Source organism: Beta vulgaris, chromosome 5 (assembly GCF_026745355.1).
Source record: "Beta vulgaris subsp. vulgaris cultivar EL10 chromosome 5, EL10.2, whole genome shotgun sequence".
NCBI classification, from domain to species: Eukaryota; Viridiplantae; Streptophyta; class Magnoliopsida; order Caryophyllales; family Amaranthaceae; genus Beta; species Beta vulgaris.
The window spans coordinates 65,149,888-65,290,339 of NC_079206.1; the positions used below are offsets into that span (position 1 = coordinate 65,149,888).

At 36.2% G+C, this 140,452-nt stretch overlaps 11 protein-coding genes across 15 annotated transcripts; 6 read left to right on the plus strand and 5 right to left on the minus strand.

Annotated features, from left to right (window-relative positions):
* Positions 1–6,208: 6,208 nt before the first annotated feature.
* LOC104894573 (hypothetical protein) lies at positions 6,209–7,802 on the minus strand. The gene has a single exon (XM_048643960.2). It carries the CDS (start codon positions 7,739–7,741, stop codon positions 7,106–7,108), a length of 636 nt encoding a protein of 211 aa, XP_048499917.1. The 5' UTR covers positions 7,742–7,802; the 3' UTR covers positions 6,209–7,105.
* A 3,149-nt stretch (positions 7,803–10,951) lies between these two features.
* LOC125497419 (uncharacterized) lies at positions 10,952–11,665 on the plus strand. Its single transcript, XM_048644235.1, has one exon. It carries the CDS (start codon positions 10,952–10,954, stop codon positions 11,663–11,665), a length of 714 nt encoding a protein of 237 aa, XP_048500192.1.
* A 118-nt stretch (positions 11,666–11,783) lies between these two features.
* Positions 11,784–19,036, plus strand: LOC104894574 (peptidyl-prolyl cis-trans isomerase CYP63). Of its 3 annotated transcripts, none has more exons than XM_010680836.4 (14): positions 11,784–11,961; positions 13,859–13,956; positions 14,085–14,139; positions 14,335–14,423; positions 15,187–15,211; positions 15,325–15,363; positions 15,448–15,565; positions 15,710–15,870; positions 15,968–16,325; positions 16,408–16,490; positions 17,240–17,438; positions 17,586–17,918; positions 17,998–18,075; positions 18,467–19,036. In XM_010680836.4, the coding sequence occupies exons 2-14, from the start codon at positions 13,879–13,881 to the stop codon at positions 18,822–18,824; spliced, it is 1,974 nt and encodes a 657-aa protein (XP_010679138.2). In that variant the 5' UTR covers positions 11,784–11,961; positions 13,859–13,878; the 3' UTR covers positions 18,825–19,036. The 3 variants fall into 3 exon arrangements, with proteins under 3 accessions (XP_010679138.2, XP_010679137.2, XP_010679140.2); XM_010680835.4 differs by having other exon boundaries at positions 11,785–11,961; positions 18,461–19,036; XM_010680838.4 differs by having other exon boundaries at positions 11,785–11,961; positions 15,968–16,316; positions 18,461–19,036.
* Positions 19,037–20,755: 1,719 nt separating this feature from the next.
* LOC104894575 (2-methyl-6-phytyl-1,4-hydroquinone methyltransferase, chloroplastic) lies at positions 20,756–24,099 on the minus strand. The gene is made up of 3 exons (XM_010680839.4): positions 23,243–24,099; positions 21,897–22,203; positions 20,756–21,120 (listed from the first exon to the last, which is right to left on the minus strand). The coding sequence occupies exons 1-3, from the start codon at positions 23,803–23,805 to the stop codon at positions 20,965–20,967; spliced, it is 1,026 nt and encodes a 341-aa protein (XP_010679141.1). The 5' UTR covers positions 23,806–24,099; the 3' UTR covers positions 20,756–20,964.
* A 20,021-nt stretch (positions 24,100–44,120) lies between these two features.
* LOC104894576 (protein LONGIFOLIA 1) lies at positions 44,121–49,941 on the plus strand. Of its 2 annotated transcripts, none has more exons than XM_010680840.4 (4): positions 44,121–44,522; positions 44,691–46,082; positions 46,193–46,403; positions 48,603–49,941. In XM_010680840.4, the coding sequence occupies exons 1-4, from the start codon at positions 44,355–44,357 to the stop codon at positions 49,211–49,213; spliced, it is 2,382 nt and encodes a 793-aa protein (XP_010679142.2). In that variant the 5' UTR covers positions 44,121–44,354; the 3' UTR covers positions 49,214–49,941. The 2 variants fall into 2 exon arrangements, with proteins under 2 accessions (XP_010679142.2, XP_010679143.2); XM_010680841.4 differs by having other exon boundaries at positions 44,122–44,522; positions 46,196–46,403.
* Positions 49,942–58,591: 8,650 nt separating this feature from the next.
* Positions 58,592–65,156, minus strand: LOC104894577 (beta-carotene isomerase D27, chloroplastic). The gene is made up of 7 exons (XM_010680842.4): positions 64,827–65,156; positions 64,528–64,667; positions 64,036–64,128; positions 63,798–63,859; positions 63,569–63,675; positions 59,205–59,297; positions 58,592–59,108 (listed from the first exon to the last, which is right to left on the minus strand). Exons 1-7 carry the CDS (start codon positions 65,059–65,061, stop codon positions 59,068–59,070), a joined length of 771 nt encoding a protein of 256 aa, XP_010679144.2. The 5' UTR covers positions 65,062–65,156; the 3' UTR covers positions 58,592–59,067.
* Positions 65,157–65,642: 486 nt separating this feature from the next.
* On the minus strand, positions 65,643–71,868 carry LOC104894578 (probable histone H2A variant 3). Of its 2 annotated transcripts, none has more exons than XM_057395302.1 (3): positions 71,846–71,868; positions 69,166–69,295; positions 65,643–66,216 (listed from the first exon to the last, which is right to left on the minus strand). In XM_057395302.1, the coding sequence occupies exons 2-3, from the start codon at positions 69,271–69,273 to the stop codon at positions 65,920–65,922; spliced, it is 405 nt and encodes a 134-aa protein (XP_057251285.1). In that variant the 5' UTR covers positions 69,274–69,295; positions 71,846–71,868; the 3' UTR covers positions 65,643–65,919. The 2 variants fall into 2 exon arrangements, with proteins under 2 accessions (XP_057251285.1, XP_010679145.1); XM_010680843.3 differs by lacking the exon at positions 71,846–71,868 and adding an exon at positions 69,548–69,658.
* On the minus strand, positions 70,486–70,923 carry LOC130591487 (F-box/FBD/LRR-repeat protein At2g04230-like). The gene has a single exon (XM_057394823.1). It carries the CDS (start codon positions 70,921–70,923, stop codon positions 70,486–70,488), a length of 438 nt encoding a protein of 145 aa, XP_057250806.1.
* A 5,691-nt stretch (positions 71,869–77,559) lies between the features above and the next one.
* Positions 77,560–78,561, plus strand: LOC104894691 (two-component response regulator 24). Its single transcript, XM_048644234.1, has 2 exons — positions 77,560–77,766; positions 78,385–78,561. Exons 1-2 carry the CDS (start codon positions 77,560–77,562, stop codon positions 78,559–78,561), a joined length of 384 nt encoding a protein of 127 aa, XP_048500191.1.
* Positions 78,562–82,045: 3,484 nt separating this feature from the next.
* On the plus strand, positions 82,046–87,784 carry LOC104894579 (pyruvate kinase isozyme A, chloroplastic). Its single transcript, XM_010680844.4, has 6 exons — positions 82,046–82,711; positions 84,423–84,513; positions 84,599–84,792; positions 84,908–85,029; positions 85,539–86,017; positions 87,205–87,784. Exons 1-6 carry the CDS (start codon positions 82,202–82,204, stop codon positions 87,504–87,506), a joined length of 1,698 nt encoding a protein of 565 aa, XP_010679146.2. The 5' UTR covers positions 82,046–82,201; the 3' UTR covers positions 87,507–87,784.
* A 42,094-nt stretch (positions 87,785–129,878) lies between these two features.
* On the plus strand, positions 129,879–132,468 carry LOC104894580 (hypothetical protein). Its single transcript, XM_010680845.4, has 3 exons — positions 129,879–130,813; positions 130,903–131,092; positions 131,518–132,468. The coding sequence occupies exons 1-3, from the start codon at positions 130,454–130,456 to the stop codon at positions 132,084–132,086; spliced, it is 1,119 nt and encodes a 372-aa protein (XP_010679147.2). The 5' UTR covers positions 129,879–130,453; the 3' UTR covers positions 132,087–132,468.
* The last annotated feature ends 7,984 nt before the right edge of the window (positions 132,469–140,452 follow it).

A 140,452-nucleotide genomic window follows, 5' to 3' on the forward strand; every position in this document is an offset into this window, starting at 1 on the left:
CAACTTCCACCACTTCTGGAAGTAGAACTTCTCATGAAATTGCACTTTTAGTGTTTCTTGTCAAAGACATCATTTCATAGTTTACTACTACCCAATAAGTTTTACTTCTTATAAGATTGCTTACTACTAGCCACATCCGAGCAACTTGGATTTAATCTCCACAACAAACACCTCACAAGTTGAACAAACAATGAAGGACATAGAGTCTAGATGCATTCACAGGAAACAACTTCCTATATTTAACAAGATAGGCATGCATAAGTCATAACAAAAGAGGAATGCACAACTCAAACCATCATATTTTAGTTGTGTGTGCTCTGCATAATTCTAACATTTCCTCAAACTAGTTGTTGAACTTTTCACATTTAAGATAAAACGTGCAATTTTTCACAGTTATTATTCCTTAAACTTTCATTATCATCCCTTAAACTCTATGTGTTCTTCAGTATCTTTCCATCCACTTAATTAGCCTCTCCCTTTCCTCCAAACATCGTAACCGTGCAGAAGTTCACAATGAGCCACCTATCAGGCTATCAGCAACTCAATATCCTATTCAAACATGAACAACATAAACAAGTCTACCACAAGTCCACACTAACTAATCAAACATAGAAATGACAAAAAAGCTAGATAGATCATTTCGAGGAAAAAAGAGACTATCAAGAAAACAGCTTATGTTGTCACTTACAGTTACACACATTGGTGTTTCCAACAGCAATCCGAGAAAAGGCAAATCGATGCGTGCAAGTGATACACTCCTATAGTATAATGGTCAACAAAATTGGATAGCAAATTGCATTCTCATACCCATTCTTTGTACCGCCCCTAGGTAACACTACTCATGTGCCATGTCTTCAAAAATGTTTCCATGTAACCTAAATTTCCTCTATCTAAGCATTACAGGTGAACAAATCATCACCAGCCTATAACATTTCAATATCCCAACAAAACATTAGATAAAATCTTCCCCCGATATCTCAAATCCTCTCAAACTGATCACTTCATAACTTAAATTCATCTCAAAATAACCTTCTTCACCAATGGATTCGACGTCCCAATAACATGAAGAATATAAAAAAGATCACATTCAAATAACTCACAACAATCCACATTCTATAAAACCAATCTTTTATTTACATCAAGTGGGTTGATCACTTCATTAGCTCAAATTCATCTTCTCCACCAATCGATTCAATATCCCGATAACATAAAGAATATCAAAAAGATCACATTCAAATAACTCACAATAATCCACATTCTATAAAACCAATCTTTTATTGCCATACTAACTTCACTTCATATGTTAGACTACTATTCAGGTCCTTTGCTGCAAATTCCAAACTCAGGAACTCAGCTACTCTTGACCATCTTCCAACTCAGGATCAATTGGTTTAATCACTTCATAACATAAATATTATCAAAAATATCACATTCAAATAACTCACAATAATCCACATTCTATAAAACCAACCTTTTATTCACATCAATTGGATTGATCACTTCATAGCTGAAATTCAGCTCAAAATAACCTTCTCCACCAATCAATTCGACGTCCTCATAACATAAAGAATATCACATTCAAATAACTCAAAGTAATCCACATTCTACAAAACCAATTGGGTTGATCACTTCATAGCTCAAATTCAGCTCAAAATAACCTTCTCCACCAATCAATTCGACGTCCTCATAACATAAAGAATATCACATTCAAATAACTCACAGTAATCAACATTCTACAAAACCAATTGGGTTGATCACTTCATAGCTCAAATTCAGCTCGACATAACCTTCTCCACCAATCAATTCAACGTCCTCATAACATAAAGAATATCACATTCAAATAACTCACAATAATCCGCAATCTATAAAACCAACCTTTTATTCAACGTCAAGTGGATTGATCACTTCATAGCTCAAATTCAGCTCAACATAACCTTCTTCACCAATCAATTCGACGTCCTCACAACATAAAGAATATGACAAAGTATAATGAGCACTCAAAAGCTTGGGTTTCTCATTCATTGATACGTGATAAATATACAAAGGGATCCTTCCAAGGAGGAGAGAATCAAGAGAAATCCTAACAAAGATAACAAAGATAATAACTTCCCTACAAAAGATAAGATAGTATCTAAAAGATAATATTAATCCCTAATATCACGTAACACCCCCCCTCAAGTTGGAGCATGAGGAGCTGAAATGCCCAACTTGGACATAAGAAGATCAAACTGAGATTTCCCGAGAGCTTTGGTGAAAATGTCAGCTAACTGCTCAGTAGTGGGAACATAGGAAGGGGCGATCAAACCGTCCTGAATGGCGTCCCGAACAAAATGACAATCAACCTCAATATGTTTGGTGCGTTCATGAAAAACAGGATTGTTAGCAATATGGAGCGCAGATTGACTATCACAAAAGAGAGGAATGGCCTTAGGATGATGAACCCCAAGACTCAATAACAACCCCTTGAGCCACTTAAGCTCACATGTAAGCGCGGACATCGAGCGATATTCGGCCTCGGCCGAAGATAACGAAACAGTATGCTGCTTTTTGGTCTTCCAAGATATAGGAGAATGCCCTAAGAAGACAAGCCAACCAGAGAGTGAGCGACGGGTAATAGGACAAGCCGCCCAATCTGAATCACACCAACCCTGAAGAGTAAGTTCACTGGCAGAACTAAGCAAGAGACCCTGGCCCGGAGTACCCTTCAAGTATCGAACCACCCGAATAGCCGCATCCCAGTGAGCTTGGCGAGGCGCCTGAAGAAACTGAGATAAAATGTGAACTGAATAGGCCAAATCAGGACGAGTGACAGCAAGATAGATAAGACGCCCAACCAGACGACGATAGCGCTCAGGATCATCAAATAAATCACCCGTGTCATGCCCGAGACGATGATTTTGTTCCATCGGAGAACCACACGGCTTGGCCCCTAGGAGACCAACCTCCGAAATAATGTCAAGAGTATATTTGCGCTGACAGAGAAAGAGCCCAGAAGAGCTTCGAGCAACTTCAATGCCCAGAAAATATTTCAGAGGACCCAAGTCTTTCATTTTAAAACAATCACCAAGATATGCCTTGAAGAGAGAAATAGCAGCGGAATCATTACCAGAGATAATCAGATCATCCACATAAACCAAGACATTAAGCTGAACTGGACATTTTGTAAAGGTGAAGAGAGAATAATCAGAGTAGGACTGCAGGAAACCATACCCTTTCAGAGCCGTGACAAGCTTGGCAAACCAACACCGGGGAGCCTGTTTTAAACCATACAATGATTTTCGCAAACGACAAACCAAAGAAGAACCAGAACGAGCAAAGCCAGGAGGAGGCTTCATGTAAACCTCTTCCTGTAGATCACCATGCAAAAACGCATTGTGAACATCCATCTGATGAAGCTCCCAATTTTTGGAAGCAGCGATAGCAAGAAAGGCACGAACAGTGGTCATTTTGGCAACTGGAGCAAAAGTCTCGTTATAATCCAAACCGGCCTGCTGGTGATTTCCGAACACAACCAAACGAGACTTAAGTCTCTCAACACTCCCATCAGAGTGATATTTGATGCGATATACCCACTGACTACCCAAAGCACGTTTTCCAGGAGGAAGGGGTTCAAGAGTCCAAGTACCATTATCCTCAAGAGCCTGAATTTCTTGCTGCATAGATTCACGCCAACTAGCATCCTTCATAGCCTCCTTAAAAGAACGGGGTTCCTGTGTGGAAATAAGAGCTGCAAGAAACTTTCTATAATTTACAGAGAAATTGTCACAATTAATGTAATGTGCGAGAGGATAAGGAGTACCTGAAGAAGCAGAGGAAACAGAAGAGTCGGAGGGCGACTTACTACTCGGAGCAACAAGAGAATGCGTGACAAAGTCACGGAGGCGAGTAGAGGGGATTTTGGCACGGTGGCCACGACCAAGGGGTGGATCGGTGGCAGAAGTTGTGGGAGGAGGCGAGGCAGCAGGTCCGGTTTGGGCAGACGGGGGGGGAAAAGGTGGAGCTGGGCTAGCGTCGGGAGCTGGGCCGAGAGAAGAAGAAGAAGCGGGCTGTGTGTGGGAGGGAGAAGCTGGGCCAGATGGGAGCCCAGAAGGCGGAGAGGATGGCTCGGTGGGACTGGGCCGCGTGTCATCAAATGAGGACACGGACGCCGAAGGGTTGGGCCGAGGAACTGGGCCGGATTCTGAATGTGGAGAGGAAGAAGGAGGAGGAACAGAATTTGTAGGTGATGGGCTAGGAGAGTCGAAGTCATAGGCAGCGAAATCAAGGGAAATGTCTGATTCATTTGTGGCGAAATGGGCCGTGGATAAGAGATGATTTTGTGAAGCTTGAAAAGGGAATGTGTTTTCATTAAATTTGACATCACGAGAGACAAAAAATTCGTGTGTCTCTAGATCATATAATTTCCAGCCTTTTTGGCCGAAAGGATAGCCAATAAAAATGCATTTTCGACTTCGACTAGCAAATTTGTCACCTTTGGTCTTTTGATTGTAGGCAAAAGCAAGACACCCAATTACACGCATAGCATCATAGGAGGGGGGACGACCAAATAGACATTCAAAGGGAGTTTTGCTATTAAGCAACATAGAAGGAGTACGATTTATAATGTGAGCAGCAGCAAGAACACAATCCCCCCAGAAATAAATAGGAAGATGAGCTTGAAAACGAAGGGCACGAGCAACATTAAGAATATGCTGATGTTTACGTTCAACTCTCCCATTTTGTTCAGGAGTACCAACACAAGAGGTTTGAAAAAGAATACCAGAGGCAGAAAAATAATCAAGCAAACAGCGAAATTCAGTGCCATTATCACTTTGAACAATTTTAATGGTTTGAGAGAATTGACGCTGAACCATGGCAACAAAGGACATAAACATAGGCAAAACCTCAAGTTTATCAATCAAAAGATAAGTCCATACAGCACGAGAATAATCATCCACAATTGTTAAAAAATAGCGAGCTCCACTTGATGATAAATGTCGATAAGGTCCCCATAAATCACAATGGACTTTCTCAAAAATACGAGAAGCCTTAGAATCACTAGTAGGAAATTTTGTTCGAGAGTGTTTTGAACGAAAACATATTTCACAATGTGGATCTAAACTACCCTTATGATTGCAAAGAGGAGGGAGTAGTTTTACAATTTTTTCTGAAGGATGTCCAAGACGTTGATGCCATAAATCCAGGAGAGAGACAGAAGAGATAGAAACATGGTGAATGGAATCGTTGCTCGTGAAATAGTAAAGACCGTCCTGCCTACTCCCCGTTTCAATCTGCGCCTTCATGTGGTCCTGAATAACACACATAGAATCATTAAATTGGACAATACACTGTAAATCGTTACAAAGTTGAGAAACAGAAAGTAAATTGCAGCTCAAATTAGGAACATAAAGAACGTTCTTAAGAGTGATGGTCGAAGATAAACAAACCGAGCCCATCATAGTGGACTGAACAGTAGCACCATTGGGAAGACCAACAGGACACTCAAATAAAGAAGAATCAAGAAGCCACGACTTAGTGCCAGTAACATGATGAGAAGCACCTGTATCAATAATCCACAAACAATTATCAAACTCACCATTAAGACGTGTAGTAGAAACATTACCAAAGAGCCCTGCTAAAGCCTTCCATTGCTCAGAAGTGAAAAGAGAGGAAGTGGGGGCCGTGCTACCCGAAACGGCGCCTATGGCCGAATCTCCCAAGCTGCTGGCAGCAGCGTTTGCGCGGACAACCGGGGCCCCGCGACCACGACCCGTTCCAGTTTTAGTAGGTTTGTCAGGATATCCATGAAGCTCATAACAGTGGGCCTGCCCATGACCCTTTTTATTACAGTGAGTGCAAGTTAAATGAGCCCAACAGTCCGCGGCAGTGTGACCATTTTTGTTACATTTAGAACATGGGAGGCGAGTGCCACGTCCACCCGAAGGACGGGCCTGAACTGAGAAGCCGAGGGCTTCGCTTGGTGCGGCAGACACAAGAGGAGACTGAGCCAATCGAACGCGTTCATCCTGAACCGCGAGATGATAGGCCCGGTCTAATGTAGGCAGAGGGTCAGTGGAGAGAATGTTGGTGCGTAATTGAGCGTAATATTCAGAGTAAAGCCCCATAAGGAATTCATGCAACTTAGCAGTCTCTCGACGTTGATAATATAAATCAGAAACATCACATTCCGGACAACAAGTACAAGTAATGGGTGGCTCAAGCAAAGAAAGTTCTTCCCACAATGAATTTAATTTACCATAATACGTAGAAATAGGCATAGATTTGGTTTGTTCACAACGGGCTATGGAAGATTTAATTTGATGAATACGAGGGCCATTAACAATGGAAAAACGCTGTTTTAAATGTGTCCATAAACGACTAACCTCACGAAATTTGGTAAGAGTACTTTTTACCTCCGGAGTAATAGTGTTGGTGATCCAAGAGATGAGCATGGCATTGATTGTGAGCCAGTCGGATTCCGTGCAAGGAGGCGTTGGGGAAGAAATAGACCCATCCACAAACCCGTACTTACGGCGCGCCATTAACGCAAGCTGGATGTCGGCGGCCCAATCCGCATAATTATCATGGGTGAGGCGTGTGGGAGTAATGAAATCGCCTGGGCGATCCTGAGGTCCGAGGAAGAAGGGCGACAGGTGATCAATTTTTTGAGTCGGAGGAGGGGGTTGTGCATCGCCGGCCATGGCGAAATTTTTTTTTTTTTTTTTTTTTTTTTGATGATTTTTAGAAAGGTTTTAAACCTGCTCTTGATACCATGACAAAGTATAATGAGCACTCAAAAGCTTGGGTTTCTCATTCATTGATACGTGATAAATATACAAAGGGATCCTTCCAAGGAGGAGAGAATCAAGGGAAATCCTAACAAAGATAACAAAGATAATAACTTCCCTACAAAAGATAAGATAGTATCTAAAAGATAATATTAATCCCTAATATCACGTAACAGAATATCACATTCAATAACTCAAAGTAATCCACATTCTACAAAACCAATTGAGTTGATCACTTCATAGCTCGAATTCAGCTCACATTAACCTTCTCCACCAATCGATTCGACGTCCCAATAACATAAAGAATATCACATTCAAAAAACAATCTTTTCTTCACATCAATTAGGTTGATGTTCAATGTCATCATTCAATAACTCACACCCTCTAAAATTAGTCACTTCATATCTCAAATTCAACCCATCCAATTGATTACCAACCAACAATTCAAACCCAAACCCTAAATTCCCATTCAAAAAACCCAAACCTGAAACCAATGAAATCAACCGACCCACTTCCTCTTTTCTCAACTTTCTCTCTCTACAAGCAACCCGGGCCCACTTAAACGGGCCCAAACACTTCTCCTTGGCAAATTCCCCACATTTTTCCTTGGAATTTTGAAGACAAACACCCATTTCTCTCTCCTCACACTCACTTCTTTCTTTGAAATCAATTGACCCAAAAAGTGTTTTCCACCATGGAGGTCTACATTTGTTGGATGCGGATATGGAACACCCGATTCGTACCCCGGCTTCGCATTGTTCTAGAAGCTTCGATTCGCAGGATTTTAGGGAAGAGAAGAAGGATTGTGGGCTTGTGAATGCTAAGACGTATGGGCCGAGGTTTGGGTCGTCGGTTGGGCCGGCGGGAATGGGCCGACGGAGGAGTGGGAGAGGGTGGTCGAAGTGGATTAGGGTTGATGAAGGGGAGTAGTCGTCTTCGTTGTTGGTGGAGTTTGGTGATGGTTTTGCTGCCATTGATTTTGGCTTTTTGTGCTGTGTTTTTGGAGACGAGAAACTTGTGAAGATTGTGAATAATTTAGAGGTGATCATTTTGGCCCCCGTCGCGTGGGCCCGGCCCGATTCGTTTTTGGGCCGGGTTTTGGGCTGATTTTTTCGACCGTCCAATTTTTTTTGACTTTGGGCGGGTATTGGGCAAGTCAAAATTGACTTTCTAGTCTATTTTCTGGCTCGGTCCGTTAAAGGTTGCTAATTTAGGCTCGAAATGGCGGGCTTTGGGCACAAAAATTCGGCCCGAATCTAGGTTCGGCCCGGTCAATGGGCAAATTTTTTTTGCCACGGCCCGGTCCATGATCACCTCTAATTGTGATGAATTAACCTCGAAATTTACTTACCTCTTCACGCTTTGGCCATGTGGGATTCTCGTAATTAGTGGATAGTTGTTATCGGTTAGCTAATTTACTTATCTCTAACGATTCCTAGTTGAACATAATAATATACATTGGTGGTAAGTTTCAACTCTAAAATAAGATGTATATCATTGCCTAAAATGAATACGATTGACACCCCTGTTTGTACCCTAGGTTCAAACGGGAATTTGATCGTTAAACCAACCACTTGGCTGGCGCACAACTTAGAATCCGATGAGAAATAGTCATCATGCTGGATTTGGAAACTTGATATTCCTTGAGTTCTATAATTTTCACCTGATAAATTTTTCATATTAGCAGTATAATTCATGATATCTTATACAAAGGGAAGATAATCTAAGTCAATTTTATAGTCTCAATTATCAATAAAAAAAAAAAATTGTCTTTGCTACAACTTTATTAATTTTAATGAACCTTACAAACTTACAATATCGAATCCTACCCAACCATCTTATGCTCACTTGCAAAGAAGGAAGCCACGTAAAAATTTGATCACCACGTTCTTCTTCTTATTTTGGAGTATTTAAAAACATTATTGTTATAATATAATCTTCAACAAAGAAATTTAAGTATCATAAACATCGTCTATAAAGCCTAATTTATGAATTGGAATATAAGAACATCAATCGACTAGTTACACAACAAGTTCATCTTATCCTCTTACTACTCATCATTCTTACTGTACAAACTCCAATAATCTATTGCAATAGTTGGTGTCATCATCTATAATCACGAAGGAAGAAATCTCAAAGCACGCATTTGCAACATAGGTTAAGCTTAAGTATATGTAGCATAAGTAGTTGCTTTCAACATAAAATCCTACTTGTTACTTAGGAGGGAATAACAAAACTCTCAATCGAAAGAGACAATATTTCAGTCATCAAAGTAGTGCAAGATCTTTAGAAAGCCTTGTGACAAATCGCAAACATTATTTTAAGACATTCAAACACTCATTAAAAACTTTTGAAGTTGGAACATCAAGCACGTCTTCGAAGAGGCAAATCACGTAGCCCATTAGATAGCTCATATTGGTAATTTAGTATTATAACGTAATTTTCACCTCGAACCTTGTACTAATTTTGCTATACACTCAATTCTTATAGGAACACTCCTCGTGTATAAGTCCTTTTAATACTTTTTTTAGAGATAAAAGTATTTGAAAAGAAGAAAAAAAAATGAGGAGAGTGACTATATCACCTTTGTTTTTTAAAAGGAAAAATTGACAAGAACAGGCCAATCTCTTCTTATAAACAGTCCAGACTATGGATAATCCATGAACAGTCCAAACTATCACCTCCATCTTCCATAAACAGGCCAAGTGACCTATTAACTTGTTGTAACAGGTAAAACTTGTTTTTTTTAAATTATCTTTTTTTTTGTTTTAATAACCTTTTTTAACTTAAAAAAAAAAAACAAAAAAAACAAAAATCCAACCCTCCAGCACCACTCCTTCTCCCCCCCTCCCTTTCGTCCTCCTCCTCCTCCCTCTTCTCCTTAACCTTTCGTCCACCACCACCTCACACCACAATCCCACCACAAAAACTACTGTAACAACCACGATTTTCATCCCCACACCCTTCCACACTGTCGCACCCACCCCACATCCATCGCCATTGCAGAACAAGCAATAGTCCCAAAACCCACCACCACAAAACTCTACCTCCAGGCCCGGAAACCGCTGCACCACCCTCTAAACTCAACCCTCATCCCCGACGAGCAACACTGACGAAGAGAATGTAATGGAGAGAAGACAGGCGTGAAAGAGCGGGCATGAGAGGCGAGAAAATCAGCATTGTTGCTGTCATCGTCGCCGACGTTGGTGATTGTTGTTGGAGAGAGAGCACATGTGGCTTGAGTGAGGGCACTGATGGTTGTCGTTGTGCGAAGGAGGAAGGATGGAGTGAGCGAGGGAACCAGTGGCGGTTGTTTTGTGAAGGAGGAAGGATGAAGTGAGTGAGGAGGTGAAGAGGGATGGCCGGATGGAGTGAGAGAAGCGAAAGAGTAGTCGGCGGTGGGGGTGGTTGGTGTTTCTGGTGGGGATGGATCTTTGGGTTCGAACAACCGAACGCGTGGGGGGGGGGTTGTGGGTGGTGTTCTGGGTTGGGGACAGGAGGGGGTGGATTTGGGAAAGCAAAAAAAAAAAGAAAAAAAGGGGAAACAAAAATAAAAGTTGTAAAAGTCAGGTGCAAGTCACGTGTGTAATGGGTTTAACCTGATACACTAGGTTATCAGGTCACCAGGCAAAGTCATGCAATAATTGGGTCCAACTAAAAATAATTAAATGTTGAGACTGATTAAAGAAGATGTCCAATAGTTGGGTCTGTTTTTATCAATTTTTTCTTTTTTAAATGTAACGTTTGTTTGATTAAAGAAGGTGTTTGTGGTGGGGATGGATCTTTGGGTTCGATCAACAGTGTATAATGGCCATTCCTTTAAGCACTAGATGTCTACAGGACGAGTTAACTTGGGCGTACTCTAAGGACGACACTTATTCGGTGAAAACTGCTTATATGTTGGGAAAAGGGGGGAACCTGGAGGATTTTCATAGAGTGTGGAATATATTATGGAGCTTAAATGTGTCGCCTAAGGTACGTCATTTCATGTGGCGCACTTGCACAAGTTCACTCTCAGTAAAGAAAGTGCTTCAGAGACGCCACCTCATTGACGATGCAGGGTGCCCCTGTTGTGCCAGAGAGGATGAGACGCAATCACATTTATTCTATTGCTGCCCAATGTCAATCAAATTGTGGGAAGAGCTGGGCAGTTACATATTATTCCGAGGGTGGAAGATGAAGCCATGTGTGATTCCCTAGTCAGATGGAGTCAGATGGATGCAAATGTGGTTCAAAAGGGTTGTTATATCCTATTGAACGTTTGGGTTGAAAGAAACAGGAGAATCTTTGAGCATACAAGTCACCCTGCCACTGTTGTGGGCCAGAGAATTATGAGACAAGTTGATGATTTTAATAACTATGCTGTGAGGATTTATGGAGGAGTGCGCCCCCCTGCGGCTCCGAGCCCAAGCCGATGGTATGCTCCCCCGGCTGGCGCTATTAAATTGAACACGGATGCAAGTTTGGCCGAGGAAGGATGGGTGGGACTTGGAGTGATAGCCCGCGACTCGGAAGGTAAGGTGTGCTTTGCTGTAACTAGACGTGTGCGTGCCTACTGGCCTCCCGACGTAGCTGAATGCAAGGCCATTTACATGGCAACCCGCTTGGCCAAAGCTCATGGGTATGGTGATATGATTTTTGAATCCGACTCTCTGGTAGTAACGAAGAGGTTAACGAAAGCAACAATTTTCTTCTCAGATTTGGATGCAATACTTGGGGACATTCTTTCTATGTGTAATGCATTTTCTTCTGTTTCTTTTCCTCATGTTAAAAGGGATGGGAATACTGTTGCCCCTAACCTTGCTAGAGTTGTGCCTTTTGGTGTTGAACAATGTTGGGAGCATCACTGTCCTAGTACTGTAACACCTTATGTACTTATGGATACTTTGTCCCTTTAATTAATGTACTTTTCTTTGCCCTTAAACAAAAAAAAAAAAAAAACTATCTATCGAAAAGGTAAATACGACATCTACAAAAGAGATCCAAAAGAGGGTAAGGGAAATTGGGAAAATTTTGCAAAATAGAGGATGTGGAAGAAAATAATACTATGCACATCTTTCTCTAGAACTGTTGAGTAGAGCTCAGCAGCCTTTCTCTCTTCCTCTCTCTCTCACTCTGTAAATCTGTTTTTTCCACCTTCATTGCATTCCTTCCCCCTTTTAATTGCTGAAAACTTGTTTCTTTCTGATCAAAGGTAAATTCTTTCTCTCCCAAAAAAAATATATCATTTTGGGTTTTCTTTTTCTCATTTAATTCGTTTATAGGCTTATTATTTGCATGAATAGTTGAATATAATAGTTCATCTATTTCGTTCACAATTCACTGCTGATTTTGAAGGTAAACTTCGTCCTTATAGTTGTAGATTGTGTAACTTCTTTAAAGACAATTTTTTTCTGGGTTTAGGGGTTTAGGGTTTATAGTTTTAGGGTTTTAGGGATTTATCATTCATGACTGAAATTTGCGAATTATTGCCATTGTTTGTTTATGGGTAGAGTTTATCTTTCTTATAAATCTTTCCGTTCTTTGATAATTAGGGATTTATGGTTTTGTTCTTCTTCTATGTAGCTCTTTTCTTTTTGCCTGTGTTAGAATGTAGCTTTTGTTAATTTTCTTTAACCATTGTAAACGGTTTCGTTTGAATGCACAATTAATTTAGAAGGTGAGGAAATAATAGGGCTCCTTTAAAGGTGAATGTAGTGGAAACTGGTTGTGATTCTTATCTTTATGGACTTGTGGTGATTTGTTGAGATTTGGTAGAAGGGATGGTTAGTGAACCTGGTTGAATAAGATCTATTTTTCATATGCAAGAATGCAACGTGAAAGGCAATGCTTTGCGGGTTTACGATTCGACTTAAGATGGCGAAGAGGGGATCTTTTTGCTGGAAGATTCAGCTTGCCAAAGGCTGAAGTATGAGTAGTTACCAATTTGAGTCTGTGGCTGAAGGCTCCATTAGAAGATGTACTGTCCTCAGTGTGATATAATGTTCTAGCTCCAGCATACGAATTGAGTGGTGGTTGTAATGTTTGTTACAAGCTCTATTAGACTTCAAGATTGAAGATTGTGTGCATGACTAAATCTTGCTATTGCACTCTTGTTGTGTACAAAATGAGATTGTTCACAAAGTAGTACTCCATGCACATTTGGCAGCGAAGAGAAATACTGACAGTGCTGTAATTTTTGGAAATTAGGAGATATCTATATCCCGAAAATTGATAAATTCAATGGGTATGTATTGCAGATTGAGGTTTTCAACAGTGATTCATCACTAGATTGAGATGAAATCTAAGGTTCCTTTTAGTGCATGATGGAATTGAAGTGATCTTGGTGACCTTGCCTAGTCATTGAAGTCTTGGTTTGTGCTGCAAATTTCATGTAGTAGTGTGCCAGTAGTTTAGCATCATCATATGTGAGCAGTCTTTGGCAAGTATAAATTTTATTTTCTATGATCCTTATCCTGCAAGTCCACAGAAATGGATTTTGGCGGTATGTTTCTTTGAGAGAAATTAATAGAAGCATACTTTATGTAATAGAAGTTAAATGCTTGTTGCTAGTGTATGGCAATCTTAGTGGGTTTGACAAAGCCTTGATCTGTCCAGTGGACATTTCCCATCAAGGGATGTGATCATGTGACATGCTACCTGTGGAATGCAAATGCTAAGTTTAGTTCGTAAAGGAAGAAGTATCTGGCTAAGCAAACAACTTATTGCTCAGGTTCTCTTGACTATAATTGGTTGCAAGCTAGCTTTCGTAGAAGACTGCTAGGTTAGAATAGGTGCAGTTCTCTAGTTTCTGCAAGGAAAAGAAAAGTTAGAAATGATTTTATATTATCGACGGTGCTTTTGATCTGAATTTGTTAGGCAACTCAGGCTAGGCTGCTAGCTGTTACTGCTAGCTTCCATTTTCTTGAAGTGTATGTTTCTAAAAGCTTCAAACTCTAATCACTAGTGAGGCAGAACCACTGAAATTGTTGATACTTTTTTTGCTTTTGGAATGAAGGTTCCTATATCTTTAGAAAGTTGGAGATTGTTGATGAGTAGTAGTATCTGACCTATTTGGAATTGATCCTAACTTTTATCTGATACCTTTTCAGGTTCTACAGTCTGAGGAAATATGTCTAAGAAAAAGAACCCTCATGTGTTTCTTGATGTATCAATTGGTGGAGATCCTGTGCAAAGAATCGTTATAGAGGTAATTGGGATTTGATGCATTTTTTTTATCTTCATTGCTCCTTTCTAGTGCTATAGGCATTTTTCATTTTGTATATACATATATCCTCTGTAAGTCATATTGTTGACATGCTTGCTTTGAGCCTGCAGCTTTTTGCAGATGTGGTTCCTAAAACTGCAGAAAACTTCCGGGTACTCTGCACAGGTAACTCTTATTTTTTTGAATGGAACCCTTGTTTTTATTTCCTTCACGTTCCGTTTTTGCTTGACTGTAACTCGTTCTCCAAGCAATGAACTTCCCCCTGTTCACTATTAAGAGTATATAATCATGACTCAGCCTTCTTTGGCTTTTGCACTCCATGCTGACTAAAGATATCTGTTTGCTGTTTGTCCGTCTCAGGTGAGAAAGGTGTTGGAGCTACTACAGGGAAACCTTTACACTTCAAGGGAACAAATTTCCACCGCATAATTAAGGGATTTATGGCCCAAGTATTTCCTCTTTAACCATTATCATTTCTTTGTTATGCTTCTTGTCTGTTGGGGGAGGGGAGGCTGTTGAAGTTGATCTTATCTGTTTGCATAGACTTTGTGCTTGAATATCTCATTGTAGAAGGCCTTGCACTTTTTTCTTAGCAAGATCAAATTATCTTTGTTTCTATCTTGTGTTAATTCTTATGAACTAGATCTTTCTGAGAAGCTTAATGTCTTTTTAGCTGTGTGCTATTTTCTCTTCTGTTTCCTGTTTAAAATTTTGATGTATCTCAGCAGTTATAAACCAGTTGGGTTTCTCCGTTTAACCAAATTTAGCTGGTGATTGTTAATTTCTTTTGAGAATAGGAGGTACATTAGTTAAATCTTGGAGCTGGAACATTTAAATTGGTAAATATTATTAAATATCCACTCATACAGTTCATGCTTTCGTTTAACGGATATGGTTATTATAGTGCTAGAGAATCCCCATGCCATGAGCAGATTGTTACTCAAAAGAGAGTGAGTATAGAGGTAAGAACTGCAGAACTAGAAATCTTCTTTTGATTTAAAGTCTAGTGATGGGAGGTTAGTATTGCTTTGATAGTTACGGCTCAAGGCCTATATAATATGCTATCCTTCACATACATGCCTTTGTTTTTTTCTGTTTTTTTTTTTTGGGTAATTGCTTTCTATTTTTGAAAGCCGGTTGCTGATTGGTCTTGCATTACACTTTGAAACAACACGCACTAGTAGAAGTCTGACCATTTTGTTTATTGTACAGGGGGGTGATTTTTCAAAGGGAGATGGTATGGCCTAAACTTCTATTGATCCGTCAATTTGAAATTAAAATGATGCAGATGTCTGTATAACTTATATGTTCATGCCCAGATGTAAGGAACAAAATTTTACTGCTTTGCAGGCACTGGTGGAGAAAGTATCTATGGAGGCAAGTTTGCAGGTAGCATTTCTTTATCAAGTTGCCTGATATTGGTGGTTGCCTTAGCTGTTGGTTGTATGACATTAGTTTTTCTTTTTCGTGAAGATGAGAATTTCAAATTGGAGCATACTGGAACTGGTTTCCTCTCTATGGCAAACTGTGGTCGTGATACCAACGGATCTCAGTTCTTTATAACCTTCAAGCGTACACCTCATCTTGATGGGTACATGTCATTCTCTTCTTTGTTTCCTCAAACCCTATGAGGATTACGGAGTTTGGACACATGTCACATGTGCTCATATACAGATTGCCCCCTTTTTCTATATTAAATTCAAAATTGATGGATGTTTGAATTATCATATGTCAGGAAGCATGTTGTCTTTGGAAAGGTTGTGGAAGGAATGGATGTTGTGAAAAATATCGAACAGTTCGGAACTTCTGAGGGACAACCTACTAAACAAGTCAAAATAGTTGATTGTGGCGAAGTTTCTTCTGGTAAAAATGTAACTGCTGTTAAGCCAGAGAAAGGTGAGATTAGCAATCTGTTAATACGAGCTTTAATATGAGGTTGCTGATTTCTGATGTTTGACCTTGACTTGTTGGTGCGTATGGGTGTCTCCTTCAGGGAAAGTAAAAAAGTTAAGGAAGCCTTTGAGTTCTGACGATATTTCAGATGGCAAAGCTAGAGGGCGACGTAAGAGATCTCCAAAAGACAGGAGGAGAAAGAAGAGGAGATACTCTTCATCCGACTCATATAGCAGCTCGTCATCAGATTCATATTCAGATTCAGATTCAGATTCTGGTTCCCACACTTCAGACTCAGATTCTTCTAGTTCTGGCTCATCTGACTCCAGTTCCTCCAGTGATGAAAGACGCCGGAAGAGGAAGAGATCCTCTAAAGGCCCGAAACGATTGCAAAAAAAGAGTGGGGGGAGCAGAAAAAGAAGTCGACGTGATGGGAAAACTAAAAAAAGGTCTAAATGGTGTGTATATAATAAGCAGTCTTTTGTCATGCCCTTTTCTTTATCGTCTTCCACATTGCCAACCCTTTGTGTCTGTTTACAGGAGTTCTAAAAGCTCAAGTGACAGTGAAACAAGTAGTGGAAGCACCTCTGAGGAAAAAAAGTCTAGGCATCGTGATTCTTCCAGTAAGATGAGATGATTGTCAACTTTCATAAGCTCTTAGATATGAATCTTCTGATTTACATTTTTGTTTCTGGCTATTAGTTATAAAGTATGTTACTCAAACACGGATTGAGCGTCTGCTCGGATACGGGTGTCCAAGTGTCCGACTCGGCTATATTGTAGAAAAAAGCAAAATTTTTAGTTTAAATAGAGTATCCAAGTGTCGTGTCGGACACGACACCCCGTTTTTGAGGTAATTGAAGGTGTCGGAGTAACACTGGTTATAAACTAATTCCTCGGTACCATGATTCATGCAACACTTTTAAAGGTCAAATTTTATATAAACTTTGACCACGAATTCTCACCATTGTATAAAATAAAATTAGTCATGTCAGATCTTGTTAGATTCATCTCAATGCGTAGTTTTTAAATATCAAATGATCATAATTATTTCTAAATACATAATTGAAGATATTAATGGTCAAATTAGTGCGTTGGAGACCATGAAGGCATGAACTTACAAGTGCTCCATGAATTATAGAGCGGATGAAGCATAATTTTGAAGTCTAGCAATTCTTTTTAATGTTAGAGAAGGCAGGTCATAGTCGTGTATGTAAAAGTGATATACTCCCTCCATCCCATTTTAATATACATGTTCTGACCTCCCGACTTAATCTATACATTATCTTTATAGTATGCACCTCTCACTATCTATCTATAGTTGAGCCTCACAATCAATTCTTTTTACTTGCATTGCTTGCTGATGTACCAGAGTTGGAGAAAAAATCCTCTGCATCTATTGAGGAGCAGCAACAGAAGGCTCATGTGCAGAAAGCGGTGAGCCAACCAAATGGGGAAGATGAATTTTCTCGAGAGGCAGAGCGTGTTTCAAACACTGCAAATGGCAGGGAAACTAAATTTGACAAAATTGTGGAATCACGTTCTGTTGATGAAGGCGTAGAAAAATCTAGGTATGTTGATTAACTAAATCCTTCTTGCTTTGTTATTATGTTGGGAGTTATATTTAGGTTTTTATACATAATTGGGGTTTAAGATTACCAATTAAGATTGAAGGTTTATTTTGTACTCCATAATTGAATTGATTTCTATCTACTCAGGGGCCAGTTTCCTAGTCCCAAAAAAAGTCGAGAAATTAGCCCAAGGAGAAACACCAGTGTAAGCCCTGATAAAGAGCGAAGGGGGAGTTCTGAGCCACGGGATGAGGGTATAGTTCCTGTTGAGGACCCTATTCTGCCTCCTGCTTCTGCACAAGGACAAGAAGTGTCTAAAACTACTTCTGAAAATGGTCAACCAACGCGTGTTAGAAAGGGTCGAGGGTTCACCGAGAAGTTTGCCTTTGCACGTCGATACAGGACTCCTTCTCCAGAGCGCTCACCTCGTAGGCAATTCAATTATGGTGGTAGGAATAATTATGACAGGAACCGGGATAGGTAATTTATTGATATTTTGCTTGTGTTGAAAAGAAAAAAAAAGATTGCCTTGTAGCTGACCCTTTCTTGTATGTCACAGGTTTTCGAGCTATAGAGGTAATTTAGATCGCTCCCCTCGTCGTCGTTACAGGAGCCCTCCAAGAAGGAGATCCCCAAGGTTTCTTTTTCTCCCTTGCCAGTTACTCTTTTTTGTTTGTTGTTGGATGGAATATCCTTATGACTTCAAATGGTGAAAATGAGGCCTCTTGTTTGTCAAACAGATTGGTCTGGGTCTCAGGTTATGTGCAATGTTATGCTACTATATGGGTCCGGTTGGTCGATTCCAACTTTTTACGGGTTTGAAAAGCATTTTTTAATAATTCTCACGGGCTTTCAAGATTTCAAAGTTTTTTTCATCAGAAAGTAGGATTGCAAGTCAGTTTTGAATGGGTTTTAGCCAGTTGGGTGAATTTTTCAATCTGATCTCAGATAGACTTGGTTAGTTAATGATGATTGATACTCTTTTCAAGTATAAACTTGATCATACTGGCATTTTGATTTAGGAGGAGTCGAAGTCTTTCCCGCAGTCCAAGTGATAGGCGTGGCGTCAGGCGTGATAGGAGCCGAAGTCCAGTTCGTGGTTCCAGTCCTAAAGAGAGACGTCCTGAATTAAGTGATAGGCTGCGATCTCGTCTTGGCCCCCGAGCAGATTATCGACGTTCTCCCGCAAAAGCAAGGTCAAGGTCAAGATCAAGATCAAGGTCCAGGGGACGTAGCTCATCCCGTTCAAGCTCACCCAATGCTGGTTCACTAAAGCAAAGGAAGAGAGGCTCTGTATCTCCTGCCAGGTCACCCTCAAGCTCACCTGTTGGACAAAAAAGTCTGGTTGCCTATGGAGATGCTAGCCCTGATGCTGGATCAAAGTAGATTTCGGCGCGGAAGTTGGCGTTAATGCACATGTTTCCATTTTGTTACATTGGAATCGAAATTTATGTTCTAGAAAAAGTTGTAGTATCTAGTGTGGGCCTAGGGAGGAGTGGCTTGACTCTGCACTTTGTGTTTTGAAACTTTGTTTAAGAATTTTAGCATATGTTTGGTACATTTTCGGATGCTGAAAAGGGTGTAGCTCAATTTTTTCACATCATTGGTTTCCGTTCTAATTCAGTTATGCTAGATGAGGGATGACAGTGATATGGGATATGGTTTAGAATCAAGTAGCTGGTGATGACCAAGAAATAGTGTTTAAGTCTGTGGAGGTCAACTAATTTAGTTGGTTATAGTTTTGAAGGTGGTATCGAAATCTGTCGTTAGATTGCGTATACATATACATAAGCACCACCAGTGTTCTTTGTGGCTCTATATACAACGGGATCGGGTCTTCTGTTGGCCATATAATCTTTTGCTTGAAGGGCCGGAAGGCGAAGGCGAAGCCAAGACGGTTAAGATCAAAGAAAACTCTCCATTTGAGATGATATATCTCCACCAAAGAAAAGTTCAAAAAATGACAGCAACAAAGTGCAATAGATGAGGCAAATGAGTTGCAACTTTACATCAACAAAAGTGTAATACTTGTAAATGTTTGCTTCTTAGATGACTATCGTAGGGGGTCAAAGTCTCAAAGTTTATACCAAAAAGTAGGGAGAAGAATCAAATCCCAAAAAACAGGTAGAATGCTTATTCGGTTGGATATAAGAAATACAAAATATTATTAAAAGAGACGGTCTAATTTTAACATAAAAATAAACCTAACTACTAAATATATTAAACTAGTCACTGAAAGAAATTAACCTAATCACTATTGGGCTAATTCTCTTTAAGTAAACAGTTTCTTACAAGACAAACTCTAAGAAATAAGCCTTTTCAGGAATTTATCTTCTCCAATCTCTATTATATAAGCCAAGGGAGGAGGTGTGGTGTCCTCTTTTGAAGTAACTAAAATACCCTCTAATCATTTAAGTTTTTCTTTTTATAAAAAATTGAAAAATGATAATCAATGAAACTTGCCATATGAGTAGGTCAAAAATGGAATATGCAATACCATTAATAACTTGACAAACTAGATTGACACAATTAATTCACGAAATCATTAGAATCTTCAACCAAAAAAAGTTAGCAACATAACATAATATTTCATATTTAGAAAGTTCAAACAATATGGTTTATTAACATTTATAATTGTTAAAGAACTACACTAAAATTGCTGAAAAGAAAATTATTAACTCATCTACCAACTTTTACAGTGATGGTATTGAACAATTAAACATCATACACCTTTAATTTAAAAAGATAATAACATCTACAAAAGAACCTCAATAATTTACATCACTATAAAAATAATTCTACATAAAAAATATGTCCATTTATATATAACTGCATAAGATTGTCGACGCACGCATCGCGTGCATATGCAACTAGTGTTTAATGGTTGATCATGAGAAGTAAACTTGCTACATCACAAGTCACATATGTGACAATAGAAAAGGGAATTTCATCTATCCCTTAAAATTTTGCACATTTCTTTTCCACGGCCACAAGTCGAAGAAAAAAAAGCAACTTGTAAATGTTGATATTTTTCGAAAACACAAGATAATTTTTTTCTTATACATAGGATTTGTGTAGTCGGGGAACTATTAGGAACGAATGAATCATCCCCAACCATACTCACCTTTTCACCATGTTTCAAGACTCGATAATCTTCGTGCAGCAATGATGTGTGACTCAAAAGGCTCTAAAGGTGGTTTTTCGACCAGAACATGAAAGAAATTAATGAACCTGTTTTAACTTGTAAAAATAACCAAAACGGTTATTGCTCGTGCCTACGCAAACTTGAGCTTTAGCTAATTACTGGACAGAAGAGCTGATAACAATACTAATATTAATTAAGTGCAGTTTCTCCAGCTAACTATTCCAAAATGCAACGGGACTTGCTCAAACAGTTTCATAACTCTAATTACATAGCTACCACCAAGATCTACATATTTATTAAAATGTTGTAGATGTGAAATCAACCTCGTCCATGAACAGTTTCATATCCGAACTCACAATTCCCTTGCTGTCATACCATACCTTATATTGGTAGTCCCCTTGGAACAATTTTGTCCTTGATCCACATGTAGATGGGAACCAGTACATAGTATATTGATGCCAGCCCTCCGAGGATGAAACGATAGAGAAACACCCATGTATTCACTGGTTCTTGCACATCCTCAACTTTTGGACCAAGCTGCAGCAGATAAATGTCAAATGAGAATCAAGACATTATAACTCTGCACATCTAACCAATGTTACTCAGACCTGCATACTCACGTAGGAATCCTATGTTACTCGGGACATAGGTACTCAGTTTGACATAGCTGTTTTATTAAAAGAGCTCCATGACTTCAGCACAAGATGCCAGATGGTGTGTCAAAGTCATGTCAGAGTGTTGAAGATGTGACACGGGTAATGAGGGTAAATGAAGAGTCCGAAAAACATCGTGTTGGACAAGTGTCAAACTTAACTACTCCACTTCATTAGAAGCAAGAATTTCGATCTTTGGTCTAAAATGGAATAGGAGGTGCCTATACTCATATTGGAGTGTCAAGAATCTAACATGGATACTAGGCTGAGATGCGGAGTCTAAACAACATACTTCTACTAGAATAATTGCATAATAGTCTTATTGGGTGTACAATAACATTTGTTTAACGTAGGACCTGTATTGGAATCAAACTCCAAATAACTCACAAGTGAAGTTCCTTAAAACCGTGTCTCAGATTGCAAAAACACATGGAAATAGACCAATGAGGATATCCTCTTGCCATCATGAATCTACACAACACGTAATTTAGCCATGAACCATCTAAAACTGGAATCTAAATTTTGGACATTTCTTATACTAGAAAGTGTAGCAGTCTAACAGATGTAGATAGGCAACTCTTGACTGAATAAAAAGCAACAGTTAACTCAAAATAAACTCCAGTTCAATCTACATATACAAAAAATAGAAAGACAAATTACCTGCAAGGGAGAATCTCCAGAAGCAGGTTTCACACCTGTCACAGAGCAGCCCATAATGAGCCCATGACGCCGAACCCCACGATACCACTTAGGGCCAATCCTTTTAATTTGAACATCCTTAAAACCTGCTTTCGTAAACCATTCAATATACTCTTCCTCCTTTGGAAAGAGCATCCAGACATCCGCAAAAAAGCGAGAAAGCCAGAATGTTGGATAAACAGGACCAATCAGGCATGCTTTGCCTCCCAATTTTAGCACCCTGTATGCTTCCCTTATGCCTCGTTGTGGATCAGGCCAGTACTCGATACTGAGATCAATCAAACAACAGCATTCATATTAACTCATGTTTTCCTGAAAGAAACAAAAAAACTCCCGCAGGAAGACACACTATAAACCTGCGTCGTGTAAATTAATTGGACATTACAAGTGACGTACAAATGCGACAATGCACAAATAAAACCTCTTGACCACCTTCAACACCATTAATTCTAGCATGTCTTGCCAATGCAGATTTCCTGTGTCGAACCTTTTCACCCTCTCATAAAAACATTATTCAAATCCACCTCATATGTATATTCCTTACAGATTCAGAGTTGAAAGAAACAAAAGATCGGTTCCAACAATGGCATACAAAGCACACAAAGACTACGACACCTCCAAAATTCAATTTCAGCATGTCTTGTGAATGCATATTTCTAATGGAAACTTTGTAATGCTTCGGTATCATATCACATTATAATAGAGTACTAAATACAACAACAATTTGTTGCTTAAAAATTAAAAGGGAATGGAAATTGCACTAGTAACTTGACAAAGATAACTGAAACTTCATTTCATAACTCGTGCACTCATAATTCTTATGCTATTGGCTAAACATCCCTAACAAATTTGTCTAATATATTGCTCCGAAAAGTAAAAACTTCCCATAATTTTCATTTTCAAATACCATCATCACTTTCAGTGCTCCTTCCAACAGCTTTAAAGTAGCATCACCATGTACATAATTCACTCATTTCAACCCTAAGGTTGTATAATCTCCCGAATCAAGATACTAACAAGACCTCAATCAGCAACCTCTCTAGGTCCATGCAAAACAATTTGTAGAGGTTATACATACAACAACAAACTCACCCAAAATAGGTCTCATGCAAAACAATTTGTACAGATTATACATAGAAGTTACAACAACAAACTCACCCAAAATAAATCCATGCAAAACAATTTGTAGAAGTCATACATAAAACAACAAACTCACCCAAAAAAATATACAATTCTAAGCACAAACAACAAAAATTAAACCATAAATTGACAGAAAAACTCAAAAAATTCCAGCAACAATACAATACCTTCCAGCAGAAACATATCTATCAGCATAATCAGTAGGAAATGGAAGATCTTCAGCATCACCTTCAATAATTTTACAGTCTTTCAAAGGCTCCTTCTCTTTTGCCTTAGCAAGTTGATGAGGTGATTGATCCAAAATTGTAACATTCTTAGCATCAACATGTTTCACAATTCCCAATGTAGTAAACCCAGTTCCACCACCAACATCAACAACCAACATATTCCTATTATTCAAATCAGCAGGTTCTAAAGCATCTTCTCTCATATCTTCAGTCCAATGTCCAGGATTTATGATTTTGTCATAAACAATTGACAAAAACCTGTAAAACCAAAATGCCTCTTTTTTGTGCTGAATAAACCTAGGTTGAGAAGATGGTCTTGAAGCTGAAACACTGCATTTTGTAATTAGGGTTTTTGACCTCAAATTTCTGGGACTTGGGACTAAACTTAATTTGGGAATTTGGTACTTGCTATTGAAATCTGACCCAGAAAATCCTAGCCTATTTGGGGTAATTCCACTGATTAGGGCAAGTTTATCAGCACCATTTAGCATAGAACAAGCCATGAATTCACTAAATAATGAAAAACCCAGATGCAAAATTCACTGAAATTAACAAAGTTTTGGCCTTTTTTCTTCACAAAAAATAATGAGCATGAAAAACAAGAGAGAAAAAGGACAAATCTTACCCAATGAAGGAAGAGAGAGGAAGAGAGAGAGGTGGAAGATGAACACTAAATAAACACCATAGATAATCTTTATGGACTGAAATGATGCAGAGTGGCCCGCTCTTTCTATCACTTGATGGTTGTGATAGACTGATAGGTGGTGTTTACTCGACTAATCCGCCAAATCACTTGATGTATAATGCTAGTTAATCTTCAATGTGTGCAAAGGTATTACACCCTCATTTGTAATTTTGTAATTTTCAACATGGCTAGGCCCTAGGTGATTGGATTTGTCATCTGATAACTCGACTTAAACCTAACGGTTAATTTTTAATGTGCACAAGATTATTACACCATCATTTGTAATTTTTCCAACACGATTAGGATGATCGAATCTGTCATCTAACAACTCGACTCAAATTTAACTCGAGATAAATAAATGGGATTTTCAACACATTTGATCAAATGGGTTGACACGTGATTATGTTAGGATTGGTCGTCTTATATACCTGTATACAACTATTCTCACACACACTTTGGATTTAGATGGACTAAAAGTTTGGTGGTTCAGCTTAACTCATTTGTATATGAGCGCAGTTTAAACTTGATACTTGTTAAATTTGAAAACATTTGGGGTGGGTGAACTTATATACAAGCAAAATGATACCCATTATTATGTAGGATTGTTGTATATCCAATACGATTTGCAATACGTTTTGTTCATCCGAATTTATCTGAAAGATAGTTATTAGATCTTATTTGACCTAATCAAATTTGATTTCACCTTTATCCATGATCATTGGAACTTATTTGTAATCATGAAAACACACCCTCAACTAACAAATGAAAAGTATTTCGTACAACATTTAGCCTAAATCAAATACTATTATTGAGCCAATAAAATACAACAATATTAAAATATAATATTATTATTTAAATTGTTAATCGAGTAAATCTCAAGCTTGTCTCGAACTCGAAAAATTCTTGTTAAGCCTTACGTTTATGTTTATTTTATTTTTATGTTTATGTTGATGTTTATAGTCACATTTCTAACTACAGTTTGGAGTCAAAACTTTCTTAGGAGATGGATAATTAATGAAGCCCATCATCGTGACTGGGCTAGGCCTTCCACATACTTGGTTTGTGGATAAACTAACGAGACTAATCGATTACTTGGATCTACCCATTTGCACTGGGCTATTTCTTAGTGGGTTAGATGTCAATATGTCATACGCAATTGTATGTTTTGGTGAACATATATTGTTCCAATATCTTGGTTCGTGATAAGTTGAGCAACAACAGACGAGTTTGTCTTGTAAGAGATCGCATACTTTTAAATTAAAATTAGGCAATAATAAACCTAATATTTAAAAGAGAATACCCCAATAGTGACTAGGTTAATCTCTTTAAATGACTAGTTTAATTCATTTAGTGACTATGTCTATTTTTATATTGAAACTAGACAGCCTCTCTTAATAATTTTTGACAGCATAGTAGTTTTTTTTTTAGAGATAACAAGAAATAGAGTAGTTTCTTAGAGATAAAAAATAAATTCTGCTTTTCTTTGTTTGGTTTGTAAATGATGAAAAGTAATGTTCGAAACAATGGAAATTAGTTAATTTGAAGTTCGAAGGGTGGAAAAAGATGATTTTTTTTTTCTTAATTTAGTATCTAAAATGTTTTTCATCTATCTAAGCTTTCTCTATTTTTATATTGAAACTAGACCGCCTCTCTTAATAATTTTTGACAACATAGTAGTTTTTTTTTAGAGATAACAAGAAATAGAGTAGTTTTTTAGAGATAAAAAATAAATTATGCTTTTCTTTGTTTGGTTTGTAAATGATGAAAAGTAATGATCGAAACAATGGAAATTAGTTAATTTGAAGTTCGAAGGGTGGAAAAAGATGATTTTTTTTTTCTTAATTTAGTATCTAAAATGTTTTTCATCTATCTAAGCTTTCTCTATGAAACCAATGCTAGCGTATTAATGATTTTTTTTTTTGGTAAATGGCACTATTGCCTGTAAAAATGAATATTGGCTTGACTCATTTGGTGGGAATTCCACCTCACGATCTCAAGGTTAAGGGTTTGAATCCCACCTCATGACCTCAAAGTTAAGGGTTTGAATCTCACTAAATAAAGAATACTTAGAGGACAAATAATCTCACAATCTCCCCTCCTTAAGAGTGTATGGGGGCCCTAAATCAAATCATGTATGAGAATAACCCAGAAATTATTCATCTTACCAAAAAAAACTATCGCATGTAAGAGATAAAAGATTAAATTTGGTAAAAGACAACATCTAAGAGATACTAGAAGATTAAAAGAGAACAAGTTCAAGATCTGAATCTCTCAAGATCTGATCAAAAGTAATTATTGCTTTATAAATGAATTCCTTTTTATAGGAAAACACCTCAAAATTGTTAGTTAATGAACTGAAATCCACTATATAGTGACAAATTGTAAAGATTCTGGTTACTAAGATAGTAATAGAATGCAACATTTTTTCTTTTGAGCCGCTAAGTGCATAATTAAATACGCTTATTATAGTACGATAACTAAATTAAAGGCCTTCACTGACACAACTGTAGTCTAATAAATTTATAGTACTAATGTTAGTCTAAGTATTACTACCTCAGTGTTGCATCATCAACAACAAATATTTATAGTTCCCCAGCAAGCAAGGACTGCAATTGTGGCTGAAAAAACGGAAGTAAATTGTACTCTTATCATTGAGGACCGGTTCTCTTCTACCTAAAACAGCCAGACTGAATTGAATTAAATTGAACTAAATTGATTTGAATTGAATTGAACTAAAATGAATAGTGATATGTAAGAGTAAAAGTATTGTCCACAGCTGAGCTTAATTGAATTGAACTGAACTGAAATGAATAGTGATATGTGAGAGTAAAAGTATTTGTCCAGAGTTGAATTGAATTGAATTAAACTGTACTGAACTGAAAATAAATTGGGAAGAACATGTCCTGAGTTTCATCCTTTTGGACTCGCATAAATTGAAATGAACTGAACTAAAATGAATTAAAATTAACTGAAATTAACTTAACTAAACTGAGAGAAACTGAAGTTGTGGAGAGAAATTGAACTGAAAATAAGTCTAAAAAAACCGGACCTAATTTTATTAAAACATTGTTGTGTTTTATTTTAGCAATTAAAAAAAAAGTAATTGTAGTTTTTGATGTTGCAAGTTGCAACTTGTAAGTGTGATCTAATTGACTCACATTTGTAATACATCAACTTGGGAGTTCAGCTTAATTACTTGCAATGTCATCATCATACATCACTTACGTACAAAATATTCTAATTATAGTAGTTTAGTATCACTTAATATAGTAGGAGGGGTATAGGCATGTGAAGAAGGGAAGTTACCAAGCTAATTGCCAGCCTAGGAGACCACTAGTCCACTCTTTTTAGCATCTTATATTCGTTTTTGACTACCAAAACAAAACCTAAAAGATGTTTAAGTAAATATATAGTATATTAATACACTTCCATTACTTATTAATTGTTATGTTTAACTTTTATAGTTTTCGGTATACTACAGGAACTACTAACCTCTTTAATCACGTATTAATAAAAATTGTCAAATTATTGATGTAATAAAATTATGCATTGACATGAATATGGTAAGAATTAACTGAAATAATATTTCACCAGCAAAGATTTATAAGTTTGACTCAGAAAATCAAACAATACTATTATGTATTTGATGATAGAAAATTATAATTATTAATCTAATGAAAATAATTCGTAGTTTGAATTATTTAGAAAAGTTTATTAAGGACTTTGATTTATAGTTATACAGATAATATTTTTGGGTGAAGGGAAGGTGTATGTTTTAGATAAGCATATAGTTATATATCTTTTGTTAGAGCATGTGTGTGCCAATTCAATAGATCTCCAAAGGAGCTACATGTTCTCTTATACTTAACTCATTTTTCACGAGTAATAACTAATAATGGTCATGACATTTGTTTTCTAGTCACAAATTATAACTAATTATTCCCTTTATTTCATATGATAATGTTTGCTCCCGAGCAATCACATCTAGAACCCAATCGACTTGCATCATTATTAATAAAGGCAAAAATAATTTTGGTCGATTTCAACTCAACTCAATTAGTTCATCATGTTATTAAGTTGAATTCAAACTCGAGACCAGCTTACTAAGCGAGAATATATAACAACAGAAGAACGACTAACACATAGATTTATATCGCTGACATTACTTTTTCACTTGTACTATTATTAACAACAAATATTATGATTCACTTAAGAACTTTCAAATTCATCACCAACAAATTTGAATATTTTTATTCATCTTCAATGATTGAAAATATATTTAAAAATCAATAAATACATGTCAACTAGTTCAGCTATCGAAATCTTTAAAACTGTACCCAATACTTAAAATAGAATCACTTTGATATAGATATTACTATCATTTTATCTACTTGGCAAGTGCATCCTACTACTCTAAGCAAGTGAGTATATGAGTCTCAACATGCATGTAGCTAGGAAAAACTAATAGGGTTTATAAGGCAATTGTTACTTGTGGAATTCAACAACTTGACGCGTTTAACGTGAACCTCTTATGGTACTTTTAGGGAGGAGAAAACTGAGGTACTAAATTAGTATAAATATAACAATTTGCATCAAGTGGTTAATTATTTAAATTAAGATTGCTATAGTTACCGGCTAACTTTGGCGTTCTCTTAATTACTAATTTTTTTATGCAATCGCTTAATTACTATATTAATACATAGGTATATTTATATCAATTGAGAATGTTTAGACCATACATAGCCTATCAAGAATCAACAACTTGTGTACAAATTCCAATGTTTCCTTTTAAGTATTCATATCAAATCACGGGAGAAGCAAGCTTTGTAAAGATCATTGCTCCACAAAAGATATTAAAAAAATGATAGTAGATTACTACATAATGAGTGTTAATAAGAATTTGGGTTTTTTAGGGGTCGGTTTATTTTCTAGAATTTTTATAGGAGAAATGTGTTTTTTTTTGAAAGAAAACTCACAAAGGCAACTAAAAACAAAAATATATTTAAAGTAGCATTTTTCTAGTACTTTCTCTGTTTCAAATTAAATATGATATTTTGACATTTTTCACTAGTCACAAATTTCACTTTGACCATCGTTTGTGATTTATGCGTGAATAAAAGAAAGGTCATGCGCAATTTGTTATATTCGTCTTAATATGTACTTCTTATAATTTTTACAAATACAATAATAAAAAATATATATGTGTTCAAAGTTTTTCATGGACATACATAAAAAATGAAAGTGTCCAATTAATTTAAAACGGAAGAAGTATAAAATTTAACCTTGGCTTTTTAAAGCCTTTTTTTCTCATGTTTGTGATTTACGTTTGGGTTTAATCACACAAACTGGGCCTACTCGACATGTACTTCGGCTTCAAAGCAGTTTTCAATTGATCCAAATTTGCTATATAGAATCCAAGGCCCAGCATGCACTTCCACATGCATAATTACTAAAAAGGGTAGACTTGTAGTACTTTCAAAGTTTTTTTTTTTTTTTTTTAATAGAAGGGTTCTTTTTCTTTTTGGTTGTTAGAGGAGCTAGAAGGGTAATTATGTATTTCAGTATTTATATGACAGAAATTCGATTTTGTGTCTTGAATATCGCTTCAAAACCTTATCAAATTAAATAAATGATATCTACTTGAATCAATCTATTTCAGATTCTAATTTATGACCTAATATACCTTAAACCTCAATGTTGGTCATAAGAGCAAATAGTGCATTACTATGACTACATACTTATGAACTCAAATTATCATCAAAAATTGAAAATATAAAAAGAAACGAGGATATGAAAAAGAATTATATCTTAATTTAATAGAGTGAACAATATGCAAATTGATTGTTATACGTACATTCTTATCTAATTCACAAATCATCAATTTGGAAAATGCACCCACCTTTCTTTTTAATTTTTTTTATTCATATGAGCCACGAAGGTAGTACAAAGTACAAAGAAGGGGAGGAGGATTCGAACGTGTGACCTATCGTTCACAGCACCTCAATCTTAACTACTAAGTCAAGACATCATTGATCCTCTCTTTTTAATTTATAATATAAGCAATTTAGTTTTCCGATTCTTTGATAGAATATATATCCAAAATTTACTTTTACTGCATTTCTCTTCATCTTTCAATGAGTACATTTTAATTGATGTGTTATTCATAAGTTGATCAAATTATTCACGTGGACGTAATATTCCCTCCTCTGACTTTGAATCAAGAAAATCTTATTTCTACCTATAATTTGGGAGAAAAAGGGTGTGTGTTAAGGTCTCTTGATAAGTAAACCTATCATGTGCAGAAGTTCTGCAGATTAGTTATCTTTAGATTAACTGACATGATTGCATTGCTTGCATTTTACTAATTAATCTCATCCTCTTAATAACGTTACAAATTATCTAAGTATCATTAATTATTAATCAATTAATAAATCCAGATGATACCTTCACCATTACTGGACAAACATGCCAACTGCTGCTACTGAGTCACTGTTCATAACATTTATTATTTCCCTTCTTTTATCTATCTTTGATTTTGAAAAATCTTTTTTATTTGGTTTTAATCGAACTCACTTTCTCCGTTACATAATATAGTGGTTGTTTTCTTTTTTATACGGTCTACAATATGTACCTTTGATTTTCGATATCTTCAATTCCGTATTAAACAAGCATATAAAAGTTGATATTACGAAAGTACATACACTTTAAACGAATTTGACAAGATCTTACATTGTACATATTAATGAGAAAATTTGTTCAAGATTGAAGTTTAACCTCAGAACAAGGAAACGAGCATTATATAATATATATTATGGATGGAGGGAGTAATATATAAATGTGAGTAAACAGGGGTTGTAGTTTGATTCAATGCGGAACAAAATTAATGAAATAATAATTAAAGGTGAGAAAACAATTAAGATGAACAAACAAATAACACAAAAATTTACGTGGTTCAGTCAAATTTAACCTACATCCACACAGATAGAGGATTAGAGCTTCTTCACTATAATGGAGAAAAACCAGAGAGAATAATACGAGTCCAAGAATTTACCAAAGGCTAAAAGTGTTTCTAAAGCCGTGTATTAAATAATGAACACCAAGAACCCTTTTATAATATAAGGAACCCTGTACAAAACCCTAAAAGATAACTCAAAAAATGAAAGAACGAAAACCGCGTAGCCGCTAAACCTCCCAATAGGGTCGGGCGACATCCGTCCGATCGAGAGAACAACTTTTCCAAGCTACTACAGTCTCGGACCCAATCGAACAACGTCCGCCAGGTCGTAGTTCGCGACGGATGTCGTCCGATCGGGCGTACCTACCAGATCATATCGGTCGGGCCTGCGATACCAATTTCTAACGATTTTCAAGGCACAAAACTTCAACAATAAAAACAAAAAAAAATTGTAACTTGAAAAAAATGGTACTTAATTTCCGTAGTCAACTAGAACTAGGGTTAAATGATAAAGTAGAAGTTCTTAAGCATTTATAGATCGTAATAGTGCTTTGGTCACAGTTTCACAGATAAATTTTGTTTGACCTAAAAGATGAAAATTCCATCATATACAGAAGTGCGTGGCTACTTTATTTTACCTCCCAAGTTCTGCATTATTTCCCATAAGATAGAAAAAAAATAATAGTAATTTGTAATTTAAGGAGAGGTTAAATAACTGTAGTAGTATTATTTCAGTCTTCTAGGTGGTCCAACTGCTAAATCCCAGAAATGGGAGGTATGAGAATCCCATATCAATTCATGATTGATACAGCATTCCCAAATCCACTTCTATCCAATCATCAAATTTGTTGCAAACATACATAAACTAACCTATATGCTAGAGTAATGTAGTAACAGTAACATTAATAGTTTAATACCATGGGCACCTACTTGGTACTCTAAGCACTTAATTAATTCACCTAGTATTCGAAATAAAGCTTTTTGAGCAAAAATATAGAATAAAAAGAGAAGATTATTGAGGTGGAGGTGGTAGTTCAGTGGAATATTATTCCGAATGTCAGGATATTGTTGAGGATTCAAATCCTTATCCCAACAATATGTTGGGCATTTACTTGTGGGTTGTTTAGCCTTATACCCAGCCTCTTAGCGCGTGTGTTCTGCAGGCTAGTACCTAGCAGGAGTTCGTCTTCTGACCAATTATCTTTCCTAATAAAAAAATATTAATTTATACAAAATGTCTTGGATAAAATAGGTTTACAATAATTTATTGTGCACCTAAATTGACTTTTATTATATAAAAATTGATTATATTAGATAAAAAATCATCTACATCATACGAAAATTTGACTATATCATACAAACTTTGACTATATATAAGGTAATTATACTATATAATAATTGACTATATTAAAAGAAAACTTATTACATCATATAATTTAGTGCACAATAAGTTATTATGGACCTAGTCAATTCAAGTTTTTTTGTTCTTTAATTATATATCTCGAAGTTGAAATATATACATCATTATACTAAGAAAATTTGGCTAGTACGAGTGAAAGGTTCATCTAACGATGCTTCCTCAACGCAATTAAAATCGAAACTACTCAAAAATTGTTGTAATCTTTTAGAGAAAGTTTAATATATTTAGATTTGAATGAATAACTAATAATGCCTTTTGAGTAATATTCATTTTAATTTACTGTACGAAAGAAATCCCCAACAAAATTATTATATTGTTGTCAATTAGCTTATTCTTTATTAGATCAATAATTTATATTTAGTCATAAGAAATGAGGTTATATTGATTCGTGTTGGAGCTGTTTCATTCCAATTCGGTTCTTTGTTTAGGTCATCTATTTTGTATATATTCAAAAATAACTATATAATTGAGGCTACATTAATTTTATCAAGTCCATTCATCTTTATTGTCAATTATGATAACGATATACCTCCATATATTTTTTCTTTCATTCATATTTTTTGTAAAATTAGTAATCATGCACTTTTGTTACTCTAAATATGAGGAATAGACCTTTTAGGGTTTCCGCATGTGATAGTAGGGCTAATATTGTTTTCTCAATGGAACATTAACCCTACAATACAACTAGTCATTTAGGGGTCTAAGTCATGAGTATTGCATTATTCTTCTAATAAGACAGTTTTTGTCTTATTTTTGCACTATTTCGTGGCTAGGCTGTAGGAATAATGGAATTAAACCTATAGATTTAGGTTGGAAGCACTTTATAATCTTTATAGTACAATTCGAAATATTCTTGCATTAGAGTTTAGACTCTCAATTCAATCATTATCAAATTCTAATCACGTAATTAGTATTTCATAGAACTCTAAACTAGGGGTATATTCTAGCTAATTAACAACACAATATTATTGCTCCTTAACTAGCTTTGTGGGTCTTGTGATTTGTGAAACATATACTTCCTCCGTTTCTAAATAAGTGCAATACTTCTTGTTTTCACGTTTGCCAATGTATTATTTTAACCATTAATATCTTCAATCATCAATAAGTAAAAATTATAAAAAATTGATATTAAAAAAATTCACATTCAGACGAATCTAACAAAATCCCACATGACTATGTTTTTTCTAAAATGTAAATCACCAAAACTAATTAAAGTTTAAACTGTGAATAGTAAACACTATGCAAATGTTGCACTTATTTAGAAACGGATGAAGTATATATGCATTAGTTAAATAGCCAATGAAAGTAGTATTATTAGTACTAATCTAATTTTAAAATGAAACTAGTAATGCACTATGGAAAAAGATTTAAAGGAATGTGTGCAGAAGAAAAGGGTCGGTGAAAAAGAACATGGAAGTTGAAGTTGGAAACTGTGTCAAAGGTTTATCTTTTGCTAACACATTCATGCAATCAGGACATGGGAACTTGAGAGTCTTATGGACCATGGTAAATTATAATTCGAGGTGGGCCCACCAAATTCTATCATTAGTAGTAAATAGTACATTTACCATGTCCATAACAACTAACAAGGATAATTTGCATAAGGTCCTGTCGGATAAAGAGAGATTTGAAGTAAAATTAGTATTTTGATGTCATATTAGAAGATAATTTAGCTAGTTAATTCTTTAATTTGGGTGTTTGGTAAAGATAGGTTTGATATAGATTTTTCAAATCAAAAAGCTTTTTTCGAAAAAGTTGGAAGATGAGCTTTTTGATATTAGAGGTTTGAGAATGAAAGAACAAATTACATAAAGTTCTCTAAAATTACTATCCTTACCTAGATATCCCTAAATCTAACATATAAGTCAATGTCCTTATTAGTCATTTTACACAATCAATTAACAATCAACTATCTATCAAACATCTTTATGCAAACAACTAATACAATCGGCTACTCAAATCAGCTAACAGTTAACAGCTATCCGCTAATTGTCAAACACGACCTAAAACTTTAAACTTAAGTTGAATACATTATATAAATAAGTTTGAATAAGTTCAAAATAAGTTTTTTTTATGATAAGTTATTTAGTTTCAACTAACATAAGTTCAACAACTTGAAACAAATAAAGCGTTTGTATTTTTTTTAGTATAATAATAAATCATTATATTGTTACTACTACTTCAAAATAATTGTATTTTCTTCTTTGACTAAATTACAGTAATAATATTGTAAAAAAAATCCTACATTTTTATGGTTAAATTGTGACCAAACGATGGTAAATTCATTTTATAAAGGGTATAATTTATTGTATCTCTCAATTTTCACGCTCAAGAAGTCAACCTACTTGTTTAAAAGAATTGTTATCAAATGATATAGACAACATTGGTCTTTTTAGTAAACAAATAGGAGCACCTTCTAGTTTATTTTATCAAAATTTTTGTATGTTGTCCGTCACTCAAAATAATTCTCATCATGAGGAAAAGAAAGGATTAAGTTGAGTTTATCCATGTCATCCTAAGTAAGCAAGAAAAACATTAACCAACTTATCTTTGTTATATCGGTGTCTTGGACATTTTTATGATGGTCATATTATAATGATCATGAAAATTCACTAGGTCAGAATGCTTGGTGTCTCGTAAAATTTAATATCATTTTAAACTACTAGATTTTCATGCACATATTCATGAACACTTAAATTCTTGTGCTTTAATGGTTATAAATATAGAAGAAATATATTTCTATAGCTAAAACGTAATAATGAGAAGGTAGAACTTAAAAAGAACACATCTGAGATTGCATGTGAGTTGAGTAGGGGTTGCACAGAGATAAGGAAAAAAGAAGATGATGGTTACATGCTTTAGCATATGAAAGTCTAAATCATATCATATAGACAAGACATATGAAAAAGATGTTATAACTAACTGTCACTGATACATACAGCAATAGCATGCAATACTTAGGAGTTAGGACTTAAAGAGTCATATATGTAAGCGTAACGCTAGATTCATAGCAGGCCACATGCAAGAATCAGAAAGGCTATTATCCTCAAACAAAGGCCAAAAGGCCTTTAAAAACCAAAAAAAGAAAGGGAAAGTTCCAATTTTACCTACAGTGTTATGGCCGAAATTGCCATAGATAATTGAGGCTGATTGCTCATACATTGATGGTAATACATGGTAGTTCAATTGATCAAATTAATCTAGGTATTAGAAGTGAATTCATGTTTCAGTATAGGGGCAATGATGCGAGTCGAGTTCGAGTTTACTCGACTCGTTATCATTTCGAGTCGAGTTTGAGTTGAGTCGAGCTCACTCGAGTCGAGTTTTGACCGAGTCGAGCTTTGATCGAGTAGATTTCGAGTAGCTTGCAAGTGTATCATGTTACAAGCAACGATAAGATAGAAAAATGTTGAATTTAGGTATTTTGCTATTGATAATTAGGTATTCGAGCTTCTCACGAGTTTTCGAGTCGAGTATCGAGTTGCTCAACTCGACTCATCAACATCTCGAGTCGAGCTCGAGTTCCGATCCATTCGAGCTCAAGTTCCATTCGAGCTCACTCGAGTCGAGCTTTGACCGAGTTTTGACCGAGTCGATCTCGAGTAGCTCGCGAGTTGTGTCATCTCATTGCCACCCCTATATAGAACTTATATATACGTGCGTCGTTTTTAAGATCTGACCCACCCACATTATATATGTTTGGTTAAGGAGTTAAGCTAGCTAGTCACAATCATAAATTTGGCAAGGTTATAAGATGATGTAATATGAAACAATCATAAGTTCTGGTTATAAGTGATAGAGTACTTGCTATAAGCCGAATTTGGTCAAAAGTTGTTTGTTTAAGACATATGTAAAAGTCAGGCCCGTCTCGAACTATATAGAGGCCCTGTGCGATCTCGTATTTGAAGAATTCAATAATGTAATAGCTCATCCATACTTCACATAATCATATTATGAAAAAAAAAGTCCAAATAAGTAGATAAACTTTTTCTTTTTACTACTTGAACTCTCTCTATTTTTGGGGCCCTCACAATTAATGGGCCCTGTTCCATAGAACATGTTGAACATGCTAAAAGCCGCCCCTGGTAAAAGTGGTCGATAAAGAGCACTTAGTTTAGTTTGTTGTTAGTCATGACTAAACTTTATTACCATGACTGTTTTAAAAAGCCGAAAATGTTTAAAACAGATCAATGGTATTGATTATGTTGAACTTAAATAGAGTGCGTCTATACGCACATCACATTCATCCATACTAGTGGAGGTATTTAGCCTCAGATGTCTTTTACTCTTGATTACTATGTACTCATATCACTTCGCAACATATATATTTAATGTGCATAACCCCTAGAGCAAGTGAGTGATGCATAACAGTTGCGCACAGTCGGAAGATTTATTGCCATGACAACATTGCAAGCTCGATGAATCAGTAGCCTGAGCATTATATGCAGTTGCACCAAACAAATATGTTTGATCTTTTGATGGCATATTCTATGCTATATACGAGGGCTTAGTTACTCAAATCACAGGGCTATAGTAGATATCACTGTAACATATAATTTAGCACTTCCAAGCATTATATACTGCAAATCCTGCAATCAATGACATAAATTTTAACCTCTCTAGCTATTATTTTGGTTCTTATACAGTAGGGCTGGCAATGGGTCGGGTTGGGTCAAGATCAGGTTGGGTTGGCGGGTTGGTAGGTTGAGAACCCCTTGACCCAACCTGACCTGTTAACTTAAACGGGTTGAAATTTACAACCCAGCCCAACCTTATGATAAACGGGTCAACCTTCAGGTCGACCCATTTAATTTTTTTTCGTATTTTTTCTAGAAAAAAAATAATAAAAACAAAATAATTTATTTGCAAATAACAGTAGGCAGTAAATTAAAATTAAGTCATTACAAAACCATATGATAATATTGTCCAAAATCAACATAACTTTTGTTCAAAATCAACACAAATGTTCAAAATTAACATCATTACAACTTCATAAGCAATTGTTCAACCTTAAGTGTAATGACTAAGTCATAATAAGCAAGAGCAATAGAGGACTCCAAATTTTTTAGGGATTTTTTTAGTTTGTTTTTTCATAAATGGGTTAGGTGGATCAAAATCAGGTTGGAATTTTCAACCTGACCCAACCCATTTAATTAAACGGGTTGGGTCAGGTCGACCCATTTAATTAAACGGGTTCAATTTTTTGACCCAACCCATTATTAATAGGTTAGGTTCGGGTCGGGTTGGCGGGTTGGGTAATATTTTGCCAGCTCTATTATACAGTAGCTAGTTGGTAATTAGAGTAAACTGTGATTCCACAAATTTTACATTTGACCATATTTCAGTACAAAAGAAGTGAAATTTTGTGAATTGGTACGTTAATAATTGGCAAAAAAAAGACTGGCATCAAAGGGCTAGTTACAGCCTACAGTATTAGTATATGTACACATATTATTATTATCAGTTGTCTCATCAAAGAAATAGGAACATATCATTGGTGAAGTAGGGTGTAAGAATACTTTTAGCAGTTAGCACCAAATAAATGTGATCATATCTGTCATGGCTGCACCCATCAAAAGTTGCTTCCTTCCTTACCAACAAAGTTGTTGATGATTCTGGTGGATAAATTTGTAATATTATTAATTAAGGGTAAAATTTTAGATTTTTTTTTTTTGTGTAGGAGTAATTTTTAGTTCACAATTTAGAGAGAATTACCTTTGATAATTATAGTCTCCGTTTTATATATAGGATACCAAAATTATCTTGTTATTCTGAAAATCTGTTGTTATTTAGATAAGATTATATATCGAACATTTAGTGATTCAGAATTATTGTTAAAGTAAATATGTGAGTTCATAATGATTTTGAACCTAATAGATTTTTGTGATAACTAATCTTTTACGACTTCACGACTAAAGAATCATTTTAAGTACTTTTACCTGACATATTTTAGACTAGAACCGGATTAATTAACCCTTGAAGAAATTATGGTTATTAAGTTGTTTAGGGTTGTAAGAAAAGATTGTGTTGTGGAGGAAACTTGGAGTATAAGAATGACAAAGTTATACACAAATGTTGTTATTCATGATTTTTTGATTTATAGATAAATAAAATAATAATCTATGTCTGTAAAAAGAAAACTAGACTACAATCATATTTAACATCAAATGCTTTTTTTAAACCTTTGATATGATATGGAAGTACTCCTTGTGAATTACAAAATCTCATAAAAACAAATAAGTAATCCTACTTTAAATTTACTAAAAAAATTGCATAGTCTCAGGTCTTGAGCGCCACACCTTTTTTAGATGTGCATAGTTCTAAGTCTTGGACGTCACTTTTTTTTCCTCAACTAGTTTACATCCACTAAAAGAATTTTTTATAAGTCTTATACATTTTTCATTGAGATTAAACGTCATAAAAAGATCGTTTTTTTAATTCGAAATTCTAATTTTAAAAACCGAAAGTCAGTTAAAATAATCTCACAACATAGTCTTAGCTTCTTAAAACAACAAGGTACTTCTAAATGGTTGTTAGCTTGTTTCTTTATTTGTTTGCATAATTTTAAAATGTATATCCAATATTGGTTGTCTTATATTATAAAAATACAGGCCCGTCTCGAACTATATAGAGGCCCTGTGCGATCTCGTATTTGAATAATTCAATAATATAATAGCTCATCCATACTTCACACAATCATATTATGAAAAAAAATAGTCCAAATAAGTAGATAAACTTTTTCTTTTTACTACTTGAACTTTCTCTATTTTAGGGCCCCCACAATTAAGGGGCCCTGTTCCATGGAACATGTTGAACATGCTAAAAGCCGCCCCTGTGAAAATAACTTCTCATACTTTGAGAAATGGACACTAGTGGTCGTGGGAAGTCTGATAATCTAAAAAGTCTCATCGATTTGAAAATGACTTCCCAATATCACTTGAGAATTGAGATACATCATACATACATATGATATGAGACGTTACCCTTCTCATCAAGGACAATAGATTTATTAATCCTCAATCAATCTAAAGAAATTTAAAGCATGCATGCATTAAAAATAGGTTGTTTTAGATTTGGTTTTGATTCGTTATCAATTGAACGATTACTAAATTAAATGAACGCTCCTCATTGTTAGATACTCAGAAATGCTTACTCCCTCGTCATTCCAAAGCAATCCATCTCGAGCGCACCTAATTAACAGTGAGTACGTCTTAAGTTTAACATGATACGGAGTACATCATAATTCATTGTGTACGTAACATGTATAATGATATAGATTTCAACAAGAATGACATGACTATACTGTCTTGGCCAAGTGTACTTTTTAAGATTGAGGTGCTGTGAATGATAAGTCACATATTCAATCCCCCCTTTCCCTTCTTTGTACTTTGCTCTGCCTTCGTGGCTCATACACTTCAACAACTCTAACATGACTATACAAATTATAGCATAAATTTAATGTCATTTTCTCATTTATTTCATGTCATTTGCATTTTTTTTTCACAAATAAAGCAGTAGTTTGTTGGTTGTTACACCAAAAAAATTGAGATTAACAATATAATCTTAGTTTTTAATTGGCATAGTGTTTTTTCTTTTTTTTTTGTTGAATTTTCTAATAAATTTGAGTTTCTGACACACCAGCAGGAAAGTTCGTCTTGTAAGACTAGCGCATTCAACTCAAAAGAAATCTAACAGTCAAATAAACTCCCCATCCTTAAATTTTAAGGCGTCACAAATCAAATAATTATACGAGGTTTGAGCTCTTCCTTAATTAGTTCCTTTCAGCTCCAAGAGTCCCACTTGATTCTCGTAATGTGGAGAGTACACATGAAAATGATCTAAATATTTTTTAAAAAACTTAAGATGACTATTAATTCTATAATGAAGTATTAGATTAATGATCAAAGTAATTAAACTTAAGATGCTTTAGCTTTAGTGCTAGATCTTTGCACCATTGCCTACTAGATTTAATTGCAATGTTTGCTAAGGACGAGGCATATTGTAAGTTTTAAAGAGTTAACTTAGATCATGCTTCCTCCCAAATCGGTAACAAATGTTTACTCTAATTTTACAGGATTGTGAACACCAAGATATAGAAATCATTGACATCACATGTAAATGTGCAATGCATGATTATAATAAAAGTTAAGCATTTGTTGATATTACAAGCAACATAATATAGGTTGGATGCATTGCAACGAAAATTAAAATGAATAGTAGTTTACTAAGTACAGTAACTCTTTATAAAAGAAATAAATTGCGTCTTATAAAACAGGAAGTTGTTAGTATGATCGACCCAAGAAGATCTTGTTTAGTTTTTAGGTTAGTTTTAATTAGTTCGGGCATTGATACGGCAAGTTGGCCAAATTGCCTAAACAATTAATTTTCCTTGAATTTCAGGTCTTGATTATTGATATGCTCATTAAATCATATAAGTGAATGACAAATAATTAGACTTATAAGTAGTTTGATTAAATTAAAGATACACTGTTGAATACTATTATATACTGGCGATACGAGGATTACATAAGAGATTTGTCGATTTATATCGGCGATGAATTTTCAGTTGTAACCATTGTAATTGCTTACATCTTATGTCTCTATTTCTTGTAGACGTGTCTTGTCCATTGATTTAGTTGACTGTAAAAATATGAAAAAAATAAAGTAAAATCAATAATATCTATGTTTATAATGAAATCAATGTGAAATAACTAGTTTGGAGAGATTACAGTGGCTATAAAGTTATATGTTTATAATCATTGTAAAAGAACTCCATGAGATATATAATAGTGGAACTTAATTAATTTAATTTTGAAGATACATGAGTTAACTTTTATTAACAAATTTAGAAAATTGAAAACAATTTTATTTGATTTCTCTAATTTGTTTTTATTTTTGAATATAACTGAAAATAGAAAGCATAACGAATATCCCCAAAAGTAAAAGGTTTTTGCCACGCGTGGTACCAATCAGAAAAGCATAAGTAAACATTATTTTTGATATCCGATCACACTAAAAGCTAAAATCCACAACTATAAAAGTCGACCAGAAGGGGTAAATTGTTGAAATTATGTAAAAAAAAAAAAGTTGGGTGTACTAGTCAATATCGCGAATTTATCTGATTTCTCTAATTTGTTTTTGTTTTTCAATATAACTGAAAATAGAAACTATAACGAATATTCCCAAAAGTTAAAAGTTTTTGCCACGCGTAGTATCATCAATTAGAAAAGCATAAGTAAACTGTAAACATTGTTTTTGATATCCGATCATACTAAGAGTCTGTTCATTTCGGTATAAAACAGCTGAATTGAATTGAATTGAACTGAAATGAAATGAATAGTGATATGTGAGAGTAAAAGTATTATCAAGAGTTGAACTGAATTGAACTGAATTAAACTGAATTGAAAATAAGCTGAAGAGAACATGCCCTAAAAATTAAAATCCACAACTATAAGAGTCTACAAGAAGTAGTAAATTGTTGAAATTATGTAAAAAAAATTTGGGTTTACTAGTCAATATCACAAATAGTGACAAACCTTTATTACCCATATATGGGCCAAAAACTTATGAGGTCATTAACTAAGAAGACACATTCTTCTACGGTTCTACCCACGTTTCCTATCTGTGATTCACAACTCACAAGTCACAAATCCCTCATATTCCTAACAAAGTTTGTAGTATTTGAACTAAATATTGTCCACATTTACTATGACTCATGCATAACCGTTAATCCTGAACAAGCCACAAATACAACAGTAGTAACGACACTTGTGGTGTGGTGTTTACTGTTTATATTGACGACAAAAAACGTTCATTTTCCACCACTTTTTGCTCCCCCCTCAATCCCTATGGTAAAAATATTAATACTTCCTCCGTTTCTTTTTACTCGCTACACTTTCCATTATGGGAAGTTTCACATTACTTGCTACACTTTTTTTTGGGCAATAAACTCTCTCTATCTCTCTCCTCCCACATGGGTCCCTTTCCTTTTTACTCTCTACCTTTCTCTTCGCCAAAAATTGCCTAGGAGTTCGTGAAATGAGAAGTGTAGCGAGTAAAAAGAAACGGAGGAAGTATTAGGAGCAGTAAAATATAAAAAGATTCTGTAAATTCAGTATCAATTTAGTAAAACCAGAGAGGTAAAGAAGGTAAAAGTTAAAATAGGGTCAAACTTTTCGCAACTCAAGGAAGTTGGACTCTGACACGTTCAAGTGAACATCACCCACGGGAAAAATAAAGCCCAATTCTTATAAACTAGCTAATGTTCCCAAACTACCCTTCCATTCATTCCACTTCACTCAATATTTGAAAGGGTAGTTTGGGGAATCATTTTGTGTTCATTTCACTTGAGATAAGGTGATTTTGTTTGATTTTTCTAATATGATTTAGGACGTGTTCGATAATCGTAGATGTGGTAATAGCTTTTAGTTGTGAAATTAGTTGTTAGCTGTGTTGGTAGATTTTAGCGGTTGGTGTGTACATGTTAGCGGTTCAAGTAGCTATATAAAATATTGATATTTTGTAAAGAAGTTGTCAAAGTAGTTGTTTACAAATAACTAGTTAAAAACTCAAACGAAATTTTAATGTGCAATTTATACATCACTAAAAGCTACTTAAAAGCTACAAATCATAGATTTTGACGAACACTACCAAAACACTACTTATACAGTTATACCACTAAAAAGCTGCTTATACCACTACCTAACCAAACACTACTATTTTTCTTAATTAGTGTTTTAACTCTGTCAAAACACGAAAAGCTTGCGCCAAACACATTATTAGACTTCAGACTAAGTTTTGACCATATTTTGACACTACAACATGGTCTTGTGAAATCTTATTAATTTATCTCATCGATTATATTTCAAATATGGGTTTTTCTAACCTATGCACCTAGTGCAAAGGTTGAACTTTATCTATTAAATAAATTGATTAACTAGAATAAAATACCTTTCCAATAATTATGTTAAATAGTTAGTTTCCTTATTAATATATATTTTATCTTTTCTTTTATTCAAATCAAAATTGTCATTAATATATCAAATCAAAATTGTCATTAATATATCAAATCAAAATTGTCATTAATATGAAATGTCTGTACCTTATTTTTGCTTAACTAAAATTATCAGAACTTATTATTTATTAAACCTTATTCATCCTTATTAGACCTAAGTCATGTTTTTTTGGACTGAATTGGGTTGAATTGCACTAAACTAGACTGAAATGAATTGAACTAAACTGGATGAACATTTTGAGAGGAAACTATTGAACTAAACTGAAATCAACTGAACTGAGCTAGATTGAACTTAAATCTAAATAAATCCAAAAGAACAGGACCCTAATATGAACCTATTTTCCAATAAGAACCGAAAATAAGGTGCACTCAACACATTCAAAATAAGGTTTAATAAATTTAGATAAGTTTTATATGATCTAATAAGGGCCAGTTCTCTCTAGCTTATTTTCAGTTCAGTTCAGTTCAATTCAATTCAATTTAGTTCAGCTTTGAACAATACTTTTATTCTCACATATCACTATTCATTTCAGTTCAATTTAGTTCAGTTCAATTCATTTCAGTTCAATTCAATTCAGTTCAACTGTTTTATGCCGAATAGAACAGACCCTAAGTCCAAATTCCAGATAAACAAAATTAGGGAGGACAACCGTAGGCCGTAATAGATACGTTCCAATATTCCATGGCATATCTTCCGTTTTGCATAAAAAAGGGCATTGTAGGAATTTTCCTCAAAGCCTCACCTCGTAAGACCCTTTAAAAGACTTGAAAAGCGGGAGTTAACGATAAAGCCGTGAAAATCTGAAAACCAAAAACACTAAACAGAGTGAAAGAGAGAGAGAGAGAGAGTGCGCCTTTGTTCTAGAGAGAGAATGTGAAGAAGAGAGAAAAATCAATGGTGGTTTGATTTCTGCAAACTTAAGGTGTAAGTTTTCTTCAATTTGAAGGAGGAGAGAGAGAGAAAAAAGAGAGACAAAAATGACGACGACTACTGGAATAACAATCCATGACCAAAACTTAGAGAAACAAATTGAGAAACATATGGGAGGTTGTATGGCTGGTTTCTTCAATATCTTTGATCGTTCTCAAATTATCTCCGGAAAACGTCTCTATCCTAAACGTCTTCCTCCTGCTCTTTCTTCTCCGGTATATTTTTCATACTCTTTTTTTTTCATATAGTTTTCTCATTTTCTTCAACTGAATTCATTGAGTATAATGTTTGATTTGAATTTTTCTCATTTTTTTCAGCTGAATTCTTTGAGTGTAATGTTTGATTTGAATTTGAATTTGAATTCGTTTGATTTGATCAATTAGGGAGGAGATTCAGCATCGGAGTCAATCTCAGCCGTCGGATCTCCGGCGATATCGATGGAATTCGAGAAGCCGAAGCTACAACCGGAGATTCGATCACCAGTACCAGAAACTCCTCCTTCTTCTTCTGTTACTGGTGCTGTAACTGTAAACTCACCTTCAATGGAGTCGGTGAAATCGCCATGGAAGTTCAACCGAGAAGCTCCGAGACTCTCGCTTGATAGCAGAGCAATTACTGACGCTAAAGGCGGACTTCGACCGCGAGAGATCCGAATCAACACCGTTTCTACCTCCGGCGCAACCGCTGACGACGGAAGAGACAATCAGCGACAGTCTCCGAGCGTTATCGCTCGTCTTATGGGACTCGAGCAGCTGCCGAGCTCTTCTAGTAGCGAGCCGGAGAAGAAGGTTGAGCTTCGTAGATCGGCGTCGGAGTCGCGATCAAGAGATTATCGGTTTTTTGATACTCCGAGCTTTCTCTCTCCTGTAACTACTAAAAATGAAGTTATTGGAGAGAGAAAATCTGATCAAATATCTGCCATAACCAGAAACCAGAATAACAGCAATAACGGTTATGGTTATGGTTATAATTATGGAGGAAAGAGTAATATTCAGAAGGTGAAGAATCAGAGTAGTAACAATACTCAGCGAAGATTAATGGTGGAAAAAAAGAGCTACTACAACTCTGCGGATTTTTTTCCGGCAGAACTTCCGGCGAAACAACAACAAGAACAACATCAAGCGGTGACGATTTACGGAGAAATCGAGAGGAGGTTAAGGATGAGAGGAATCGATGAACCTTCCAAAGATTTGGAAACTCTGAAGCACATTCTAGAAGCTCTTCAGCTTAAAGGACTTCTACATTCCTCCACAACTTCCACCACCGCAAATTATTCTGGCCGGAGATTCTCATCGGAGGAAGAATCTCCGGTGGTTTTAATGAGACCAGCAAGATCTCCGGCGAATAATCGCCGGCGAAATATGAATAATAATTCTTCCTCCGGCGATAGTCCAAGGCGAGAGAGACCGGCGAGAAGTCCGATGAGATCGCCGGGAAGAGGTGAGAATCGAACCTCTAGTCCTGTGGTTCGACGAAAAGGCGGTCCATTAAGCGTCGAAACGCAGAGGAGAAGCAATGAAACGACAACGACGACGATGATGAATAGTAGCAGTAGTAGTACTAGAGTTTCATCACATTCTCCAGTTCAATCTCCGAAGATGACGACGACAAGGCGGTGTGATCAGACGGTGAATCGATCACCTCGTAATCGGAGATCAACGGTTGAGGTTTGTCAGAATGATAGAATCCTCAGTGGTCCTGCATTTGCTGAAGATGAAGCATCTACTACTATTTCTGAAAGCAGCTTCAGTACTTCCTCACATACCGACAATGAGGTACTTACTACTTAATTCAAATTCAACAATTGTTGATTTTCACAATTAATCGTTTAATTAACTTAATTAATCAATCATGATGAATTGTTTTTAATTTTATTTTATCTGAGCAGAGATGGAGGGGAGATGAGTACAGAGATGGAAGAAATCTACTAGAGAGGTGTGATAAACTATTGCACAGTATAGCGGAAATAACTGCAAACTCGAACTCAAACTCGGCTGAGTTGCAGCAACCTAGTCCAGTATCGGTGCTTGACTCATCTTTTTACAAAGAAGATGACTCACCTTCGCCTGTAAAGAAACGTACCATTGATTTCAAAGGTAATCCTACTAACCTCACATTATGTTTTTATGTTTTTGACTTTTTGATCATGACGTTTCATAGCTGTTATACATATATATTCACTACATTTAACGTACTCATGATTTTAACGTAAGATTGAGGTTTTCAAAATCTGCTTGTAAAATCAAATCATGTACTCTACTCACTTGTCCTGCTAACATAACAACTACTCTAGTACTGACTACTGAATATGTGATGAACATATTATGAAAACCCAAATAATCATAATCGCATATGGTACTACGACGGTCCCTACTGTAAGTATATGTACTCCCGATGTTATGAAACATTACAATATTTCTACATTTTGTGTGATTTGAACTAGTAATGTACAAATTGGTTTGGTTGGATGTCCTTCACTAGATTATAACGTCATTATTACTAAACAAAGGAATCTTATCATGAAAAGGAATGAACATGTTAGGAGTTTGATTATCGATGTACATGCAAGTTTTAGATAATTTCTCCTAGTTAATAGTACTTGTGATCTAATATTAGATCCTTGTAATTATTTCCTTGAGAAGGGGGTGGTTGATATTATAATAGAGGAGAAAGATTAATGATTAAAGATTTAATATGTGTAGATCAGGTGTATCACATATAATATAGTTTCTTCTTTTTTGACGTGAAACTATGTTAACGTTCATTATATCAAAGAAAGCAGATTCATCGTCATACAATGTAATTAGCCGACCTCATTGACATAAAAATAATTTCAATACATAGGTGATTATTCTGTATTTTTGGGGTGACTGCATCTTGTATGCAATAATCCGCTTCTATATATTTTGTTTAATGTCTTTTTGGATAGGATGAAGAGGGTTCATTTAAGGGGGATAAACATAATTCCTCGAACTTCTATACAAAAAAAATTGTAATGACGAAATTACATGCAGCTTGCACATGGTTTTTCTTTTTGTATTGAAGGCTAATTGGATAGAAACTATGTAACGTCACCTGATGCATTCCCTTTAAGAGTTTGAGGAGGGTCAATTGGTTTTAACATTGATATTGATGTTGTTGTCGTGTTAATTGGTAGTTAATGATTATAATTAAGGTTAATTGAATGAACATTAAGAAGAGATTTGATGAGAGTGCTGACTTCAAGAGAGAGGTTAAGAATTAAATTACTAGTTAAAATGCATAAAATACAGACTGGCAATAAAAGTGAGCCAATTCAATCTTACTAAAACAAACCAATGAGAGAAGAGAAATGGCTCATCTCATGTTAGCTCAGATAAGTGACCAGTGGGGTTGTTTCTGGGGAAAATTAAAGTAGCAGGGGAGCCTTAAACCCACACATGATCAGCTCAGCCATCACGTGGGTCGTGGTGGGTTGCTATCTTTCTCTCTCCTCTCTTTCTATCCCCATCTCGATCCTTGATGACGATTGACGACAACTTATTATGAAAGTAGGATTATTGCACATTAGTTTTTGGTCAAGATTTTATTAATTACTCATGTTTATGATTTTTAACTGCAAGTCTTGTTTTTATTGCTATCTTCAACTCCATTTTGACTAATTGTGGTAAAAGATGGAGTGTTATGAAAACTACGCGAATTTAGTAAGATTACACATCGATATGTTTTTTTTACAAAATAAAAATATTTAGTCAAAAATTTTAAAGTTTAATCACAATAGAGAAAAACAGGCCCTATATTATAAGACGGAGGAGTATTGTAATTGCATTATCGTGTGATATTCAAACTATAAATTACTTGATTATTGACATCAATGATGATTTTAGTTTTGCTTGTCGGTGTTATTAATGCTTAGTTATTGCTTAATTTACCATGGTTAGGCTTTAGCTTCTTGTAGTAGGGATGCATATGTGTATATCTCCTATTTGCCAGATCTATGTATACGTGTGGGATACAGATTAGACCTCTATTAATGTGTCATAAATGAGACTAAAAACTACTAAGATGAATGTTCTGTGTAAAGTAGTTGAGGAGCAATAAATGGCTGATGAAGATTTTCTGTTTAAGTTTCTTCCCACTGACATTAGTAACTATCGCATTCAATATATGAGGCTTATGTATAAGAGAAAATCCTAAATTTAGTCCTTTTTTGTGTGTTTAATCATATGAATTTCTTTTTGGTACTAAGAAGTTAGAACTGTCTCCTTCACTGACTTAATAATAATAATAATAATCTCTTCATTTCTGATTACCAGATCAAGTAGTTATGGACTTAGAAGATGAACTGTTGTGGAGCCCATCATCAATAATCCAATTATCAAAGCTTGATCATGACATGTATTCATCAGACGATTCAGAATTCAGCTATGTTTCAGAGGTACTCAGAGCATCAAATTACCTCCCAGATGACAATAACTTATTCCTATTATTAGAGAAACAAAGCTCAATTAGAGGCAGTACTAAAGACAAGTCCAAAGCTTCAATTCTTCAAAGGAAGCTCATCTTTGATACCGTCAACGAAATCCTCGATCGAAATCGAGAATTACCCCCTTGGAAAACAGTTTTAATCACGGATTCAACCTCCGGGAGACCGCCATTGGAGCAAATTTGGTCCGAATTCCAAAAAATCCGAGAGCGAGGTCCGTCTGAGGACCTCCTCGAGGTCATAAGTGGGGTGTTGAAGAAAGATTTAGCCGGAGATTCAATAACCGGGTGGGCCGATTGTCCGATGGAGATGTCCGAGGTGGTGCTCGACATCGAACGATTGATATTCAAGGATCTCGTCGGCGAAACTATCCGAGATCTCGCTACCTTTGCTGGGGAAAGTACGGGACTACAAGCACCTCGTAGGAAGTTAGTTTTTTAATAGCGCGGGAAAAGAGAAACATTTGGAAATAGTGGGATTGTCACCAACTTTTGGCGCACTTTTTCCGTTTGTTTATCTCCTTCACTAGCCAAAAAAAGGGACCCCACCAATTAGGTGTTTATTAATTATTACTATTTAATTAGTTTATTATTAGGAGTAATTTTTTTCCACTTAATTTCTAAGTTTTCGTCGGCCATGTTTTTTTGTGGTAATTTTTATGGAATTGTGGACTTAGATTTGAGAATGTAGGCTCAGCTGAAACCCACGCAAATCTAACGGTCACTTTTTTTTATTATTATATATAATTTTTTATCTTTTTAGAAAAAAAAAAGATGTAAAGCAATCAATTAGGAGATTTTATTTTTAGTTTTTTAAAAAAAAGTAAAGCAAGTGTGTCATGTGAAGGGCATGTGGGTGAGCTGAAAAGGGCAGATGATGCTGTCATGGGTTGTATGGAAATAATAAAACAGATGTGGAAGCTGAAGAAAAAGAAAAAAAGTGAAAGCCCAAAATAAAGGTGAAAAACAAGTGGGGGCCCAATAGTGGATTATTGAGGGATAGCAGAAAGTTTGGTTTTAATTAATTGAAATTCCATGTGTTTTTTTTTTGTCTCTAAGTAAGAGAGAATTTGTAATGATGACTTTTGTTTTGGTATAATGTAGTACTAGTAGTAGACTAGTACTATAGTTTGTGATAAAATTATGGAATGGGTCAGCTTAAGTTTTTTACATGCCATGCTCATTGTCACGCTACCTGCTATAAATTTATTAAAATGCATGGGCCCTTGTATTTTTGGCCTGCCATGACTTGTGCGCCCAAGTTTGAATTTCATGTTTTTGATTGTTTTGATGTATAACTTGTCCCATTATTGTTATCTACAACTCTTTACCCTCTCTTTGATAGCTTCAGGTCCCGTTCTTTTGAACTTGTTTTCAGTTCAATTTAACTCGATTTAGTTCAGTTCAATTTAGTAGTTTTCTCTTACGGTTTTCGTTTACTTGAGCTTAGTTCAGTTAAAAAGAACAGGGTCTCAATCATCAATGATATTATTATAATTTTGTTTGAGTTTGTGGAAATTTGTTTTTATATAATCAAATGTAAGATGCTAATAATAGTATGAAATAATACAAATTAGTTGGTCGTTATGTACTAATTACTAAAACCAAAATGATGAGAATAAGCATCATGTGTTAGTCACTTAGTCTTGTGGGTGTAGCTGTGTAGGCATCACCTCGGATCTCAAGATAAAGTAGTAATATTCTTTGTCTCTTTATTTTTGAATTCCTATCGAATGATCCAGGATATAATCCTAGATGTGAAGAATAAACAAAGCCCTCCAAAACAAAAGATATGCATGTTCAATTGAAATAGAACCAAGAATGTTGAGTCAATATCATCCTTTAATAGAAAATGATGGATATCATAATCTGCAACAGATCATGTTCTTCAAGTCCCACGCTGTTTTTCTACCACAAGGTTTCAAAGGAAGTTTACCCATAACATTTTCAAATTTGGATTGTGTCTCATCCCTATCAAATAGCAATATTGGATTTCATGTTTATTCCCCTATTTTTTAGGATTACAGTACTGCTTCTTACCTACCTAAAAATAGAAATACGGAGAATGAGAATCTTCTCTTCATTCTAAGATTGAGTAAATAGTTAGATTAGCAAAAAAATATCTCTCGTCTTCTATATCAAAAGTAGGGGAAAGTAGAATCTGATTGTCTTATCAACCTATATATTCCGTTAGAAAAAAAAAAAAAGAAGTTGAAAAACTTTGAAATATAGCTTGTCATGTAGAAATGATTGTTACACCTCAACTAACTTTCATTAACATAGCTTAAAATGTAATCATCCTTAATCATGTTTCTAACCAAATCTATTTCCATTAAAGACCAAACAAAAAAGTAAATCAGAACAATTTAAAATAGGTAATTGAGAGAGATAGATACATAAGAGAGAGATGTAACAGAGAACACAACATGTCAAGATTACTCCACTGAACTCACAATCATAGCCTTTTTACTCACATGCTAGCTGATCAGAAATTCTTTACTTTAAAAGTCAGATCTCACACATTTGCATCATACCACTCTAGCTATATAGCCTATACTAAGCTAGCCTAAAACACTATCGAATTGATTGGATTTCCTTACACTTGGCGAATAGAATGCCAAAATCTCACCATTTTTACTTCTGCAAAAGCCATCATTCGTTTGACATAAATTTGCCATCTCGCTATTTCATGCATGAACATGATCAATCGATTTCTTTGTTAGATGTTACATGTCATGTATTGTGGGGTAATGCATTCTAACAATAGAAGCCCATAATTTTTTTGTTACCTCAATTATGGAATTAGGAGGACTTGTTTGTCCCTTTTTGACCAACAATATTATATTCTCTACATTTTTATAAAGGAATAGTGTCTTTCCTATTTCTAGTTGGATGTATAATTTCTACTATATTATATTATCTACATTTGTGTAAAGCAAATAGTGCCTTTCTTATTTCTAGTTGGATATTGAATTTCTAAAATTTATTAGCAATTCCTAAGTAACATTGGATAATTTTTCTCCAAAAATTATTAAAAAAGACGGTCTAATTTTAATATAAAAGTAGATCTGGTCACTAAATGGATTAAACTAGTCACCGAAAGAAATTAACCTAGTCATTGTTGGGCTAATTCTTTTTTAATATTGATTTACTCTTACCTAATTTTAATTCAAAAGTAGGCGGTCTCTTATGAACAAATTCATTTTCCTCTTATTTGACTTTTTGCATTGTGTGAATATTTAATAATTACTATAGTTTATTGATATTATGTTTGAGCATCACGAAAGTAAAAAGAACGGTGAAGCTTTTTATTTCATATTTGAATCTATTTATGTTTTTACAAGGTTTGAATAAATCATACAAATGCCTATATAAAAAATGTAATATAGCACAATTTCGTCAATTTGTATTATAAAACTGATGATTTATTGCAGAATTGTGCAAAAGTATGTAGAGCTATCATTTTCTACTAAGCAAGGCTTGACCTAGTAATAAAGATTTGACTTCATGACTTCAAGGTCATGGAATGAAGTCATGAACTAAATCCCACTAGGACACTCTTAGGGAATAAACGTTCTCTTACCAGCTCCTCCCTCTCGGTAGTATAAATGTATAATCTGCAAACTTGGCTAGATATACCTACAAATAATGCTAATTCTATAAAAAAAAAATCATCCTACCTACCTTTAGAAAATAAGTCTATCATCTTTGTAAGTTGAAAATAAATTTGGATTAAATGATGGTTTCCTTGTATTCTAGTGTGCATTAATCTGAAGAAAAAATAACAATTTTTCTTTGTAAATGAGAATATCCTTGTATAAACTATGGAATTTTCTAAGTTTTGAAGTTTCAATGAACTAAAATACGAAATTACGTCTCATTTTCTTAAGCTGTAAATTGTAATTTACAATATTTTCTTTTAACATGTACCCTACAAAAGTAAATACAATAGCTCATATAAATAAAGTAAAGTACATCGGTCAGGTAATAAATACGAATATTTTCCAAATATATACCCTACTTCTAGAGTGTAATTTTTTGTTCTATCTTTCATCTTTGGGTCCTAGCTTCTACTCTTTTTTTCATGTCAGTACTTTTGAAACCGACGATTTAGCATCATAATATTTGACCATTTAAGTTTCATAAACACTACTAGAAGCCAGAAGAAAATTTTGTGGTATGAATTGGGACAAACTTGGGATAATGGAGTTAATAATAGTCTAATACCATGCCACTTCTTTAATTCGGTGAGAAAAAAACACATTACCATAATATTATAAGCTATACATATTTGTTTTAGATTGAAATATATACACAAATTACTTGTCACATTCAATATGATTAGATTTTTTGTATTACCTATTGCCAGAACAATCTAGATCAGCTTAGTAATCCCGCTAATGCTTATTAGCAACTCGAGTCTCAATATATGTATAATTAGTGATCCATTTTATGCATTGTTTGTGATCCACATCATTCAGTTAGCTAGTAATGTGACGCTACGTACATAAGAATATGTATTAAAAATTGAAATATATTTATTATAATATTTTTATATCAAATTTTCAAAACTGGTCTTGTAAGTTGTAATAGATATGCCTAATTATTTGAGAACAGTAAGAGAGTATAAGTTTTTTGGTTATACGATAAATAATTGGTTTATTTTTAATTGAAAAGGGTAAAGACGAGGGAATATACTAGACAAACACCTCTTGCTTACTCAAACACACTTTTGAAAGCTAAAGCTTTGGAAATGAGATAGGGAGAAAGATAAGAGAAATCCTTCTTAATAATTGCAATTGATAAGAATAAAACGTGTAACCTTATAAGATGAAACTTCTTCCAATTATATCAAAAACTACTTAACAGTTTAGGCATATATATTCAACTCACGTAAATTCTATCTTCAAAATGTCTATTTTGATGTTTTTAATAAAAAAAAAGGTGTATGTAAAATTAGCTCACAATTGAATAGTATTAGAAAAGAAAGAAAGAAAGGTGCTCTTATAATGGGAAATTCCCATTAAATGGGCTTTCCATGATACACTTGCTTAAAACCATTTTAGGGTATCTGGCCCATTTTGACAGCTTTCTTATGTCTCCATCCTAATGCAATATTTCTTAGACAAGTATAGATACCCAACAAAATGCTTGCTTGTCTCTCTCGTACAAACTTCATTAAATTCTTTGCTTCCTTCCACACACCAAACAAGAAAAAAAAAGAAAGGGGGAAAGAGAAGAGCATAATAAAGACCTAGGTCGTGTTTTTTTGGACTTACTTTCGGTTTAATTACACTCTGCGTTTCAATTTTTCTCAGTTCAATCTAGTTACACTCCATATTTCAGTTTCTCTCATTTCAGTTCAATTTATCTGAGTATAAAAGGACGGGATCCTATAAATCTATAAAAAAAAATATGTAGATGTAGTCATGTAGATGGTGCAAATGTGCAAATTGCAATAGTAAGTTAGTATTAGGTTGGACCAAAAACTAAGTACTGTGCTACAGGCCTACAGGCTACAGCCCATAGCCTATGTAATGATGCAGTGTCTAACTTTAAATTTAGATATGTACCAATTTATTTCTTAAAAAGAATTTATGATTTAGATACATGTTTGTCTAAAAAGGACTATTTTCATTAACTAAATGCAGTCGTACTAGTTAGTTGTCATATTCATTTTTGGCACTTGTTCAAATTTAGGTCCCAAATTTGTATTTTCGTGGTTTGATGCTAACTCTACTTATAGGATTTGGGCTCACAATATTCATTGAATTGAATGCTTTGTGAGGCCTTGTGTGGTCCAATTCTTAATGAGGTCAATTAAACATGGATTTGTAGTCTAGTGCACCAATTGCAGTGCAGTATTTGTCGACTTAATGGGTAAGTTGTTAGTACTAAAGTTTGCCTAAAATAAAATAGGAAATGTGCATGTACCCATTTTTATAAGAATAGCACATAATATGACCGTAATATTTTTTTTTTTTTTTTTGGTACGATGAATAACCTTTGGACCGTCCCCGCACAGAGCCCAACTAAAAGGCTCAAGCACTTGGAAGTCTAGTACACCAATAACCTTCTCCTCCAAGTCCCCCTCACTCGATGGAATTCTTCGCTTTTTGCATGTTTGTATATGCACAACTTTGAATAAAATGACCATAATATGTAATTTACTCATTGTGTAGAAAAGGCAATGGTAGTTTAATGTAGTATAACTATTCTGGCCGCTCGGTCTTACTCTTAAAAAAAAAAAAGGCCTATGACTGTGTTTTTTCTTATATATAAATAATAAAGAACAATTCAAGTAAAATTCGAGAATAATGTCAAAAGTCAAAATGGTAAAATTATAAAAAAAAACGGAGGAAGTATTAAATAGTCTCAAGTCTCAACCTTCAATACGGGACATATGGGCTAAATTTGCTTCCATAGGAGTTAAGACAGCAGAAGCACAGGCCCATATGCTTCACAGATGATGCCGTTTAAACTCCGAGATAGACTCTAGTGTCAATGAATGAAGCCTTTGATTCTTAACCAAAGCCCGTAATTTCGTTTTAGGCCCAATTTATGTCTTAATTTTTATGTAGTAAACTTTATGTAAGGGATTGGCTTTTCATATACAAGTTTGAATAAATTTATGTAAGGGATTGGCTTTTCATATACAAGTTTAAATAAATTTCAATAAGTTGAAAAAATTAAGGTGAAAAAACCCACTCTAAAAGATATGACATACTCCGTTTTCGTTCTTTCATAGGTGTTCCATTATTTTACTTGCATATTTGTCAATGCAGAACTTTGACTATTAAAATCTCCAGTTATTCATTACTAATAAGTTATAAAAAAAATTGATGTTTTGGAAATATACATAGAGACAAGTTCAACAATATTTTGTAGGCTAACATTATGTTTTATATATATGTTGAAAAATATGGTCGAAGTATAGTATGTGAATAATATCAAAGTCAGAATGAAACATCTGATTAATAATTGAGGGAGTATTTGTTAAATATCAGGATCATGTAATGAACACTAAGAGTACAATCTGGAAAAATAAATAAATACCAATATTATTGTAACTCGCAAAATTGAAATAACCAAAATGTCTTGCTCCAGCATTAAATTAATAATCTCAATCTACCTACAAATTTTATTCGTTTCCTTTTGTTGAAGTAAAATTCCATCTATTTTGACCATTTTTTATTGGAAAAGATAATTGGTCCAAGAATCAACCTCTAAAGTGCAGAACACACCAGATCAGAGGTTAGTTACAATGCTTAACAGTCTCGAAAACAATAAACATAAAGGCCCACTGCCACCAAAAACAAGAGAGCTCCCTAATATAATTTTGAGATGAGGGCTTGATCCCAGTTGGTGGTGTGTCTAAGAGGTGGAGAGACCGCCACTTAACTCTCCCCTATGCCTCATCAATTCTAACCATATACTATTGTCATTTTTGTTGTTACTATTCAGCAACCTGCATATATAGACATTTGTTAAAGGAGAGTCTGACCTCGTATAAACCTAATGGTGTTCAATCTTAAAAATAATTAATGATATATTAGTCGTCCTTCATTTTTCAATGTAGATTACATGTGAATTTTCTTAACAATTGTACAAAAAGCATATGAATAGAAGTAAGATATTTCTAGGAAACAAGTTAAATTAAATTATTTTATCGTGCATTTGATGTTCCTCATCAAGTTCTTGATGCTCTAATACTATACAAGTTTGAACACTTTGTGATTAATTGGGGTTGTCACATGTGGCCCCTCAAAACCCCATATTGTCCCTCCACTTACCCTAAAACTCCATATTATTGCAAACAACTCCAAAAGCTTCAAAAAAAACCATAATGTTGGTTACCACTTGCAGCTCATAAAACTGGTGTCGTGCTCCAATTTGGGCCGAGAGAAGACACCACCAAAATCTTGGCTTTGTCTACTTATGGCATATGTATCTATAGTGGCAAACATCGTCGGTCCACTTCATCTGTTTTTTAATAACTGCAACATATTATACGGCTACACTATGAAAGTTTCTCTCCATTTGGAAGGAATACTCAATTCTGAGTAGAGGCTAATTCAATCTTGGGATTTTATGAATAAAATGCGCAAATTATAAAAAAAAAGAAAAGAAAAATGTTGCAATTAAAAAAAATGGAAGATATCGATTATTTCTCTTAATTTGAAGTTGTTAAAATTATAAACTTGGCTTGAGATGATGTAGTTCATATCATAGAATACATAATTACACTCATTGCCAACTTAATTATATAGCTGTAAAATCCACTAATGTAGATCATCATATCAACCACTAACTAAATCTCCATTTGCTATATTATCATCATTAATACCTAGCCTATGTAGCAGAATTGAGCAGGTGTCAAATAATATTACACTTTGTTAGTAATGCAAATTATGGTGGGAGCTATTGTTCTAAATCAGTTGATCACTCGAAATTGTTAGAAAAAAATGCGGCTCATTATTGCTTTGATTGATAAATAATAGACTCTGCCGCCTGCCGCCTATTACTCTAATAGGTAAGGACCTGACCCCGATTACTCCGTCCGTTTTTTATTAGTTTATCTTGTTGTATTTTTAGGATCTCTAAAAATGTCCAGTTGTGCATTAATAAAAATTATGAAAAGTTATTAACTTGAATTATATATTGGAACAAATCTAATAAGATTCGACATGATAATGTTAGATATATTGATATTAAAATTTACAAGTATACCTTCAAAATTAATGAACTTTGACTTTGAAAAAGCAAAAGAATAAACTAATAAATACTAAATGAAGTATCAATTTAATAAATAAATTTTAACTCGAGTTAAATGGACCTACTAGTTTTTTTGCCTGATGTTGTAAAAAAGGGAATTTGTTTCATGTTAGTAATACTCTAATTTAATAAGTGTTGATTACATTGAGAACTAAAAATTTCTAAGAGATCGTGAAGTAGAATTTATCACACTTATATAAGTAAAATTAGAAGACACTTGATTAATTCCTACAATGTCCTTAACGGTCCGTTTGGTTAGAAGTACTAAATGATGGTAATGGTAATGTTGTCCAATGCAAATTTGTGAAAGCATTTCCATGTCAACTTTAATGGTAATGCCACTTTATCCCCAAACATCTATTTTCTTTCTAAAATTTCATTATTATCCACTACCACTTGAAAAGGTGGTATTGGGTGGTAACGGAAATTTGTAAAGGAAAACACATGTTTTGACATCAAGTTTGATTACGATGGTTATTAACTTTTTTTAACACAAAATAGGATATTATATTAAAGGATCAGTTTGTTACAACATAACAGAAACTAGAAAGGTCCACCACTGATTGGAGCACATAACAGGCAGCCAAAAAATTCTTCTAACATACATCAACACCCAACCCCAAACCAAAAGAAAACTGCCAGCAAAGACTACGCCATAGGGTTGTTCAGTTCCTGCATATACTCCCTCATTATGCATTGCGGCGGTGAAGTATGGGTAATCTTATCAGCATCCATCGCCATCCCAAATCTGGCCAACCCATGAGCAACCATATTTACATCCCGTTTTGCATGAAGAAATATAACTACCCAGTTTGTTTTAAGAAGTTTAACAATATCACAGATATAACAATGGTTATTAACATTGAAAAGTCTTCCCAAACTTATACTAAAAGCATTATCATTACCATAATTTAGTACTATTAATCAAACATGACGTAAAGTTAAACTTTTAATTTAACCAGGTTTCTTCGGAGGCCCGAAAGTGTGCTTCACTACAAATAGGGCGAATTTGCAAAGAGCAATGTTCATAACACGTCAAAGCAAATATCAAACACTTACTACCCTACATTCCACAACGTAACATTTCTGTCTCATTCTTTACACAATAAACAAGGCCTACAAGAAAATTTTATTCAAACCCATTTTGTAATGACATTTTGTACGGCTGGTACATCTTAATTCTTGCATGGTCATGTAATACCTCCACTTTTGTCCAATTTGCTACATGTTTTTGGAGCATAAAATATCGTGTAAATCTTAGGTGGTACAAGTAGGTTTTATCAACCAACAATAAAAATATTGTTAGAAGCAATTGAATTTCTTTTGTGAATCTTTAAATAATGCTCCTTATATGCCTATACTACTATAGTTGTCGTGAGATGGTTGTATTGTCCCGTGTTGCATGAATTGTATGAGAAATATTCCTCCAAGGAGCTCTACGCACTGTGCATGCGCGCGCACATGTTTGTCGCATGGATATTTATTAGCACACACTAACATAGTAGCATCAGATCATATGTATCAAGAGCAGCTCTGGATAGTGTGCCTTCTACTCATTTTACCTAGAAGAACACAGTCAAAAATTAACATCAGAATCAAGGTGTAATATGTTCTTTACTAATTTTACCCAAGATAAAATCAAGAAAGTAAATAATTACAGAGTTTATAACATGGTTGCTTTGTAGCAGGATCTACATCTGGAGGTGGTGGTTCCACACCAAATATCATCTCACAACTCATGTCTTCAAAATCTGCAAAATCATGCATGCTGTCAAACTGCTATGACATATGAAATGTGCAATCTACTAGCTTAATTAATTTACACATTCTTGCTAAAGTGGGAAAAAATGTGTTTTAAGTCAGCCATGTTTGGTAAATGGCTTTTTCATTGGCTTTCGGCTTTTGGCTTTTTAATTTGGTCAAACAGCCAAAAAAAGTGTTTGGTTATTGGCTTTTTGGTTCAGCCAAAATGAAAAAGTTGTCTAGAGCAGCTTTTTGGATTGGCTTGTTGGCCACAAACTCTATAATAAACCGCCAACAACCACAATTAATTTCGCCAAACACTTTTGCAAACAGTTGGCTTAAACAGCCAACTTAAAAAGCCAGTACATACAGCCAATGCTTCCAGCCAGTCAAACAAACCAACTAAACCAGCCAACAGCCAACAGCCGATTGTCAAACAACTCTAATATTTCTCCACTTTATAACAAGCTAAGAAATTTACCAAATTATATCAATTTTTTTTTGGGAAGCTAATTATATCAGTTTTGAACCCCCAAAATAAGTTTTTAACACACTAAACATTTTACTAATGGAATTTATTTAACTGAGAGACATTGATAGTGGCATCACTATGTCAGTCATTAAGACATAAAACAACAGGGTACTTTGAAAAATATCAACGGCTTGTAGTGGTTGATTTTAAGTTTTAACCTATGGTAATTAGTGATTTATTATGTGTTACAAACTATAGCAGTCCATCATTGCAAAAATGTTGGGTATATGGTAGTATATGAAGCTCATGGAGGTGTATGGGTGTGGAGATGAGGTTGCGTAGAAGAAAAACGTCATTTGGGACATAAGGCCAACTTTGAATGGACATATCTTTCAATCTATAAATGATTTTGAGGTGATTCAAAGTGGAGGTGATAGCTTGTTCCGAGAGCTTTCCAATGATAGGTCATACGTCCAATTCCGGTGAGAAACGAGAAAGTTATGACGATTTTACGAAGAACTGACAAAACTGACGGGGTTCTGTCCGGCCGCGGGTTGTCGAGCGCGGCCGCGGGGTGTCGAACCGCAAAGCCTAGTTTTTTCCGGTTTTTGGTATTAATGAGGGTATAAATATAAACCCTAATTATGTTTATTCATTATTCATATCTTTAAACACGATTAGAGAGAGAAAAAGCTATAGAGAGAGTTCTTGAGCGCTTTTTTGTAATCTTTCTTGAATATTCATCGATTCCTAGTGCAGATTCGTGGTTTTTCTCCCAGTTCTTGGGTTTCCACGTAAAATTTCTGGTGTGTTCTTTCCTGCTTTATTATTTGATATTCTATTATTGTTTGCTATTATTCTTAGATTGATAGTCAATAGAACTTACAAGTGGTATCAAGAGCTAGGTTTGATTATTGTCTAGATCTAGAATAATTAACAATGGAGGATTCAAAGATTAGAATTGAGAAGTTTGATGGGACAGATTTTGGATATTGGAAGATGCAAATAGAAGACATCTTATATCAGAAAAATCTGTATCAACCTTTGTCTGAAAAGCCTGCTGAGATGGAGGAGGCTAAGTGGAAAGTACTGGACAGACAGGCACTAGCGGTGGTGCGTTTGACATTGGCTCGGATGTGGCGTTCAATGTCAAGGATATCAAAACAACGGCTGAATTGATCAAAGCACTGTCAGATATGTATGAAAAGCCCTCTGCAATGAATAAGGTATATCTGATGCGCCGTTTGTTTGGTTTAGAGATGAATAATGGTAGTTCTGCTGCTGAACATATTAATGAATTTAATTCATTAATAAGTCAGTTATCTTCGGTTAATATTGCCTTTGAGGATGAAGTGAAAGCCCTAATTTTGTTGTCCTCTTTACCTACTGCTTGGGAAACTGTTGTAACTGCTGTTAGTAATTCCTCTGGTAAAGAGAAATTGGTTTATGATGTTGTCCGTGATCTGATTTTGAGTGAGAGCATTCGAAGGAAGGAGAGTGGAGAATCATCTGGAGCATACAGTGCAGAAGGTAGAGGGAGGGGAAAAGGGAGGAACTTTCAGGGAAAATCGGAGTCAAAGGGGGACGGAGTAAGTCAAAAGGCGGGCTAGTGTTACTTGCTGGGGTGTGGTAATGAAGGACATATAAAGAGAGATTGTCCTAGGAAAGAGAATGGGAAAGGGAAGAAGAAGGTTCAAGAAAGTGATGATGAAGAAGATGATCAACTAACTTGATTTCGGAGTACGATTCCGATGCTTTGATGGTAAGCATGGATGATCAGGAAGAGTTGGTTGGGTGCTCGGGATCATGGGTCTTGGATTCGGGTTCTTCTCATCATTCCTCACCATGCAGGAGTTGTTTCGGAATTTCAAATCCGGAAAACTTGAAAAGGTCTACCTTGCGGATGGCAAGGCAGTGGAAGTCATGGGGAAAGGTGATGTGAGTGTGAAACTCACTCATGGTGGCTCGTTGGAGTTGAAGAATGTCAAGTTCATCCCAAGGTTGAAGAAAAGCTTGATATCGGTAGCCCAACTTGCTACATCGGGTTACAAGGTTGTGTTTGATGGTGGTTCTTGGAAATTGTCAAGGGAGCAATGATCATAGCTCGTGGGACAAGGACTGGAACACTTTACACCATGGGGAGCACAGTAAAGGGCCCGGGATTGGGATGAGAACTTCATGTAAGGTGTAGTTTGGTCGGAAAACTATCGATAGTGGGCTAAGGGATGAGAACCGTGGTGAAGCGGTATCCCGGTGGCAAATTGACCGGTAAGCGCACAAGGTGAAGGACGGCACACAAGCATGATGTGCCGGAAATCCTAAGTGGAACAAAGGGTGTATTGTTCGAGTGGGAGCAATGTGAGTTTGTTTTAGAACAATGAGAAGCTTCTTTGGCTTAGGTGGTAATTGGTTTTATTGAAGTTTGATGAGACTTCAATGTGCTTCTTTGGTTGGAGAGGAAGTGGTTATTTTCCTTAGTTGTTGAGGAAGAGATCTTCATTTGGTTGTGCTTGTCTCTAAGGTGATCCGACCTCCGGGGTAGGAGGGTGTGTAGGTTCATGTAGTGATGGTGCAATGATTTGGAGATCAGTGATTAAGAATCTCCTTGGTGTAGAGGAGATGTTGTCATGGGATGCTTGAGGTATGTCATGGTTTAGACACAACTAGAGATTGCTTTTGCAGTGGAGTTGTGTGTAGGAGTTGAGATGAATGAGAGGATGATGAAGGTATGAAGTTTTCTTCACTTACACCTATCTCCAAGTGGGAGATTGTTGGGTATATGGTAGTATATGAAGCTCATGGAGGTGTATGGGTGTGGAGATGAGGTTGCGTAGAAGAAAAACGTCATTTGGGACATAAGGCCAACTTTGAATGGACATATCTTTCAATCTATAAATGATTTTGAGGTGATTCAAAGTGGAGGTGATAGCTTGTTCCGAGAGCTTTCCAATGATAGGTCATACGTCCAATTCCGGTGAAACGAGAAAGTTATGACGATTTTACGAAGAACTGACAAAACTGACGGGGTTCTGTCCGGCCGCGGGTTGTCGAGCGCGGCCGCGGGGTGTCGAACCGCAAAGCCTAGTTTTTTCCGGTTTTTGGTATTAATGAGGGTATAAATATAAACCCTAATTATGTTTATTCATTATTCATCATCTTTAAACACAGATTAGAGAGAGAAAAAGCTATAGAGAGAGTTCTTGAGCGCTTTTTTGTAATCTTTCTTGAATATTCATCGATTCCTAGTGCAGATTCGTGGTTTTTCTCCCAGTTCTTGGGTTTCCACGTAAAATTTCTGGTGTGTTCTTTCCTGCTTTATTATTTGATATTCTATTATTGTTTGCTATTATTCTTAGATTGATAGTCAATAGAACTTACAAAAAAGTGTTGTATGTTTCATGGCAATATCTAAGTGTTTTCATGTCTCTTTATGTGCAACTTATGCCCTTTATTTGCCTACATGACAATTCCTGCTGTGGACTAAAATTCAGGAAACAAATTCATCATCATGTATGATATCATGCAACTGAAAAAACAGTTCTTTTTTCTTTCTTTAATGAAAAATCAAATTATGATTTGAGAGCTTGTAAATTATAGTGCTTCCATGCACCCTTAATGGTCATATTATGGGGCCCTCAATGTTAGTGCAAATATACTATTAATTAATCTTCTCACCCCACGCATCTTTTAGGATTTAAGGCTTTGACATTGTTGTTGTATGAGTAGTAAATTTTTATGTCGATTTTTTTTGGGTTTAAGGCTTTGGCATTATTGTTGTTAGCAGTTACGTTACTATGTTAGACATACTCGGGACCATGGTGACCGGCATTCCTAGAGAATTCTTGATGAATGTTTGAGTAGGAAACTTGCAGAGGTTGATGCACATCCCTGCACAATTAGAGCCCTCCAAAAACCTGTTTTAAAAAATTTGAAGTTAATAAGTAGACTAAGTAATATGAACTGATATTTAAATGCTTGTTACTATAGTATTAGTGAATAAAATTTCTCTAATTATAAGATCACATTTGTATTTTACCTGCATTTCTTTATGTGCACCACATTCTTCTCTCTTTTTCCATTGAACTCAGATTCTTTTAGCTTCATCATGTGTGATATTTAGATAAACTTGTTAGATTTGGTCACAAAAAATTTCACTCCACAAACATTATTGTAAAAATTCTTAGAGCATTACATGTTATTTCCCCTTAATTTTTTCCTGAAATGTTATTAACCTTAATAATCAGCACAACATTAATATAACTTACAAATCTTACCTCAGAAGACCCAATTAGCCAAGCAAAAAATAGGCCTGCGAATTTGGCAAAGAGTTCTCTTGTAAACTTAGAAGGTGGGATTAATGCCTTCATCTGTTCTTCATGACAAGTTTAGAACAAAGTGATTAATTAGCTTTCTTTGCTGATATTTTAACAGACTTATGAACATGCAGGACTATATATAGTTAGGCAATTCGATTATGCAGGATGTGTTCGTGTATATATGGTCTCAAGTCGATTTCAGGTTCCTCTCAAAAGACAAAATGCAACAAAATCTACATGGTAAGTTGTCGAATTGGGTTAGGTTCGGATTGATTTCATGTATATGTCATGTAAAGTTCGGGTTTCTGTTAGTATCTTCCTGTTTGTGTCGTGTCAGTTTTGATTGTGTTATCTTGTTGTGTCCGAAAGTGCTTAGCTCTAACTACCTCTAATGGAAACATCATGTAAGACGCGAAAAACTGAAGAAAAAACAAAGGGTGAAGTACTTGCCAAAGGAAATATTTGCTTGGGAATGGACCTTTTGAGACCTTCCAAGCCAAGTTGACTCTGTTGCACAGGATCAAACTTCAGAATAACTACTTTGCAGGCCTCCAACAAACCATCATAACCGTCCTTCTCTATTTGGATACCTGCATATAATTGTTTCTAATGGATACTTAAGCCAAGTTTAATGTCTCATGAGTGATTGAAGTCACAATATACTAGTAAAACGACGTATTATCATGCTTCCATAAGCACATACAGTTCAAAACAGATAAAAAGGAACATATTTAACATCATTTACAAACCTGCTACAGCTTGTAGGTTGTGGGAGAGATGATTAATAGCCATAAGATCAAGCCATGTATCGCGATAGTAAGTTATCTTTGGCGTGTTTGCAACCTTAAGAGATTTGTGACTTGATGATCTTAGTAACATAAGTGGAGCAAATGATATGACCTTGTTATTGTGATGCATGCATTTGCAGTGAGGCAGAGTGAAACTAAAATGAGAGATTTTGCTTTCAATGAAACTGGTATTCATGAATGATTTTGTGTTTGTGAAACGGAATGAAAAGTTATTGCTTGCTGTTTGCTAGTTTGCTGCTAAAACATCTATAATTGTTCAAGTGTGAGTTGTGAAATGTGGAGCATTATATGTATTTATGCACCTAAATGTCACTGTATCAGTGATACTAATAGTGTCTCTTTTTGTGTAATTTGGTAATTTCCATAACTTATGAGATTACCTACTAAATTTCGCTGTAAATTCCAATTTATAGCAGAAAAAAGGGATATACAACAAGAAGAATTTTAATCATAGTGATCATTATGTAATAATTACACGAAGTGTTTTTACAAATTGATCAATTACTTGTTTAACTTAATATTGCTGAGATTACTGTGAAATTATTACAATCTACTTCATAGTTGAGATTACTGTGAGAAAACCTATCATAATTGAGATTAATCCTCTGAGTTTTGCCTTCAAAAAAAAGACTTTATGTTAAGATGCAACCAAATGAACAAATTTACTACTTTAGACCAAATCCATAGATAGCACCATCATCTTCAATCAACATTAAATCTTAAAAGAAAAAAAAGATCCAAACTCAAGCTCAAAAGTTGCAGTAAAAACCAGGAAAGATTCACTAATTAATCAAACTTCTGAAACTTATAAGTCAAATTACAAAGACAAACTAATGTTATAAGGATAAATCCAATTAGAACTGCACAAATAGACGAGAACGAACTAAATTAACAAGCACCTAAATAGCTAATAGAATCACACCTAAATAGCCTTGACGAGGTCCAAAGTAAAGATATTACAGCTAGAAGTTCATTCTTACTTGACATCCAATGTACTTAAATCTACCACCTAATTTTATCAGATAATGGAATTTCAGTCCTTGGCTGATTTGTTGATCAATGACTTGTGAATGTGAGGAATAACACCACCACCAGCAATGGTTCCCTTGATGAGGGTATCGAGCTCTTCATCCCCTCGAATAGCAAGCTGCAGATGTCTAGGAGTGATCCTCTTCACTTTGAGATCTTTGCTTGCATTTCCTGCTAACTCAAGCACTTCTGCAGTCAGGTATTCAAGAATAGCAGCAGAGTAGACTGCAGCAGTTGCACCAACACGGCCGTTTGCTGAAACTCTGGTCTTTAGGTGCCGGTGGATTCGACCAACTGGAAACTAAAGATCCCTCACACACACCCACAAAAAAAATACAACAATTTATGAACTCATAAATATGTACATAATGACAGAAACCTTACACTCAATCAAGGTAAAATATTACTTCAACCAGTGTATAATTATTAGCAGAACAGTAGTAATTCAGAATATCTAACAAAAATGTGCAACTTCCAGGGTAAAGTAAAAAATATGGCAGTTAAACTTCCTTAATAAACGTAATTTTACTTCAGTAGATTCATCAATGGGACAACAGAAAAAGTACCAAGCTGTCTTTCAGAATATCAATACTAAGAAATTCTAAAAAGGCTTGCAATGAGGGGGAAGGGGCCAAGGGAGTGACCAGGGAGGCAAATCTCTTGATTAAGAACAGATGTGCACATTTTTGTTTATAACAACAATAAAAGTAGTAAATTGAATAAAAAAAAAAAAGTGATAACCTACTGAGAATTCTATATATTACTAATTTGATTCAATATACCACTTTATTGTTGGTTAAACAAACTTAGATGCATCTTGGCTACAACCTCGAGATATTAAGCAACACTTGTGCCTAGACCTAGAATGCGAATACAAACAAAAAGTCAAATTCAAATCATTGACACTGCTACCATGATAGAATTAGCATATAGCCTGAGTGAGGATAATGCACATTAGTAGAGCATTGAACCGATTTTTTCATTTGAATTCTCTGAATAGCGAAAAAATAAAAGATTGTGGGTATGAGTTATGGAAATAAGTTTTCACAACATTTATATACCTTAAAGGTAATTCCAACAAATAGATCCTCACGATAAATTTTGGTTTACATTAATTCTAACATGGTATCAAAGCCAGTGAATTGAAAATTTCTTAGAGTTTGCATTTTCTCTAATAGCTTCTATCTACTCGGTTGCTAGCTTATCTTCAACTTCCCAAACATTAGGGATAAGCAAAGCTTATAACTTCTGTTAGATAAATCAACCCCTTTCCTTTCATTGCATAAGAAAGCTTTGGATAATCAGTTTATCACTCTATAAATAAGGCTAATAACAAAGAGAAACTATAACCTCACTCTTCATGATTTGATTCCCCCCTAATGATCCAAAAGTGTACTAGATCATAAAAAGGTGACAGTTTTCATCTTTTTATGGCCAGTATTGTATCATATTGAAGAGGGAAATAGTACTTATAAAGGATAATACTTTCACTACTCCACCACTCCTTGTATCATTAGATGTAACTTGTAAGCTAGCAAATGAATTTCATATCTTACAGATTAGCAATCAACTAACATTTTTAACATAATCATACTCAACATACCTTGAAGTTCTTTATGTAACTTTCCATGAGGCATAAACATTAACTTAAAAAGAGAAGCTAAGTGAAACTTTCATGCTATTTCTAAATTGTATATTGCTAGTGAAATGGTGACAATCTACTATAATAAGGGGCTAACTTTGTCAAATCTAACCATACATATGGTTGTGAATTTCAACAACCAAAGAATTCTATAGAATCAATTCTATATGCCACTTGAATATTAATGAGTTCACAATTTTCAAGAAGAGTTGCCTCGAATGATTTAAAAAACAGTCAAGTCTAAGAGCACCTTAAATTAGGTAATTTTCAAATATACTTTATTTAGTAAGTGGAAGCATTGCACCTACAATTTGATTTATAAAGATGACTAATGTGAAGTAAATGTGTCAAAATTAAACGACAAGCTCCAACACCATGTTAGAAATCGTGGCCACACTGTTATACAATACTTCCCTTGGCTTATAGTCTTAAAATCATCATTTCAAGAACAGCTAGAGAATAATTGCACTGATGAAACCTATATACAATTAGCCAAAGCATGATTTACAATAAATTTATTTGAAGATCATAGATTGAGACAAAAGGAGTAAAAAACCATGAGAGAAAAAAGAGGTGGTTATAAGCCATAGGATGAGCTCTCTCTATATTGCAGATACCCATCTCACTCTTAATTCTCACATAAAGCTCTTATCATTCCCCCATAACTTATGTTATTCATACTCGGCTATTTTGTAGAAAAAAGTCAAGTTTTTAGTTTAAAATGAAGTATTAAAGTAAAGTATCATGTCAGACATAACACAACACTCCATTTTTGAGGTAAATGAAGGTGACGGAGTAACACTGCCTATAACCATTCATATAAGTCATCTTAAACCATGCTTTACATTTTCCATTGACTAATTCTAACATGGTATTAGAACAAGTTATTTAAAATTTTCACTTAACTTGCGTAATGTCAAAGAAAAGTTGAATTTCTCATGTTCATTCATCTCACTCTATATTAATCAACATGCAAAAATACTATAAATTATAGAGCCAAAGTCTATTACTCTTCCAATATTAGTAGTAGAAGTCATCAAGCTCAAAGTTTGTGAGTAATAACTTAAAAGTTTGTAAAATATTTTCATGAAAAAACTATTTTTCTCTATTTTTAATCTTACCTTGTTTGGTTTGCAAAGTAGTGTAAAACTATTTTCTCTAAGAATAACTAACGATGAAACCAAACAATGGAAAGCTAATTTGGAAATTGTGTTTTACATTGTAAATTGTTTTCTATAAAAATCATTTTACATTGAAAATCTTTTACCCCCAACCAAACAAAGCCTAAATACTCACCCCAAAACACCCCTCACATAAATCTACTAAATTTTGTAAATGTAGCAATTAAAAAAAAGACAAAAAGCGATGACTTTCGAAAGCACATCCATAGCCAGATCTAGCAACAACTAAGCATCACTCCCAATCAAAAACCATCAAATTCACCATCATCTTAAAAACCATCAATCACTAGAAAAATTTACATTAAAATACACAGTAGAATAACAAGTAATTATCCATTTATTCCATTTTAAACTCAAATCAAGAAATAAATAAAAAATACAGATCCAAAAACATATATGAAGAAAGAGAAAAAATGGAGAAGTTTACCTGAAGACCAGCTCTAGAAGAGCGAGAAGTAGGTCTCTTCTTCTCCTTCTCTTTATTACCAGCTGTTGTTTTACCTGCTAAAAGCCCCTTTCCTCCTTTTCCCGCCATTTTTGTCTTTTAATTTCAAGATCTTCGCAAAACATAAACACAAAATTATCAAACATTCAATTATATCATCACATAAAAAAATTGAAAAAAAGAGAACATCGCAAAAACTGTAAAATAGAGAAGCGTTTCATTTATTTGAGAACAGAGGAATTATAATACGGTGTCGGAAATATCCGACAGCAAATATCAAGATAATAGAAGTACAAATTTGATTGAATTAAACGAGAGAAAAAAAAGAGAGATAAGATTTAGTTAAGGGAGAGAAAGAGTTTACCTGACAAAAATGACAAGAAGTATGAACAGGTTTTTTGAGTTAAGTTTGAGAAGTTGAACAAATAAATAGAGGAGAGAGAAAGAAGAGATAAAGTTAAACGCAAATAAATAAGTAGCGCGTTGTGAAATTTAAGAGCGCCAAAAACAAGAATTTTTTTTATGAAATTTTGAATTTTCGTGGTTTCAAAATTCGGCGGTTTTTCCTTCAATTGGAGGAAAAAAAAAAGGCTAAGCTATTTTGGACTTGGAATTGTGGGCTTTTTCAAGGGTGCTGGTTCTTGAAGGTTATATGATATCCAATTACAAGGGAATGTCTCATAATGGCTATTTGGCTTGTTAGCAACTTACTCCCTCGATTCTTTCGAAAAGATGCGTTTTTGGCATATAAAATAAACGGTGTAACCAAATCTGATCAATATTTGTATAAAAGAGAATAGAATCGTAAGTTAGGTATTAGTGTGTGTCACCAAATTTAGTCATTGTTCATATAGACTGTGTGACCAAATTTAATCACTATTTGTAGTTATTGTATATGACGTAAATGAATGGTAAGTTATGTATTAGACGGTGTGACCAAGTTTAATCACCTATTGTACAAATAATAGTAAAAGTTTGGAAAAAAAAAGTCGGCTTTCAATATATCATATATGCATATTCGTGTACCAGATAATGACATTCTTAGTTTCTCACTAATTAAACCCTTATTAATTATTGATAAATTAGCAAATTTTATTAAAGATCGATACAAAAGAAGTTTAGTGTATGAGAAAAGTTGAATGAAAACCTCGATGGTTATTAAGTTATACAAAAGTATTTACAAAGTTAAGCGAAAAGTTAATGGTCTGACTGAGTCACGCAGTATGCCAAAAGGTATGTTTATGAAGCCTTGTAGTTTAGAACATGTTATTGTTGAAAAATCTAACCCCTATCGCAAACCTTTCAAGATTCGCCACTAATAAGGATTCGCATGTTTTTCTGAAGAGAAAACATGACCCAAAGATCAACATGAGAAACAAAATCCCCAAGCAATTCATAATAACCCGAAAACGAAGAAACACTAATCAAAGGCGACGCCAACTGTTCAAGAGCTCCATCCACCAATCTAACAAACTGAAGTGATTTCAAACGTTGCTCTGCGTAACTGAGCTCTTGGCCAAACACTTTGTAGGCATCAAACCTTAAATTCGACGAATTTTTCATCCACAAATTCCTCCACCTCCTGGAAATCGCACTAGTACCCACAGCTAGCCCCAATGGCAAGTAAGATATAATGTGAATGAGAAGTTCATCAGGCAATGGACCAATCCTATCTTGCAAAATATTATCAGACTTCATCACTAACAAATCACATGCTTTAGATTGATTTCTTTCATTCATAACTATGCACCTTCAAATAGTTTAACCGATTTTTTTTCATAAGCAAATCGAATCATATACAAGAAACCTGTTAAATTCTTGATGAAAACAAATTGAAACTAAACACTAGCAGACTAAGGATCTGCTCTCTTCGGCATTAAACACCTGAACTGAAATAAATAGTGATATGTGAGACTAAAAGTATTGTCCAGAGCTGAACTGAACTGAACTCAATTGCACTGAACTGAACTGAAAATAAGTTGGGAGAACCGACCTAAATAGTTTTCAATTGTCTGACCCTTTTCATATAAGCAATTCATAACCTAGAATTTCAATTACCCAGTTCATCAATACGGAATTTAATTATAACTGATAGTACTAAACAGTTTTCAATTATCTGACCCTTTTCATATAAGCAATTCATAACCTAGAATTTCAATTATTCAGTTCATTTATATGGAAATTGATCATATGAATTGATATTAAACACTAGCAAAATAGATAGTTTTCAATTATCCGACCCTTTTCAAAAAAGCAATTCATAATCTATAATTTCAATTACCCACTTCATTAATATGGAAATTAATGATATGAAATTAATACTAAACACTACCAGAATAATTAGATTTCAATTATCAGACCCTTTTCATATGAGCAATTCATAACCAAGAAATTCAATTACCCAGTTTATTAATAAGGAAATTAATGATATGAATTGGAGAAAAAGAGATTATTACCATAAGAATACACAAATTTAGAGGAACTATTCAACAGGGAAGTTAATTAGGGTTAAAACTGTTTCTTGCCTTTTGCCTAAATACTTCATTCGGATTGTCGAAGCAAATTGTATAAAATTTCATTCGAAGCAACAAAATAAGCATCATAATCTTGTAAAATCCAGGGAAACGAGATAAAAACGTGGAAATAAAAGAGCAACTTTTACCTGATTAGAGAGAATTGTTAAGAGTTAGGACTCTTGCGAAAGAAAAATCAGTCAATGACCGCCTTACCGGGTCACCCAAATGCAATGGTGTTAGGTTTTGTTTGCCCATTTGTTTTTCAGTTGGTTTGGTAAGATACCGCCTTTTTTGGTTAAAACATCCTTACGTTTGGTGAATTTTAAAACAATCCCCTTTTTGTTTTTGTTTTTTTGAAATGAACCCCCAAACGTTTTATAAAAATTTTGGTTGCACCCCCAAAACCTAACTTCCGTCAAATCCAGACGTTTGTGGGGCCCTTTTTTCCATTTTCCTCCCAAATGTTGCGTGAAATGACATTTGTATCCTTGGGTAATAAAACCCTTCAACTAACCTCTTCATCTCTCTTATTTAATTCCTTCGTTTCTGATTTCATCTCTCTCACTTGCTTCAGTCAGAAATTCAGCATCTCTTTCTTGTCATCATCTACACCCTTTCATCTTTCTTCAGTCTCTCTCATCCAACACTCACTCTCTCACTCGTCATCATGGAGACTGGTGCCTTTTGCCTTTTTTATGCTCCTGATTTTTTGTTCAACACCACAAAATTTCCACCTTTGGCTTAGTGTCTTGAATCCTTGCGATTTCAGTCTTCAAAACGTTACTTCATGTGTCAACAACCTCTTCTCCAGCACCACTTCATGTGTCAACAACCTCTATCACTCCTCCTAATTCTTGTCAACCCATCCAAAGAATCCACACCCTTCTTTTCCAGTATGAACACCTTAGAATTTGCCGGCACAAAAACTCCTCCCACGATTGTCATGCATCCATGACTTCAAAATCTTAGGAGGAATTGGACAATTGCATTTGGTTGCCATAACCCTGATTGAACAATTAACCCAAATTAAAATAAGCAAATAAACCCTAGAATCGCAAAATTACCCAAAATTTAACGCCTATAAATGAATGTAACACTTACTTGATTTGAAGGATGTCAGGAATTGTCAATTGAGAGTGGAATTGCAATTTTCCGTTCGAAATTTTGGATTAGCAGCTTCATCAATTTGGGGGTGGCGGAAAATGACCGTTGTGAGAGAGGGAATATCCTGATTTGGGGATGAAGTGGTCCCCACAAACGTCTGGATTTGACGGAAGTTAGGTTTTGGGGGTGCAACCAAATTTTTTATAAAACGTTTGGGGGTTCATTTCAAAAAAAAAAAAACAAAAGGGGGATTGTTTTAAAAATCACCAAACATAAGGGTGTTTTAACCAAAAAATCCTACTTTTTATTTAAAATTAAACACAGTCCAAGCTTAATATTCAAAAGGATTTTTTTTTAATATAGTGACTAATTTAATCTATTTAGGGATCAGATTATTATTATTTTTTACCAGTTTAATCTATTCAGTAATGACATTCTCTAACTTATTCAGTAATTAGTTTTATCCATTTAGTGACTAGGTTATTTCGTTCGGTATGACTACTGAGTTATTCTTTGAAATTGTATGTTGTAGTTCGTGAATCAAGAAAACAAAGGAAGGAGAAGATAATGGGTGACTTGGATAGTGTTCGGTTAGAGTGAAATAAAATGGGTTTGTTAAAAAAACCAGTTTTAGGTTTGTCTAATTTTAATACGTCTATTCTAAGAGCATCTACAATGGGGTGGGTTGATCTTACTTGGTCTTGGAGTTTTTTTTTCTCTCTCCTTTCCTCCTTCTTACACCTCACATCCCACTAAAACTCCCACCAACTCATCTTTTTTTTGTCACAATGGTGTGGTTGGTCTTAGGCTATGTTTAGTTCACCTTATTTTTGCTTATTTCAGATCTAATCAGATCATATCAGATCAAAAAAAATAAGTTCAAATCAGTTCAGATTATGCTTATATTTAAAAATCATTATATCTTTCATTACATATTAGTAAAAATTATAATAATTGAATATTAATAAAGTACTCATTGAGACGAATCAAACAAGACCCCACATGACTATATTTTTTCTTATATATTGAGAAAAATCTAAAAGATAAGATCTTGTAATCAGATCAGATCAGATCAAAAAAAAAAAGTTCTGATCAGATCAGATAAGTTCAGATCAGAAAATTTTAGGTGAACTAAACATAGCCTTACTTGGTTTTTCTATTTCTCTCTCCTACTCTTACCAAACCCCACCATATACTCTCTCTCTCCTACTTTTACCAAACCCTACCATACACAATGTTTATTTTTTATATAAAATAGATGATTTATATAAAATAGATGTTTTTTGTGCACACCATCCCATGCTCATATGGTCTGGATTTCCAGACCAACCAAGCCAAAGAGTCAAGTTTCACAACAACAAAACCAAGTAAAACTAGTTTTACTATTTGCTAGACCAAGCTAAACCTACCCCATTGTAGATGCTCTAATATTTTGTGTTTCTTTTTAGTATCAATTAAACATTTTGGCGAACTCAAACTATCTTTACCACTCAAAAATTAACTATATTAGGAAAAAAAATCGATTATGTCATACAAAAATTAATTATATTATAAAACTGATTATATCATACAAAAACTTGTTGTATAAAAGGTGATTATATATATCATACAAAAACTCACTATATCATTTGATTTTTGGTGCACAATGAGTTATTGTAAATCCGGTCCATTCAAGTTTTTTTTCTAAAATTTTGGCATTCATTTTTCGACTTTAGTTGCACCATTTTGACTCATATATTCGGTGAAGCAAAACTTTGATCCTAGTATTTTATTTATTACTAGTTTTAGTTAAAATAATGAATTAATTTTTGTATGATATGTATTGATATAAATACGCTATCATTTTAGATACTGATTTTATATGCATAGTATTAGTAACGGTTAGTATATCAACTTGTTCTAGAAGCCAACATTGCAACTACAAAAACGAGTGAAGCTTTTTTGGTACTCCCTCTGTATTTTTTTATCATTTTCACTTAAAATTTTGACACTATTCACAATTAGATAGAATCTTTTAGATTTTTCTCAATATATAAGTAAAAAATATAGTCATGTGGGATATTGTTTGATTCGTCACAATAAGTACTTTATTAATATTTAATTATTATAATTTTTACTAATATGTAATAAAAGATATTTAATATAGAATAAGTGTATTGGCAACCGTGCAAAGTCGAAAGATAAAAAAAAATACAAAGGGAGTAATGCTAGAGAAAATGAAGTTTCTGTTTTTAAGCTATCCTAGAAATAATTGTCTTTAGTAATTGGATGTGGGAGAGGTCCTTGGCTGCGTTGCTGTGCAAGTCAAGGCGTGCTGGAAGCCCCAAGTTGCGGAAGCATTAGGCCATTATGGAAGGTTTGTCCCTTGCGCGTGAGATAGGAGCTTCGAATGTGGAGATTGAAGGTGATTGTCTGACGGTCATCCAATTCTTGAATAGTAGAAAGAAAAGGTCAAGCACTCTCCATCTCATTGTTGAGGAAATTTTTAATTTAGTTTATACTTAGTTTTTATTATGTTTGCTGGTTGTTTGTTAAAAGGTCGGGCAACAAAGTTGCACATGAGTTGGCTCACTTTCGACTTTTTAAAGTGGGAATAATACGTGTGTGGTTAGACATTGTGTCGGATTCTGTTGTTGCTTTACCTTTTTATGATTTAAATTGTTCTCTTATGAGTTTTTTCTTTTAAAAAAAAGAAATAATTGTCTTTGTACCGTTCACATTTTGCTCAAGGACAAACATGGCTCTTATATGGAGGGAAAAATCAAAATCAATGATTTCTACTTTACTCCCTCAGTTAAAAATTGTACATAATTTGACTTTCACACTTTTGACCTCTATTATCTTAATATATGCATTAATAGAAATTTTTTAAAAAAATATGAAAATACATATTGAGACGAATCTATAAAAATTCTACACGACTATACATACCTTTTCTTATGTCAAGTTATCTAAGTTTTTGAAAAAAAAAAAAGTCAAACTATGGAAACTAATTTGGGATAGATGCGGTAGTGGCTCTGTTATTTTTGACTTAATATATCTCAATTGAACTTAATTTATCTGAATTGAACTAACTTAATTTATTTGAGCTAAACTAAACTTAATTTATTATATTACTTGATCAGTTGAACTGGATGAAATTTGTGAGAGAAAATTAATTGGATTGAATCGAACTGGAACTTCCTAAACTAAACCGAATTTGTTTAAATTGAATTGAACTAAATTTTCATTAATTCGGTCTAAAAGAACAAATAGTGTATACTTTTTTTTAAAGAATCCAACATATTGATGTATATGCCTAGGTAATGGAATCTAATTCCAATAACATTTGTATTTCTTGTCAAATTTCTAGTAATTTATTGATGTAGAGTGGTAATCAACTGTAACGAAAATCTATACCAATGTATTAAAACTCGGTTCTAACCAATGAACAATGTCATGTGGTGTTTTCTCTTAGAGTGTTTAGCTCCATGATGTAATCCATGTACAATAAATAAAATAAAAAACGTATTAGATAAAATTCGGCCCCCTGATCACAAGCATGTATACTAAAGTATTAAGCATTAAACCAAGTGATAATTGATGTTATCATTTTAAAGTAAAACTTAATAAATAAAATATATAATTATCCGGAGGGTAGACCAGACCTAAATACTAGTTATATATAAATAAAAAGCAATATTTTAATGCGACTTTCTTTACATACTTGTTCATATATAAACTCTTCGTCATTATACCATTTTTCTAGCACTTGCCAATTAATAGATTTTTTTTTTTTGAAAGAGAAATTTCATTAATTGAAGGCCAAACGACATCTACAATAGGTATTAAAGTAAAACAAGATATAATTAAACAAGACTAAATCAAATCCGTCTTCGAAGAAACTACAATGAACCAGATCGAACAATACAGCACAACCCTCTTGTATTTGCTGAATCAAGCAGCTATTGATGAGGAAGTCTATCATTCTGATATAGTTTGGGAAGAACATTCTTGATCGAGTCAGGTTGATCGTATCCGAGATTCCAATACCTTCATGTTGAGTCTCGAACTTCAACCAATGAAAATAATTTCTCATACCTAAAAACAAAAGAACCATACTCACAACTCCCATAGGGGAAAAGGAGATTTCCAAAATAGAAACTAAAAACCCCATAACAGGGTTTGAGAAAATCTCATAAAGAGAGACTAATTTATTGAACAAAAGAAGAAAATGAATTAAAAACTGGAAATAAAAGGAGAAAATGGGCTTACCATGGATGAAAACATCCATGACAACCCCTAATTGATGAAGAAGGGATAGGGGAGGCTAGCGTTTGAGAGAGAGAAAAAGAGAGGGAGGCTAGGGTTTTTCTTTTTTTGCCAATTAATAGATAATTAGCAATTTAGTAGTATAATAAATTAAAGAGTGAGATAATAATTACTCTAAAGACTTTTTCTTCAACCAAGAGATAGAAGAATCCACCTATAAAATTTAAGAATGAAGTCCAAAATTTAACACTATCTTCTCATAAATTTTTTAGTAGGACGGTCCTGTATATATTTGCTTTGCCCACTATTCAGATTTTCTTCATTACTCATAGAATCTAACCATTTAAGATTGACAAAAATTGTTTGTTTAAAAGATCAGAGCTACCCTTCAGCATTGACCAAGTTCTCAACAAGTGTATATATTAATACATGTATATAAGGAGTTTAGAGAAACAAATTAAACTACTCCCATTTTCCAAACCATAAGCTAATAAGGTTATTAGTTATGAATACCATAAAGAAGTTTAAAGCTCTTGTTGTTGATGATGATTCTATTAATAGAGCCATCAATATGAAGTTTTTAGGTAGAAATGGATTTGAAATAATTAAGATTGCTAAAAATGGGCAAGAAGCCGTTGAGTATTTTCATGCTGGTGACAAATTTGATTTAGTTGTCATGGACATGGAAATGCCTATAATGGATGGCATTCAGGTATGTCAACAATTATATTATAAGTATGCTATATGACCATGATTTCATGCTTTCATACATGATATACATGTAATCACATTAGGGCTATGTTTTAGGGGGGGGGGTTCGCGAATATGTTTGATAAGTCGGTAGTCTATTTTAGCTCCCTTAAATGATAAAGAAATGACATGTTTAAGGTGCTTATTAGAAAAATGAGCTGAGAAACGATGTTATTGGTGCTTATTTCTTTTTTTGAGTATCGATGAATCAAATAGTATTTACATTCTAATTTTTGTCTTTTTAATCTTCTCCTATTAAATCAAACTTTTCTTTGCCATAATGGTTCAGTTCCTATTACTTAAAAACAAATTCTACCAACCAACTAATATGATTATATACCCTATATTCCTATTATGAGCTTTCTAATTTTTGTTGCTTCTTTATTTCACATCATTGCTTGCCAGTTATTATTTGTAGCCAAACGTAGCTTAATATAACTCATACATTACTCATCATTAACAATACTAACATCTGCATGCATGACTATATATACCCACATATTTTTTTTTAGAAAGTTACGCATCGCATGCATATAAGACTAGTATTAACTAATCTATCTCCCCTCTTTCATCCCTCAAGGCAACAAAGGAAATTCGAGCTATGGGTGTGAAGAGTTTGATCATTGGTATGTCTGCATCTTCTTCACAAGCAAAGATTCAAGAGTTTGTTAGTGCTGGGTTGGATGATTTTTACGCTAAACCTATGAATATGGCTAAACTTGCAGCTATTATGGGTCACCCTACCTTCAATGAGTGACAAAGCAAATTCATGCGACCATGCATGAGTTTGGGTTATTGCATGATATTATGTCATCAGTCATGCACTCATGCATGTGTATGTGGAGTGTTTAGGGCTAATCTAATAATAATAATGTAATGTGGATTGTGGAATGTTGACTTTTGAAATGTTGTTGTGAGCTACTTTTTAAATAATAGTATGTAATAGAAGTATAAGTAATAAGCCTACCATCCATTAATCTCAATCAATATTATATTACTAGCGCTAAGAATGTTTGTTAGATACTGTTCAAGTTGTTAATTAATTACTTGGGGTGAGTTCATATGAGAATGCATACTTATATGAGAAATGAGAATGAATTTTACACGCTATAACTTTATGAATATGAATAAGTGATGTAACTCTAATGAAAAAGTAATGTAACTCCAAAAAAAAAAAATTTGAAAAAAAAAATTCAAAAAAAATAATTTTTAGAGGGATATAACTCTAATGAATAAGTGTTGTAACTCTAAACCTACCGTGTGATTAAGATTCATTCTCATTTCTCATGTAAGGAGCATTTTCATGTGATCTTGCCTCTATACATATATATATATATGAGAAAGTAGTCTCAATACAGGAAAATTAACAAACACAAAACCTTTTGATGAACCTGAGGGCCGTTCAGGGCCGGGGTGTGCACCACCCATGAACACAAGGGTATACACTCGCAAGAGTGTATTCTCTATCTCCTCACTCTACTTTTTCTCTTACTCAAACACACCCACACGCATCACGCATGTACACGTAAAGAAGCGCGTTGAAATATCAATTAATTGTAACATAAACATACCTATATAGATTGTTTCAAGGTTTGTAAATCTTAATTGGATGGTTAGTTTGCATGAGTAATGAGAAAACCGCCTTTTGAATTTATGGGAAAAATTAATGTGGTAAACAACATCATCTTACTTGAATTTAAGATAGTGATTCTTGCACATCTTCATAAAGCAATGAGTATCGAGTGATCATAATTAATGACATCAAACATTGCCGTTAAAATGTTTTTTTATGAGCATGCATTTACATTTGCAAACAATAGAGAGTTTATTTTACTGTTGATTTAATTTTAATATATGTACTTATATGTGACTAGAATTATGTATCCATAGATAGGCGGATCTCAAACTATAGGTTTGATTACTAATGAAGATACATTGGAGGACATTTAAGATAGTGATTCTTGCACATCTTCATAAAGCAATGAGTATCGAGTGATCATAATTAATGACATCAAACATTGCCGTTAAAATGTTTTTTATCAGCATGCATTTACATTTGCAAATAATAGAGAGTTTATTTTACTGTTGATTTAATTTTAATATATGTACATATATATGACTAGAATTATGTATCCATAGATAGGCGGATCTCAAACTATAGGTTTGATTACTAATGAAGATACATTGGAGGACATTTAAGCAACTCTGTAGAGAACGTGTATTTTCTATGAGAAACTTATCCAAACTTACTTGATCTCGAAACTCAATTTTTTAAAAGTGAAGATAAAGCACCTTAAAAAAACAAATAATAAAGAAAATAAACCTACTTTATCATCTTGTACAATTTGGTATAACTTAGAAGAAGGAATAGATGAGATATTTGTATAAAAAATAGTAAGATGATTAACATTTGCATCCAATCAACCACAACTTACTTCATGAAAAACATGACGGATGGAGCATTGTTTGAACTTCGAGATAATAATACGAATTTCATCGACCAGCATTTGGATCTTCCAAGGGGTGCAAATCGTGCAACATAGGGTTGACAATGGGTTGGAAGTCGTATCTGGGCTGGTGGACCTCAACCTGCCCCATCATCCACACCATCCATCACCCGTCGAAAATTATACCCATATCCGCCCCCACCCATCAACCGTGGATGGGACGAATGGTAAATGGACGATACTAAAAAAACTGCTTGTAGACTTAGCAGTTAAAAAACTAATTAATGAAAATTTGACCATCGATTAATAGCAAAACAACTACCTATCAATTGTCATTTCATAATAAATAATGCATGTCGAAAATTAATACTAATAATATATATATATATAAGTGTATTATGAAGTATATATTTATATTTATTTATATATTATATGGGCATATAAATGGAGAGGGTGATAGGACAGGTGACAGATCATAAGGATTCAATATTTTCACCCATCCCTGACCCGTCCTGCCACACCCTCTAAAGACCCGCCTCATCGCGGGGTTTTTACATATTTATATGGGGCGAGTTGGTGGATAATCAACTCAACCAGGGATAATTGCTAGCTCTAAAAGCAATTTATTTCCAATATTAGCAACCATAAGATGGTCTCCTTCAACTCAGGCATGCACAAATCCTCGTAAAAGAGTTGTTAGTAAACTATTCTTAAAAACTGTAATTTTTGCTATCATTGCAAACATATACTATCCAAATTATAAATACGACCTGTAATAAAGGACCCACGAGAGTCACGCATAATAAACCAACCTGTTGCAGAATTAAGACTTAGGACATGTTCTCTTCGGCATAAAACAGCTGAACTAAACTGAATTGAAATGAACTGAACTGAAATGAATAGTGATATGTGAGAGTAAAAGTATTGTCAAGAGCTGAACTGAAAAAAAACTGGGGAAAACAGGTCCTTAGACCTTGTTATTTTGGACTGAAATGAAATTAATTGAAGTAAACTGAAATAAATTGTACTAAAATTAATTGAATTACAGAGAGAAATTGAACTGAACTGAGAGAAACTAAACTGAAATTAACTAAACTGAAAATAAGTCCAAAAGAACACGACTTTAGACTTATTCTTTTTGGATTGAACTAAACTGCTAAAATGAACTATAACATAGTAAAACTATGAGAGAAAAATAATTGAATTTGACTAAACATAACTGAAAATATACTTCAAAGAATAAGGTCTTAGAAGAGCCTTAGGGTGAGTTTATCCCTCAGACCCAAACCCAACCTTCAGACTGTGCCACATCAGCTTTCCACTAATTTTTATCTACTTTTTATTCTTCAGACTCACCCCAGACTCATTCCAGTTTTACCCTTTATCCCTCAGACTCACTCCAGACTCTCTACCAAAAATTGAACATATTATTTTAGATAACATTTATTCTTACAAAAGTCCACAACCAAGTCTGAGATTGAGTTTGGGAAACCAAAACTCATTTCCAGTCTCATCATTTCATTTAGTCCAAATATCGGTAGTCCGGAGGCAGACTCACCAAAGTCTGCGCTGAGAGTCGGTGCTCCAGACTATCGATATTCTTGGTCTTATTAGGTAAGATGGTAAGAACATTGAACAAAAATGTAATCTTAAGAAGGATAAATAAAGAAAAACATAAAACCATCATATCAATATTGAAAATGCAAGACTATTAAGAGAATTAAAGAGTCAAGCCCAACTGACCAACTTTGCCAACAAACTACAAAATCCTCAATTTAACCATATACAGTATAAACATAAATACACTTCTCTCAATTCTCAAACTCCCCATCCACTAAAACGTGACTTTGCAACATTCTTCTTCGTAAATTCCGCCCTCTGCAAAAAAAAAACTCTCCATTTCTTTCCCTCGTCGGAAAAAAAAACCCAAACTTTCCGGCGAGAAAAAGAATGTCTCAATCCACAACTTTCTCTCTCCTCACACCCACAAAAACCCCACCTTTCAAAACCCTTTTTAAACCCTCAATCTCTCTCCGTCCTTCAATTTTACCCATCAAATCAGAACAACCCAGATCAACCCACATCCCTCTCGCCGTCGCCATTGATGGAGCTCCGGCGACTGTATCTCCGGTGGTTCCAGAATCTTCCATAGAAGTTGACTGTGTAAGTTCATCAGAGATGAAGGAAAATGGGTTTCGTAGCACGCGTAGGACTAAACTTATGTGCACAATTGGGCCTAGTACGTGTGAGTTTGACACGATTGAGGGTTTAGCTTTAGGTGGGATGAATGTGGCAAGGTTGAATATGTGTCATAATACTAGAGAATGGCATAAGGAAGTGATTGAACATGTGAGAAGGTTGAATGAAGAAAAGGGTTTTGCTGTTGCGGTTATGATGGATACTCAAGGGAGTGAGATTCATATGGGTGATTTAGGTGGTGCTTCTTCTGTTAAAGCTGAGGTTTGTGGATTTATTATGTTTTTTTTTTGAAATTTTGATTGTTTTTTTTTTGTTCTAATTTTGATATGGGTTTTTTGTGGGGTGAGGATTTATATAGATGTAACTCTGGAGATAAAATCTTGACTCGTGCAGCTGATCCCTTTTTAGTTTGATTAAGGAGGTCCTAGTTTTAGTTTAGTTTAATTTAGTTCAGTTCAGTTAGTTTCCTCTCGCAGTTTTAGTTCAGTTCAGTCCAAAAGAATAGGGCCTAAGGCATTGACAACATTGTTTATTGTTGCAAAGTTAAAGACGGCCTGGATAAAAAAAATCTTGACTCGTGCAGCCGATCCCTTTTTAGTGGGATTAAGGAGGTCCTAGTTTCAGTTTAGTTTAGTTTCCTCTCGCAGTTTCAGTTCAGTTCAGTCCAAAAGAATAGGGCCTAAGGCATTGACAACATTGTTTGTTGTTGTAAAGTTAAGTTGGGAGATAAAATCTTGACTTGTGTAGCTGATCACTTATTAATGCGATGAAGGCCGTGTTCTTTTGGGCATAATTTCAGTTAAGCTTACCTTAGCTAGTTTCCTCTCACAGTTTTAGTTCAGTTCAGTTTAGCCCAAAAGAACATGGCCTAAGGCTTTGACACTGTTTGTTTGTTGTTGTTGTTGGGTTTTTGTGGGGTTTTGGTGATTTTTTTGGTGGTGGTTGTTTTTTCAGCTGGTTAATTGACCTAGATAGTGATGGCAAATAATTGTGTGTTGAGCATGATTTGATGACCCTAGAACAATTAGGATTGGTTGAAGGGATGGAGCATAATTGATGTGACAGGAAATCAAGTTGAAAAACATAGATTTTGAACACTTATTTTGGAGCTGAAAGCTGATTTAATAATCTTTCACCAATTTGAGAGGCTTGGAGTTAAGCTTTTGTGAATCTTTTTAGCTACTTGGTTTTGTTGATGTTATGCTTGTGATCTTTTAAATTTTGTGTTTTGAAGTATTATATGAACTAAGGTGAGAATGTGAGCTTTTGGAGTGATTAGTGATGTATACTGATAGGCACAAGATATTGAAATCATCTTGAAGCATTGCGATCTTTGTCACATTGACGACTCTGAAGTCTTCTAGTGTCGACTAGTTTTTCTTGAAGGTCCATTTGTCTGGTCTATGTATCAGGGATTGAATTGAGAATTTGAGTGAAGTAGATTGTAGATCATGAGTGCAACTTTTGCTGAATTTTGTCCGAGAAAAACTGGTCTTCAGTACACATAATTGGTATGGTCTAAAAGCTTATTGCATGATTGTATTTGTTTGTCTTCGATCAAACTTAAGAAGCATAGTCAGCCTTCAAATCCTTGATATTTGAGACTAGGAGGCTATATACGAGGCAAGTTTAGGAATTATTTTGTAGTCCATGCCCCATGGTTAGTTGGAAGAAGTGAGAGATCGTGAAACAAGAAAATTTAACTTCCTCACATGCCTGTATTCTGAAAGATTACATGTTTTTAGTGAGACAAAAATGCACAAGTTTTTAAGCAAAATTGTAGCATACTTTTTGCTTTTAGTATGTGGATGTGAATAAAAAATCTTCAATTTCTAATTATGCTGCGGTTTGAACTTGAACTTTAGCTAAATATCTTATTATCAATATGCTTTCTTCAAATGAGCTATCAAAATGGTTGTATTGGTATAGATCACACCCTTTTCAACTGATGTGTTTATTTTGAGCTCTTCAGGATGGTCATATTTGGACCTTTAGCATCCGGTCTTTTGATGCAGATCACCCAGAGCGCACCGTTAGTGTGAGTTATGATGGTTTTGCTGAAGGTATGTTTTATATTGTATCTTTTGCGGGAAGAGCCATAGAGATGTGGGGAGTTCTTTTTTAATTATCATGTTTCAAATGTGATAGATGTTGAAGTGGGTGATGAACTTCTCGTGGATGGGGGTATGGTCCGCTTTGAGGTTGTTGAGAAAGTTGGCCCCGATATCAAGTGCTTGTGCACTGATCCTGGTTTATTGTTGCCTCGCGCTAATCTGGCGTTGTGGAGGAAGGGAAGACTGGTTCAACAACGTAACAGTATGCTCCCAACAATCACATCTAAGGTTGGTGCCTTTTTCTCCGCCCTTTATTATCAGCCTAAAAATCACAGGTCCCGATTGTTCTTTTTCTTTTTTTTTTTTTTTTTTGTTGAGATTTCTGATCCATTCTGATTCCTAGGATTGGCTGGATATTGATTTTGCGATAGCCGAAGGCGTGGATTTTATTGCATTGTCTTTTGTGCGCTCAGCTGATACAATCAACCATCTGCGAAGTTACATAGCTGCTCGATCTCCTGACAGGTAAACTCTATTACTTGGTACATCAAGAGCTTGCTCATTTTCTAGGATTTTCCAGTCTCATTCTGGCCCTTCAGGAAAGCAGCTGAACTTCGAGTTGGAGCTGTATTATCATTCCCCATTTGCTGAAGGGGAAAACCAAACTACTATCTTTACTTTTTTCCGTAATTGTTCTGTGTTGTGTTTGTGGATGCAGGTGGTGATGCAGTTTGTGCATTGTAAATTTTTGGTCTTATGATTTTAATGCTCATAGGTAGATAGGACTTAGGAGATACTACTGAGAATCCAGTAATGTTGTTTTCTAATTAGGACTCAAGTATCTAGCGTTTTCTGTTTACATGTACTAAAACAACAATCTACTACTATTTGTTTGTGCGATTTATCTATTCTTATTTGTGTGCGCGCGTGCACACACGCTTAATTCATTGTTTTCTTTTTAAATCTAAATGTTTTCTGCTCCTTCCTGAATGCTTTTTCCAAGTAAAAACTGAACTTTCATTTTTGATGTGCAGGGATGTTGCTGTAATTGCTAAAATAGAGAGTGTTGATTCGCTGAAGAACTTGGAAGAGATCATACGAGCTTCTGATGGAGCTATGGTTGCTAGAGGGGACATGGGTTCACAGATACCTCTGGAGCAGGTTCCATTTGCTCAGCAGAGAATTGTTCATCTGTGCAGGCAGCTCAATAAGCCCGTTATTGTTGCCTCTCAGCTCCTTGAATCCATGATTGAGTATCCCATACCTACTAGAGCTGAAGTTGCTGATGTGTCTGAAGCAGTCCGGCAGCAAGCTGATGCGTTGATGCTCTCTGGTGAATCAGCTATGGGTCTATACCCTGACAAGGCATTAGCTGTTCTTAGGAATGTCAGCCTGCGAATTGAGAAGTGGTGCAGAGAGGACAAGCTTAGTGAAGAATTGGAACTTCCCAGTATATCAACTTCATTGCCGGCTGTTATAAAAGAAGAGATATGCTCTTCTGCTGCTAAAATGGGTAAGCATCTTCCTTACTGTGTCCAGGATTTTTTTTAGCACACTTTCTATGGTAACATACTAACATAAGATGGCCTAAAAACATAAAGTAAATATACTAGAAAGCTTAAACTAAGGAAAAGACAAGTAAAGGAAGGTTGGATTTTAACACTAGGTCCTCCTTGATTGTGTAATTATTGAGCATTTGTGATTAGTCTGATTACTAAATCATATAGACTGTGGTCGGGAGTTAATTCTGTCCGAGTATGCTTAATAACTTCATATAATGTGGAAGAGAAACACTGTACTACCAGATGGTAATTAATTTAAAAAGCTACAATCCTAATCTGTTGGCATTGTCCTGAATACTATAATCTTTTTTGTTATCATTTTGCATTGATGCTGGGATATACCTCTATTTGTATGACATCAATATGTAGTGATATATGAAGCGTCTGTTGTTAAACACAGAGGAAGTTCTGTTCATTTAGATATGATAAAAGGTAGAATTCAGTTCTCAATTAACCCATTACTAAAGGTTTGAGGTCAGATATAGGCTTCCGCTGGGGTGGCAGGGATATCAGTTACTGGAGAATATCGTAAAGCAATAATATTGGTAGGTCAGCGATTCAAGGCTTTGTCACCACCGTTTTTCCTTTTGACTTAAGTTGACTTGTTCAAGTGGGTTAGTTGGTCTACTTTCTGGCCTACGTGGTTTGGACTGAATTTTGTCAAGGTTCTTGATTCCGTCATATGAACTAGCCTATGAACTAGCCTTGGACAAGGTAGCAGAGACGGAAGTGCACTTTGTTACTTGGTTACAGATAGCTAATACGATGAACCTGCTTGATAGTGATAACTGATATGTTCAGCTTCCAAGTTGTCAGGTCAGGTTGAATATAATATAGTCTATGAAAATTTTTGTATTAGAAAGTCTAACTCAATCAGACAACAAAAAAGTTGAAGTTACAAAATATAGTTTAGTCTATAAAAAATTATTCAAAAATATCCTTAATTCCTTATAGTGTAAAAAGCTATGTAAAAGTACTTGAAAGTTGAGCAAAATACATAAATTGTTACTCTTATTAGAAAAAATGAAGTATAAGTTAGTGAACGCATTGTTTGTTGTTGCTATGTTAAAATCTTAAATGTCTTTGTGGATGGACATTATAATTTTTGGTACTCACAATATGATTTACAACTCCACAGCGAGCAGCCTGCAAGTGGATGCATTGTTTGTTTACACGACCGATGGACACATGGGATCTCTCCTTTCACGGTGGCGACCAGACTGCCCCATATTTGCTTTTACACCCACTGCTTCTGTGCGGAAACGTTTGAATCTGCAATGGGGTTTGATCCCTTTCCGGTTGGACTTTGCCGAAGACATGGACAGGAATTTGAGCAAAACTTTCTCATTATTAAAAATAAAAGGCATGATCAAGTCTGGAGACCGTATTGTTGCTGTTTCTGATATGCTACAAACCATCCAGGTAAGGATTGTTCCTTGAGACCATGATCATGCCTAATTATGTGCTATTTATATGACATCGGAGTAATTCTGTACTTGTTTTAGGATAATTAGGAGTTCTGTATTTGTGTGTGTTTTTTTATAGTTCACCCTTCAATGTGATTGTTTAGGTATCACTGTTTCACATTCTTTCCTAGATTTATAGATCTGTTAGTGTATTCGACTCTTTGCTTCTTGGTCGTGTAATAAGTACAATTGCAACTACCTGTTGAGTTTTGATATTGTTGTAATTCTGATAATTGTAAAATTTGTTAGTAATGTGTTGATGTTGAGTTAAATCTGGAGAAAACTACCAATCGCAAGTCTTAGATTGCCTATACCTCTTGCGGAGGATCATCTCCTTGGTTTGATCTATCGAGAAGTTAATTTACATCTTTTTCAATCCAACTCCAAGGCAGGAATTAGTCCAATCCCAGAGTAATTTTATGATGATTATTGGTGTAAGTAGCCGTAGGGGAATTTCGGACATTTTTATTGTTTCAGGCAGTTTATGCGATTCACCCCTCACCCCTCTCTTTGCTTGGCGGCTTGCCAAGCTTTCATGGTCATCTTTGGAGCCTCTGCATCTAGTTTAATGTTTCTTTCATCCAACTCATCTACCACTAATCTAACTCATTTGAAGCTTAGCTACAGAAGCATCAACTCCATGGCAGGGTGGAGATTGTAAGCTGGTATCATTTGGAGGCCCATATAATGACATAATGCTAACTAGTCTTATATGCACGCAATGCGTGCAAAAGACCGGGTTCGGTTTAGATGTGGTACTTTTTTTCCCATTTTCCGTTTAAATGAAATAGGTAGTTATCTCTTTATTTCCTTTTTTTTTTATTTTTTGGTGTCCCCCATGTTTTGTCTTATACTTCGTCGGTCATCTTAGGTTGTAACTGATGACACTCAGGTAGTTGGAGTGTGAAAAAAAATCATATAGACAGCACCTTAGCTCCAGACCCCTCAGTACAGTATTAGACACACCTAAAGAAAATAGGATGAAGTAGACAGATGATAATTCCTCTCTGTTAGATCGCATCCATTTCTTCAGCAAGGCCATCATACACTTCTTGCTTGCATGCTTAAGTTCTGTCGTCGTCAACAGCACACATGAGAGCTTGTCTTGGCGTCCAACCATTTGAGTCTCTTAAGGGACTCAAACGGGGGTAATTTGGTCATTTTATGCGTTGGAAGATTGATTTCACGCGCGCGTGTGGCTGATATTTGCTTGGTACCAATGCTAGATTATAATGGTACCATTCTCCGAAAATATTGATACCTTGGTACCAGTCCTGATAACAATTTGATACAATGTCAGGTTATAATGGTACCATTGTGTTTTATTTTGGGTGTTTGAGTCTTTTTTGGACTCAAACCGTTGGTTACCAAGCCTTTCTCCACACATGATGCTGTTGCACCTGGGACTCTGGGGGAGTGCTGCTTACATTGGAACTATGACGAGTCACAACCCTCGATACTTTGCTAACCATGTTCGGAGAGGCTATCATCTCTCTCAGACTGTTAGGCTCTGTTGTCAGAGGTAAGCCGTTATCGATCATCTCAAGATGATATCGTTATAAGCAAACTCCAAAGGCTGACTCAATGTATTATACTCCCTCCGGTCTTTATACTCCAAAGGAACACGAGTACATACCTCGCAAACCGTTTACACAAGCACACTCAACTCAGGAATCTCTGGTTTTTTCTTACATTAGGACATCAGGTTAGTGGAAGGGCAGGGATCATGAAAAGAACAAGTATATAAATGCTGGAAATATCTCTTACACATAACAAGGTTATCTTTGATTATAGTCTTAATTCAGTTCCCCAAGATGGTCTGATAGTACATCAGCTGTTCTGCCTATCGGAGGAACTAAAAATGGAATGCTTGAAGCTGGACTAACATTCAAATCATTATTAGATACAATAAAGTATTTAACCCATGGAACTTATAATTAACTATCATAGTAATGAAGAATTAAGATGTACTGAATTTTTTTCATTTTAATTTCAAAAAGATAATTATATCATATCCGAGGTTAAAAAAAATCAATAATATCATTTTTAAGTTAAATAAACCAACTTTATATACGTAGCTCAATGGAAGAACTTCCACGTCCAAATTATGAGGTTGGCTTCGATTCATATTAACTCAACTTTAAGGTTGGGTACATTGTGAGTGTTTCTTCTGTTGTGGTTCAATGGAATGCTTATCTCAAAAAGCTCACAGAATAGACAAAATTGTTTCATTTGTTTCAAAATCGAGAAAGTATATACAATTTTATATGAATAATATAATGTCAATATCGATGGAAATGCTTGTCTATCTATAAAGTTGTGACTTCTCGTGAATTTCGTTATTATCACCATTAATCTAGAGATCAGCAATGAGCGAGATAGGTATTATGATATTAAGTGGCTTTTCTACAAATTACGTATAATTTCATTACCATTGCTATGATATATTTATGTGTTCCTCTGTTCACCAAAAAAAAAAAAAGGCAAGGTATGCATTAGATGTTACGCATATAGTGAATTTTGTTTCCTTGTCCTAGATATCAAGTTTGTAGTCTGAAACAGTATATGGATATTTGATAGAATAGTCACTTTATAATATGCTAAAGCATATCTTATAGTAGTTTACTTTATTTTGATGCAAAATCTTAGTTTTACTTTAAACAATGTTATCCTCCTCTTGGAAAATTAGGTATTACATCAAGCATCACTTCTGATAGTGACTAATTGATTACTATGGGTTTAGAATTTCTCTCCTTTTCAAGTTTCAAACCATATAGTATTTGAGGATGTCATCTTTACTCATCTTACTATTGTGAACTTTCTTGCAAAAAATAAAGAAGTTGTGAATTTTTATTCAAAAGATAAAAAAGAACTTGTGAACTTAATTAAAGACTAACTTTAGCTTTAATAGCGAGTCAATAATATGGATCTCGTTCTATATGTACTTTATCCATTTTTTTAAATGTAACAAATGAATATTTTATATCTCACAAATAATACTCCTTTGTTGCATTTTAAACGAAACAAAGGAAGTATTAAGACCTTAATGTCCATATTAACATAAATTTCTGTTGATAGTTCATTGCTACAATTTCTATACGTTAACATGTGAACAGTGAATCAAACTTAAAAAAAAGGAACTCTCATCACCTATGGGCTGGCCCATGTTTCAATCTTCAACAGTATTGGGGTGTTAGTACAGAACAACCCAAGTGATCTTATAAGTAGGGGAAATTTGGAGATCCTTCTTGTATAGGATGAACTCGATCCTTTGTTTTCTGAGATTAAAGGCGAAGCCAACACCAATAAATCATCACTTGCTTCTCGTTTAATGTATGTCATATAGAGTGATAATCCTCATTTCAACTATCAAATACTCTAGGTATCTCTAATATTTACGCATTTCAACAATTATGTATATACAATTTTGAAGGTACTACGTTAAATCTTAAGTGAGTTACACTTTCATCCAATTGTGTCATTCTACACATTTTACGTATGCACAAAGGTTGGCATCAACAATTTAGTATAATCAATCGCCTCTTGGCAGGCTAGCAGCCTTGAACTTCTTGTCAAATGTCAATTTATATTCTCGGGGTTGGAACCTTTTAAGTATGTATAAAAGAGTATTTACTATGATTTCTTGATTCTCTTCTCAAGAATAAAGATGATATTATTAGAATTTAATGAAAATTAGATATTTAAATAATATAAACAAAGAATTATATAGTACATTTTATTAACATCTTTCCGCATCAAGTTGAGATAAAATATAAACTAGTTTATATGCATACGATACGTGCGAAAGCATATAAAATTCTTCATATATAACAAACATTGAGATATGGTGATCCTATTTTTTTTTTTTGTTTAATTAAAGTAAATAGTTGTCATATATAATAGAGATTTGAATTGATTTTGTAATATATGTTGGTAATTGGAGGTATTTAAGTAATTAAGGATTAGCATCAAAGTGTTTGGAATTCACATATTAAATAGAGATTAATCACAAAAATCCTTATTAATTACTCATAAAATATAAGATGCAAATGTGCAACAACTTAAAGCATCAATAACTTATGCAGTTATGCCTAGGGTCTTCATAAAAAATTGAAACCGAAAAATCGGTGGTAATCTTATTGGTAAAAAAATATATTTTAATTGTACGATTGTCGAACCGATAAAATTAATGTTTAAACATACAGTACGGTTACGGTTATGATTTTTGAGTAAACGGTTACCGAGATACCAAAATATCTTTTTTCTCTATTTAATTATTATTGTGAAATATTTTCAAACAATTAGATTAATTCTAATTTGTGTTACTAAGTTACAACAATTAGATTAATCATGTGATTATTTGGAAACTCTAGTACTAATATACTCACTATAATTAGGAAATGGAGTGAATTATTAGTGTTAGTTATGTTTTTCAATAGATTTATTATCTACTTTAATAATACATTTTATATTATAGTATATATAATATCAACATATATGAATACTAAAAAAATATATAGGTACATTAAGTAAAACATAATAGTATAACTTAAATAACGGTTAGTGGTTAACCCGAAAAATAGTTAACCGCTTAAACAATAAACGGTCTAAATGGTTACGGTCACAACTCGGAAAAGAAGTGAAAACGAAACTTTCGATTATCGAGCCGAAATGGTTAACCACCCATAAACACTTCTAGTTATACCCCACCCTCCTTTGTGAGAGATGATCCATATATGATCAAAAATAATAGTACAGAAATCTAGACAATAGCCCACATCTTTTTACTATCTAATTCACCTCATCTCTTTGTACATCATCGTCAAATTTAACCTACTATAGCACAATCTTTACTTTTTACTATTGATCCTCCATAAATTTCTACCACTAATTATGGAATTACCTTTTGTTGTATGGCAACAAACCAAACAATCGTATCACATATTCACATCTAACGTTATCTTCTATTCTTCTTTTTATCTAAAAGACGTGTGGTTTTTTTTCTGCCCACAGAATTCATCAACTTAATTTCTGAAGTGCCATCACCATTATTGTACTGTATGTATAATGTATGTTTCTTTTCATGAAATAGTCACCCATGAGAAAAATGCATTACTACGTGACCCCTTTGAGAGTAACTATCAAAAATACTGTTGGATAAAAATGCTAATACTTTGCCTTAACCAAAAATAAGGCTCCAAGTATAATCTTAATTGAGAAGTTTAATCTAGGAGGGGTCCACATAAATCAAGGTTAGTCTCTTAATTTCTTTATTAAGTTCTTCGTCAACTTTAATTATGATTCACTCGTTACAACAAAAAAATCCTACTAATTTCTGATTGGATTAGATTTTGGATATTCTGACTAAGAAGTGAAATTGTATACAATAATAGAGCTTGAGCTAGGCCGGAAACTTTGAACAAGGAATTACTTGATATGACTCGTAATCTTGTATGTACCTATTAGGTTAATACTTAACTTGAATACGAGAAATTGTACCCCAATATATACCCTTCAAAATGTTATAGCCTTTTAATTATTAAAATTTTGCTGATAATTATAGATCCTTTTAAGCATAGTTTGAAGTTTTATGATTAATTACAAAACAAAATTTGAAATATGTAAAATAAGATAGTCAAATTAATTATGAAAAGCTTGTTCACAAGCTCTCTAGTCGAACTTCAAATTATTAGGAGAATTTTGGTTCTTTAAGTTAATTTCTCATTAATTAAGTTTCAATCATGATATATATAATAGGAGTGAACTTACATAAAGAATATTGCATGTAAAATCCTTTTTTTAATTTTTTTTCTTTTATTAGATATAGGGGCTATTAATAGAGTAAGTTGATCATGAGTTAAGTCAAACTCAACTTGATTTACTCAATACTTATCAAATTATCTTGAAAATATATAGATTAACTATGTCTAACTACTCGACTAATACTCCCTCCATCTCATAATATAGTGCCTACTTCATTTAGGTGGATCAAACTTTGAAATCTTTGACCAAATATTCTCATTAATATATATACAAGGAAACAATATTCATGTGGAATCTTCTTAGATTTGCCTCAATATATAGTTTAAGAATATCAACTTTTTTTTTTATTAATAAGATATTGAAGATATCGAATGTCAAAGATACATCTTGGAGACCATGTAAAAAAAGGCAAACACTATATTATGAAATGGATGGAGTAATATATTACCATAGTAAATTATGTAGAGAAAATTATTTTAAGTTAATCATAGTATACATAAATCTATCACTTTCTGTACACTGTGTTGTCTGTATATATATATGTCACATGTGTGTGGACTTAATTTTAGTTATTATAAATGTGAAAATGTAACATGAAATTTTGAGAAGTGTTTATATATATATATATTTTTTGACACAAAAGTCGTACTACTTCTCGAATAAATCTTAGTCTTATAGGTAGTTGTATTTAACACAGTGCCAAATCAATATGGATGTAACTGGTATTAAAAAAATAGAAGCATACTGTTACTAAGAATAGTTGAACAAGGAATACTTCAACAAAGTACAACTTTCTTCCTTCCAATAGTATAGAAATAATAGCAACGACATAATGAGCAGTAGGTCATAACCTAGTGGTATTGGCATCACCTTCAATCTCAGAGGTTAAGGGATCGATCGAGTCTCATTATCCTTTGCAAGAAGCGATCCCCAATTTTCTCCTTCCCTGCAAGGGACTTCATCTTACTTTCAAAAAAAAAAATTTAAAAATAGCAACGACATAATATATAAGCAAGTCAACAAAAAAGTTGACCTAAAATTTCTGAGATTAAATCCACTCGTGCTCGAATACTTGCTATCTTAATTCCTATATGCATTTGTATTAATAGATGGCATATGTTTTTACGAGCGCATTATGAAATGAGGAAAATCATGTTATTAATCGTAATTTTTCTTTAAATGAATAATTTTTGTTATATATAGGTAAGTTGAAATCTCTTATAAGGAGGGGGCAAATTAGTTGGTTAACTCTCTTATTACAAGGGTGAGAAAATCCCATGACCTTTGTAATCAGAGATGATGTTAATATCATTAGACTATCACCTGCGCTCAAAATAAAATAGATATGACCACCATTCAAACCGTGCATTGCAAGTTGTAACATTTGAAAATGGGAGTATCTATACCAATATATTAAAAGGCGTTTTTGAACAAGGAACGGTGTCACGTGACATTTTTCTATAAAGTCCTTTCACTCCACATAATGAACATACAACAAAAATTAGAAATTGTATAATGTAGCCTTCAACCCTGTGACCTCAAGTTTATATACTATAGCTTTTAACCACTAAATCAAGTGATATTTAGTGTTATCATTCAACGGTATAATATTAATAAATAAAAATTTTTCTTACTCGAGACATACCCCGAACCTAATAATTAGTTTGTAGATTATAGTGTGACTTGTGAGGGAATTTGTTGCAAAAGGCAAAACTATAGACTATAGAGAAATATTCTCGAGAGAAACGAGAAATTGAAGTGGAATTGAGCTTTTTTTTTTTTTGGATTGGATTACCAAGAGAGCAAGTCATAGAAAGTTAATTTTGTCACGAAATTTCTTGTTGATGTTACTTTTTCATCCATAAATAAATAAAAATCAAAGGAAAATAAAAAAAAAACTTTACAGAAAGAGATAAAGAGGAAGAGTCACAAGTGGGCCTATAAGCAATAGGGAAATGTAATGAGTGACTGGGCCAACACAGGATTAAAGTAGGCCCATAGACCATAATGTCACCAATTTCTTTTGTTCTACCTTTTCCCTGTTTTGGGAGTATTTTCTTTTTTCCTCACTTTTATGATATCCTTTTCTTTTTCCATGTTCTTGCTCCCACTTTTGAGTGAATTGTTGGAAGAAAGTAGACAAAGATCATTAGCTCATTGATCATAAGCTAGCCTAGTGGTTTGCAAGCATCATTAATCAAGATTTAGTAAAAAAAACCCCATTATAGAGGTAATTTCAGCTCGTTTGGTTACCGTTGGAACTTAATTTCCATGGGAAGTCTTATTTCATGGAAAGTAAATTCCTGTGTCTATTTCCTAGGAAATGGCTTTTGGTGTTCGGTTGAGCATAGGAATTCATAATTAAGACAGGATTTTCTAGTCACCAAGGGAGGGGAGTTGGTGATTGATTTCCTACACTTAGTAGGAATTTCCATTTCCTTGGAAGATCTATTTCCCATGAATTTTCCAGTTCCTGCATACCAAACAACTATCCTATTTTGTACTCTAGGAAATCGAAATTCCAGTGGAATTTGAGGTGAACCAAACGACTTCTAAATGTAAGGAACGTAAACTTTTTGAAATTTAAGTTAGTCATTAATTTTTCTAGTTACGTATAAATAAAATAATAAAAGAATTTCTATTTATATCATTAGACTTATTTCTAAAGATATCTTATAATATTATATTATCGTAATTTTTGTTATATATATTAGGAGTAAGTAACCATCAAAGTTTGATTTCAAATATTATACGAGTTTAATAAGAAAAAAACATGATATAATCTAACGACTTGAGATAAATATAAATAAATGTTAACATCCAACTAAGTAGAATAAATGTTTTTATTTTCTGTTTATAATAGGTGGATCAGCTTGTGAGTATGTATAGACGCATAGTCTTCATCAGCTATTATATTTGGTAGTTAAATACTAAATATAGAATGTTTATTTCATGGACTACTATGGTTTCTTGGAATTAGTTGAAAAGAAACAATCCTTGTTAAATAGCAAGTCCAATATTATGGGGTTCTTCATATGTGGAAATGAAAATTTGGGGATTGTGGGTAGAGTACGTTTTGAATTCTTAGGTGTAACATGTTATACCATAATTTATCATGTAACAAGCATAATAACATACACTCAAACAAGAATGACGTGATTCATGTAATTTTGTCATCTATTATTCTATTTCATATCATTTGAGGTCCTTTTTTACAAAAGAAACGGTGGTGTGTGAGTTTTTATACCATAAATAATAAATTATAGTGTAATAGTTACACCTAAGAATTTGTGTTATAGGTTACACACTGGCATAACCGCATAAGAATAGAGAATTGGTGATGTCAAATTCTTAAAATTATTAATATTATCTTGTTTGGCTAGTGATGAAAAATAGTTTGAGAGTAAATATCCTTATTGCTATGTTATATACAATTTATCAATCATGAACATAGGTACTATAAATTTAAAAAATGACAATATCCACTTTACAAAATTGTAATTTTGCACAATGATCCTACACACAACATAACTTTTTTCCTTAACTCAACATGCATGTAATTATAATCTTTTGATCTTGAGATAATTCATAGATAGCTGTATGTAAACATAAAACACTATACATGAAGGACAAAATACACTGATTGCATGAACCAGACTGATATGATATTATACTATATGCATCATGAAAGAAATACAATCATCCCATGATTATATTGCAGCAGACAAGATCATTCTATGCCAATTCAAATGTATCTATGAACAATAATTATTACTTTCCTCCGTTTATAATACTCGCTACACATTTCATTGTGGAAAATTTCGCATTACTTGGTATACTTCCTCTTTAGGCAATAAACTCTCTCTATCTCTTTCGTCTCGCATGAGTCCCTTTTTTTTACTCTATCTCTTTCTTCTCCAAAAAATTGCCTAGTAGTCTGTGAATTGAGAAGTATAGCGAGTAATATAAAACGAAAGAAGTATCAGTAATGTATTTATCTGAATTTAGTAAAGTATTATTGTCTTAAGCTCAATAATCCCTGATCAACAAAGGTATTTGTACATAATCCTTGCACCCCATCTTGGGTTCATTAAGGATAGTATCAAAATAATTGGGCACAAAAAGAAATAATAGGGCAGTTGAGCACCCATTGATGCAGTTACAATTGATGTAAATGGCCCCACAAAAGTTAGACATTTCATCCACCAGTCTAACCTTGGATATTTCATTTAAAATTTTTTAATTTATATTTGATTTGATTGTACGTTTGTTTTGTTTTGCCTATTTAATCAAAAAAAATAAAAGGAAAAATTAGTATGTATGGGAAGAGCATTATTGGAGGACCCACTGACTCACATCAAGCATCATATACAGTCCTACTTCAACTGTATTGACTTGATTGCAAAGGAAACATCTGCCTTTTGATTCCTTGGAATTGGGATATGTTGTAGCCTAAAAAATCAACGGCTATCGTACTGATACGTGGTCTCATCAGAGTCCTACATGTGGCATACATGCAGGGGAGTAAAGTACAAAGGGCCTAGAAGTGGCAGGCCTAAAAGTACATTTCTCTGAAGAAAGTGTACTAGAGGCCCCTCTCCTGGCCCCAAAAATTGTACTTAGGCCCAATAAAAATGATCTACACCTTTATATGAAAATGAGGTGTGCTGACCAATTAATTACAGCCACGTGTCCCACTACTTTGATTAGCCAATCAGATGCTCCCAAATTAGGGTGACATCAAGGCACAACGTCATTTCAAACAGTATAAATAGTCCTTGATTTCAGGGTGAAAGGTACGTTTTTCAGAGCATAGTACTGTTATCTGCTAAATTCTCACTCTCTCTCTCTAAAAGTTCCTTTACATCCCTGATATCTGACTTAAGCATCGGAGGGGGAAATACCACCCAAACCTCCAGGGTGGGTCCCTTTTTTGCAGGTTGCTGGTCAGGAGTTTGCTTCGGGATTTGACCAATCATTGTTGCACAAGTCTCCAGTTTTAGAACCATCTTTGGGAGTTGTGATATAATTCTAGTTTTACACTACTACATTTGGCGCGTCTGTGGGGAGACGCAACAATGACGGACTGTCATTCATCGAATGTGAAGGAACAGAAGTTTTAGAGTTCAGGTGAGATACGTTGATGACGAGAGGCCACCCGAGGACGGGATCAGGGCCATGCTGCCGTTCATCTAGAGGGTAGGACTGTAACTCCAGTCATCCAAGAGAATCTTGACCGTCCAGTGACAGCTGGTCATTTGGAAAATGTGTTGAATGACTTCCAGGCAGAATGGCCGCTGTTATGGAAGAGCAGATTAAGAACAATATGTTTTTCTTTAGATGAGTCCGAGGGAGAGGCAGCTGCGCCACTCAAAGGGCGATCCCAAGAGGGTCGTCCAGGACCTAGTCGGCCACCTCGGCCAAGATTGACTAGCCGCCTTCCAAAGGAAAGCAGCCAGCAGTAGTGATTCTAGGAGGAAGATGGACTGGAACTGGTGGTCCGTCCAGCGATAATATCCCTCCTACTGGTCACATGATGGAGACTGATGCAGGGAGTACTTGGAGGCCAAGAGGGCGGCAGCGCAGCAGCGTTCGCCTCTGGCTCCACGCCATATATGAAGGATCCGTCCTTAAGGCTCCCGTCCAGAACAGTGGTGCGAAGCCGTGGCCATCACTTTCCAGCCAGGCAAGAGAAGACAGTTTTGCAGCCTATGGTGTACAGGCGTCAAGCCTTAGCTAACACCTCATCTAATCCGGTTTTGAAAGAGTACCGTCAGGAGCACATACCCATTGAGGGAGCGTGGCGGCACTCCAGATCAATTGGCCCACTCCTTTCTCGGTCAGGATCATGGAGTCCCCTCCTTTCCCAAAGGTTAAGCTCCCAACCATTGAACCTTTTGACGGAACTACTGATCCGGACGATCACCTATCAGCTTACAAGCATCAGATGTATGTCCAAGGGGTGGACGATGCTACTTGGTGTAAGAATTTCCAGCTACTTTGAAGGAGTAGCGCAAAAATGGTTAACAACTTGCCCCTAATCAGTGAAAATTTTACTGAACTTAGCATTCTATTCACCAGTCACTTTGTGGCTAATCGCAAGAACAAAAAACAAGCATGCACCTGGGAAAGTCATCCAAGGTCCTAAGGAGGCCTTGAGAGGTTATGTGAAGAGTTTAATCTAGAGGCATTGCAGATCCAAGATCTGAATGCAGGTGTGGCGTTTGACGCCTTCATCAGAGGCTAAGCCAGGAAGTTTTAAGTTTGATTTGGTGAAGAAGAAAATCACTACTTTACGGAAGCATTGAGGGAGGCTGAAGCATTCATTCATGCCACAGAGGTTGTGCTGAAGCAAACAGCCAGAAGTGAAGAAAGTGAGAAGCTGTTCAGCCAAAAAAGAATCCCCCAAGAAGGCTGAGACTTGGGCAATGACTTCTATGACCACTCGTCCAAGAGAAGTAGGCGGTCAGAGCCGGCGGCCTCAGCTGAACCAATAGAGTTCAACAAAGATCAATATTCCATTTTGATGGAAATAAAAGATCAGCATGAGCTAAAGGCGCCGGCCGAATGAAGACGCCTTACCGTAACAGAGACAAGAGCAAGTATTGTCACTTTCACAAAGATTGTGGATGAAACCAATGAATGCAAGCATTTGAAGCGAGCGCTAGAAGAGTTGGCTCGAAAAGGAAAATGAACAATTACCTACCCTCGTCAGGAAGGAAGTTTCAGAAAAGGGATAACCGTCAAGGAAGAAAGATGGACGGAGATAGCACGGATGATGATGTAGTATGGTCATCTCAGGAGGATTTGCGCTGGAGGTCCAACAAATCGCGCCACAAAAACTATTTGAGGGAACTCAGCCAGGTTATGCTCACAACCAGGCCGAGTCTGATCCTTTTCCAAAAATAGTGGTCAGCGAGTTGGACCGAGGGAAATAAGGACGCCCATGATGATCCCTGTGGTGGAAATGAAGATTGCCAACCTAGGGTTAGGCGAATTTGATTGATACTGGAAGCTCACTGAATAACAGTGCTGATTGTTTGTCTCGTTAAAGTTTGACAAAAATGATTTGATGCCGGTCAATCATCCTATAATGGTTTTGGCGGAGGGTCATACACCCTATGGGAACCGTCACATTGCCCGTCAGGTTGGAGAAAAAGATGCGGCCAGGACGCTTTTTGTGAAATTTTTGGTAGTACGAGACTTGACAGCTTATAATGTCATTCTCGGACGACCTACCTTAAATCACATCAAGGCTGTCATTGTGACCCATCTTAATGTAATGAAGTTTGAGTGTGATGGGGAAGATTGGCTCTCTTTATGGAGATCAGCAAGCTGCTAGAGAATGCTATCTCACCACACTAAACCATCATCTTGGAAAGAGAAGGCAGAGCGTCCAAGGAAAAGAGAGATCGGCCAGAAAGTAAAGGCCAATTGTTGAGCTTAAGAAGGAAGTTGAGAAGGTTCAAGAGTCCCGCCTTCCTGAAAGCAATCCGTCCATGCTTTTGCCTAGCAAGAAGAGGAAGTGTTTAGCAATTAAAGAAGAAAGACATTCATCTGAGATAATGGCTATAATGAGTCTGGGACTAGAACGTCCAGAACCTGTGGAAAGTCCAGTAGAGATTTGCTTGAATCCAGAACGTCCGGAAAGGACATTGAAAATTGGTCAGTTTTGAGATCGGAAATTCAGGACGCCTTAGTTGCGTTGCTGCGAGAATTTGAAGATGTGTTTGCCTATGCTGTAGAGGAGATGCCTGGGATAGACCCTGAAGTGGCCGTCCATAAGCTCAACATTGAGCCGGGGCAAAAGCCTATTCGGCAGAAGAAGAGGCACCTGGGGCCGGCCAGAAATAAGGCCGTTGATGAAGAAGTTCAAAAGCTGCTCAAGTCTAAATTCATCCGGGAAACATATTACCCAGATTGGGTAGCAAATGTTGTGATGGTTCCAAAGCCGAATGGCACTTGGAGAATGTGCGTTGATTATAACGATCTGAACAAGGCTTGTCCTAAGGACAGCTTCCCGTTGCCAAAATGATCGTCTGGTGATTCTACGGCCGGCCATGCCTGTGAGTTTATGGACGCCTATCTGGCTTCCACAGATTCCTATGTGGCCGGATGATCAAGATAAGACTTCCTTCATTACTGAGAAAGGATTGTATGGATGGCTCAGGATGCCCTTCGGCCTAAGAAATGCGTCCAGCACATTTCAGAGGCTCATTAATACGGTATTTCAGCCGCAGCTTGGCGAAATATGGAAGCTATATCGACGACATGATCGTCAAGAGTAAAGAAGAGAAAGATCATCTGGACGATCTAGGGAAACCTTCCTCACTTGAGAAAATTAAGTTGAAGCTAATCCGCAAAAATGTGTGTTCGGGTAGTTGCTGGGAAATTTCTGGGATTTTTGGTTGATCAGAGAGGGATTGAGGCAAATCCCGACAAAATTCAGGCTATTATGAATATGTCTTCGCCGTCCAAGTCAAAGAAGTTCAGAGGTTGACGGGCTGTTTGGCTGCTCTTGGACGGTTTCTCTCAAAATCAGAGACAAATGTCACCATTTCTTTGCTACATCAAGAAAAATGCCAAGTTTGAGTGGTCGGAAGAAGCTGAGTGGCTTCAGCAAGTCAAAGACATCTTCGGCAGCTGCCTAGGTTGATCAGTCCGGCCGAAGGTGAAAAGTTGTATGTATACCTGGCTGTATCACCCTTCGCGGTAAGTGCAGTCTCTTGGCTGAAAGAGACGCGGTGCAAATACCCGTCTATTTTGTGAGCCATGTGCTGAAAGATGCTGAGAACAGATATTCCCATCGAGAAATTCGGCTTGGCTTTGTTGATGGCTAGCCGGAAGTTAAGGCCTTACTTCTTAGCCCACAGCATTCTTGTATATACAGATCAGCCGCTTAGGCAAGTGTTGCATAAGATGGATGCTCTGGCCGGATGTTAAAATGGGCTGTTGAGCTTAATATGTTTGATTTAACATTTGAGCCTAGAAAGGCAATCAAGGGCCAAGCTTTGGCTGATTTCATTGTAGAGCTTACTCGGCCTACGATAGAAAGCGTCCAAGATCCGCGCAGGAAGGCGTCATTGGACCCTTATGGTGGACGGATCCTCAACTGCTAACGGATGTGGGGCAGGAATCATTTTTCAATCTCCAGAAGGGGATAAGTTTGAATATGCTATGAAGTTCAAATTCCAGGCGTCCAATAATGAAGCAGAGTATGAAGCTCTCTTAGCCGGCATAAAAATGTGCAAAGCGGCTGGGGCCTTGGAAATTGAAGCTAAAACTGACTCTCTGCTGGTTGTCAGTCAAGTCAATGGTGAGTTTGAATGCAAGGAAGCGTCCATGAGCAAGTATATGAATTTGGTCAAAGAAGAGATCAAGTCTTTAAAGAGGTTCGTCCTAGATCAGGTGCCCAGATCAGAGAACCATCAAGCTGATGCCCTCTCTAAACTGGCCAGCTCGGCTGAAGGAGATGTTCCTAGAACAGTCTTCTGGGAAGTAAAGGCGGCCAAGAGCATTGAGGCCGGAGAAGTGTTGTTTCTCAGCCGGAGATGAGTGGATGAGTCCAATCATTGAATTCAAGAAAACTGGCCGTCTGCCTCTTGATCCAATTGAAGCCAAGTATGTGAAAGCAAGGGACAAGTGGTTTGAATTGTGGAATGAGACTCTATACAAGAAATCCTATAATCGGCCTCTTCTCAAGTGCATCAGCCGAAAGGAAGGTCTGGACGTTTTGAAGGAGTTGCATGAGGGAGCTTGTGCTTCTCACATTGGAGGAAGAGCTTTGGCAGAAAGGGCTCTCAGGACGGGCTACTTTTGGCCGTCCTTAAAAGAAGATGCACTGCTCTATGCCAAGAATGTGATAGTTGCCAAAAGCATGGTAATATCCATCAAAAGCCGTCCAATTACTTGACCGCCATTCTCTTTCCTCTTCCCTTTGCTAAATGGGGGATGGACATTCTTGGGCCTTTTCCTATTGCTGCCGGCCAGAAGAAATTTGTAATAGTAGCTGTAGACTACTTTACAAAATGGGTTGAAGCTGAAGCATTAAGGGGCATCACCACCAATGACGTCAAAGGGTTCATCTGGAAGAACTTGATTACAAGGTTTGGCATGCCCCAGTCGATCGTCTTTGATAATGGGCCGCAATTTGAAACACCCAAGCTTCGTCAATGGTTGGCTGACCAAGGGATCAAAGCTCACTTTGCAGCAGTAGCTCATCCACAGGCTAATGGGCAAGTGGAGGCTTTTAACAAGATTCTTTCGGCCGGGATAAAAAAGAAGTTGGACAATGCTAAGGGGCTTTGGGTAGAAGAATTGCAGCTGGTCTTATGGTCAATAAGGACAACGGCCAAGAATTCCACCGGAGAGACTCCTTTTATGATGGTTTATGGCTCTGAGGCCGTCCTCCCTATTGAGGTTGAAGAACCCACTTTAAGGGTAATGATGTATTCAGAAAACGCTAACTGGGCAGCCCTTAGGACGGCTCTGGATTTAGTTCCTGAAGTCAGGGGAACGCTTTGCTGAGGATGCAACTATACAAGTTGAGAATGGCAGAGACTTCAACAAAAGAGTTGCAAGACGTCCGTTAAAGCTGGGAGACCTCGTCCTAAGAAAAATGGAAGCGGTCGGCCGAGCCAAAGAGTTAGGCAAGCTTACTCCTAACTGGGAAGGACCCTATAAGATAATCGAAGTAGTTCAGAATGGCACCTTTCGTCTAGAAGGATTGGACGGACGTTCTATTCTAGGACGTGGAATTCTGACACTTTGAAAAAATACTTTGTTTAGGGCATCCAGCTAAATTGTAATCTTTTGTTAATGCATTACAAAGAAAAAGTAGAATGTATACATGTATCTTGACTATTCGTCAAGCAAACTTCATATAATACAGCTCTACTTCTCTATGACTTAGTTTGATTTATTTGCTTAAAGTTATGTACAATCGTCCAAAGTCATTAAATTTAACAAAGCAAACAGACAATGCACCTTTCATTGGGAGGTCGGCCGAACATGTTATCGTCCTTAAATGGATAAATATGCAAGATTTGGCTGATGGTTTACTTAAAGAGTTGAACACCTCCTAAACAAGGTCGGCTAGGATTAGGACGCCTTAGTAAAGGTGTCCTACTTTCCGTCAAACAACCATAAAACTTCGAAATAACAACCTTAGTAAAGGAACAAGTTATTTCATAATTTAACAAAGATGGACGAGTTACAAAAACTCTTAGAAAAACGTCCAAGTTATTTAAAAATTATCTTCTCAACTCCTTCTTGAACAGGGAGAAGTTATAAAAACTCTTCGTCCAAGAAGGGGGGCATATAGGGGCATAATTTATAAATTGACTAAGTCTTTGTCCAATGACGAACATACCCAGGTTCTGGCCGAGCAAACTTTTATACTTGGTAGTTTTTTGAAACCCAAAAATTAAAAACCAGTCTTTGCTTGAGCATTTGGTGATGAACGTCCAGAAAAGAGCTACTGGGGCAGATAAAAAATGATTGACGAATTACTTTTATACTTAGACGTTAATGAATGTTGTAGATGTAATCGGCCAAATATTATGACGAGTTGCTTTTGTACTTTGTATAAATAGGAGGTTGTAATGTAAGACGTCAAAAAACAAGCAAAGCATAGCACAACGGAGATTGAAAAAGTTAGCTTCTCATATATGAAAAAGATTACAATCTAATCTAAAAAGTACAAAAAACAATAAAGTACATATGGCCCACGGCCAAGATACTACAAAAGACTAGGCGGCAGGAGGATCATTGTCTTCTTCGTCCTGGGCCTCCATATCGTCCTCTCCCTCTTCATCCTCAGAAGATTCTTCAAAGACGGGAGGGTCGGCTCCAGATATGGTCGCCTTGTGCAAAGCTTCTTGGAACTCCAGCCGACGAGCATATCTGGGGATATCCTCCTCTTCGGCCATCATGCCAAAAGCCTGCACCGCCCATTCTTTTGAGGTGTCTATGACGGTGTTCATAGCCTCTTTAGCAGCAGCAACTGTGTCTGCAACCTCAGCGCGAAGGGCTTGGTTCTTGACCTTCAGGACGAGATTCTCTTTATAGAAGTCAGCAGCCATTGTCATGACTAAATTCCTCTCGTCCGTCAGGGCACGCTCCAATGATGCCCGTTCGTCCAACATCTCCGTCAACCGAAGGAGGTAGACTTTGATCTGAGATTCCAGCTCGGCTGACCGCTTTTCCAGGGCAATTTTGGTCTGCTGATGCAACACCTCTTGCTGGGCCATAGCAAACTGAGCATGGTCAGCGGCCGCCGTCACATCGTGGACGAGCTTTTTGTTTTCTTTTATGAGCTCTTCCGCCCAGTCTTCTGTTATCATGCTGCGAGCAAAAAGCTGAAAATATGAAAGGAGAAGGCATGTCAGGACGGCTGAAAAAGAAGTAAATAAATGCCAAGTAAAAAACATAAGCGTCTAAAGAGAGAAGGATGTACCTCTACAGCAAGCTGAGACATGTATCCTACATGTCCAGACGATGCTCCCCTTAACCCCTTAATATAGGGTTCAGGAAAGCACTTGAAAAGCTCCGTCTTGAGCTTCTCACGGTCCGACGACGACATCTTCCCGAAAGCTGGTGAAGATTCATCGTCAGAAAGGCTAGGGGAGCCGTCAACAGCTGGACCCTTCCCTTTATCTGAAAGATTAGACTCGTCAGTACATCTGATGGGAATTACAACGGCTTGCTTGTTGGACGGACTCATCGGACGCCCGCCAACCCGTAGTGTTCTAACTACGTTTGAGTAATAAGACTCACCAGAAGAACGGGAAGCCGTCCTATAAGCAGTAGGCATCTGCTCTACCAGCTTGGCCACTGGCCCGGAAAAGGCAGACCCGTTAGCAGCCGCGTCCGACTGAGAAGACTGACCCGCGTCATCCAAAATAACAACCTCGTCAGGTTGTGGCACTGCAAGCTGCTCAGCAGGCCCAGCATATGTTACCAGAGCCATGGGGCCGACCTCGGCCGGTTCTTCCTTGGCCTCCTCTTTGGCCGGGAGGTCTATCACGACCTTAGGAACCGGCCGTGTTGATTTTTTCTTTTTAGCTGTAAACCCCTTCGGCTTCTTGGAGGGGGGTGCCTCGCTGGTCCCAGCCGGCCGCTTTTTTGCTGCCGCTTTCTCGGCCAATGCCTTTGATGTTGGGGCATTTTTCTATAAATTATTATTATTAGAAGCATGAAAAGAAAATTAGTGGCTCTTCAAAGAGGCAGATCGTCCAAGAAAAAATCGGACGAGTTTATCCACGAAGAGGGAATTCGTCCAGACATAATCCGGACGAGATGCTCTCCACAAAGACAGCCCGTCAAGATATAATCTGGACGAGTTGCTCTCCCAAGAAGCAGCCCGTCCGTCTATTGTCTGGACGAGTTGCTCTCCAAAGAAGCAGCTCGTCCTGTCCTAGTCCAGACGAGTTGCTCTCCCAAGAAGCAGCCCGTCCATCAATAATCTAGACCAGTTGCATTCCAAAGAAGCAGCTCGTCCTGTCCTCGTCCAGACGAGTTGCTGTTCGAAGACGCAGTCCGTCCAGACATAACTTGGACGAGTTGCCTCTCGAATAAGCAGCTCATCCAGTTGTTGCAAAAAAAAAAAAAAAAAAAAAAAAAAATGAATGAAATCTTACCAGAGTGTCAGCCCTCTTCTCAGCACCTGACTTGCTGTATTCTTTCCAGAGAGTATCAGCAAATCTGGACGAACTCATATCTCCAATCCAAGATTTTCTGAGTTTACTTCTGGCTGAATCTGCAAAAAAGAAAAACAAAACAGCAGGTGTTAGACGAATGACACACAGGCCGGGAATTTTACTTAGAGAATCATTAGTAATTATACCTCTGTCCTCGTCCTGCCGCAAGCCGGCAGCGACAAGGAAATTATCATGATAAAATATCTCTTTAAAAGGGATCCAATTGGACGGACCCTTGAAAGAGACGTCTTCCATGGAATACTCTGAAACCCGGAAATACTCCACCATCTTCTCGGCAGAGCTATCCTCTAGTTCCAGATACGAAGCCATTCGTCCAGTATTGGTGGTAGATCGGCTAAAATACCGAAGCCGGCTAGCCACCACTTTGCTGGGCGCCTGGACGAAGAGGAACTCACCTTTCCAAGAGTGCATCTTGGATGTTTTATCCCAAGACGTCAAGAAGCCTTCACGGTTGCATACACTCAGCCAACTCCCTTCGACAGTTCTAGGAACCTTGGCAACGTAATGGATGTGGGTGAAGGCAGCCAGAGAAGGGTTCTTCCCTTTCAAATTGCACACGGCCAGAAAGGTCAGGATGTTTTGCCAAGAGTTTGGGGCAAGCTGATTATGTCCTATACCGTAATAATGGAGCAGTTGGCTGATGAAATGGTGGAGAGGAAAGCGAAGGCCGGCATCTAATGCCAGCCGATAAACAGAAAAATGGTCGGAAGGGGCACTAAAGATGGTATCTTCCCGGCCAGGGAGAACGAATTTGTAGCCCGGCATGGGCATGGCCGTTGAAAAGGAGCTAAGGTCTGAACCTAATCGTCCCAGCCAAGTGTTATCGGCCAGGATGAACCTAGGGTCAGAGAGGGAACCTAGCCGTCGTCTTATTTCAGACGAAGTCGTCGACGGCTCTTCTGAATCACTGGCAGGGTTGGAAGAGCTGGCCGTCCTTGGCTCATCCGAGACTGTCTCGCGTGTGGACGGGTTGGGGTCTGGAGAGCCTCTGGTTACATGTTCATCCTGAACATATTCAGGAGACGGATTTGGAACTGCTGGACGAGCGCTTTGAACTTCTCGCTCCCCGTCAGCAGGATTTCGCCCTGTAGATGCCTCCATTTCCGAGCTGGAGGCCGGCAGGTTAACTCCTCGTCTGATACGAGCTGTTTGCTTAACACGAGCCAGATTACCCTGCATAGGTAAAGACTGGGTCGTCTGACTTAGCCGGCCATGAGAAAAGAAAAAGAATGCATGTCCGGCCAAGATGGGTCCAACTCTAGAAGATGCCGAAGAAGATAGGCCCTCTGTTCTAGGGCTAGTACCAACCCTTGAGCGTCCGGGTTTGTTCGATGAAGAAGACGAGCTCATTTTCTTAAAATATGTGTGAAAGCAAGAAAGAGTTGAGAATATACCTGTAGAGGAAAGTTCGGATGAGCGTCAAAGATGACTTGAGGCCTCGGACGAGCGAAGTAAGAGCTTGGACGGGAGTTGTTCTTCTCTCTAAAAGTTCAGTAAAAATTTGCAGAGTCTCTCCCTCTAGAAAATTTCTCAGCGATGTTAAAATGATTCCAGGAGCGACTAAGGCACATATTTATAGAGGGGTGAAAATGACCTCCTCATCCGGTGAAAAGTGACCGTTATGCCTAGGGTTGACCTATGGAGACCGGCAAAATCGCGCCTCTTTTGAATAAAGGGGAAGGGCAGTTCCATGTCGGTTAAAAGAGGAAGATTAACCGTCTTGGCGCCTAGAAGATAATAACTCCCTCTTTTAAGGGGCAAATGTTGTAGCCTAAAAAATCAACGGCTATCGTGCTGACACGTGACCTCATCAGAGCCCTACATGTGGCATACATGCAGGGGAGTAAAGTACAAAGGGCCTGGAAGTGGCAGGCCTAAAAGTACGTTTCTCTGAAGAAAGTGTACTAGAGGCCCCTTTCCTGGCCCCAAAAATTGTACTTAGGCCCAATAAAAATGATCTACACCTTTATATGAAAGTGAGGTGTGCTGACCAATTAATTACTGCCACGTGTCCCACTACTTTGATTAGCCAATCAAATGCTCCCAAATTAGGGTGACATCAAGGCACATCAGTCATTTCAAACAGTATAAATAGTCCTTGATTTCAGGGTGAAAGGTACGTTTTTCAGAGCATAGTACTGTTATTCTGCCATAAATTCTTCTCTCTCTCTCTAAAAGTTCCTTCACATCCCTGATATCTGACTTAAGCATCGGAGGGGGAAATACTACCCAAACCTCCAGGGTGGGTCCCTTTTTTGCAGGTGCTGGTCAGGAGTTAGCATCGGGATTCGAGCCAATCATTGTTGCACAAGTCTCCAGTTTTTAGAACCTATCTTTGGGAGTTGTGATATTTAATTACTAGTTTTACACTACGTAACAGGATATACATTTGTTACTAGTGTAATCAATAAGGCATGAATTTTAGAAGAAATAGAGAAAAATAACATAAAAAATATATGGTAGTACTTATTTATTAAATTAGAGTTAAGTGTTTTGACTTTTCTTATAGTAAACTAAAACTGCATGGTTATATATTATTTACGCTGATCTGATAGGCAGATAGAATCTGGTATAAGAATATAACTTTTTTAAATGTTATATTGGGACGTCATAATTTTTCGGAGGATAAAGTATTTAATATATCGTTACAATTTTTTTTTGTGTGATTACTTTTCTTAGAAATTTCCTCATAGGTTTTGATTATATATGCACGACGTAATGGGAGATCTCCGTTAACGAGGAAGATAAGTTTGAAAAAGAGTGTAAGACTCATCAAATTAATTACTAAAATATACTCCATCTGTTTCAAAATATAAGACATTCACGCTTTACGAAAATTTGCTTTAACCACAAAAGTCTCTTCGCAATATGATAAATAAAATTATAAAAAGTATACTGTTGTATTCGTTTTGAAAAATACAATAGTAACATTATTTTTTAAAAATTTTCTATCAATGTAAATTTAGAATAATTAACGATCAAAGTTCGACCTCGAACATCGTACATGTCTTATATTTTGGAACGGAGGGAATAGTACTTTTAATACAACATGATGAAAATTGGTTGCATTTCCTGAAATGGCTTTTGCGTTTATGTAATATAGGGAGAGAGGTTTATTGATCAACAACAAAAAAAATGGATAACATTTCTTTCTAGAAAACAAACTTAATACATACACGATACGAAAAAAATGGATAACATTTCTTTCTAGAAAACAAACTTAATACATACACGATACGTTATAAGATATCCCAACTTTCTTTACACAAACAAGGATTCAATATATGTAGACCACAAATGGGATAATGTTATCCTCTTAGTTAGTAGCTTGTTCAGATAGTTAAGAATAACATTCCATCAATGATATAATATCTATTTATATCTTGCATTCATTACTAAAGTAGCTACATGGAAATAGTAATAAATCTACATTTGATTAAAAAAAAAAGTTTCATGTGAATGTCTATTGTAATGGATGATTTTCTAAAAATATAAAAATTTAAGATTTTTACGATTTAATAGAACTTCTAAGTAAAGTAGTATCTCATAATAATATAAATAACAAACAAATAATATTTAATTTCTTATAGGTAAACTACGAGCTGTCATCCAATCAATCAGTTATCAATTACCATTAAATTACGTGTGTTACTAAAATATGCATCTAATTTGTTAACACATGTCCTTATCTTCCTTCTTGGTCTCTCCTTTTATATATAGTAAATTTTTTTTGGAGAAATAATTATTCTAGAAGGGACAAATAATATTACCGTAAAAAATTTTAAGAAATTTGATTTATAAAATTAATTATAAAAATATTACAATTACCACTATTTATTCCTCTTACAAACCAAGCTTATGGTTAACCAAACCAATATGTGGTAATATTTTCTTCTATAACTTTTCTTGGGTACCAAACACTTATTAGTTCTTATTTCATTCTAACACCCCCTATCATATAATTTGAAAAGTTGATTAAATCTACATTATAAGATTTTTTATTATTAGGAAAAATAATTGATCCGAAGACCAACCTCTGCTAGGTTATTAACCTGCAGGGCACATCAACTCAAAGGCTGGATACAAGGCTAAGCAGCTCAAAATTAAATGCTCAACATAGTGTTGAGATGAGGATTCAAACCCTAGACAATGCCCCTAAAATTCGGGGTGCTACTCCACTGAGCTACAACCTCTCCTTCTCAAATCTACATTATAAGATGAAAGTTACAAGAACCAAATAAAATAAAATTACATACTGAAACAACATATTCTACAACTATAATATAGTCTAAAATTGGGTGAAAATGATCTCTTACATAATTCATGAATGACATACATCTATCCCATCTACATATCATTAAGTAAAGGATTAGTTGTACAGTTGGACTAACATATAATATTATCAATCAATATTAGTGAATGACAATAGATAACATTAGAGCCACATAATCCCTATCCTAAATATGGACCCTACATAAAGAAATAAATAATGTTATTTAAAAACTTTTATATACTACCAACCACAAAATTATTAGACTAAGGATTATCCAATAGAGAGGAAGAACTAGGGAGGTAATAATAATAATGGGCCGAGACATATGATGGTACGGCCCATAATGACAAACATATTAATGAACAAATGGGCCCTTATAGTGGGCTCATCTTTCCTTATTATGATGACAAAGGGTATAAAATAATCTTAACAGTTTTATGCTATAGGATATACGAATACACGTCATCTATCTTGTTTTTGACTAAGAAAATGTTGGTTGTTTTAGGTTGACTGACATACTGATAACTGATAAACTTTCGTAAAATTTATTTACGAGTAGTAATTTTATTTTTTTGGTATGTAGTAACTATGATGACACTTAAAGTTGGACCATTTCTCAGATTGATTGGACTATTTCTTAGCTTGGTCAAACATGATGATACCGTGTGTTTATGCCAAATTCTGATCAGGCAGAACTTAGCTGAGGATCTACAGCTAATGGAGATGCAGCTATAACAACAAAAGATGCTAGCTACGGAATTAAAAAGAATGCAAAGAAAAGGCAAAGACACCAAGAAATGGTGACGCGGAAAACCCCAGGAAAAGGGTAAAAACCGCGGGTGGAATTGAGTCCACCAATCCACTATTTGAGAAGATTACAACTTATAGCTAGCAGCTAGCAGCTTAGAGCTTGTACTAAATACAGTTGAGAATATTGTAAATGTAGAGAGAGAAAGAATGTAAGTAAAGCAATGTAAGACTTGTCTTGTACAGAGTGTTATTCCCTTCTATTTATACTAATACAATGTGTAACGTTACTCCTTATTTGAACGTTGCATAACTAACTTCCCTACGAAAGTGCCACACTCCTAGAATCTAGGGAGATCTCTTCTTCAGCTGGTAACCACTTCCTCCTATTTCTTTGGGTAACGCTACTTGTTTTGACTTGGTCTTGATCAGTATCCAATGCTCTTTCAACTGAATTTATTCAACTCCCTTCGTCTCTGCTTGCTGTAGCTGCTACCTGATAATCCCTAGCTGGGACAGATGCATAACCTGCAGGTTCAGCTTAGGAAATTTTTAGGACATAACAATTGCCCCTAACTTGTGATGCCAACCTAGGCGTAGCTGAGTTAAAATCGCAAGTTACCAATCAAAAACAAACTGTTAGCAAAAGGACTTAAGATTTAAACAAACTTGTATTTCTCAAAATTTTATCTCTTAATCTGAGGAATTAAAACGTGTGAAGATAAAATTTTACTCTAGAAGATAAATTCCTTTAATCCGCTGAAAAGTAATTTTCTTGGGAAGAGAAAAAATTCATCAGATTAATGATTACTTATCAACAGCTAAAAGATAATTTTTCACGCATCAATAAATTTTTATCCGTTAGCCCAAACTACCGTTGAGCTACCAGTATTTAAAGGACTCCTCCTCTTTTCCTGAACTTCACTTTATTTTCTAGCGATTCATCTCTTCTCAGGTAAAGCTTCTTTCTCTTTCTTTCTTCCTCAAGAACTCTGTAGATTTTCTTCTTTCTAATGGGTAGAGCTATAGATGACGTTGCTTCGTCTGTTACTGAGAGAGATATGAGGTGCTTAAATTCTGGGGGTTTCCCTGAAAGTGCTCAGATTATCCTCCCTACTCCCACATGCAGGCCCGAAACCTGCCCTGAAGATTACATTTGCTACTACGAGCACCCTTTTTACTAGGATACAATACGCTTTCTCCCCCTCACTAGATCTTTCATGGAAGTCTTGCACCTTTCTCCTGGCAGCTGATGCCAGCTTTTTGGAAAACCTGCCTAACCTTAGAAGCCCTAACTAAGACATGGCATAATCCTTTCTCCTAAAGAACTATTGACTGCCTATAGCGTTAGAAAATCGGGCAAGGGTTTTATTACTTTTAGGGCTAAGGCTCCCTTCCCCCATTAATAGAAGGTACAATTGCATCAGACTTCATTTGGAAGACTAGGTATTTCTTTGTAGTGAAAGATTCGCTGGGCGAAGCTGGGGGCCCTCTAGTTGGGGGTTGGTCTACTAAAGGTACCTAACTGTTAATTTGTGCTTTGTTTCTAAAAATGAATTAACTAGGTTCTTACCTTGTTTCCTTGCAGGTCTTGGCCCTATTATCTCCCAGATTCCTGAACAAGCTGAGAGGTACGGACTTGCTTAATTTCCCTATCGAGGAACGACCTTCACACTCCGTGAAGTTTTACCTCTGGATTCTAAGGCTTCTTCTCGTACCAATTCAATGTCGACAGGTAATTTGATTTTTGGTGAAGGTTTTACTTTGCTCATAATTCTTGGATATTAGGCTAACTAGGTTTTCCTTATCCATGCAGCTCCAGCAAGGTCTAGAATTTTCTGATGAAGATGCTATGGAAGGCTGAAGAATAGGAAGAGATCAGCAGCCTCTTCTGGGCAACTCAGGTTGAGAGGGCTCGCAAGCACCTACGCTCATCCATCCCCCACCATTGATATCACGACGATCTCCTAGAGGAAGTCCTTGTAGTTTCCTGCTGACTTTCTAGCTGAAGAAGGTCTAGAAGGGGGATCTGGCCTGCAGCTGACAAGCTCGTATTCCCAGCTGCACAAAAGAGGTTAAAGGGACAGACCCTGAGGTCATCCTGAACCATGCTGTCACTATCCCTACGGTTAGTAACGTCTTTTGACCTACTTCAGATTAAGAAAATGATTACTGCTGCTATTTATGATATTCTGCTTCGCCAGCTTTCCCAGAGCTGATAGCTGCCAGGGACAGCTTGCGGACTGTTGCTACCCTTCAGGATAAGGTGGCTCGTCTGCAAAAGGACAATTTGAGCCACCAAGCTAGCTAAGAGGGAGAAACAGTCCGGCTGGATGCTGAGAGCAATTAGCTGCTGAGCAAAAATTAATGGAGAAAGAGAGGCAGGAAAAGTAGAAAAATAGCTGAGGGGAGAAAGAAAATGCCGCCTGAACACATTGTCAGAGATGCTGAGAGAGGGTTTTAGATGTTCAGCTGAGGCAAAAATTATGAAACTGCGAAGCTGGCATACCTGATAAATTCAAGAAGCTGCGACAAGGGTATCAACTTTTATATCGACAGGTTCCTCAAGCTGGACTCGATGGCTGCCTTGGAGGCCCTAGCTACTGGTGGAAGGCAGATGATTCAGAACAATCTACAGCTGGATCTCCTCCACTGCTTAACCAGCCAGAGGGTGCCGCTCCAGCTAGCAAGACGAAACTGTTGGTGATGATGCCAGCTGTAGTTCTTAGTATTTTATCAGTCTTTCTTTCTGGAACATTTTAGTTTTAATTAGCTTTGTATATTTACCATTGCCTACGGGGGCAATGCGTTTTTGTAAGAACATATTTCCTTTTAGTAATTTAATCGTTTGAACTTATGCTTTGGCTTTTGATCTTAGCTATTGATACTTTGATAAATACTTAAGTTACATGCATGCTTTTTGATCTTAGATATTAGAACAACTATTTACCTGGGGTAAGTGTTGTTCAACTCAGGTTGGGCCCGTTTTCTTGGTGCTACGACCATTCAGCTAAGTTTGGGTGAACTAACCCTTAGCTGCTTGATGCTGGTGCTACGACCTTGTAGCTGAATCTCGAAATTCCAGCTACCCACCTGGGTGCTGCAACCCCTTGCGTTTACCTGCGTATGAAGTGGACTTTAGATGGCTTGCTAGACATAAAATACTTAAGTTTTGACAAATTAATTGTTGTTTACCTGGTGGACCAATGCTTTAAAGCAGTGGTTGCCTTTAAAGATTCTGGCGTCTTTGGCCCGGTGGTAACCTGGTTGATGCCCCAGGTCAGAAATGATATAGCTTAAGGTGAGAAGCGTTCCAGCTTCTAGGTACTGCTTTTCCATCTTCAGTAGTTAAGCGATAAGCTCCCTTTCCAACTACTTGATCGATTAGATAGGGGCCTTCCCAGCTGATTCCTAATTTACCCGCATTGACTTCTTGGGTATTCTGAAAAACTTTCCTTAGAACCCAATCTCCTACCTTGAATACTTTAGCTTTGACATTCTTGTTGAAGCTACGAGCCACTATTTGTTGTTGTGCAGCCATTCGTATTAATGCACTATCTCTTAATCTTCGATGGAATCTAGGTCGTAGCTAAGTTCCTTGTCGTTGGCTTCAGGAGTCATCAATCCTATCTAGCTGTAGGGACAGCTACTTCCGCAGGTAGCACCGCCTCGCATCCATACACAAGTGAAAAAGGAGTTCTTCCTGTGGCGCCTCTTGGTGTTGTTCTGTTTGCCCACAGCACCTTAGGTAGCTCTTCTACCCATCTTCCCTTCTTAGCTTTTAGGCGCCTCTTAATGCCATTGATAATTACTTTATTGCTGGACTCAGCTTGTCCGTTAGCTTGCGGATATCTAGGTGTGGAAGTTATCAAGCTGATGTTCCATTCGTGACAGAATTGCCTTGTCTTGTCACTTATGAATTGTGATCCGTTATCACAAATGATTTCGCTAGGTACCCGAATCTGCAGATAATGTTAGTATGCAAAAAGGATATTACTTCTTTATCTCTCACCTGCTGGAATGCCCCAGCTTCGATCCATTTGGAGAAGTAGTCCGTGAGTGCTAGCATGAAAACTTTTTGCCCTGGAGCTACAGGTAATTTCCCCACAATGTCCATGCCCCACCTCATGAAAGGCCAGGGTGTTAAGGTGGGGTGCAATATCTCAGCTGGCTGATGTGTCATGCCTGCGTGTTTTGGCAGCTTTCGCATTTTTGCACATACTTCTTAGCATCAGCACGCATGGTTGGCCAATAATACCCGTATGCTAGGATTTTGTTTGATAAGCTTCTTCCAGCTGCATGAGACCCGCATTCACCTTCATGGAACTCCTTGAGTGTGGGCTCCCACTGGTCTTTCTCAAGCATCTTTGTAATAGATCGTAGCTGGCGCAAGCTCTTTTGAATAGAGTGCCAGAAATAACATGATATCTTGTGGCTTTCATTCGCAGCTTCCTAGCTTCCAGCTTATCTTCTGGCAAGATGCCCCTCTCCAGAAAATCGATGATTGGCTGGGTCCAGCTAGTGCTTCCTGCCTGGCTGTCATCTGATTGCACCATGTTTACCTCTTTGCTGATAGCTGGCTCAGCTAGGTGGGCTATAGGTATTGATTTGAAATCGCATTTTCTGAGTGCTGATCCGAGGTTAGCTAGGGCGTCGGCCTTGGTATTCTGGTCCCTTGGGATCTGTTTTATGCTGAACTCTTCGAATAACTTGGCTTTGTCTTTGGCTAGCTCCAGGTAAGAGGCCATTTTAGAATCTTTAGCTGCGTACTCTCCATTTACCTGGCTTACTATTAGCAACGAATCACTGAAGACACGCAAACTGTTAGCTTTTAAATCATGTGCTAGTATCATACCTGCGATTAAGGCCTCATATTCAGCTTCATTGTTGGTAGCTTTAAAATCGCAGCAGATAGCGCGTACTATCATGTCCCTTGTGGCGACTTTAGCACTATACCTAGACCAGCCCTCTGAAGTTTGAAGATCCATCCACTACAGCTGCCAGGAGCCTGATTTACCTACTTTGTTAATGTGGCGCACTTCTTCCTCAGCGGTAGCTGCTAAGTCAGGGCTAAAGTCTGCCACAAAGTCAGCTAGGGCTTGCGATTTTATAGCTGTCCTGGGTAGATACCTAATGTCATGTGCACTCAGGGATATGGCCCATTTGGCCATTCTCCCTGAATGCTCAGGTTTTCGTAATACTGCTTTGATGGGGTAATTAGTCATAACATGAATGGGGTGAGACTCAAAATAGTCCTCAACTTACGAGATGCCATATATAAAGCTAACAAACTTTTCAAGTGATGTGTACCTGGTTTCAGCATCCAAGGATTTGCTAACGTAATAAACTGGGAGTTGTTGATTTTCAGCTTCCCTGGCTAGTACCGCACTTACCGCTTTGCTGCTAACAGCTAGATACAGCTGGAGAGTCTCTCCTGTGGATGGCTTTGATAATAGGGGAGGTTGAGCCAAGTAGGCCTTCAGATCCTGCAATGCAGCTTCATGCTCATCTGTCCAGTTGAATCCTTTATTCTTTTTTAGCACGTTGTAAAACAGTGGCACTTGTCGGATGATCTGGATATGAATCTGTTCAGGCGCAGCTACCCTTCCTGTCAGCTTCTGGACCTCTTTCAGGTTTCCGTGGAGACTGATATTGATTAGTGCTTGCACTTGGCTGGGATTGGCTTCTATTCCTCGCTGGGTGACTATGTAGCCCAAAAACTTGCCTGCTGGGACACCGAAGGAACACTTGCTAGGATTGAGCTTCATCCCATACTTCTTTAAGACTTCAAAGGTTTCTGCAGGTGGTCCACATGATCCTCTGCTTTCTTTGTTTTGACCAGCATGTCATCTATATAGACTTCCATCGTGTCCCCCAGCTGCTTCTCGAACATCTTGTTGACTAGCCGCTGGTAGGTGGCACCCGCATTTTTTAGCCCAAAGGGCATTACCTTGTAGCAATAGATGCCTCTTTCAGTCATGAAGGCGGTCTTTTCTTGGTCTGCAGGATCCATTAGTATCTGATTGTAACCTGAGTAGCATCTAGGAACGTTAGCCTTTCATGGCCAGCTGTAGCGTCCACCAATGCATCAATATGTGGCAGCGGGAATGGATCTTTGGGCAGCCTTATTGAGATCTGTAAAATCGATGCACACCCGCCATTTGCCATTTTTCTTTCCAACAACCACCACGTTAGCTAGCCAGTCGGGATATTTGACTTCTCGGATTTTGCCAGCTTTGAGTAGCTTGTCCACCTCCTCGTTGACTATCATATTTCTTTCTGGAGCAAACTTCCTTCTTTTCTGCTTCACGGGCTTTGAGTTGGATCGACGTTTAGCTTATGGGTGATGATGTCAGGCTCAATGCCTACCATATCTTCATGGCTCCACGCAAAACAGCTTACATTTTTCTTTAAGAATTCAATAATCCGCTGCTTCTCCTCAGCTGGCAGGGATGCCCCAATCTGCACGGTCTGCTCTGGCTTTGCTGGGTCCAACGCCACTTCATCTACATCTTGATCTGTTGGCTTGGCTGGCGCTGGACCTTGCTGTAATTGCTAGATAGATTCCTTTTTTGCTTTTAGAGATATGCTATAGCATTCCCTAGCCAGCTTGCGATCGCCCCTGATTTCTTGCACTCCCCACTTGGTAGGGAATTAATAGTCTGGTGATAGGTGAAGGTACAGCTCGCATTTTGTGGATCCATGGTGTCCCCATTATGATGTTGTATGCTGAGGGACAATCTACCACATTGAACCTGGTTTGGAGGTTGACTCCTTTTGCATAGTGGGCAATACGATTCTCCGAGCGTTGTAGCTGGCTCGCCATTGAACCCGAACAGAACGGTTGCTTTCCTGAGGATATCAGCTTCCTGCAGCCCCATGCTTTCTAGAGCATTTTGAAAATGATATTAGCTGAGCTGCCATTGTCTATCAAGACTCGCTTCATGAGGCAATTGCTGACGGTGAGAGATACGACGAGGCCGTCATGATTATCAGCTTCCTCATCTCCATCTTCTTCGTCGAAGCTGATGGTCATGCTTCTGAGCTTTTTCTCTTCAGCACTCCTCAGCGGGCTAGGTGCAGTTTTGGAACCTTCTCGAGCAAATCTCTTGGCTGCAGAGTATGTTAGTCCACATATTTCTGAACCTCCAGAGATAGAATTGATTACCTTATCGTGCAGGGCTCAGGTGGCGGATGAGGCTGTTGCTGGCTGGGGCCAGGTTTATCTTCTTGCTGCCCCTTCTTCCCCATCAAGTGCTCGAGATAGCCCTTCTTGAGCAGCCATGCCACTCCTTTTTGAGAGCATTGCATTCTTCTGTTCGATGGCCATGGTCGCCATGGTAGCTACACCACTTGGTGGTGTCCTTCTCGCTGTCTGGTCTGTCGCTTTTGCGAGGCCACCTAACTGTGGTTCCCAGCTTTTCTAGTGCGTTTACTACGCCTCCTGCATCCACGTTAAAACAGTAAGGACAATGGAAGGGTAATCGTTGTTAGATTGTATTACCTGTGGCCTTGCTGGCTACGTTATTACTTTCGCGCTTCTGATATGGCTGATGGCGCCAATCAGTCTTCTTCTGGTTCTGGGATTTCCGATCGTAGCTAGGCTCGCTCACGTACCTGGACGCCTCGTCCTCCTCGACACGTATCTCAGCCATAGCTCTGGCCCTGACCTCTTCGAATGTGCCACATGGGTACCTGGTCAATTCATAATACAATCTAGATTTATAGGTTAGTCCTCTCCTGAATGCTTCGATAGCTGTGGGAACATCCAGGTTCTTGACAGAGATCATTTCCTTGTTGAATCGATCCAGGTACTGCCTCACAGCTTCATTGGCTTTCTGGGTGATGCGGTACAGTCGCCGTGTGCTTCTCTAGGACCTGCTGCTTGCAAACTGCATATAAAACTTGTTAATTAAAGCAGCAAAATTTTGGATGCTACCTGGCTTAAGACTTATCAGCCATTGTAAAGCGGGCCCAGATAGGGTGGCCCCGAAGGACTTGCACATGGTGGCTTCTAGCAGATGCTCAGGAATGGACAGAGTCCACATCTTCTGTTTATATTGAGCCACATGGTCATAGGGATCCGCAGCTCCATCATACAGCTTGTGAGGCTGGGTCACGTTGATCTTTTTGGGAATCCTGGCTCTTGCGATTTCTTCCACGAAGGGGGATTGGGCGTAGCCATCAGGAGATTCTTCAGCCACAGGGGTAGGTGCTCCAGGTAGCTTCGTCAGCATCGAAGTATTTTCCTGTTCTGAGATTCTAGGAGCGCCATTTTCTTAGCTGCAGGATCAGCTTCATCTGCTTCATCATCGGACCTAGCTGCTCCATCTTCATCTTCGCTGGCCTCGGAATCTCCGAGATCGAGCATCTTAGGAGTTATGTTCCGGGTACGTTGTTTGGGCGTTTTGTTACTTTTGACAGAATCCAATTCTTTCTGAGGCTGTCAATGGTCTGCTGGGCTCAGATTGAGTGCGGTGAAGGTCCTCTTGAGCCTTCAGCAAAGCGCTTTCATTGCTTCAGCAGAATCGTCAGCCATTTCAAAGTTGGGTTGAAGTGTTTCTTTTTTTGGGATTTTGATGAGAGTTTAGCTGTAGAGCCCACGGTGGGCGCCAAACTGTTTATGCCAAATTCTGATCAGGCAGAACTTAGCTGAGGATCTACAGCTAATGGAGATGCAGCTAACAACAAAAGATGCTAGCTACGGAATTAAAAGAGATGCAAAGAAAAGGCAAAGACACCAAGAAATGGTGACGCGGAAAACCCCAGGAAAGGGTAAAAACCGCGGGTGGAATTGAGTCCACCAATCCACTATTTGAGAAGATTACAACTTATAGCTAGCAGCTAGCAGCTTAGAGCTTGTACTAAATACAGTTGAGAATATTGTAAATGTAGAGGAGAGAAAGAATGTAAGTAAGAGCAATGTTAAGACTTGTCTTGTACAGAGTGTTATTCCCTTCTATTTATACTAATACAAATGTGTAACGTTACTCCTTATTTGAACGTTGCATAACTAACTTCCCTACGAAAGTGCCACAACTCCTAGAATCTAGGGAGATCTCTTCTTCAGCTGGTTAACCACTTCCTCCTATTTCTTTGGCGTAACGCTACTTGTTTTGACTTGGTCTTGATCAGTATCCAATGCTCCTTTCAACTGAATTTATTCAACTCCCTTCGTCTCTGCTTGCTGTAGCTGCTACCTGATAATCCCTAGCTGGGACAGATGCATAACCTGCAGGTTCAGCTTAGGAAATTTTTAGGACATAACACCGTGCTTAGTGTACATTTAGCAATTTATAGAGTTTCTTAAATTTTCACACTTGTATACTCGAAGCCGTGTAGTAATGTTAAGATTTTTTTATTTTTTTTATATGTATTGCTAAATAATTCGTTCATTCAAAGTAGACCTGATCAACTTTAGCCCGATTCAGCCTGATTTATGGGCGGGTTTTGGTAGATTTTCTAGCCCACGGTTCGGCCCCGATTTTGTTTGCTTTGGTCCGGGTTTTGGGCAAGCCAAAAATAACTTTTTAGTCTATTTTTTTTGTCCTCGTTCGATTTTGGCCCGAAAAGCCTCGCTCATTTTAGCCTGAAACTGTGGATTTTGAGCATAAAAATTTGGCTCGGTCCGACCAATGTGCATTTTTTAGGCCTTATTCGGCCCATGATTACCTCTAATTCAGAGATAGAATATACTTCCTCCGGACACCAAGGATCAAAAAGAAAAAAATAAATATAGAGTTTAAAAAAACCTTGGTATATTACGAGAGAAAAAAATATAATATATTGCCATCAAATATATCAATAAGTAATAGAAACTTTTTTAAAATGAAAATTATTACAAGTATTAGAAAACGGATGAGGTATATATATTTTTGTTTTAAGTTGGTAAAATAATTAGAAAGATACAAATACTAATAAAAAAGCATATAAGTTTTTACAAAAACTCAAAGAATTATAACAGTAAATATTTTTCATAAAGTTGGAAGACAATATCATAGTGAGAGCCAAACACTTACCAATGTCATGTCACTAACTCAAAAACACCATTTCAAAAAAAAAAAAAGAGGTTATTATTTCAAAGTAACACTCAATTTCAATTACGATCACACCCTTTTGTCAACATTGACCTTTTTACATCTCCCCCACTTTCAATTTTTCACCTCACATTTCATCCTTTTCTCCAGGTGCAATTCCGTCATTTCACTTTCCCCCACAAAATTACAACCCAAAACCGCCACGTGTATGTGTGTAGTACAGTTTTTGAAAAATCCCCGCATTACAAGGGAGGATGTGTTAAAAAGTACACCACACCAACTTCCCTCTTCCTTTTTCCCACCCTCCCAAAACTACCATCGAGGGCGTTTCCGTCATTTCACGATGTAGTAATAGCGTGACCAACACTAGAACGTGGCTCATAATTCTCGAACCACGAAACCAAAGTACGTACCCCGAACCACACGTAGCCTTGGAATACCCTCAAAATCGTGATTGAATACTCCAGAGTTGTAAAATAACTGTACAAAATCGAGTTTGAGCAATATCAAATATTTAATAAAAAATTAATGGTTCATATATTATTTTACAAATTTACCCTCTAATTTTTTCCTTTCACAAATATAAGCCCTTAGTTTTAAAATATACTTTTTTTTTTTGATAGTTTGTGTTTTATTGACTCATTTAAAGGCAGCCTTTAGCTGCTACAAAAAGCAACATTCTCAACTGTTGAGTACATCAGAGAGAGAACAATAGTAAGGAGAAACTGCCATGGACAACCATTCTACTATCAGCCACTAGGTTAGAGCCATGCTACAAAATCATTCTCTCTTCTAAGTCCTTGTTTTGCCAATGCATCTGCAACGGCATTCGAGGCTCTCCCTTTATGAATAATCTGAGCATTGAGTTGAGTCTTGATGGCGTTTCTTATGAAGTTCAGCATGAAATTTAAACTCCACGGCCCGCCATTTTCCTCATTACACCATCGAACCGCATTTGCTGAATCTGATTCAAGGATGAGATGTTTGGATTTTATTTGTGCCGAAGAGATTGAAATTTGCACAGCTCGATAAATTGCATACACTTCTGCTGAGTTGATTTCGATTGGAGGAATGGGACATGAGAATAGGCACATGAATGAACCACCACTATTACGAAGTATCCCGCCAATTGCTGCGCAGTTGTGAATTGGATCAAAGGACGCATCGATGTTCCACTTGAGAGAGGAGCCAGATGGGGGAGCCCATATATTATTCTCGCGACATTGCTGGGTTGAGGTACATGAGTATGGCTTCCCTCTCCACTTTAGGCATTGTGGGTTTTGAATGACTTCCGTGCATGAGTATGGGAAAGGGTCTTGCCACCCTTTTACCCACCAACACAACCTAGTGAGAACTAGTTCTTGAAGCTGCTCGTTCGTGCTTCTCAAATCTTTGAAAATCCGGTTGTTTCTCTCCTTCCAAAGAGTCCATGGAATGATGCAAAAGATGGCTTTCCATATTTTTTTGAGGAACACATTTGAGGTTACATGGTGCCATTGAAGGAATAAGTCTTGTAGAGTGAAAGGCATGACCCAGTGAACCTCCCAGATTGAGAACCACCAATACCATAAATTTCTTGCGGTTTCACAGTGAATTAGAATGTGGTCATTAGACTCGAGTGATACGTTGCACAGCACACAAAAATTCTCGGAGGGTGGGATGATACCCAGTTTGGAGAGTTTGTCCCTGGTATTTAATTTGCCCATTAGGGCAAACCAAACGAAAATTTCGATCCTTTGAGGAATAAGGCCCTTCCACAAACACTTCAGATTTTTGTTGAAATTCAGAGAGGAGGTTTTATCAAGTTCCTTTGTGAGTGATTTTACTGAAAAATTACCTGATTTATCTGGAGCCCATATGAACTTGTCTTGATTGCATGGGTCAAGACTAACAGATTGCAACGAGGCCGAGAGCAGGCCCAGCTCTAAGTTGTCCCGGGTTCTGAGTTCACGCATCCATTCAAAGCTCCAGATCCACACTGACCCATCCCAGAAGCCCATGGATGCAATTGGGCTTAGGGGGTTGCTGCACAACCGAAAGAGGCGCGGATATTTTGATTTTAGCGGAGTTTGGCCCAGCCAAACATCCACCCAGAAAAGTGAAGAGGACCCGTCTCCAATGTGTTTTCGAACACATGTTTTTGCTATACTTTTGGCCCGAGAATGGTGTAGAATTGAAGAGCAGATGCTCTTCCATGGCCCCCCTCTTTTTGGAACTGTAAAGTCCAGCATTGTATTGGAAGGTAAGTAATTATATTTTTCTTGAATTACCTTGTGCCATAGAGCCCCCGATTCATTAAAATAGCGCCACCACCATTTGAATAAAAGGGCCAGGTTGCGGTGCATTAGGTTCCCCACTCCAAGACCACCCAATTCCTTAGGCAACTCAATCACCTTCCACGACACAAGAGGCATAGATTTTTTTTCTTTTGTCCCACTCCAAAAGAAATTTCTTTGGAGTCTTACTATCTTCTCTATGATGCCTTTAGGCATTGGGAACAAAGACATGTAGTAGAGCGGGAGGCTAGAAAGGGAGGCTTTGATTAGGGTAAGACGCCCACCTATAGATAGCGTTTTACCCTTCCAAGTGGCAAGTTTTTTCTCCATTCTATCAATTACCATGTTCCAAGAGTTCAATAGTGACATATTTCCACCAATCGGTAATCCTAGGTACACGAGTGGAAACTCTCCAATTTTGCATTGTAAAGATTTTGCCGCAATTTGAAGCCAAGAAGGGTCCACATTCACGCCCATAATATTGCTTTTATGAAAATTAACTTGAAGACCCGAGATGAGATGAAAGATGATCAAGGTTTTTTTAATGTTCATGAGAGCCTCGAGATCCCGGGGGCAAAAGACTATTGTATCGTCAGCATATTGAAGATGTGATATTTTCATAGCATCCCTCGAAAAACCAATTCCCTCCCATTTGCGCAAGCTTATTGCTTTTTGGAACAGAAGGTTAAGAGGTTCAACTGCAAGATTGAAGAGGAAAGGTGACAGGGGGTCGCCTTGGCGGAGGCCTCTTTTAAGCTCAAAAAAAGGCGAAGGGGAACCGTTTATGAGCACCGAAGCAGAGGCACTCATTACACACGATCTGATCCAGGATCTCCATTGAGCAGGAAAATTCATTTCACCCAGCACCCAATCTAAGTACTCCCAAGAAATACTGTCGAAAGCCTTGTGGAAGTCTAATTTCAAAATCACTGCTTCTTTCTTGGATTTCCTGCAAGAATCTATTAATTCGCCAGCTATAAGCGCTCCATCTAGGATTTGCCTGCCTTTGATGAAAGATGTTTGGAAGGGGCTGATAAGCTTATCCATCACCATCTGTAGGCGTCTAGCCAATATTTTTGCCACGATTTTATATACACAACCAACCATACTGATTGGGCGGAAGTCTTTAAAACCCGTCGGATGTTGGATCTTTGGTATGAGAGCAATAAAAGCGGCGTTACAGCCCTGGGGGAGGCTCGACGAAATCCAGAACTCATCGACAATGTCATATATATCATGTTTTATTGTCTCCCATGCACTCTTAATGAACTTGAAATTAAACCCATCCGGCCCCGGGGCCTTTTGTGAGTCACAAGAGTCAACAGCAGCATCCACCTCATCATGGGAGAAAGGTTCAATAAGATAGGAACTTTCGGTTTCAGACAGTTTCTGAAACAGTAGTCCCTGAACCGTAGGTCTGGGCGAGAATTCCTCCTGAAAGATATTCTGAAAATATGCAACGGCTTCTTTTTTGATTTCATTAGGATCCTCAATGGTTTCCCCGTTGATTGATAGACTCTCGAATTTATTATTCCTTCGCCTAATTGAAGCGAGAGTGTGAAAATATTTGGTGTTGCGGTCTCCTTCTTTGATCCATTTTGATCTTGAATTCTGGGCCCAGTATGATTCTCTCCGTTTTAGCCAAGACCACAAGTCCCATTGCCTTTGATTTCTTTCCTGCAATTCGTTAGTGGATAGCATACGAGAGTTTGCAATATTATCAAAAAATTGAATCTTTTCCTCACATTGCTTAATGTTCTCATCTATTATACCAAATTCAAGTTTGTTCCATTTCTTAAGGTCCTCTTTTAATACACTCAGTCTATCCATAACCGTGAGATTGAGATTTTTTGACCATACCTCCGTGATGAGCTTCATACAATGTGGATGGGTAAGCCAGCAATTTAGAAACCGAAAAGGCCTTGGGCCCCAGTTACGATCATGGGAAGATACAAGGAGAGGGCAGTGGTCAGAGATACCCCTATTGAGGAGGGTCAATTTCAGCGAGGGATATGGAGTTATCCATCCAGTTTGCAAAAACAAACGATCTAACTTGCTTTTGGATTGGCCCCTGAACCAGGTGAAGTGGCCGTTTCCAGCCCGAATTTCAATTAGGCCCAGTTGATTGATGAAGTTTTGAAAGTCTCTAACACCTTGTGAGGATAGGTGTTGACTACCTCGGTCGGTATTTGCAAGAACTTCATTATAGTCCCCAATTATAAAACATGGCGAGTCTGAAAGGGAGCAAAATTCCAAGATCTCTTGCCAAACTATTGATCTGAGCTCTAGTTGGCAAGGATTGTAAATGTTAATGATAATGCAATTGAAGCCCAAAGTGGTGATGGACCCCTTGAGTCCAATCCAATGCTTCGAAATTTTGCTTGATGAAAGTGAGAAAAAATCCTCTTTCCACAAAGAAAGCAGGCCTCCCGAATTTCCAACGGATGGGCTTGCAATCCAAGCCACATCATCGTCACCCCACATTGATTTTATTAGTGGTATGTCGAAATTTTCAATTTTTGTCTCCTGGAGGAAGACGAGGACCGGGTGATATTTTGTGATAAGTCTTCGAACTGAGCTTCGTTTTATGCGGGCACTGAGACCCCTGGAGTTCCATGAGATCACTATCATATTTAAATATTTTTTGTGAATTGAGGGGGTAGTGGCCTAGGCATCCTTATTTTGATCCGCTAGCCAGGCTGAATTTTGGTTCCTAAGGATGCGTAGGATTCGACTGTATAGTTCTGCTGGAGTTCCTTGGTAGCAGATACCAAGTTCTTCTGCAAGGGCCATGACATCATCTGGAGTAATGGAGATGAGGGAGGGAGGGAGTTGATTTTCCATGGGAGTCTTGGGATGGCTTGAGTATGGAGGGTGAGTAGGGTCAAAGATAGGGCTGGTTCGATGGGATCTGCGAACCTCCTTTTTTTTCTTTTTTTTTGAATTCTTTTTCCGTTCTTGGGCCAGTCTGACTTCAATAGGGATAGACTCTTCGAAACCAGGTGGGAAAAGTGGCCCAGATGAGGATGATGATGATGATTTGGAGCTGGGCTTGCGCAGTGCAGTGAATCTGTTTGAGGTGTGGGTCAAAGTTGGCGAGGTATTATTTTGGGCTTGGCTATGGGAATTTTTTTGGTTTAGATGGGCTAGGTTTTCTGAGGTTGTTTTTGGTGATGGTGAGATAGGTTTGCATGGAGAGTTATGATCTAAGGGAGGCACGTGATTTTTTGTGGTTTGATATGGGATGGAAGGGATCTCATTGGTCGAGGTAATTTGACAGCTCCCTTTTTGTTTGGGAGACGAGTGGGCGCCGCCATAATGGTGAGCAATATCCAAGTTGTTGGTGTCATTAATGATTGGTTGGGAAAAGGTAATTTTGTCGTTTTTGAGGTCTTGAGATATGTGCGGACTATGATTTGTGGGGGATTGATTAAAAGAATCTGACAAGGTTTTTTCCGGCGATGATTGCCAAGGTTTGGCGTTTTCCTCGACCATATTTGGCGGCTCTTTTTTCCTACAGATAGTTGGAGTACCGTCTTCAAAGGTCACAATTTTGTGCTTTCTCCCGTCAATTTCAAGTGCTAGCTTGGCATTAATCTTGAATAAACAATCAGTATGAATAAGGACATTTGCATGGTCATATTGTGAATAATCCACAGAGAGGACACGACCATATATACAACCAATGTTGTAAAAGTTTTCATAACTCCATGCAATTAAAGGAACACCAATTATCTTGATCCATGTTTCTCTCCACAGAGATGCTGATGATTCATATACATCTCTCATTTCAAGGAACCAACTATCCAGCCAACTACTTTCCATCATTGCAATTTTGTCCTCAACAGATGTGAAGGTAATGAGATGTAACATACCTCCTAATGGATGAATTGTGAGGCAGTTTACCCCAGCTGCAAGTATTCCTTCCAAAATTGATTCCGAAGAGGATGAAGATGCTGCCACCGCAATGACACTTTTAGAAAGTAATTCCTCCATGACGGGATTTTTTGATCCCTTGAGAACTGCAAAACAGTCGTCTTCGATTTCGGTGGCCTGTAGACTATCTCTGATCTTCTCTGTGTCAGGCCCAAGAGTTCGTGAACTCATACGCCTGTGATTGCTTGGTTGAAAAAAGAATTGTTCCGGGTAAGGAGGTTTATCGTTCATGTCTTCGGGGTTAATGTTGTGGGGATCTTCGAGATTATGTTCTGGATTGGTAGGGGAATCAGGATGGTTTTGCGCTGTTGTGGGGGCCTGGTTTTGGGTAGGATGGGTTGTTTTGGCATGATTGGTTTCATTAGTATTTCGGTGTGCAACTTCTCGGTAGGAGCGGTGGTCTCTCATGAGGGGTGGTTTTCTCAGAGGATGAGGATTTTGGGGTACAGGGTAACGGGTATGGGGGTTGTGTTTTGGGTGATCATGGCGAGGTATGGGTTTGTCGTACTTAGCAGGTTGAAGGAGAATGTATGTTGTTCCAATTTTTCTCCCATTCATCATTTGAATAGCATGTAGCATGGAGTTGGTGTTTGAGAAAAGGATGAAGGCAAATTTGTGTTTCCATTGAGGTTTAACATTCTGAGCTATGGAGATGTTTAGGATTGGTCCAAAAGGTTTGAAAAGGATTTCTAAGTCTTTTGAGGTGCAGGTAAGGGGGAGGTTAGAGATGAAGATGGTTCTGGCGGCCGTCGGTTTCGGTTTCCTTCTTTTGCGACTTACCACATTCCATTCATGAAGTTCATCTTGTCTCACGTTCTCTCTCTCTCTCACACACTCTCTCTCTCCCTCTCTCATCTTTTTTTTTTATTTTAGGCGTTCAGATAGTTTTAAAATATACTTCCTTGGTTTTTTTTTAAGATCACCCGTTTTTACACTATTTACATATGTAACTTCAATCATATGTGATTTTGTTAGATTCGCCCCAATGTATATATTTTAATAGTATCAAATTTTTGTAATTTTTGTTTATTGATAATTAAGATGTTAAGGTTTAAAAAAGTACATTAGCATGTGTGCGGTGTGCCTAAAGGAAACGGGACAACTAAAAAAATAGAGGTAATGATAGTGTTTGACAATTAGAGTTTTAGAGTAAAAAGAGAGTTTTGGACCACTTTTAAAATTTTAACTAGTCAAAAACTCTAAAAAGGATGTTTGGTAAAATAGAATTTTAGAATAAAAACTCTCATAATTTTTTTTTTAGAGGATTAAGTATACCGTATATATTTGTTCAATGATTTTTTTTGTCTCTAATAATACTATTAAACAATGTATGTGCTTCAAATAAAAACTATAGAAGATCCAGACTCGCCAAAACCACCATCAAGGACATTTCCGTCATTTCCTGTAATAGCGTGACCAACACTAGAACGTGGCTCAAAATTCTCGAACCACGAAACAAAGTACTCCCAAACCACAAGTAGCCTCGGGATATCCGAACCAAGCTATCCATGCCACGTAAGATATCCACGTGGCAAATGGGTCAATCCTAGTCAGCATCACTTCTATAAAAATTCACAAGACCTCTCATGTCTGTCTTCTCTTTATCCTTCACACATAACACTCACCCTTTTTTCTTAACAGACGAACTAAAACCACCAAACTCTTAAATTTATATATAAAAAAAAAGAAAATTAAAAAAAGAAATTCATTTTCTCTCTCCTCCATGAAAATTCAGTCCAACCGCTTCACCTTTCACTGAGAAATAATGGCAGGAGATTCGTGTGAGGATGAAATTGAGGTTTGAATATTCATAATAATTTTCCTTTTTTTTCCAGAAAATTAAAACCCTAAATATTGTGCTAAGAGTAAGAATTTTGTACTTTTTTTTTCACTTACTTAGCATAGATTACAAGTTATTCTTTGCTTTTTCTCGCAAATCTAAGCTTAATCGTTGTTGGAATTCGTGAGAAAATGGCGCTGAAGCGCGATTAGAAGATAATCATCATCAATTGAGAATTTTCCAGCTGAAATTCGTGATTTGAGGTGATAAAATGACAAAAATGGAGTTCCAAGGAATATAAAACAGCAAAACTTCATCAAAGTTAGTGTAAAATTGAGCAAAAACAAAGAAGAGAAAAAAGAGGAGAGAGAAAATTGGTGGTTTGATCATGCCATTATCGATGAAGATTCAACCAATTGATGCAGGAGAAGCTGAAATTCCGGTGAGTGAGCCGATAACTAAACCGCCGGTAGTTAAGTCACGGCTTAAACGGCTTTTCAGGATCTCCGTTTCCGAGCCGACAGCTCCTATTACGGCGGCTTCAGTCGACTTATTTGAGCCGAGTTCTCTTTGTTTAGCTAAAATGGTGCAGAATTTCATTGAAGAAAGTAACGAGAAACCTTCGCAATCATCTGCGATTAGGTGCGGGAGAAACCGCTGTAACTGCTTCAATGGCAATGGCAGCGATGGTTCCGATGGCGATTCTGATAACACTGTTTCATCTGCAGATGTTTGCGACTTTCTTAAGGTTTGTTTCATTTAGAAATAAATTGATGTTTGTTTGTTTGTTTGATTGGATGAGGTTTTTGATTTTGATTTTGATTTTTGTGAGTGCAGAGTTTGGTTGTGTGTGCGAGTATGAATGAGAGGAATGTGTTGGCTGATACTGCAAAAATTGTTGCGGAAAAGAAGACATGCAAGAGAAAAGATGAGCTTAGGAAGGTTGTGATTGAAGGATTAATGGCGCTTGGTTATGATGCTGCAATTTGTAAATCAAAATGGGAGAAATCTCCTTCTTTTCCAGCTGGTAATTTTTCTGTAATTTCTTTCTCATACTTTCTCTTGATGATTCTAGCTTAATTTTGTAGTTAATTTATTTTAATTGAGTTAAATTGATTTCTTGATGTTAGAATATAAATCTGGATTGATGTTTGAATAGGTACAAAATATAGAAGTTTTTATTCTAGATTTGTTAGAAAAGTATGCTGTATTTCTATATTTATTGCTATAAGATTGGTTTCTTAAATTAAAAAAAATCTTCCTTAATTTCTGGCTATTTAGTGTCCTAATTTTCTAAATATCAGGCAGAATAGTAGTGATTTCTGTTTATTTAGAACTGATGATTTATTTATTTATTTATTTTCAATTGTTTTGTTGCTATGTTTTTCTTACTGAAATTCAGGAGAGAAAAAAGAAGTTAAATTGATTGAATTTTGGGGATTTTTGGAACAGGGGAATATGAGTATGTGGATGTGATTGTAGGAGGAGAGAGACTGATAATCGACATAGACTTCAGGTCAGAATTCGAGGTTGCAAGATCAACTAAAACCTACAAATCCATCCTTCAAACTCTCCCTCATATATTTGTGGGAAAATCTGATCGTCTTTCCAAGATCATCTGTATACTATCTGAGGCAGCTAAACAAAGCCTTAAGAAGAAGGGCTTGCACATCCCTCCTTGGAGAAAAGCTGATTATGTCCAAGCCAAATGGCTCTCTCCTTCGACTCGAATCGTCGCCGCCTCAGTCACTGCCACGCCTCCCCCAAGCCCCCTCTCCCCAGTGAGGTCCATGATTGGTTCAGACGGGTTAAGCCCTGATAAGGGTTTGTCCCATGACCATCACCAGACTGAGGAGTCTGAATTGAGCCGTAGCTCACCCCCATCGGAGGCGGTTTTCGAAATGTCCGAAAGCTCTGGTGAGGAGGATGTCAAGGAGAAACAGACTAATCCAAAGAAGGGGTTTGAAGTTGGGGTTAAAATGATCACTGGCCTAACTTCTATCATGGAGGAGAAATCATAGAAGAAGAAATTTTGATCCTTTTTTTTTCATTTTTTTTGTCCTTTTTTGGTCCCAATTTTCTTTTTTGAGGGAGTTAGTTTTTGGTAACTACTACTACTACTAAGAAGCAAAAGTTTATAGAGGGTGTTATGTTAATTACTTTCTTACTACTACTAGTAGTATTACTACATCATAAGTGATTTCCATGGGTGGGTGGTAGCTTTTAACCTCTAGCTCTCTATCCCTTCACTCCCTTCTGGTTTTTTGTTGTAAGGGTTATTATATTACAATCTACCTACTACTGATATAAACCATATCAATAATATACAAGAAGCAGCAAATATTGTTACATAGTGTAACTCTTTTTCTATGTCATATATATTATCTCTAATGTTTGATTACATATCTTTGATCTCATTTATGAATGTGAAACAAGGTTAATTTGTGGATTTTGTGAAGCTTAATATCTGATTTGCAGTAACTTGAGACAATCTGGGAAAGTAGAGACAAAGGAAGAAGATAGAGAAGAAGAAAAAAGAGGTAAGAATTCTCATTGTAGCAGCTTTAGTTTTGTTTTTTAGCTATCTTTTTTGCAGGTAAGTTTATGTTGCTTTTAATTTTATATTAATTCCTATCTTGGTAATTTGAGAAGTGGAGAATCTAGTGAGAAAATTGGAATGAACCCTCGTGCTATCTTGGTTATTGTGGGGGAAAATTTAAGATGAGAGAAGTGAAGTTATGACATTGTTATAAATTAAAATAAGGTTTTCTGCCATTGTCTCTTGTTAGCTCTACTATAAAATAGTCTTCTTTTTGGATAAGATCCATGGTTTTGTTCTAATAAGGGAAAAGAATAATACTATAAGTTAAAGGAATTAGTAATTCAAGTACAAATTCTGGGTTTGATCAGCAGCTGCAGGAGACTTTTCTTTTTATTATTTTCCTATTCCCTGTTTAATTTGACTAATTTTTTGGGCTTGACTTGTCTGATCTCTCTGTGTTTAAATTTTTTAAATGTTGCAACACTTAAAAATGGTTTTTGTTTTGTGCTTCAAGAAGCATCTGCTTCTTGCTCTTTTTTACTTCTTTACTGTATACTTGTGAGTTGTGACTTAGATCTATATTAACTCCTTTTCTTTCCAAGCTGAAAAAAGCAAAAGATGGTGCTTATTTAAAGAAAAGTGATGAATTAGAGAGCATATTAGATGGTTATGTTCTTACCCTATGCAAACCTCTAAACTCCAAGCATTCAAAGGTGATGTTTAGCAATGTCATGACACCAGAATATGATACAACTATGGATATATCTTGTTATCTCGAATACTCGAGAGTATCTGTTGTTGCTTATGTGTTACATGTACTCGAGAGAGTATCTATTATTGTTAACATGTGTAATACGCTTGCTTGAAAATCGAATCTCTTGTGGGTAAAGAGTATCCATTGTTGCTAATGTGATTCATGTACTCGAGAGTATCGGTTATTGTTAACCTGTGGAATACGCTCGCTTGAATATTGAATCTCTTGTGGGTACATCCTATTAACTCCCAAAATTAGACAATTTGACAGGCAAAAGTCGCTAAATCCGTCGAATGATTCTCGTCTCATGGGTACTTGTCTACTTGATGAAGATGTTTAACCTAATGCATGATGCTATATTCTAGAGGCTACAATTGAAAGACATGAACTTGAAATCAGGATGTATAACCTAGATGTATGCTAGTGTATTGTAGTGGTGATGTTGAAATGTTTTTAACCCATGTTTGCTTTAGGTTAGGCAATCCTTTTCTTTGTTGTTTTTATCTTTGTACTGTGTTCCCCGTTGTGATGGGATGCAGGATGCCTTTGCATTTACCTGGTGAAACGTTATTCTCTACTATCAAAGCTTTTAAGACTTATTATGGTTTTTTCAGGTGATGGAGAATTGAGATGATGGATTTTTATCAACTTTAAGCTGACAAATGGAGTATATTTGGTTACCAAGAGGGACCCACTTGGTGTGACCCATAGTACACGCAAAGAGGGTAGTAAATGGTCGGTGGGATCCATTTCCTTTCATTGTTTTTCTTTTGATGCATTTTACTCGAACCTTCCTTCAATTTCTAATCAATTACCCTTGTACATGAACCACCCTTTTCTGTTATAAAGAATTATATGCATATATACTTCCTCCCTTATCAAGGACCCTTGTGTTTAATGGTATGGTCGTTTATCTTTCACATGAGAGATCAAAGTTTAAAGGTTGGTGGAAGCAAAAATATTTAAATATTGTTGGGCATCTGGGTGAGTCACCCTGTGTGAGGGTAGTATAGAGGAGATTCATCTTACCACGAGTATGAGGGTAGTCTAGAGGAAATTCAGCTTACCACGAGATTTCAGAAAGATGGATCCTCAAAAATAAAAATCTAAAAAAATAAATAAATCTATATGGGATCTTGTTTTTGTTTCAATGTGTAGTTCTATAATATTAATTTTTCTATAATTTTTTATTAATATGTAATTAAAAATATTGATGGTTAAAACAATGCGTAGTTGATCGTACCAAAAGATACATGAATTATATTTTGTGACCGGAGGAATAAAATTTTAAATTATATTTTCTTTTGTTGAGGGGGGTTCACCAACTTTGGTTGTTACTTAGATTTGAGAGTAGTATAGAGGAAATTCATCTTACCACGAGGTTCTCGAAAGAGGGTTTTTAAAAAAAAAAAAAAAAGAATTTATAAAAAAAACATATCTATGTAGGATTTTGTTTCAATGTGTAGTTTTATAATATTAGTTTTTCATAATTTTTTTTATTAATAATATTAGATATTGATGGTTAAAGATACGCGTAATAGTGCGAAAAGAAACTGGAACTATATTTTGTGATCGGGGAATATGAATATATTTCTAATTCTTTTTTTTTTTTTTTTGTTATGGGGGGTTCACCAACTTTGGTTGTTACTCAGATTTGAAGGAAGAGTCCTTTTTATCCTTGTTTTTTGAAATTTTACACAATAATTCCTGTGTGCTTCACTTTTGAAGCTCTTTATCTTTAGCTTTGGTCTTTTATGTGAACCTATCATAGATGGTTGTTGAGCATAAAGTTGCATAAGATGTTTGCTTGTTAACGGCTACATTCCCCTGTTTTCTTTTCTCTACCTTTTCTCTTTCAAAAGAAAATATGTGATGGAGTTGTTTATTGTGGCAAAGTATCTCAACTAAGTTGGGCTTGAAAATAGCTTTTTCATAGAATATGAACTAGTATTATTTGGTATCTCATATATAGTTTTATAAAATGACCTCTCAAAATATAGATATCTTACCAAATGTGTCATAAAGTTGAAGTATATGTAATATTTTCTATATATAGGAAATGCACCAAAACTTAAAACATACCATATGTGCTAAGAAATTGATATACTAGTATATGATATCTTAACAGAAATACAGTTCCTAGAACGAAATTTCGTTCACTTTGGTAAACTCGTTTCAAAAGGAGTAGACACACACAAATTATATGGTTAGTAGTAAGTCTAGTAACTATAAAACTTTTGAGTCATTTTGTAAGAGATCGCCTACTTTTAAATTAAAATTAAGCAATGGTAAATTCAATATTATTAAAAGTAGACTGTCTCTTTTAATAATTTTTGAAAATGTTTTCTTCTACAAATATGATATATGCAGTTGAAGAAATATGGCCAATTTTATTTTCTCATTTTGTTTGGCTAGGTCCATTAATGATGAACCTCGAAGTATAAGTTCACAATCCATAACTGCAATCTGCAAATATTCTAAGTCTATGTTATGCTAAGCCTTCCTTATGTAGAGTTTACGTAAATTTTCTTATCTTAAAACCATTAACAGAAAATAGAACAAGAACTCGAGGCTTATGAGATGTTTATACATTTGTTAAGCTGCATTCTGCTTTGTTATACATGTCATTAAGTTTTAGAGATACTCAAATTCCTGGCTTCAAATGACCCAATACAGAGGTCTCGCTAGTCAATACTTGACAATTGCTTTCTATCTATATCTATATATATATCTAAAACCCAATGCAAACGCCACATGTACTCTTTTGTTATACATGTCATGCTCTGTTATACATGTCATTAAGTATTAGAGATACTAATACATTACGAATTTACGATTCCTCAAATTTGTGGCTTCAAATGACCCAATTCAGGGGTCTCGCTAGTCAATACTCCCTCTGTTTCATTTTAATTGTTACACTTTGATATTTTACATTATTCACAAATTTCACTTTCACAAAGTTATCATTTATGAAAGATTCATCATAATATGTATTTTATTAATATGTACTTCTTGTTTGTTTTCTCTAGCTTGAAAAAAACGTGTTTTAATTATTCTTCGTACCTTCTAAAAAGAAAAGGCAAAACTTCTTTTAAGGATAATTGCACTTATATGCTAAACTTCTTAAGATCTGAATAATAGCTCCTTGCCTTGAAGATTCAACTTATATTGAATTATCTCATAAATAATATAATAACTTTATGGTAGTTTAAGTCTTAAAAATAAGTTCTATGAAACTTCAATAGATATATAAGTTCAAGGCGCCATTCTTTTGAGTACAATTTCAATTCAGTTTAGCTTAAAAGAATAGGGCTTAAAATGAGCCGAAATAAATGGATGGACTATAACCAAATTGTTAGATAACTTTAAAGATTTAGTATTGATTTTGATTGATGGTTATCTTTCTTGCATCTAGTACAATATGATCTATTACCTACTTAATTACTACCTCCGTTTCTTTTTAATTGTTACACTTACACTTTTCACGCATGCCGATGCACTATTTTGAGCCTTTATATCTCTAATTTTGTATTTGTAAAAAATATAAAAACTACATATTAATAAAATACATACTAATACGAATCTAACAAGATCCCACATGACTATGTTTTTATTCACGTATAAATCACAAACGAGGGTCAAAGTGCAATTTGTGAATAGTGTAAAATGTCAAAGTGTAACAATTAAAAAGAAACGGAGGTAGTATATATTTTGAAAACTTTCTTATGACCTTTGTGTACTCCTCTCTCTCATCATATATTCATATGTTTTTTTTATCCATGTAAACCACGAAAGCAATACAAAGTACAAAGAAGGAGAGGAAGGATTCGAATTTGTGACATATCGTTCACAACACCTTAATTTTAATCACTAGGTCAAGACATCCTTAATATCATATATTCGTATGTTGGATAAGGTTTTGCATGCTAATAATATAACACCTCACCTTTGCATGTTATTTTGAAGATGTTGAGTAAATGTGCTTGCGTTACATTCTATACGGTTTGAGTTAGGTTTTGATTATATATTCATGGACCTCGTACTTAAAGAGGGTCCACAATAAACTGGAAATTAGGAATATCTTGGAAATTGAAGCTTGGGAAGAAGAGGGCTTTGATGGCAGGATATGATATGAGTATATACTATTTATAATGGAACTGTTGGAACAATCATTGCGTTTTGGTTTAAATAATTTAGTGATATCCACAGAAATTTTCACCAAATATTTGAAAGCTATATGCTTGTCATTTTGCTTCTTGAGTAAATTGATCAAATTTGTGACGTAAGAGAATGAAACAGACAGATTGATAGATAGAGAAATCTGAGAGTTGGGTTTGGTTTGGTTTATTGATCATTGAGTTTAAGAGCTACCAAGCTCATTTTTTCTCATTGTTGTTGGAGTCTATTTCGGACTTTAATATATAGCGTAAAGTTATATTTTCGTATGACGAATTTAGCATGGTTAGTCGTTTCTCATATACCATGATTTACGGGCAGTAGGATATGAGGAGAGAAATGATATAAATCTATTGAAAAATGGAGAGATTATGATGGAATGGGTATAGTGATGGACGACCAAAATGGAGAGGGCAAGGCTCGCGTATATGTTAGGGTTATTAATCGGACTAAAGAGAAGAAAAATAGGATGGATTCCAAGAATATAAAGTCCAAATTTTTTTATATAATCACTATTAAAGATAAAGAAAAAAAAAACTAAGGGTTCGTTATTTATTGTTTTTTGTTGTCAATTTTCAATTACTTTTGAAAACAAAAAAAAGGAAACCGAAAAAGTGGTTTTCAATTTTTAGTTATCAGTTTTCAAAATCATCATGCTTGTAATAAGTTCAACTAACTTTTTTTTCATTATATATAGGACATATATCATATGACTTTTAAATACAAAAAACTAAAAAATCACATTGATACGGAACGAGCCCTAAAATAATTGATAACCATTTGATTTGGGGTGACCATTAAATATGCACTATGCATTTGAGCTCTAAAAGAATTATCAATAACTATTTCCTAATACCATTACAAAAATTGGAATAAATTGGTGTCATTAGAACACATTTTGGTATGACCAAGTACTTTGTAGTACCAATATTTAACCTCTCTTTGTACTATACAAAAGTTGATTATTTTGATTCTAAGTTAATGTCCAAAATAGACCTTAAGTAAGAAAATTTCATCAATCTTATCATCTTATTTTCTTACTTACTAAAGAAAAATAAATGATATTTCACACTCAAACTCCATGGTTTATGACCTAAGTAAGATGCTTTCAAACCATTTTTATTTGAAGAAAGCAATGTTTCACCTAACTTTCTGACATCTATTTCTCAGACTTAGTTGTTTTTATCAGTAATCTTGCTCCTGTGAATAAATTTAATTGCTTGTTGCTTGTCAGAAGCTGATTTCTGTTGTTTTCTTTTTTTCTGGGTGTCAATTCATGTCAAATTTAATAGGTTGTCTTTATTGTAATATTTTGTGGTTCGAAGCATTGCTATAAACATATGATATGTTGTATATTGTCTTGCAGAAATTTTTGTATTTTATAATGTAAATTTTGGTTAATTAAAGAGATCAATGGATATAGATTAATTTCAAATCTATGCATTAAAAGGGTTAAAAAGAGAGAAAATATTAAGAAACTCCGTCATCTTGGAGTAATTTCATTGATGAATATATATAGTGTTTGACAAAATAATATCTCAAATCGTGTTAGGAATCCTAATTATATAATGAAAATACTATACACAAATATATCTTAATCGAATGAGAAAAAATATTATCCTAAATATATTGTTTATCAACTGTCTTAGATAAAGGGGGTGATAAAGAGTAAATTTGATGTTTACAACTAAATGAACTTGGTTAAGGAACAAATCAGATTTATACAACGCATTTAGGTTAGGGATGGCAATTGGACGGGGCGGGTGCGGAGGATGGTACCTCCACACCCGCACCCGCATAAAATTTCAATCCCCATCCCCGCCCCACCAACCATTGCGGGGGAAAATTCCAGACCCATCCCCGCCCCACCAAGTATTTATTATACCCATCCCCACCCCACCACCCGCATGGGTACCCACACCCGCTTCATACCCGCATCGTACCCACTTCATCCCCACCCCACCACCCTCATGGGTATCCGCACCCACTTCGTACATGTGTCATACCCACATATTTATATTTTGCAAGATAAAATTATTAATAATATAAGTATATAAATAGAATTTTAATCATATACATGTGAGGCGGGCGGTGGTGGAGTGGGGAGGGAGGGGATGGGGCGGGGCGGGCGGGGATTGGGCGGGGATTGCATAAAATCCACACCCGCTCCACCATCCATTGCTGGTAGGATTTTAATCCCCATCCCCGCCCCATCCCCACCAAACCTAGACCCATCCGGATGGGGCGGGTCTCCTGCTTGACTCGCCCCACTGTCATCCCTAATTTTGGTGCACCAAGCACGGTGCAAAATTTGAGTTGATATCGAGTCTTATTGAAGTTGACATATACTTCATTTAATAAGACTCGATATTACATTCATGTCATAACTCATATTGGGTCTTATTAGTATATTGTAATTTCGCTATTTTATTTTTCGAAATTGGATCAACATGTATTTCAATCAATGAATTACATTCATTTTCTTTACCAAAGGAAGAGTGAAGGAGTATTTGTTAATACTAAGGATTTATAGGGCATTGACCAAATTTTGCATTACGATTTATGGATGCTAGATGAATAATAATAAGCCAATGCTTCCTCAAGTCCAATGTTAGTGGCTCAATCTCTAAGCTATATAATTCTTTTGGAAAATGTTATTTATGAAAGTCCGTTTCATGAATCCCTCAGCTTGATAATGACATAACATCACTTTAGTTTTCATATAGTATAACTTTGGCACTTACTTCATCATATTTATGGTTTACGCCTAACCCTTAAAAATAATGAGTTAATAATGAAGGATGATTCCCAAGTTATAAGTAACATATAGATCTTAACACTGGTGATTAGACCAACTAATCAATAATACCGTACTCATGATATCGTGCTATAGTATACTCACAGTAGTACTTAAT

Excerpts from the sequence above, each read along its gene's own strand:
- LOC104894573 (XM_048643960.2), bottom strand. The coding sequence starts at position 7,741 with ATGGCAGCAAAACCATCACCAAACTCCACCAACAACGAAGACGACTAC.
- LOC125497419 (XM_048644235.1), top strand. The coding sequence starts at position 10,952 with ATGTGTGATTCCCTAGTCAGATGGAGTCAGATGGATGCAAATGTGGTT.
- LOC104894574 (XM_010680835.4), top strand. The coding sequence starts at position 13,879 with ATGTCTAAGAAAAAGAACCCTCATGTGTTTCTTGATGTATCAATTGGT. Across the intron at positions 14,140-14,334 it reads CTTCCGGGTACTCTGCACAG|GTGAGAAAGGTGTTGGAGCT; the intron begins GTAACTCTTATT and ends TGTCCGTCTCAG. Across the intron at positions 15,566-15,709 it reads CGTACACCTCATCTTGATGG|GAAGCATGTTGTCTTTGGAA; the intron begins GTACATGTCATT and ends ATCATATGTCAG.
- LOC104894575 (XM_010680839.4), bottom strand. The coding sequence starts at position 23,805 with ATGGCTTGTTCTATGCTAAATGGTGCTGATAAACTTGCCCTAATCAGT. Across the intron at positions 22,204-23,242 it reads AGATATGTTTCTGCTGGAAG|TATCGAGTACTGGCCTGATC; the intron begins GTATTGTATTGT and ends GATTGATCTCAG. Across the intron at positions 21,121-21,896 it reads CTGGAGATTCTCCCTTGCAG|CTTGGTCCAAAAGTTGAGGA; the intron begins GTAATTTGTCTT and ends TATCTGCTGCAG.
- LOC104894576 (XM_010680840.4), top strand. The coding sequence starts at position 44,355 with ATGACGACGACTACTGGAATAACAATCCATGACCAAAACTTAGAGAAA. Across the intron at positions 44,523-44,690 it reads CTCCTGCTCTTTCTTCTCCG|GGAGGAGATTCAGCATCGGA; the intron begins GTATATTTTTCA and ends TTGATCAATTAG. Across the intron at positions 46,404-48,602 it reads ACGTACCATTGATTTCAAAG|ATCAAGTAGTTATGGACTTA; the intron begins GTAATCCTACTA and ends TCTGATTACCAG.
- LOC104894577 (XM_010680842.4), bottom strand. The coding sequence starts at position 65,061 with ATGAATACCAGTTTCATTGAAAGCAAAATCTCTCATTTTAGTTTCACT. Across the intron at positions 63,676-63,797 it reads GTGCACATAAAGAAATGCAG|GTTTTTGGAGGGCTCTAATT; the intron begins GTAAAATACAAA and ends TTTTTAAAACAG. Across the intron at positions 59,109-59,204 it reads GCAACCATGTTATAAACTCT|GTAAAATGAGTAGAAGGCAC; the intron begins GTAATTATTTAC and ends GTGTTCTTCTAG.
- LOC104894578 (XM_057395302.1), bottom strand. The coding sequence starts at position 69,273 with ATGGCGGGAAAAGGAGGAAAGGGGCTTTTAGCAGGTAAAACAACAGCT. Across the intron at positions 66,217-69,165 it reads CTTCTAGAGCTGGTCTTCAG|TTTCCAGTTGGTCGAATCCA; the intron begins GTAAACTTCTCC and ends AGGGATCTTTAG.
- LOC130591487 (XM_057394823.1), bottom strand. The coding sequence starts at position 70,923 with ATGAATGAAAGAAATCAATCTAAAGCATGTGATTTGTTAGTGATGAAG.
- LOC104894691 (XM_048644234.1), top strand. The coding sequence starts at position 77,560 with ATGAATACCATAAAGAAGTTTAAAGCTCTTGTTGTTGATGATGATTCT. Across the intron at positions 77,767-78,384 it reads CTATAATGGATGGCATTCAG|GCAACAAAGGAAATTCGAGC; the intron begins GTATGTCAACAA and ends TCATCCCTCAAG.
- LOC104894579 (XM_010680844.4), top strand. The coding sequence starts at position 82,202 with ATGTCTCAATCCACAACTTTCTCTCTCCTCACACCCACAAAAACCCCA. Across the intron at positions 84,514-84,598 it reads TTATGATGGTTTTGCTGAAG|ATGTTGAAGTGGGTGATGAA; the intron begins GTATGTTTTATA and ends CAAATGTGATAG. Across the intron at positions 85,030-85,538 it reads GCTGCTCGATCTCCTGACAG|GGATGTTGCTGTAATTGCTA; the intron begins GTAAACTCTATT and ends TTTGATGTGCAG.
- LOC104894580 (XM_010680845.4), top strand. The coding sequence starts at position 130,454 with ATGCCATTATCGATGAAGATTCAACCAATTGATGCAGGAGAAGCTGAA. Across the intron at positions 130,814-130,902 it reads ATGTTTGCGACTTTCTTAAG|AGTTTGGTTGTGTGTGCGAG; the intron begins GTTTGTTTCATT and ends TTGTGAGTGCAG. Across the intron at positions 131,093-131,517 it reads ATCTCCTTCTTTTCCAGCTG|GGGAATATGAGTATGTGGAT; the intron begins GTAATTTTTCTG and ends TTTTTGGAACAG.